The sequence below is a fragment of the Sprattus sprattus genome, assembly GCF_963457725.1.
Source record: "Sprattus sprattus genome assembly, chromosome: 4".
Classification (NCBI taxonomy): Eukaryota; Metazoa; Chordata; class Actinopteri; order Clupeiformes; family Clupeidae; genus Sprattus; species Sprattus sprattus.
Genome location: NC_137923.1, coordinates 12,643,671 through 12,787,849, shown reverse-complemented (window position 1 = coordinate 12,787,849; position 144,179 = coordinate 12,643,671). Strand labels below are relative to the sequence as shown.

Genomic DNA, 144,179 nt, shown 5'->3' with positions numbered 1-144,179 from the left:
ACGGCCTCAAGAATCAACACACAAAGACCAGCAAAGACCAGCCTATAACTAGCCTGGTGACACCAGCCTACGTATTTCCGCCTGAATTGATTTCAAGCTCATACTCAGTCTGGCCCAACCCCATTGACAATCGTCTCCAGAACTCAAAATTTTGCAGGACCAATCAGCGAACAGTTCAGAGCTGTGACGCAAAATTCGCCTTGGAGGAAAAGACACGAAAAGCTATCGGAAAAGTTGTCTCAACTCTCAAGAACATCAGAAAATTAAAAGGAGAACAAGAGTATTTTCTTGTAAGTTTTATGATTGGAAAGGACGTCGTAGCTCTTCTCCCAACTGGCTTTGGTAAGAGTTTAATCTACCGAATGCTTACTAAACGTTGCTGATTGGTTAAGGGAACTCCAATGATTTTAAACCTCAAGATAAGCACCCGCCCATCTCGGAAACCAAAATGCATTGGGTTGGCCCAGACTGAAAGACGGAATGAAATGGAGTCACAGGCTGGTAATGGCCAGGCTAGCCTATAACACCAGCAACACCCAAGTCATCTCTCTGGCCTGAAGTCTGCCGCTCCAACCCCCTACGATGCAGACGCTGGTCTGACCACACACCACGACCAAACCACCATCCCTGCGGTGCGGCTCTCTCAACGCCACACTTCTGGGACGGATAAAGGCGAGTCAGTGCTGTGAGCTATGATGCTGTATGAACTCAAACAAAAGAGAGAGAGAGAAGAGGAGAAACAGAGAGAGAGAGAGAGAAGAGGAGAAACAGAGAGAGAGAGAGAGAAGAGGAGAAACAGAGAGAGAGAGAGAAGAGGAGAGACAGACAGAGAGAGAGAGAGAGAGAGAGAGAGAGAGAAGAGGAGAAACAGAGCGAGAGAGAAGAGGAGAGACAGAGAGAAGAGGAGAGACAGAGAGAAGAGGAGAGACAGAGAGAGAGAGAGAGAGACAGAGAGAGAGAGAGAGAGAGAGAGAGAGCGAGAGAGAGCGAGAGAGAGAAAGGAGCTCCAAGGAGACTTCTACTCTCTGTGCCCTTCCGTACCTCAGACTAGCGTGGTACACCATGAAGGAGACCCTGCTGTCCAATCCCTGAGCCTCTCTAGTCACTCTTTGGCTACGCTATCAGGCCTGTCCCACACCTAAAGCCTATGTGATCCATTCCATCATCACCAGAGATTTTAACCCTGTATTTCAGCTTATGACCTAGTGGCCGAAAGAGACAGATGGGCGTAGGACTACAAGAGACTCTCCTGTTGAATTGTTAACAATGACTGATGATCATTACACGGTTTTAACATCAACTGGAGAAGAGGTGGATGATGAGGAGGAGGAGGAGGAGGCGGAGAGCGAAGAGGCTGTGCCGCACGGCGGAGAGAAGCTGAGAGGAGCGGCGTGTGAGCGAGTGGCGATGGCATTAAGAGGTGTCGAGTCCCCCAGCGCCGGGAGCCAAGCCAAGGCTGCAATCCCACAAAAAGCCCCGGATTAGCCCTCAACCATTCCTGGGATTTGAGGATTAGGGGGTTCTATTCCATTATCTTCCCCGGCACTGGAAAAAGATTCTTTACCGTCTTGGGTCTCCCATACAGACTCTCACACACGTACGCACTCACAGAAACCAACAAATACACAGACACTCACAGAAATGTTTACCAGCACACACGCAGGCACACACATGCAAGTGCACAGGCACGCACGCACGCACGCTTCCTGACACACCACAATGTTAGAGCAGAGACCACCCTGGCCCTGCCCCGCCGCCCCAGCACCCTCTCAGCACTGGCACCTCACGCAGTAGCGGAGGAGTTGGGGGATGGAGGGGGGAAGGACCATCATAAATCATTAGCCCCAAGGACACGCTAGTGGCCGCAAAGTCCTTGCCACGGCAGACACTGAATACTGCAGTTCAAGCATATGAGTCAACACGCCCGTGATTCTCTTCTTTTTTTTACACACACACACACACACACACACACACAGAGAAAGAGAGAGAGAGAGAGAGAGAGAGAGAGAGAGAGAAAGAGAAAGAGAGGGAGCGAGAGAGCTGGCACTTGCTCCTTCCTGTACTCCCGTCTGGGCAGTATAGGAGTTTTTAAAGGCAGGTTAAAAGCTGCATGTTGTAGCTTCCAGACGAGGGCCTTTGATACTTATATTAGCCATCAGACCCATCAGCAGAGAGCACAGAAAGGACCAGCTCACAGCGGAGCTGAAGACACTATGGGACACATCAAACTCTGATTCACAATATTCATTGGGTTTCTTGGGCCATTTGAATAGCCTACAACTGAATTGGTTGTGTTCCTTTCCTTATCAATGAGGCTGGCATTCACAGAACACAGGGCGGAGCTAGGCTGGAGTGCACTGCCCTCCCTGTAACCTTTGCATCACCACATTATAACCAGGGAAACCCAGAACTGCCGGAAGTGGGACAAATTCCAAGCTGCTGGTTTGGTTTGTATGGTATGGTACTGACTAAATAAACCCCAAATTATTTCATTTCATCCCTGTATTGGCTTTGATTGATGCTCAGCCACTATACATATAGCCTACATACATTACAGGCTATTCATGTCATCTTACTGGTTGTCTTTGTGCAGGAAGTGGGTGACTATCTGATAAGCTCATAGCCCTTAATCATTCACTGCACCTTCAGAGCCAAGACAAACACCTGCTCGAGTGAGAAACAGAAGTGATAAGGCATGACCGTATCCATCCCAAATATTCTAGCCCCTATTTCCTGTTTCAGACTGGTATAGATTTAACCATACCATCCGTGCTGATCAACTAGGCCTATGGTCACATAAGGTGCCAAAACCTAGCCAATTCCATGACATACAAGCGAATACGGCCAACCAGGTCTTTAACAGGCACCAGTCTCATGACATACAAACAAATACAGCCAACCAGGTCTTAAACAGGCACCAGTTTCATTACCATCTACAAAACCAGCTGCATTTCACTGCTGTAAATGAACGAGGCTGGTGCATCTTCACAGCCAGAGATGTGAACACATATACACACACAGCTGCAACCGCACAGCCACACTGGAGCAGTAGAGGGAAAGGAGCTCTGTGTGTGTGTGTGTGTGTGTGTGTGTGTGTGTGTGTGTGTGTGTGTGTGTGTTTGTGTGTGTGAGAACAGCACCTGTTAATCTGCTGGTGGGAATTAAAAGCAAGCATCTGATTAGCCGCCCGTCTCTTTGTGTCTGATCTGATGAGCCTTAGACTGAGAGAAGGGGGGGGGGGGGGGGGGAGTTTACGCTGCACACCTCTCCTCTCCTCTCTTCCACTTCACTCTCTCCTGAGCGCCAAACAAACAGATTAGGCCCTAGCCATGGGTCAGTGCCAGGCTAAAGGCTTATTGGCCCATATGTCAGAGCCACACTGTGTCGCCGTCAGAGGTAACTCACAAAAACATGGTTAACATCCCCACTATACAAACACACTTCACAAAATATGGTAGCCACCACACACACAAACAAACCACTCTTTCTAGCTCTCTACACGCTTTAAACAACCGACAGACACACCCAAACCATTCTTTCTACCTATCAAACACAGCGAACACCATCGATCCCGCCACACACACACACACACACCATTCTCTGCACCTTTTAGCACTATAAACCCCATCGACCCAACCACCAACATACCAACACCTCACAAACATATTTCACACCCTCATCCACACCACATACTTACAAACATACAACTCTTTCTAGCTCTCAACACACTGTACAAAACCCACACACACAGACACACTCCCAAACCATTCTCTCTACCCATCAAAACACAGCCACAACCATCAACCCTGCCACACACACACACACACACACACACACACACCATTCTCTGCACCTTGCAAACACTATAAAACTCATCAACCCAAGCACACACCTTACAAACATAGTTAACACCCTCAACCACACCATTCAAACCATGGTGCCGCCGACCCCACAGTTCTGCTTTCGAAGAGGGAAAAGACACAAGCCACCCTACACTATCCCACACTGATCTGCTTCTCTGGCGTCCTGTGGCCATGTCTGTTGGTCCATTACAGTGTCAGCACATCATATTAACACACATCAGCTGGGAGATCACATTTCCCCCTCTCTTCTCTCCCCTCAGGTGACAACAAACAGCAGCTCAGGTTCCAGCCGGACCAGGGGTGAGGTTCGGTCCCCATCTACAGCCCCTACCCTATCTGAAAACACACAAGCAACCCACAGCAGGGAAGGGTGAGGGATGATGAGGATGATGACCTCCACTTTATCAGCTCATAAAAACACATCAGCTGGGACATCACGTCCCCCCTGACCTCTTCTTTGCCCTTAGGTGCCCACAGAGGCTTGGTCCCCCCCACCTGTTCCCCACCACCACCACCAACCAAAAACACCAAAGCACCCCACAGCAGAGAAGGGTGGATAATGATTAGGTGACTCACATAGTCGTGGAAGGCCTTGGCCTCGCTGGAATGCTCACAGGTCTCACGTCTGTCTGGGGCCGCGCAATACAAGTCCCAGAATACACTGCAAAAGGAAGAAGAGAAAGGCCTGTTAGAATGCAGAGCAACACAGTAGCACACAGATTTAAAAAGACAAAGAGTTTCCATTTCAAACCCAAACATGCACACCACACGCACGAACACACACGGCACTCCTTTTCCTGCCACTCCAGCAGATCAAACAAGAGCTGTGAGATTTTTGAAACCCTTCTCACTACTTCCGCCGCCGCCGCCACCACCACTGCCCCTGCCGTAATTCCCATCCCACTTGGCAGAGGGCGGTGGGGGCTGTGGATCAATTAAGCTCAGGATTTCCTCAATTAAGTCCAGTCCTCTGGGCTCCCGGGGCCAAGGGGGCTTCCCTCCAAACGGCCCTTTAATTACTGCGCCCCAAACTAAGCACCTGTTTCACAGGCCCAAATTGGATTGCTCCTGGTCCTTGGCTATCGATTTAATGGATAGCCCATAAAACCTGCTGAAGGAGGGCCCTGGCAGAGCAGAGGCTGAAGAGAGGGATCGGGGGGGGGGGGGGGGGGGGGGTCACTGCTTCATCCCAGGAAGTTGTAATGCAAATAGTGGCTCACTGCCTCTTGTTCCTGGGTGACCCATTATAAAGTGGGGGTTATGAAACCTGCTGTTTCGTAGGCTCAGTTTGAACATGGGCTTCGACAGAGTAAACAAACTTGGTCTGCAGGAGCAATAACAGCGCAGGATATGGAGAAATACCAGTACACTTGTACCAAGAGAAGAGGAGAGGCTCAGGGAAGAATGAGAGCGAGAGAGAGAGAGAGAGAGAGAGAGAGAGAAAGAAAAAAGAAAGAAAGGAGAAAGAGAGAGAGAGAACTCTGGAGGAGCGGATCTGAGAGTCCTGACCCGCACCGGCACCGATCCATTCAGCTGATATCTAAAGAGCGAGGGATAGGGAGAGGAGAGACGGAGGAAAGAGGGGGGGGGGGGGGGCTCAGAAGGAGGGAGGAGAAGAGGAAACGAGGAACAGGCACGACATGGCTAGACAACAAAGACAGAAAGACGAACCGAAGAGGGAAGGAAGAGAGGGCAGGGGGGGGGGGGGGGCTGGACGCAGGAGAGTCTGAGGGTGATGGAAGCCAAGTGGCATGATGGGATACTGGCCTGATCCTTCACCACACCACACACCCACTGACCCTTAGGAAAATGGACACAGAGGGAGGGAATGAAAGAGAGAGATAGAGAGAGAGCGAGAGGAGAGAGGGCAAGTCAGCGAGCAAGCGAGCAGGTGAAGGGGAGTGTTTATCAAGACAACAAAAAGACATCAATCCGCAAATCCCATGCAAGGTCATTTATTGTCCAGTATTTGTCCTAATCTCCTGCCAAGTGTAACAGTAGAAGCCACGAGCAAGGATGGGACGTGGAGGGCTCTGAGCAGACCTTTACTGCTCCACAGATGAGGAGGCCTACATGTGCAGATGGACCCAGAGCAACAGGCTAGAGACAAAACCTTGGAGAACAGGCCCTCCCTCCCAAGAGCATTCTTAACACACCTTAGTGAGAGGACGAACCTGGGCTTCAGCTCAACAATAGCAACTACCATGGGAGTTACATTTTTTTTATATATTTAGCCTCATATTGAAATTTATTCCATCTTGTATTGTAAGTAGTGTTTGAACATGACATCGAACTTATGGCATATTGTTGCATCCAACTGTTAGTCCATCCTTTACTCTTGTAAGGCATTTCAAAATAAAAGCCCGTTTCTAAATTCATGCATAGGCTTCTGAAGGGTGATTTGAGTGAATATAATATCGGCAAAGAAAGACCAGGAATGGTCAACATATTTTTTAATAATCTTGTTTTGTGTTCAGTTTTCTTTAAACACTAGTACAGGATTGCTGTTACAAAATACATTGATAAGCTTGATGACTGGCAGGCCTATATGACAAGTTGTTGGGTTTTCCAATAAACTCTTCTAATTTTCTTAAGGAGCCTATGGCTGACCCGTGTTCTAATCCAAAGAAGGTGTGTGTCTTCCAACGGAGATGATTTTTGAATATTTATTTTAAGCAAAGACAATAACAAACATTAAATGATCCACCTAATCTAATGTAAAACTTGTATTCTTGACTAACTCTCTGTACAAATCTTAACACGTAGACACGTTCACCTTGACAAGTTCACATGACATGGTCAGAAAGCGGTGAGACTCCTTAACTGCTCGTGCCATCCACAGATCATATACTGCCTGGCTCACGGCAGCGCAGTTAACCCGAAACAGTGCCCTTAAAGCTACAGGCACCTATTAGCAATCAATTAAATGTATAATATATCAATGGAGGTATATCATGAAATTAATTATTACTAAATAGTACAATTACTTTACAATAGAGTAAATAACGATTATCAAATCACGAACTAAATACTACTTCCCTTTCACAAACAATCATGTATTGAGGCCTTTGTCACAAAATCATTAAATACACATATGGCACCTACACAAGTGATGTAATTATAAATTAAGTGTAATTAAATCAAAACTGCAACTCAATGGACTTTTCCCAATCAAAAAGCATACAACTTTTTAAGCAATCCCAAAGGCTTGCCTAGCCTGTGGTTACCAGGTTACACAACCAAACACGTATGCTAGACATGATTGCTCATTTATTTTAGCATCGTGCGTCACGGTGCTTTCACTCCCATTAGTAGTTGACGTGTCGAGCCGCTCAGTATTGGCATAAAATTCTTCTTGCCTACTTTCGCCCTGCCTAGTTGGCAATGCACTTGTCTCTTGTCAATGTAAATCACCAACTCGCACTGAAAATGAATGGCAGCTGGTCACTTAGTCTCTCTACTGTGTCCCTGGTGCGACCAAAGGGCAGCCGTATGTCCTGAACCTAAGGAAAGGATGCTTTACTAATTGTTTAACAACAAAGCAAAGAGGAGATAAAAGAGAAGAGGAGAACAAACTGAGAGCCAGGACAGACAGACAGAAAGACAGACAGGTAGAACATGAAAGTTTGGGAAACAAACACATCTCTCCATCAGCTCAGATCATGCATCAGCAACCATCCGTTTCAGGCCTTCTCGTCAATCACACACACAGCAAACACCACAAACAGACACAGCACATGACAGCAACAAGATGGTGAGAGATGGGAGGGAAACAATTCACATTCTGTGGATTTAACGCCCACATCTCCATTCATTCATTGGGCTGCCGGTTTTCTCCAAACCCAAAGTTACAGGTGCACACTGAATCATTATGTGTGTGCTTTGGGCACTGAATCCATCACCCTGACGTTATTAACACCTTGCTGCACCAGCTGATCCACAGGGATAGAAACCTCTGCTTTCGGAGAGCTAGGAAACCATCAGCAGAAGTGGTACAGCCATAACCAGCGCCAGCCTCCACGTCCCCAACCCCTTCACACACACACACACACACACACACACACACACAGCTGCATTTAATGACGTCACAAAAGTATCCTTCTCCATACAAAGCCTGGGGTGTAGCTCAATGTTATGCGACAGCCTGATGCTAATTGTGGGTAACTGCAAGGACTACCTCATTTTAATCTCAAGGGAGTCCTCTATAGGCCCCTACTCTATATGGGGGCAATAAGCTACGACTCAAGAGCGTAAAACCGCAGTGGCATTGTTCCCCCTCCAATCAAACAGCAGGATGCTGTAGTGTGTACTTTACATATCCATGGAAGCACAACAAGCACATTCAAACTGCAGAATTAGCTCAGTGTTAGCAATAACACTCAGTATGACCTAGTGTTGCTTGCATATGAGGAAGACCCTGAATGCAAAAGGTGTCAATTGACAGTGACCAAACTTAGGTCTGCTTTCAAGGCTATGTCCACTGTGATTCACTCACATGAGACAAATAAAACAGAAGGACAGCATGGTGGGTCCAAACCTGCCCGGGCTTCAAAATGAGGACCTTAAGACTGTAATGACAGGGGATCCATTTAGCCAGTTAAAGACACCCTCCCGGCCACCTGCATCTCTTGTAAAGACCACTACTACTCCCTCCTTCTCCACCACCCCCCAGCCCCGAAAAAATGACCCTCTGCAAACCCAGAGGCTGTTGACCCCCAGGCCCCCCGCTGTCCTTATGACCCATCATTCAGGCACCTCATCCAATCAGAGTCAGCCAGGGGGACAGGGGGGAGAGACCTAGAACTGAAGGTGGTGAGAGGTGGGCGGGGACATGGCCATTCACTACAAAGGAGGGAGGATTGGGGATGAGGGGGGGCTGGTATGCGAAGGGTTAATCCGTTTGGGGCTCTTTGGTCTGGAACAAAGCAGTGGGATGGCAAACAAAGGTTGATTTTGGGGGTGTTGGGGACAAGGGGGTTGGGGTGGGCCTTTCCCTTGCCATCTGGGCCTTTTGTTTGTGGCATGGGGGTGGCAGGCAGGGGTGAGAGGCAGGGGTGGGGGGTGGCTTCGTGCCTCAGGCTAGAGAGTCATGCCCTGGGAGAAGGGGAGGTGACCTCATGATTTGGCGAGCGTTGTGGGTCAAGCCGCTACCATCCAGTCTGACTTGTGATGGCCAGCTCAGCACTAAGCGAGCAGCTTGGCGCTAAGCTAACGTCTAAGCACTAACGCTAACAGCTGCTGTCTTTGGGCTCTCTTTTAACACACAGCCCTGGAGAAGTTAACTCCAGGGATATTTAGGTTTAAAAGAAGGGGAACCTACAATTAGCCACGCATATTCAATGTATAAAAAGAAGCTCTCTTCCACACAGAAGAGGCAGGCGAGAGCTCCTTGAGTTTACACCGTTCGCTGATTATCAGCGGGATAAAAATGTCTGATTACGGCAATTATGAGCATTGAAATATTGATTGCCTGGTGTACACACACGAAGGGCTCATTTATCTCATTATTTACACATAAAACAAACATAGGCTATACACACACACACACACACACACACACACACACAACCACAACCTCAGAGAGGTGTGAAGACATAAACATCAGAGACGTAAACATCATGAGAGCAGCAACAAACAAAAAGAAAGACTCACCACCACCACGAGTGCAGGAATCCGGGGGGTTCCCCCAGCGTAATGTTCTTCTCCCATCGGATCTGCAGGGGAACAAGGACCACACGGTCAGATCCCCAAAGACACCTGCCACGAGTACTACGACTACAAAGCAGCACAGGGGCTCACTCTCCCAGCAGGGTCTACCCATCGGTGTTCACCCACTACCACACAGAGGACTGGCTAAACACAGCTGATCAATTCTGATGCCACACAACTGAGGTGGCAGAGGTGTACATTGTAAGTTGTCCGTTTCAGTGGTTTCTAGTAAACTACTGTGGATATAAAATCAGACACTTTCTATGCCATTCTACACCTACTATTAAGGCTGTTAAGCCTGTCTAATATTGTGTTTAAACATCAATCCAAATCAATGCATCCTTGCACCTGTAACTGCAATAAGTCTTTTTTTTAATACTGACATAGGGGTGCTTCTATGTAACTGATAAAGCAACATACATAAAAACTTACAAATAAAAAACCCTGAATCTGTTCTGTCTATATGTTTTGATCTTTTGTTTATGCACGCTGGAGAGCGGCAAAGGAGCACCTTCAGTTCCAGCACTCAGTAGAACAGTAAAGGGAGCGGAGTTAGCTGTGGGCTGAGGGGTTAAGGAACACACGGCCGAGAAATTAACCTATTATAAGAATTATACACGGATGGCTACACCAGAAAATGTACCACTGAACAAATAAAGAGGACGGCTTTGCTTCTTTTTTTTGATACACGGCGATAGAGAGTGGATTATTTAAACAGGTCCGGAGGTTAAGAACACATTATCAGTCAGCTCGATCCGGTCACGTTTCCCACCGCCAAGATGAAAATCGGAGAAGGCCTTGCTTGTATGCTGGTGCTTTTAGAGAGGTATGCATTTGAGACGACTGCTAAGGCAACTGCAGTCCCAATGTTGGGGCTTTTTTTTCTCTCTTTTTCTTTTTATAGGAGAACGAGAGGGAAAGGAGGAGAGAAAAGGAAAAAGGACAGAGCTATGCACAACAATAAGGCCCTTTGGGTTTTTCTCCTACGCAACACTACACAGGTACATAATCTCTGTGTGCTTTCATACGCTGCAACACAATATCGCACCGTCTCTTAAAACCGGTTAGGCTATACAAGGGCCCAATTGTTGCACAGGTCAACTGTTAATAAATTTGTCATGAGTCATCACCCCTTACTTTAGCTTTTTCATTATCGAAAAACAAGTGATCTGTTAAAAACACACATCAGTCTCGTACTATTTACATATGGTGGGGACGGGGGCAGGCAGAGAAGAAACATGGAGTAGAGGGCTGTCTGAATTACATAAGTGTTCTTGACCTCTGGGCTCGATTAGAATGTGAATTCCATGCCAGTCCACACTACTCTGGGGAGGGTAATCCGATTCACCCACTTATCGCTGAGAAGCGCGGGCATATCAGTGGGCTATGTGGGAGGGGGTGGGGGTTCTTACCTCGGATAGGAACGTCTGTGCTGATTTCTGGGCTCCGACATGCAGTAGATACTCGTACACGTATAAAGCTAATCTGTAAAAACAGAGAGAGAGAGAGAGGGAGAAGAGGGAGGGTTAATGCAAAGAGGGTGATGGTATTTTAAATGCAGAACTAATTCTGTGAAATGAACACACGGATGCACAGGTTAGCAGCATCAGCAGTCGTGAATAAAGTGGGATATGGTTGTGAGAGCGATGTTCTGAATTGCACCGTCAGGGTACAGCACTTGAGGAAAGCAGTGAAGGCCTTACAGTCAGTGCAGACAGGCTAATGTACCAGAGCGCGCGCGCGCACACACACACACGTGCACACAGCAAAAACAATAAAGCCCTCATAGTCTATGCAGAGAAGGGTGTTGGAACCACAGCCCCATACACATGTAAAGCAACTAAGACAACTTGGTTAAGCTGCATTAAAGTTGGAGTGGGCCTTTAACACCACCAGGGATACTGTGAAGCCCTCACAGTCAGGGCAGAGAGGGATGTTACCACAGTACCAGACGTGTAGCATCTCAGATAGTGCCTACACACAATCCCATAGCCCAGACAGTAGACACTCTCTCTCCCTACGTGTGAAACAGGGGGTGCAACACAAATAGGCACGCCTCACGTTTGCTTTGTTTACGCCTGGCACCCATACTACTCTGGAGTTTTCAAGCCCCTGAAACTTTTGGAAGCGCTGTTGGCCCTGTTTTAGTTTTAAAACTCCAGGGTTGCAGTTTAGTGTAGACGGGTAGAAGCAATGAAACCCACATTCGCTACCTGACTGGGTCTTATCAGTCACAACCTATCCTTCTCTGATTCGGCACACTTCTATTACGTGACCCTTTTCCAGAAAGGTTCTGTTTTAAGGGGATTCGTTTGCATTTTAAAATGGAAACGATTTAGTGTGGCCTCAGGAATCGATGCAGGCCAGCATGGCTATCGTTGTAACCCCAATCCAACAGCATCATCAGGCTCCTATCTTTTGTGGATCCCTCCCCCCACTATGTCCCAATGTTGCTTGGACTGGTAGCCTGATGACAAAACTCAAAGCACACACACAAAATCACACACACACACATCTGAACCAAGGCTGCTCCATCTCAGCTCCCTGCTCCTATTAGGCGAGAAAATGGCCTCTCTGCCTCTCCTGGCCAAATTACACCCAGAGATGGGGACTATTTCAGAGACACACACTGTGCAGTTTGGTATGGGTGGGTGTGTGTGTGTGTGTGTGTGTGTGTGTGTGTGTGTTTGCATGCATTTGTGTTTCTAGCTTTGAGAAAGTAGTTTGTGTGGGGGGCATGTTAAATGTGTATCTATATCTGTATGCATCTGTGTGTCAGTACATCTGCATGTGTGTGTACAGTGTGTGTGTGTGTGTGTGTGTGTGTGTGTCTGTCTAGGCTTGTGAAAAGCAGAAACCATTTATAATGATCACGTCTGTCTGGGTTATATTGATCATTGTAAGCATATCATTCTTATAACCAATACAACCATTTTTTTTTCCCTCAGGCAGATCTATTCATAACATCTAATTGACATTTTAGTTTTTACATGAATATACAGTAATGAAACAGTGTCTTCATTTACGGAATTGTATTGACAGATTTAAAGATCAGGGTGGCATTCCAAATGTTTTACACGGTGTTTTTCTTGTCTCATCTGTGTATTCTTCTCATCTGTGCGCACCAGTCCAGCAGCTATTCATCGCACAACAGACACCGTATCTGCAGCCTCCAGTGCCATTTTTAAAACACAACATTCTCCTTCTCTTTTTAAATCGCTCACACATTATCAAACCATGCAGCAAGGGTGGCTTCAACCACAGGTTCTTTCCCTGTGCAGATTGGTCTCCATCTCTAGCAGTAATGGCTGGTTCTCACTGTTTGAGTGGCCTACGCAAGCCTGAGGAACACCACGTTCGGCTGCTGCATCTCCTCGGCTCCTTTTTGCCAGTTTGTCATAAGCTTCGAGGAGAAGAGGTTATTCATTCAGAGAAAATTACTCTTCTCCAGTCATGATTTCAACGTGCACGTAGCACTGGCCTGGACTAGCCTGTTGGAAGCAGATGGCTTACCAGGCCAGGCAAAGCATCATGAATGAGGCAAAAAATAAAAAAAATAAAAACGGAAGAATGTCGTCATGTAGAAAAAGACCCAAAATGAACACCGCAAGCGGCCTGCTTGATTGATATAAAAAAAATATATAATTTTACCAGCATCAGTATAGCAATGCCTGTCTCAAGCTCTTTAATACATATAAGTGCCTGTAGCTACAAGTGTGTGTACCTGTATAGATCTGGGCATCTGAATGCGCGCGCACGTGCGTGCGTGCGAGTGAGTGTAAGTCCACTGCACACCACACCATCGTGGGTATCCGTCGTGTAGTGTGGCATTGACACCTCCTCGTCAGTAAGGTGAGGTGACAGTCGGCCAGCGGGAGTAAGCCAGCGCCAGCAGCACAGAGTCAGGAGGAGGGAGTCTGGATGACCATCCCATTCTCCTCCTCTGGGACTCATGCACAGGACATCATGCCGAAACATACTTCTTCGACTCCTTTTCTCTATGGTCACGCAGTTGCCTCGACGGACTTGTTTTCATTTATGGTTCTAGACAGTTGTGGGTGTTGAAAAGCTCATTTCTTTTTAAAGATGGCGGTGGACCAAACTCTGTAGATAGTCGTATTTTTACATAAAATTAGTTTGACTTTTTTTGGCTTAGGGTTTTTGTATTGACGGATAGACGGAAACGGATAGCAACACCATTTGGGTGGTGCACGTCAAAGAGAGGTGCTAGGAGAGGGTTTGCCACGACTGAGAAGGCCCTCTGTGTCTCCGTGTATCAGTAAACAGACGACCAAAAATCTGCCTTTAGAAACCTTAGTAGGACAACTCCTTCCCTTGTATGTGGACAAGGCATAACTGGTTGATGTTTTCCCATGATGGGTAAATACTGCTGAACCCTATTGAAATATCACCTGCTGCTGTCTACAGGGGACTCCTAGGGGCCATCTGGGAGTCTTTTTATTTCTTTGATACCTAGAGCCTGTTAGTTTCTGTTCCACCAAACCAGTGTTGCTTAAAGCATGTTTACCACAAGGCCATGTCTTCAAAAGACTACCAAAAGCATAGACTGCGTTTGAATGGAAATAAACTGCATTTAAATAGCACTTTTCTAATCATTAGAGGACTCAAAGCGCTTGACATGGTAGTGACATCTACACATTCACACACCGGTGCTAGAAGCTACCGTGCAAGGCACAACCCTGCGTATCTGGAGCGGTTAAGGGGTTTGGTGTCGTGCTCAAGGACACTTTGACACATGGTCAAGAGTCGAGATCATACTGGCAACCTTCTGACTGCTAAACGACACGAACTCCTGAACCACCAGGAATGGACGCTGTGACACAAAACACCCAAAATTCTGGGCTTGGCACTGTATGGGCAGCTGAATCCCACTGATGCCCACAAATCTATTCATGGGCTCCCTCTCCCTCACCCCCTCCGTCTCTCCATTCTTAAAACTGTGTGGCCCTGAACAGATTGAGAAGCAGCGTGTGTTAAGTGGGTCTGTGTGTGTGTGGGAAGGCGAGCGTGGGTGAGCAGGCACACTGAGCTAGCGATGAACGGGGCTGCCCAGAGCAGCAAGGAAATAAAACGGGGGAGGAGAGCTTCTCTGTGATCACTTAGTCAATCACCCCCCACACAGGGCACAGAGGCCAGACAAGGAGGAGGGTACAGAGGCTCCGTCACACATACACACACACACACACACACACACACACACACGAGAGTGACCAGAATGACTTCTCACACCACAGAGAGAGGGAAGAGGAACATTCCAACTGAAGAAAAAAAAGTGAGTAAACGTCCATCCATTGTAGCACGACGCCCTTGTCACCCACCCCCCAGTCCTGAGTAAACCACCATATCAGAGGCTCAACCCCTGTAATCACCACAGGCTCCTCAACGACTTAAGATGCAGCCTCTCCCTTGTCCCCACTTTAGCCGGCCAGGGCCAATAGGTCATTTTTGTAGGAGGCCACTTAAGGCTCCCTGCGTTGGGCTGTAGTATGGGATGGCTGTAAGCCGGGAGCGACGCGCAGGACTTTCGTAGCTGTATGGCTCCCGACCTGTGTCGGGAGAAGGAATGTTTGCTCATTGCACGGCCTCAGTGAGAGAAAGACAGAGACACAGATGTATGTAGAAACCTTCCAGTCACTTCTCCATCCAAAGAGCACCCTGATCAAAATTTCATCGGCAGGAATCCATGGGATCCGGGGGGGAGGGGGGAAATATGGGGGAGAGAGACAAAGAAAGTATGAATGAATGAATGAACATACGAATGAATGAATGAATGGGGAGAGAATTTGGAGGAGAGAGAGAGAGAAATGGAGAGGGATAGACAGACAGAGAGAGAAATGGAGAGGGATAGACAGAGAGAGAGAGAGAGAAAGAAACTAAAGTAAGTAGGGGGAGAGAGAGAAAAAAAGGACTAGAATGAGTATGAGGGGGAAGTGGAGAAGTGGAGACGAGGGGGCGGGGGGGTGGTGGCATCGAGCTGTGCACGCTCCAGTGCTGGATAGCGCACCTGGCGCAATGCATTATTTAAAAACATTCATACAATTGCAAGGGCTTCAGGAAGGGAGCCACTGCTCCAGTGACAACACTGCGCAGACCTGAGGGAGACACTGGGCCCCATGCTACAGCCATACAGGAGGGCCAGGCAACACACCAGACTGAAGGAGAGCAGGGCAGATGGCCAGAGAGAGGGAGAGAGAGAGAGAGAGAGAGAGAAAGGGACATGGGTGAAGAAACAAAGAGACACCAATACATAAGAGGTAAACAGTCGACGTCAGAGAGAGTAAAGACAGGGAGAAAGAGAGGGAGAGAAGACGAGAGTGCCCGAGACATAAAAAGATCAGAGAGAGGGGATACAGGTGGCTCATCACGGATATGAAATGGATTAATCAGAGGCGACTGAAGCAGCAAGTTCGAGCGAGCAGTCAGTCAGTCAGTCAGTGAGGAGCAGTCAATCGGTGACCAGAGCCTGGCAGAAAGGCCTAGACAACAGAGCCACTGGGGGAGCCTGTGTGGAGACCCTGGGAGGAAAGCGCAGGGCCACTGGTCTCCGGAAGTGGCCCAAAGAGTGGCCTTAAGAGTAGCGCAGCAGCGTACTGAAAGAGGTACCGTTTTAAAAAGAGGCACACCAGCCGAGGCATTAGTCAGTCTCTGCTCATAGCAAGCGGAGAGGGAGTCAAAGATAAAACAACAGTGCTAAAACACATCAACTAACAAAAGAGGATGGAGCACTGGGGCAATTCAGCTGAAAATACACAAGTGTTACACACACCCAGTGTAAAAAATTGGCTATGTCCGCCTATGCCTCTACCTGCTGCACGTCCCTGCGTTGTAATAAGCAAACATCTTTGAGTTTGAGATGGGGGGGGGGGGGGGGGGGGCAAAGAGTCTCTGAGTCTCTCTCCCCCCCCCCCCCCCCCCCACTACTGATGCTTCTTCTGCTCCTCGTCTTAAAAATCTGAATGGTGGCTAGCTCAGGGGGAAGCCCGAGGGGACAACCCCCCTCCACACACACACACACACACACACAGAAAAGGAGAGTGCAGAGGCCTCCCTCTCAATCCCTGCCTCATCTCTGCCACCTGTACCACATCCTCCACCCTCCTCACCTTCTGTCACTCTAAGCTCGTTGCAGACCACAGAGAAAGAGAGCGTGCGTGTGTGTGTGTCAGAGAGTGTTCAGAGAGAAAGAAACACACACAGAGAGGGAAAGATGCTGTGTGTGTCAGCCTCCTAAACAGAAGGATAGAGTTAGTGTTTTCGGTAGCCCAGCCATGCAGAGGATAGCACACCAAGAGGGGTGCCCACAACCACAGTTCAGCCAAGCCACTGGCTGACACATAACACAGAGGCAGACGGAGGGTGGGGGAGTGGAGGTCCAGTGCCAGCCTGCTCTCATGGGTCTTGTTTGGAGACAAGACCAGATAGTGGGGAACAGGCTGATAGGCTCTGATGCCCTGCTCAGGCAGGTTCTGTTTGATGGCTGAACTTCAGCCATCACACAGAGCCCAGATATCTTCAGGGTCTGGGTTGGTTTTGGACCTGCTGCGAACCATAAGGCGCCAGGACACACTTCAACCTCAACTGTCCGGTCTGGGTGTCTAAGGTGGCAAACAGCAATGGACGCAACTAACCCCTTGATCTTTTCTTCCTTTATATTTACCTCCACAGACTCAAACTCCCCCTCTACATGAATGGCAGAAACAGAACTAGAATTGCAAATGGCATCATCCGAGTTTCTTCCTCAAAGATGGGACTTTGTACTTCTTTGGTCATGTACAGAGTAGGATGGCACACAGAAGAGTAAGAATCTTCCTCAGCCATCCATTCATTTTCTCTGTTCGCCCACTCGCCGTACCTGTATCTCTCCCTCGCTCTGTTTTGCGCTCTCTCTCTCTCTCTCTCTCTCTCTCTCTCTCCGTCGCTCTCTGTTTCTCTCTCCAGGTCCTTGTTTCAAAGGGATCTCCCAGATGTATGCGTGGAGTACACCTGACATCTTGCCTCGGGCTCGCAGACAAAACCCCATCTTTAAACATGAATGAAGCCAGGCCACATATAAGCGCCAATCATGTCCTCACCCCTACTCTCTATTATTCATGCCTGCAGCACAAGCAAGGCCCAATGGGGGACCACACTGCTCACAGGGCTCACATAGTGGGACAGAAAGAGAGAGGGACAGAAAGAGAGCGGGAGGGGGTGGAGGGGCAGAGAGGAGGTGGAGGAGAGACAGAGAGGAAGACAGGGGGAGAGTGTGAATGTTTGGCACACTTGTCATCTACAGGCTACTTTTCTTTCCTTGTATGAAAAACGTTGCTGTCTGAGTGTTTGCAGTGGAATCCCCCCCTTCTGTATGTTTGAACAGTGCTGGTGCCGCGCACTTTGTTGTGGCACATCAGTGTGAAGTTAAACAGAGCCTCTACAAGAGTGCAGAGCAGAGGGTCTGTTCAAACTTCTCAAACTGGGCCAAAACAAAGAGTGCACAAGAGAGAGACAGACGGAGCAGTAAGAACTACTGTCCAGTGCAGATGAGTGACAAGGCACGGGTATTTAAAGCAGAGGGCACTTGCATATGGCATTGATACAGTTGTACCTCCCAGAAGCTTCAGGAACACACTTGATGATCTTTCATCACATCTTAAACGTCACAGTTTGGGTGTCCAAGGCCAAGTAAGACATCCCAACATGCTAAAAAAGTGTGGCTTAGGGTGATGTGTTAGATCTGACCACATTTGATGGATAAAAGCTAGGGATACCTCAAACTGAGTTTGTTAGAGGCCAGGTGGACCTGGGGTAAGATATGAGACGTCTAGTCACACCAACTTTCCGAAAAGCGCTTAGTTGGGACTTAGCTCGTATACATATGGCTACGGCAACACAAACGTTACAAAAAAACACGACTACTAATGTCCATCTCCAAAAGTCTAAATGCAACTTGAGCAATAAACTTGCAAGCATGCGATTGTTGTCGAGTCGGCGAACCGGTTTGAAACAAGAAATCTGCCTGCGGCCAGTGATGCTTTTAAAAACCTTGTAGTTCGGTTTGAATACAGTATTGCTGAGACATTCGACTATCATTTCGGAAAATTAACCTTTGCTCTTAGCAGACCAATAGCGTTGAATACTTCAACTCTTGTGATCAACAAAACAATCCCTTGTAACAGGTCTCAAAGATGAGGTAGTTCGTCACGTTTACAGAAACAAAATAAGTTACTCAATTCTCAGTTTTGATGAGGCCAATTTAGTTTGTTGACGAAACCTCATCCGCTATCTTTCACAAGGTCTTGTGGAGTTATCTGCTAGCTGGCTTGGCAAACAGCGCAGTTTGTAGATGCACCTCGCTGAAGCTAGCCCTTGCTAGTATCACGGCCACCTCATCCGCGACACAAATATTCTTATCAGGAAACAATGTGTTACATTTCTGTAGGAATGCAGCCATTTTTTTCTCAAGCTAACGTCAATGCTAGTGGATGCATGTATAAAGACATTCTAAACTCGAATGGTACTGATCGATCATTTCGTGTTTGAATACAATAGAGAGAGAGAAAAGCAAGCGCCCGTGCACCTTCCTTTCAAATAATCCAGATTCCTGTTCAACCTGACTGCATGAAGCATTGTTTCCTTTCAGCTGGCTCACTAGATAGCTAACGATACAAACTCAAGAGATCTCCCTAAAACATATACGCATCATCACTTTTCACCCGGTGTTCATTGTTACTAAACAGTGTGCTAGACTACAAAACATGCGAACTACCGGCGCCTATGTTCGTAGTGGAAAATTCAACAGAAACAGATGACCAACATTACATATTCCACGTAAAACAATTATTGGCTCATTTAACTCAACGCATCAGAAAGTACATAAAGAGCTGAGTTAGCAAGCCACATATGAACCTAGGTTAGCAAGGACTGGTCACAAAAGTCAGACAATCAGTACACAACACACTGAAAAGAACAAACAAAGCAATAGCAAAACCGCACAAACACAACAGCTTAGGAGCAACAGCCAATGCAATCAATAAGCTACATTATTCAACAATGCAACAAAAAATGTATTGTAAGTAAGGAAGACAAAGTTAGCTAGCAACATGGTTAGCAAGCTAGCTTCACATGTAGCTACTGGAGAAATTGGTGTCAGCCGTGGTCTCCAGGTAATGTTAGCAGGTTAGGTCTCTGTGACAATGCACAAATGTTCTTAACTTACTTCTCTCTCGCTTGGCTATCGGAGGGGACGACTGCTCCTTTACCTTTGGCGTACATGTTGGACACTGTTTTAAGACTTTTACCCACTCAACACATGTCAAAGAAAGCAGCCTGCAAAACGTTCTATCTCCATAGCTACCCGGTTAGTGTTTTTTCCTCCTTTTTTTTACATCTCCAACATTGGCCACAAATCAGGCACAGTTTCTACTGGGGGGACTTGAAACAGGCCACTGGTAGATTTTTTTTTTTCAATCGCTGTTCCAGGATTCTAACCACACTCCCTCTGCTGCGAAGAGAGTGGGGGTTTCTTAAAGGGAACCCGACCTTTTAATGGTAACTTGGGTGGATGTGTGTTGTCAACACGGCACAATTGCAAACATTGACTGTATCTAACTAGAGGATTTTTAGTCTTTTGTAAATGTGAATAAATAAATTAGCATTTATCATTGGTTACCTCCATGGTTCTAATTTGTTATTTAATGTTTTGCATGGACCCCAAACATTTGTATTTGTTCTTCTCCATTCGGCTCCATCTTGCATCTTCACAGAATTTCGACAGATTTACTAACTGCAGGGAAGGGTAGTGTATCAACTCCTCTTTCTACAGTTTTCCTCATTCTAAAGTGAGAATGATCTTCTGGGCACCTCATGATTTGGTAGAGTTGAGACCATACTGCACATAAAACTCCTTAAGAACACGGTGTGTTTCCTGGTTGGGTCTGGTGATAGCATGGTGTACAGACACATTCATTTCACAAGGACTGGAGCTCTGGCAGACAGTCAGTGTACCACGCAAAGTAACATCCTAAAATATAACAAATAAAGGGACCCCCTCTCTTGTGTTTTTGTAAAAATATAGGCCTTTACTTTACAGATATGAAGCCTACCTATATATCTAGGTTCAAGGGTACGGCTCAGACCTCGTTCTGACATCAGTTGCTTTCCAGACTTAACTATCACCAGGGTAGGATAAACAGTTTAATGCAAAGGTAACATTTAATCCATCCAGGCATTGATATTGTTGTATTTCTCAAGCTTCCCTACTGAGCATTTTTTGAGCGTGCTTGCTGCAGGAAAAAAGACTAATCTCCTGCCCTCAGCAGAGAGGCCAGGCTACTGCTCTGTGTGCTTCAAAGCCAGATGCCATTACACTTATGTAAGGCCCTCTCTTTTTTTTATAAATAAAAAACACATGAGCCTGTGTTCTGAGCAGTTTGACAAGGATCACAATAGAGACCTCTACATGCTGGCTGAGTCAAGATAGGCAGTAGACCTTCCAAATGATTTAATTCATCCAAGTGATTGCTTCAACCACACGAGTAATGCACAGCATACTGCTTGAGAAAAAAAAGTCAATTAAAAACAAAAACACACAACCTTCATCCCCAAATGGATTGAGCAAACTAAAGACCCCCAGAGCCTTTAAAGAACCCAGCCACATCACAACAGAGGTGGTTGACCAATTTTAAGCCTGCACTCTTTTTTCGGCCCAACATCAAAACAAGCCACATCCTCTTCGTTGGAGTTTTTCCTCTTCCACACCACACCCCACACTCACACTCACACTCACACACACACGCGCACACACACACGCACACACACACACACACACATCTGCACAGCTGGTGCACGTCCAGGGCTACTGGTCTCCGTGGTGGCCGCGTTGAGGTGCTGATGCGGGTGCCTGGGTGCCACTGTGTATGCCGTGTCCCTTTAAGGGTCCGGGGGGAGGAGGGTGGGGAGTGGGGGGCAGGGGAGCGGAGAGGCAGAGGCAGAGGCTATGTTTTCATGCTGTCTTTCTGTGGGAAGGGCACAGCCACAGCCACAGCTGACGGTGTGTTTGTCAGAAAGAGAGAGAGAGAGAGAGAGAACGAGAAAGAGAGCATGCCTCATCCAGAAAGAGAGCGAGGGAGCGGAGAGAAATGTGTGTTGATGACTCTATTCCACAGGCGCCCATCGATGAGCCAGAGCGAGAGAGAGAGAATAAGAATGAAATTGAGAGAAAAAGAGAGAGAGAATGATCTAGACAGAGAGAGAGATTGACAATGAGAGAGAGAATGAAAAAGAGAGGAGAAAATAAGAGAGAGAGAGAGAGACCTGATGAGACACCCTGAGAATAGCAAATACCTGCTTCTCCAAGCCTCTGCAGCACTGCCGCACAATAAACCCAGCACTGTCCCTCCACTCAGCCTTCACCACACCAACTCCCCCCATAGGCTACATACATCATTAGATTACGGACATTATCAGATTGCAGCGTTATCGGCATGATTTGGTGTTCACATTGCCACATAGCAGCCCGTGATGTGTGCTGAACTATCCTGATCTCCATCGGAGGGAAAACACATCTCAGAGGAAGACAAAGACCAAAAACAGAACTGCAATATTTTGCCATCTCTCTTCACTACAGTCACCTTTTTGGGTTTGGGTTTCGATCCATGGCAGATAAACGTTAGGGCTAGTAAGAACCACTGGAGGGTATGAGGGCAAGCCATGAGCAACTGACTGACACATGAGTGCTTAAGACTTGCTTCACGGTATGGACAGACACTAATATGTAAATTAATATCAACCATTAGTGCGTGTAGACTGAGGGAAATGTTCAGGACACTGTGATGCTGTTACAAACCCCATCTTTTGATAACTAACATATTTCTGTCTTTCTCTTCCTCTGTCTATTGCACACATTACTCTCTGACGATGTGTGTCTGTCTCCCTCCCTCTCTATGTCTCTCTATGTCTTTATACAGTAGCAGTCTCTCAGATTCTGTCTAAAAAGAAGCTTCCAAACAGATGCATCTTCTCTCAGGACACAGCTGTAAATTGGGATTTTGTTGACGCAGCCAACATGTCTCTGATATGCAGTGCAGTGATGGTTACTTTCTGAATAAACGGTGTGGATTGTCATCAAGAGAAATCTCTATTTGTGGTGATGCAGCCACACCGATGAATAAACATGCCTGGGATTTTTCCCCTACGTGCTCCGAACACCCACACAAGGCATACAGTCTCAAACAACAGATGGAAAGGTCAAAGAAAACTTCATAAACCCAGTCAAGCCATCTATCACATCTATCAAAAGTTCATGTCAAAAATGTGTAAATCAATGGAACATATTTTTTTGTTCATCTGATTGTTTGTCTATGGTAGTGCATAATACGCCTGGTCAAACCTCAGAGAACAAAATCTGTTAACTCAAAGGGCACAACCACTCATTCTAGACTACTATAAACCTCCACATCAGTTGAAACACATTTTGATTCCTGTTGTTTCAAAGACATTTTCATACACATTAATTATAGATATCCCAGTGATATAAATGCACGTATGTGATTTCACATTGCGGTGGTTTTGCATCCCTCAGTCGTATGGCCACAGCAGGACTACTGGTAGGTTCTCCCCTAGAAACCTTCTCATTAGGAGGTTCCCTGCATAGAAGAGCTCTGCTCATCACTGCTCAGCTCAAAGACTGTGAGTGGCTGTGGTGGTGGGGTGGGATGAGATGGGGAGGCTTAGTGGTCTGATGCCTCGGTTGGTTGTGCGGCTGAGTGCTTTACCAGTGTGTCATGCAGCCTATTGTGCTTTGTGCATACAGTACATAGGCTGTGTTCAGACAGTGTGGGTGGTGCACTGACAGGTTATGTGTCTGAGAGGAATAAGAAAAAGGTTTAATTTAACTGGAAGGACAGTGTATGTTCAGGGTACGCATGAAAGGTTCATAAATGTCTGTTCTTAAATGAATGTCATTTTGCTCAGGGGAACATTTAATGAATGCATTTCAATTTTGACAGGCTAGGTCTAACAACTGTGTATCCTTGGAATCCTTGGATTATGAACATGAAAGCCATGAAGACGCTTAGAAACATTCTGAATTACAACATTTAAAAAACATTAAAGAATGTATAGAATCATTTCACACGACAATCCCACACCTCATACTTCTTCCATCGATCCTATGAGAAACTGTTAAGTTTGTTATTGACACAGCCCAATGAAAGATGCTAAACATCCTCAGAGTGATGCATTGTGGGATATTTCTCTGGCCAGCCTTGTGGCAGCTCTCTAAGATGCCGAGATTAAAATAAGCACTTGTGCACACTCTCGGCAAATAGAGTAATTTGAAAGTCCTGCAGTCAAGTATCACTGGAAGTCATCTACGGTCACTTCAGTGATGGTCTTTGCATTCGTGGTGTTAAATTCAGGTGGCACTTTGCTACAGACATGACGTGTCTCATAATTTTCTCTTTCATTTAATCTAGGTGTGTCCTGTTTCTCAGTCTGTATGCATGTTTAAAACATGTTACTAAAGAGAGATTACATGTTAGAGTCTAGGAGAGCCCCAGATGATATCACTATACGCATCCTTGAAGATGCTGACATAACCACACACACTTACACGCACCCATGGTTAATAGAAAAAGAGACCTTCTTACATCTTTAAGATGTTTACATTGGTAGATAGTGATGCTATTAGTTGACGATTCTTTTTCTCTCAGGCGCAACAATTTCTCCTGAGCGAGCCCTCAGCTGGATGCTACTGCCACAAAGAGGTTGCATTTAGTGAAAATGTGTTGAGGGCTAATCTATGTCTCTAGTTGCTACAGATTAAAGACGCCTCAAACTATTCCCACTTCTCTCTCTCTCTGTGAATTAGGGTGAAATGGGAGATAATAATACTGTAATAGCAATAATAATCCTTTGAATAGCTTGTTTTTCAAACTCTGCAAATATGAAATTCATAAACATGTCAACAAGCCCTGATAATCCCTGACCATAGTTGTTAGTTCACACACCCTTCAATTTTAGCCTTACCAATAACTAGTGCTTTTCTTGACTTTGGCGTTATACTAATACCAAAGTTCAGCACATAGATTACAGGCCATCAGGGATAAGTGGAACATTTCTCACAATTGTAGCATAAATGTTTCAGAATGTTTATATTTGGTGAATGACTCTTTAGGTGCATTTCACACCATACAGTTTTTGTACAACAGTGTAAGGAGGATGATGGTAATGCAGGCCGAAGATGTTTTGTGTGTGTGTGTGTGTGTGTGTGTGTGTGTGTGTGTGTGTGTGTGTGTGTGTGTGTGTGTGTGTGTGTGTGTGTGTGTGTGTGTGTGTGTGTGTGTGTGTGTGTGTGTTTGTGTGTGTGTGTGTGTTTGTTTTTTATGTTTGTGTGTGTGTGTGTGTGTGTGTGTGTGTGTGTGTGTGTGTGTGTGTGTGTGTGTGTGTGTGTGTGACTGTGTGTGTGTGTGTGTGTGTGTGTGTGTGTGTGTGTGTGTGTGTGTGTGTGTGTGTGTGTGTGTGTGTGTGTGTGTGTGTGTGTGTGTGTTATTGTGCTTCAATGCATATATACATTTTTCTAACACAGCTCAATGTACACTCAATTAAAACCAACCGCAAATTAAGAAAATACACCTCTTTCAACAACAAAAAAGAAATACATAACTGTGACTTTACGCAAAGGCTCTGGCTTAGGAGCCCCCTGAGCTCATGGGCCCCTGGACCTGGGCCCGGTAGGCCTATTCAGTAATCCATCCGTAGGTAGGGGGATGAGGGTGTATATGGGGTGAAGATATAAGGGTGTGTGTGGGGTGCGTGAGGCATTTGGTTAAGGGCGGATATGGGGTGAAGATGTTAGTGTGTGAGGGTGGGGTGTGTGTTGTGGGGGGGGGGGGGGGGGTGGTTGAGAGGGGGTGGAATTTCTTCTTCAGATAATGGGCCAACGTGACCTACATACCCGCCCATCTCCTCATTAGCATACTAGCACAGACCTGTGACAAATACGCCAGCAGTGACTTGAGACTAGGAGGGAGGGGAGAGCGGTGGAGTCGGCCATTTACGTCAGAGCCTTTGTTTTCTTAATCTATCTTCCTCATCCCTCTCCCTCTCAGGCCGAGCTACGGCGGTGCCTCTGTTTCCATTGGTGTATCAGCAGATGCCCTTTGCCTGATTTATTGTGCTTTTGGCACTCACTCGACTACCCTGCCTGCACTCAGACCCGCTCAATCAAACGTGTGTGGGGGGCAGGGGGGATTTCGTCACCAAGAGATATTTGTGGGTGTTGCTCAATAAAATGCAAATTTTAATGGAGAACTAAGCTGTCTAAATACAGTATATATAGGCATAGGGGTTATCCTGTGAAATGTCTTTGAGATGTGAGAAGGTTCTGTCCGTAACTGAGGTCACCATAACACAACCCCCTGCTGTCATTTAGTACAATCAGGAAAGAATGTCAAATATTGTGGTTAAAATTTTTTCTCTCCCACCTCAAGTACATTTTTACACAGTTCTTTATTCTTTTAAATCTCAAAGCAGTGTGAAGTCTGACGTGCCTATAAGTCAGTTACTCAGGGACTGGCTCTGATCACATCTTTTCAGTTTAGGTTAACAGGTAAGATCTCAGGATAAGCAAGACACCATTTCCTTTTTGTCTTAGTCAGTCGCAAAGGCATTTTGGCCATACTTATTGGCTTAAATTCAGTTTTGAATATAACGGAATATGGCAGCCTCCAGTAAATGCTGTCTTAATCAATGCATGCAAATGTAAGGCTGATGAAGCTTTTTGAAATGTTATAGATATTATATTTAGATCCAAATCATAGGGTTACAAAAACACATCGTTGACCTCAAGCACAAGATTAATCTTGATCAAATCATCATGCTAATTACCCTGTATGATAGCATCTAGTTTCTGTGTGCAGTTATATGTCAGGAGAGAGAAGAGGAAGTTGTCTATGTTCTCTATACAGTATCATTTTCTGGTGTTCTGTGGTGTTCTCTCTCGCTCTCTCTATGCTGCTCATTTCCTTCTGAAGATGACGTAAGATGGAGGCCTTAATCATGGTGTTTAAACACACTAAGCACATTAGGAGAGAAAGTTTTTCTTGCTCATTTCCACTGTATGCTCAGGCTGTCAGTGTCATTTGTTGGTGTTGCGGGGCGTGTGTCTCTCTTTCTGCTGCTCATTTCCTCCCTGGTGTGTTCTAGTTAGCGGTAGCCTTGCTCAGGACGGCCATTCATCACCCAGCTAAAATGATAGATGTTTCTCACACAATAAGCAAATGCACCTTGCATACAAAAATAACCTACGGGGGCTGAAGAAGATACTGACTGCCCCCCACCCCCTCCTCCATCTCCTTCTCCTCGAAACTCCACCACCCTCTATAACCCCCCACCCCCATCCCCAGCTCACCCCCACAATCGCTTTCTTGCTCGCTGTCTCTCTCTCATTTTGTGAGGAATGCATTAAGTGTTGAGCTCAAAAATGACTGCTCTTGTATGATTGCACATTGCCAACTCACTGATTAGACTCTGGCAGGCTGCACTCAAGTATTGGGTTGGCAAATTGCCTAACGATAGGGTTCTGGCTGGTTTACACACCTGAGAATTCACACACACACACACACACACACACACACACACACACACACACACACACACACACACACCATACATACATACATGCATACATACACATGCACACACACACGTGTAAGTAGTATGTGTAAGGAGCTCTGGTGATCCTGCTAACAACCATATCTCACATCATTAGTGAGCGGCTTATTAAAGCAGAAAAATATACACCTGCTTAATCCACATTATTTACCAGCTAAGTGGAATCAATAGATTATTGACCCCTGTGAAGATCACCTCATGCCTGGGAGCCACAGCAGTGTAAAGCCTAAAGCCCAACAGGAGCAGTTCTCTCCTTCCTTTGACCTCACACACACACACACACACACACACACACACACACACACACACACACACACACACACACACACACACACACACACACACACACCCCACACACACACACACACACACACACACACACACACGCCACACACACACACACACACACACACACACACACACACACACACACACACACACACAAAACATCTTCGGCCTGCATTACCATCATCCTCCTTACACTGTTGTACAAAAATTGTATGGTGTAAAATGCACCTAAAGAGTCATTCACCAAATATACACACCCACATGCCACACACACACACACATTCATGCATCTCAGACCACCTCAGAAGCCAAGGGCAACAGGTTTATGATGAACACATGGACACAGCCTCAGAGGTAAGTCTGCGGCATGGCAAAGTCTTGTCCCTCTGTCTCTCTTTTTCTCTGTTCCTCTGTCTGTCCATCCCTCTGTCCCTCTGTCTCTCCCCAGCCCTATTGTCCCCTGTGCACTATTCTAAGTACATGTGTTGCCTTCTGTGTTACTCCTATGAGAATAATGGCACCCTTTTCTCCAAGGGCAGCCACTGTTGCATCCAATTACCGATGGAGAGAGGCGAGCTTGGAAAAGAGTGAGGAAATGGGGGAGGGGAAAACCGAGTGTGTGTGTTCGGATGGGCGGGGACTGGGGGAGCTGGGGGGGTGGGTGTGGGTGTCATCGGCATCACCAGGCAAGAGATTATGACCCCTGCGGATCCACGACGCTCGAAACATCTGGGGTGAGAGGTGCCGGCCAGATGATCAGACAAAGAACAGCAGAACGGCAGAAATCTGCCTGTGTGACTTTTCCCCATTGCTAGCTGGCAGCATAAGCAACTGTGTTGGGTCTTAATTCACTGCTATGAGATGACTGAGTATCATTGCAAAATGAATGCACAACGTTCATTCACCCATGGGCAGCACATGTGAAATGGAAATATACTGAATTTAGAGCTTCAGCAAGTACAATCCAGATGCATTGGCAATAACAATGCCATACCTTTTCGTATATATTGATCAATAGGACTGGCTGGTCTAAAGACCACTTCTGGGGATATAGCCATCACACACAAGGTTGGAAGAGATGTTCTTACTGGTATATAGCTGTGAGTGTTGGCTAGATATTTGGCTGGCTGACAGCGAGCAAGGTTTTTGCTTGAAATAAAAAAAGAAGGCAGAGATATTATCCTCTTTGGAGGGGAATGCAGACACACACACACATACACACTCTCTCACACACACACACACATACCTCTCTTCAGTCTGTTCTCGATCAACAAGCTGCGTAAACATCAGCCACATTCTTCACTGGAAATAACTACACACCGTTTCAAGCCATCATGTGATGAGAGAGAATAAGCAGCAAAAGCACAGAAAAGAGGTTAAAATACTATACACTGATATGAGTACAGTTTATTTCAGGATATACTCTATACTCAGGATATGTTGGATAATTGTGCCAATAAGTAAGATGTATTGTAGTTGCATGTGTTATTTCGCAACCAGGATAGCTGGACCTGTGTTAGGGTAACCATACCTACCATTTTTAGTTGTGTTAGAGATTTGCATTTAAACTTGCTCTGCTTTGACTAAATAATATTGCAACTATTGTTCCTTATGACTGTTGTATCTTTCCATACCAGAATATAACTGCGTTTTGGTTGCTAAGCTGCCATTCAGTCAGTCCTGTTTAACTATGCTGTGCAGTCAACAATGCAGCTAAACCTTCAGAAGTACTGGTAAGGCTTCAAACTGGTGCTGGAAAAGCCCATGTTCCATTGCTGTGTTTTAAAGAACAGATCATTTAGTGTTTGTGGGGGGGTCGGAATTTAGTGGGAGGAGCCATTGTAACAGGAGATTAACTGGAGGTTGCTCTGCTGCTATCCACTTGTGAGATGTATTTACATATTAGCAAAGCTTTAATTACTGCGCTTGCAGACAGCACTGGAGAAGAAGAAAGAAAAAAGATGAACCTGGCGCTCCAGAGGAAAAGTCTCTCGCTGCCACCCGAAGCCCTGTGCTGGTCAATTACACAGCCTGCCTCCTCTCCTCTCCTCTCATTTCCTCCTCTCCTCCTCCTCCTCCTCCTCCTTCTCTGCCACCCTTTTCTCTACATCTCTCCCTTTCAAAGTGGTTTATTCAAATTTCATGCTAATTGAATGAACTTGTTTGCATGCCAATTAGGCTTATTTGTGAATTTCTTTCTCTGCGTCAGAGAGGTTCCGACACATCCAATCAGGGGGAAAATACAGGGGTGAGAGGATCGGATTCGACCTTGAAATGGAGCAACTGAAGATAGTGGCAGTCTGGAGCGTGATAGAGAGGGAGAGAGAAAAGGATGCCCTCAATATTACCCAGTCTATTTACAATTACACAGCTATGGATCATGACCTGCTGTGGCCCCTGGATTATGACTAAACGAGACTTTTCTCCATTATCTCTATCATTTTATAGAATCTATTGTTCAAAAACTATATTTTTAAATATAAAGCCGCATGTTATGTTTTTCTTTATAGCACATTCCACATTATTAGCCATATCGATAGGAAATCTTTGGCTTTTTTGGGACAGCCCGTATGTACATGCCCTGTTGTCCTTGCCACCTCAGTCTCCTCTATCCACCCCCCACAAAGTGTCATTCTTACCCCCTCTCTTACAGGGCAACCAACACGAACCCAACCTCGCAGAGAACATGGAACAATGCCTGCAGCCAGGTCTTTGTTGCATAACAAGCACTTATTGCATTAAAGTTCATGGCATGTTATGTTAGACCAGAGGGGCAGTGAGACCTATGGCCTTGACGACTGGATTGGGGCAAGTGGGGAGGTTTCTACCTGGCCTGGAATCACGGTGTACTGTTTCAGAGCACCCAGTTTGTGGGAATGGCTCTGTTTCATGTGGCAGTCTTGCACCCGGGTAAGGGTTAGACTTGTGTGAAAGTAGGGATTTTATCAATCCTTTCATCTTTTTTTTCTACTGCAGCAAACCTGTGCCAGACCAGGGCCAGACCAGGGCCAGACCTGAGCCAAATGTGTTCCAGACTCCAGTGCTATCTGGGGAGTCAGGGCACAGGCTAAGGGGGCATGTTCCCAGGGTGACTCAGGAAACTGATATTATGACCCATAATCAGCTCCATCTGTGGCTGAGCTGAGGTGGACAGGCCAGAGGTTCCAGTCTGGATCCATGGTCCACATTATGCCAATCCTTTTGGTGGAACTAATCTTTTTAAAAGCGCTTATGAAAGGTTAAGTGACTTGGGATGATGAGATGTTGTTTATTAAATGAAGTTTATTCTATGTAACCATTCATTATGTGAATTGCATTATTTTGTACTGAATCTGACGTCTGTGAAGAATGGGTTTCTAAATGCATCTTGGTGAAAAAGAGTAAATGAAAAAATAAAATTTAAAAAAGGGGAGGGAATGACAGACAGAAACAAAGAAACAAAGAAAGGAGTAACATGCTTGAGAGGACAGCGTAAAATGAGAGGGAAAACACTGCCAGTACACAGAGAGATCACAAACCAGAGAGAGGGGGAATGCACTGGAAGAGCAAGAATGAGTGTGTGTGTGTGTGTGAGAGAGAGAGAGAGAGAGAGAATGGGGGTTAGGGATGGAAAGAGAGAGAGAGAGAGTGAGTGAGTGGAGGTGGAGGGAGGAAGCGAGAGAGACAGCGAGAGAGAGAGAAAGAGAGAGAGAGAGAGAGAGAGAGAGAGAGAGAGTCTAAAGAGGTCAACCAGAGATTATAAAACAAAGCCTGACCCAACCTGGCCTATTTCTGACAGCAGTCTTTACACTTTTTTCAGACCAAGAAATGATAGAATGAAGAGAGAGAGGCAGTGTTAGGGAGAAAGATGGAATGAAGGAAAGAATGTATGAAGGAAATAAAGACTAAGACTCTTTATACTCCTCATACCACACTGATGATTTTTGTTCTTTCTTTTGTAAATAAGATAAGAGAGTATGTGTGAAATTAACCAATTCATTAACAATTAAGTGGGTAGTACATACTGGATTCAATTATAAAATATGTCCAAATATTGTGATTAATTGTACAGCTGCTCAACCCGATGACTGTAGCTTTTTATAATGTCATTGCACCTCTAACATGTGTGACACACTTTCATATCTAGTGCTTGTATAATAAGAGTAGGTTGAAAAAACTGTTTTGGTGTATGTGTTTTTGTGTGTTTGTGTGTGTTTGTGAGTGTGTTTGTTTATGAGTGTGTGAGAGGGGCAAAGACACAAAAAAATACTAAAATCGAAAAATACTAAAATCTGTCTTGTTTTCCATTAGCCTAACTGTAGTTACATTTGCTTATCTTTGCCCAAACACCTTTTGCCAAACCCCCCTAATGCTACTCCTTCTTCTATGGCTGGACAGATTCTCCCTAAACAAAGGCGCTCATTTTCAGCTCTGAATGCGCACACATTTGTCACATAAACGTGTATGGCTGCTCAGTGTGTGTGTGCCATTATAATTGCCCTATGTGCCTTCTCTTTGTCTGAGTGGGTGATACATATATTGTTGACAGTCTTGCCCTGGGCCAATGCTAAGGGGCCCCTTTTCCCCCTTCCGGGGCCCCCTGGTCTCCCCGCCCCCTCTCTCGCAGACACAGCGTGTGTACAAACTACAGACACGAAGAGGTACAAAGGGCCCAGGCTGCAGTCTTTAGCCATTACTGCAGGGAGGCTTGCAGCTGCCAATTCCCCCCTTCACAAACCCAGAAAAGGAAGAAAAAAAGGAAGAAAAAATGCCTGGTGTTCCCTTTTTAAAAGACGTGTGTTGGTAGCTCATACACACATTCGGAGATTATTTGTGTTTCATTTTCAGGGAGGAAATCTCCTCAATATGTATTAGTTCCACGCTTTGTGTATATTAACGAGTCTTCCATTTCAGCAGCAGTTGGAAATGTTGAGATATAGGTAGGGTAGGGTGGTCGTGACTGAGTGCCATTCTTTGTGAGTGACATCAGGGCTCTGCAGGGCTAAAGGCACTCCTCTCAGTCAGAGCCCTAAACCCCAGTTACCACAACTATACCCCACTCACCCGTAATGATACTGGCTGTCATTCCCTCTCATTCTCTCTCTCTCTTTCTTTCTCATCCACTTTCTCCCCCCTCCAGTAGCTCTCCTTCGGTTTCCCCTCACTCTTTCTCCTCTTATCGCTCCCTCTTTCTCACTCTCTTTCTCCCTCCCCCCGCCTCTGTCTATCCTTCTCTCCCTGTTTCTTCATCTCTCTTTCTCGCACCCTTTCTCTCACTCTCTCTCTGTCTCTCTCCCTCCCTTTCTCTTGTACTAGTAACTCTGGGAATCTTTTTCCATCTTCCTGCGGGTTTTCTCTCTCTCTCTCTCTCTCTCTCTCTCTCTCTCCCTCTCTCTGTCTGTCTCTCTCTCCGTCTTCGGCAATGTGAAGTGCCAGAGCTCCACATGGAATCATGCAAAATTTAAGCGCACACCAACAGCGCAGCACAAGGAGGTCTCTCCCCAGCTCTCGCAATCAGATTCATTTCTATTCACACTTTCACACAGACGCATCTTCCACGCACAACAGAGGATAGATACGCCTCAAGAATGCCTAAAATATTCACACCAAACACACGCTCGCAACACACAATCACACACATGCAGAGAACACACACACAATTGAATGCAAAAACATTCCCACACGTACACACTCACACACACAGTGAATGAGGAAAAAGAGTAAGGAGAGAAAAGAAACAGAGTGCGTTGTCTTGTCAGTCTTGTCAGAGGAGAGAGTGGGTAACCTATCCCTCTCTGCTTTCAGTGGCTTTCCCTCAGCATTAACCACAGTGGCAGGCCGGCTGATCTGTCTAAAGAGGCACGGCTCTCACGGCCATGTCAGCCCCAAACATCCGGGCATAAATAATGAGATTTGGCTCAATTAGGAGCGTCTGGAGGTGTCAAGCACGGGGAAGGAGGGGACAGTGTAGGCAAATGTAATCCCCACACGCACACACACACACACACACACTAACACACATGCAGAGCACACATATACATGCGCACACACACATATACTGACAACACACACGTGCACACACACAGAGCAAACGCATAATGATCACATATAAACACACTTGCGCATACATACACACATACATTCACATACACATTCCCACAGACACACACACACACACACACACACACGCACGCACACACACACACACACACATGCAGAACACATACACACACACACACATACTCACACACAAACACACACATACAGAACACACACACTTACAGACAGTGGATTACACCCTGGCTTGTACTGTTTATCCCTTACGTAAACTGGCTCCCCTCAGCAGAGATAGCATCTGATTGGGGACGCTTTGACAAAGTACAGGGCACTGAGTCCCACTCCCCCTCCCATCAACCCCTGGATCTCAGCGCCTCAGTTTGGATCCAGTCTAGAACCAGGCCAGACTCCATCCACTCCATGACTGGACTTCTGCTCTGCAACACCACACACATTCACTGCGGTTACATGTATTCGAATTTCTGGCTTTATCCGATTTCATGTAACCACCAATATTCAAATTTTTGAGCTTTGACTAAACTCCGATTTACACCCCAAGATAACTCGATCGGAGTTGGTTGTTAATCGGAGAACGCGCGCATGTAACGGTGAAATCGGAAAATCAACTGGAGTTTACGTCTTTGCGCATGCTTAAGAGCCTGCCCATAGACATACAGTATATACATGCATCATATATGTCTATGATAATCGCTGCTAGACGCTCACTGTTCTTGTGCTCCCACATCTCATTCACTTTGAAATACTGAAACGAAATCTAAATGATCAAGACCATGCACCATTTTCTTTACCCTCATGTGCTGCATATCAGAAATGGCCAACAGAAAAGTGAATTATTCTGACGGCTCCTATTACCATGGAAACAATAAACAAAGCTAACTTTAGTATCTAAATAGCGACTGCGTATCAGAAATGGCTAACAGAAATGTTTTGTCTCAACCAGAGATATGTATATGTCTATGGTCTCAACTGTTCATACTAATGGCACGTTTTTTATGAATATCCTACAGACTGTCTCACAAGCTTATTCTTGTTGATTATGAACAAACATAACACAAGAGGCCTGAGTAGATATGAGCACCTTTACAACCCCTCCTAAAACACGTAAAAGGACGTTCAGATGGTCGCGAATTCATAGAGAGAATACTATCCAATTTTCACAGGAAACTTCACCTGCACACTAGCCTGGATACCAGACTGAATTTAGCCCAGCCCACCCAGTGGTGTAGTCCAGGGTATACGCAGCTATACGGAGTATACCCACTTATTTTTGAGTCAGCATTCCGTATACCCACTTCTCAAAACAGGGCGTTTATCCTGTGCTGTATGGTCTGCTTAAAAAAAATGAGAGTATACCCACTTCTCGAGGAACCACTACACCACTGCGCCCACCACATTTGTGGTCTGGGAAGTTCGGTCTGGCACTGCTCCTTTGGGGAGAAATTATCAGTTTTCAGCAAAATGATCTGACCAATGAAATTGTCAGGGTGGGCTTTATACGATGATGGACAGATGATCAACCAAGGCTTGAGTAGAATTAACTGTAGATTCGAAATCGTACCAAGATGGCGGGGTCTCGGGAGCCTGTAAGTGGGAAATATTTTATGTGAATGAAGCTATCTACACGCCTTTTTTTATGTCTACATTGACTCGGTTAGTTGTGTATGTGCTACACGAATGTTGCATAGTATTGTAGGTCTTAACTGAAGCTCAAGGCCATTATTGTTAGGTTAATGCTAATGCTTAGACCAATATTGACAGATATTGACAGCGCATCAATTTTGAAAGAGGAACAGAGAAACACGATCAAGGCATTTGTCCATCGAAAAGATTTTGCCGTCCTTCCTACGGGATCCGGTAAAAGTTTAATATATCAGATGGTCATACTACGTCGCTCTGATTGGTTCTAGGTATCCAATTGAGCGAAGAGGCATTTTTTCCCCTGGTTCGTTGAAACACGCCCCATAATCACAGCTCAATGGAGCAGTATCAGACTCATATTCTGACTAGGATTATGAGTATGACATCGTCAGGCTACCTGCACACAGCAATCAGGGCATATGTGTCAAACGCGATAAAAGATACTGCTCTGATCTATTCCCATTCCATACTGAATATTCTGTTTAGATCAAAGGTTTGTTTCGACATACCGTGATATTTCAGAAGATAGTTATGTGGTATACCAATGTGTTGACATTAGAAAAACGTTGACTGCGACTGTTTTGGACAGAATGCACTAATTCACCGAAGAAATATTTTCATATTAGTTTTCCACCCCTTGATAGTCATGTCATCCGTTCATATCAATGTGAATCAATCAATACTAATACAACTTTAACTGTGATGTGTTTTTGTTTCATTTCACAACCTATTTACTGTTTAATCAATGGTAGCAGGTGCCCGCTTGTAAACATTCCACATTTGATTTGAACAGACGCAGCCAATGATTCGAATTTTTCACTGCCATGTACTTTGCGATAAAAGCAGTTGCCCCCCATGGATAGCAAACTCCGACTAAAGCCATACTCGGATAAATACCATCATGTAAACGTATTGATTGAGTCTCCCCAGACTGCAGCACTGTGGCTACGGACTTTAAAGCACTATGAGCTACGAAGAGCAGTGCAGGGAATACAATAATATGCGGAGGTCCACCTGTCTAAAATAAATAAGGAAAGCAAATGTAGCAGATTACTGTCGCTCATCCTTTTAAAGAGTTTTTTATTACATTTTATTGTGATACTTATTAGAGCAATTACAGCAATTATATTCTGGAGAATCAAATTGAGTGCTTCCCTGTGTTTACTTCAAGAGGTTTCTACCTTAATATGCTGCAAACTCATCTTCTACGGTGAGTGTTTTAGCCTGATGTATTCTACTCTACATAGCCCCAGAGGCCCCCGGAGCCATGTCTCAGAGACTGACAAGGCTGGTTAGCATTAGAAACCAGCCCCAGCGGCTGTCTTGTGTCGCTGTGGGTGAGGCCGTGAGGAGGGGATGGTTCTGCTGAGGAGGAAGGCGGCATCAATTGGGTCTCTGTGTTTCGCCCCAGTGAGGTCTTCTGACTTAGTGCTGTGTGGACTTCATGTGTCACCTATGTCAGAAGCGTCTCAGCAGATGAAGATGCGGAGGAGGGCAGAGTTCGGAAGCAAGGCGCAATCAGTGCTTAGGACTGTGTCAAAGGAGCGTATCTCCTTCAGCAATGGAGAACAAACACACACATACACAACCCCATGCACACACATCCACACCCATCCACCACAGCTGCAATGAAAACCATCCCAGAAGCAAAGTAGCTACATCACTATGGAGAACGAGCTTCTTTTCATCTGCAGAGAACCCCCAGACACACACAAACACACACAAACACACACAAACACACTGTTGGCAGGGAGCCAAGAGGACATCTGAGCAGGTCAGGTCCAGGTCAGATGCAGATGTCCAGGCAAGATCATGCCCAGGGTCAGCAGCTATCATGGAGGCCACAGTGTGTGTGTTTTTTTTTTGGGGGGGGGGGGGGGGTCTTTGCTGGCCTAGCCATGTGATTGTGCTTGCTGAAGATGCTTACTGAAGAGTGAGCTGTGTGACACTGGGCAGATTCATGTGTGTCCTCAAAACATTTAGCAGTTAGCGTCAGCTACATCTTTCAATTAATGTATCTTCATTGCTTTACTCTAGGCTAATTGTACAGCTTGTATCAGGGGTCAACTTTACAACAACAGATGTCTAAAGTTAGACCAACGTCCTGATCTGTCCTCTGAATATGACCAAACTTGAACCATTCACTTCATGATGATTTCAGTGATGTACACTACAGACCAAAAATAACAACATGACAAAAATAAAAACCTCAGAGATTATCTAGTCTCAGTGTCCCTGTAAACTCCACCAACTGACCAATGTCCTGAAGCCCCTGGGGATTGCATTATAGTTTTAATCCACTTAAACGCACTGAGTCTCTGCAGCTGTTTGCAAGGGACAGGCAGCCAGTCTGAAGAGTCTATTGCATGTTGACAGACACAGGCTATGCCAGAGATGTCCCCCTTAAATTTAGCAGTCTCAAAGAGAGACAGAGACAGACGGACAGACAGAGCCAAAGAGCGGGACAGACTGACAGAAAGAGAGAGAGAGAGAGAGAGAGAGAGAGATATAGACAGACTAAAAGAGAGAGAGAGAGAGAGAGAGAGAGGCCTCGAGATGTGTGTTGGCTGTTGCATTTGAGCATAAACATGAAAAAACACTAGAGACTGAGAAAGCGAGGTAAAAACAAACTTTGTTTGCTATGATGCAAACAAAGATATTGCATTTCTATGAACAAACTAAGATTTCATTCTACACTAATAAATAGCCATAAAAAGAGCTCTTTTCAAACTATTTACATGCGACAGAACAACAGGCCGCTGGCTGTTTTTGCAAACGTCTGGGTACACATCCAGCGCATGCATGTCCCTCAAGAACCCTAAAATTAGAATTGACAATAAAAGTCCCTCCACTTTTATAACAGCATGTGTGAGTGCAAGTCATGGAGGAAGTGCTGACATTCACCTTATTGTAAAGTCATCGCAGTTTGAATAATTGATGGTAATCTGTTACGGAGTAGCATTTGTATGCTATCTTCACGAGTAAGTTGACACTATGAGTGGCTTATCTCCATTGTTAAGTAAGTTGTCTCGCATTTGTTACGTTTCTTCTAGAAGGGATGCTTGTTTTGAGTTGCCACTATATCACCATGCCTTTGCCTACCAAGAGTGACTGACATCCCAAAACAGACATTCATGCAGCCCCCACGCTATTTCAGACAAGTAAAATGAGTTGGTAAGTCACAGCTTGAAGCCATGATTTCATACTATTTATCAGAGAGTAGAGATGAATATGCTGTGGGCTATAGGCCTATCCAGTGTTTAAACATAAAAACTAAAATAAAAATAAAACAAAACACATTACTCAGTCTGTGAAGTTTATATTGAATAAAGTTAAGCACTTTTCTTTGTAGTTGCTCTCAGTAAGCTTACGTTTTAGTTATCTAATTTAAAATGTACTAATTTCTTATTCTCTCGGAGGGAGGGTGAGACGCTGACTTGAACAGCTGCTTCATGACCCAAAAAACTGTCAGTCTTTCCCTGGAATAAATTGTGGAATGTTCCATTATATAATGTAGGGATTTCGAATTATCAAAATTCTCTTAAACTACCAATAACTGTAGAATAATTCCAAAACTAAGACATGTTTGATATTTATAAATTAAATAATTCCATTCTAAAATGTTTAGTTTGAAATAAGCTAAAATAATCAACAACATAGAATAAAAGAACATACAATGTCACCCCTGCAGTACAGAGCCTTGTTTCGAGCAGACCATAGTAGAATCAATTCACAGAGTGGGGAGCTTGAAACCGTCAAGTCATGCTTGTGAGCTGAGTTGGGAGAAATAAGTGTTGAACAGTTTGGACTTCAGTATCCTGCGATGTGGTGTTTGTGTGCGTGTGCGCGCTTGTACTTATATGCGTGTGTCTGTGTGTGTGTGAGAGAGAGCGAGATAGAGAGAGAGAGAGAGCAAAATTGTTGATTAATTTAAGCTGTTTTTAAATTGTACATTTCAATCGAACGAATAGATTTGAACTTCTTCAGAAACCCGTCTCGATTAAAATCAGCGGCTGGGTTTCTAGCCTATGATGTAACGACTCCTCTAATGTAACGAAAGTTTGGCTCGTGGGTGTTGTTACCCACGGGTCTCAAAGAGTCCGTTAGGTGCAGAATTAGTTGCCCACAAAATTAATTTATTTGAGGGATAAGGAGTGTAGAATTTATCTACACAAGATGGCCAGAAAACGTAGACTAATGACGTTACATTATAACCTTTCCCTGTCAGCCTAGTAAGTGGTAGACTGGTACACGTTATAGCGTTTCAGTCAGTGACGGTCTGAACAGACTAGTGGGCTACAACGGTGCGTGGCAGAGTCCAAGAGAACCATGCATATGTAACCTGCATAGACAGCTTATTTCTTTTCATAGTAAAGGTTACTGAGTGACAGTAATGTGACAGTCAATATGGGGTTCAGGTGTTCTATTCTAGATGTGTGATGATTCAAAAATGAATCAAGCATGGTAGCACTGTTTAGTCACAAAGTCACTAAACTAACAATCTGACTTTTATCTCTGGACAATCAAACCTCGTTTATTATAGTTACAAAACAATGTCCAGGGAAGTATGCGATACACTGACGGAGGACAAAATTTTAATTTCCCGACGGAAAAATTTAGATTTTGTTTCCAAATCACAACACAATGTCTTGAGATATTTCATGGTCAAGGCCACTACAACTCTTGCATTGCCCTGGGCATCAAACAATTGCCCAGTGATGGGGGTTCACTTCATATCTAGCAGCACAGTGCCCCCTGTGTGCAGGTTACAGTAATGACACACACCTTTGCACATCTTATCACCTTGTAAACTTAGAGGGGATTCAGATGCCCCCAGACTCTGTAATGTATCCAGTCTTGCTATAGCGATGGTTTTGACCAGATCAGGCTCAGATTTGATGCAGAGTCCATTGCCCTCGGAAGAGCCCCATTCCATTGACTGATGGCTAACAAACTTCCCTGGGGAAATGATAATGTCATCCCTTGAAGGATAGTGAAGTCCAAAGGGTAGTATATCCTCCTTGCTACTAAAAGCCAATAGGGTAGTATACTAATATCTCTATTAGTGCCTTCAGCATTGCTGAGATGAAGGACTCAAAATACTAAAATATCTTTAAAAAGATTGCATGTGTTGCTGTGCTGGCCACAGTGGACTCAAATGTGTCATACAGTATACTGTGGTCATTTGCATTTGTGAGTCAGCACAGTAAATACAAAGTTTCCTAGGGACAGGCAGCCAGTGTGAAGAGTATATTGCATGTTGACAGACACAGGCTAGGCCAGAGATGACACCCTTTAATTTAGCAGTCTTGAAAGAGACACAGGCAGAGAGAGAGAGAGAGAGAGAGAGAGAGAGAGGGGGGGGGGGGGGGGGAACAAAAAATAATCTTTATGTTGCATTTTGTGGATCCTGTGCTTGGGCCCTCCAACCTCTTACCATGCAGCAGGCTTCACTTAAAGCTCACAGAGGCAATAACATTGGAACAGAACAACAGGCCCTACAACAGGCATGTCATACAGTGGCCCCTTGCGCCAACAGCACTGGTATACAGTGTTATCTGTGACAAACTACAGTACCTCTCTCTGTGTCTCATTCTAAGCCTGAATCTCCTTCCCCCTCTCTCCTCTCCTCTTGGCTCGGCGTGAGTCATCAGGAGACAGTGGCATTCAGCGCTCGTCACTCGCCACTGTGGCTGCCGCTCTCCCTCTCACCCCAGCCCCCCCCCCCCCCCCCCCCCCCCCCATCCTTCCACTCCCACCCTTGCCTTCATGCCATTCTCCCAAATCACAGCAGCAGCAGAAGTTCCACAGAACCCTGGTTACTCATCCTACCCCAGATAACATGGTGCTCTATACCAGTTCTATCACACACTAAGCCACCATCTCAACACCTCACATGTACCAAGAACCCAGTCAGCAGGGGACATGCAGCTTCAGGGAGCTCTGGTCACCCAGACAGGTGCAGACGGTGCGGGACATTCTGGAAAGACTAGGGACGACGGCAAATTGTTGCTTTGGTATGTCAGGGGCTTAAGACCAAAAGCCGCTGATTTATAGCAAGGATCCGCCCCTGATCTGGCCCAGGTCTGTTGTACTGTTCTCCACCATCTCCTCGGCACATCATATGTACTGACAGCCAGTCAGCAGTGGAGAAGTAGCTTCAGGGAGCTCTGCTTTAGATTCCGATTCAGACTCAGCCCAGAGTCAGGTCAGCCCCCTTCTTAGGGCTCAACACCTCAGCATCGCAGAGAAAGCGCCTCCCCATTAAGCTCACATATCACAGAAGTGAGACGTTGTCACAACGAGCTTCTCTGGGAGGTGAGATTAATGAACTGATCCCCCTTCCTTGCGTTCCCCCATTGATGAACTGTGCCGTGATGTGATCAGGAGAGACAGAAGAACGCGCGGTGACCTTTGGGGGGAAACGTCAGTGCTGATAATGCACACTCGCTTAAACAATTACCACAAGGGAAACAAACAGTTAGGTCTGCGCTACTGGACTCAGATCTGTGTGATTACACACTCTTATTTTAGGCGGTTTACTGGTCGAAAGAAAAAGAGGCAGAAAGGTGTGCGTGTATTTTCAGTAAGGGAGCGGTGTGCGTTAATATGTGTGCGCGTGTATCTTCAGCAAGAGAGAAGTGTGTGTTGTTGTCATGTGTGTGCATGGCATGCATGTGTGAGTGTGTGTGTGTGTATCTACTGTCTCCTCCTGATGTAAAGACTTCTTTAGCCCTAGGGCTTGTTGCCTTGGCACCACAGATTGGTAATTACAAAAACAAAGGGAATATTCTGTACAAACACAATCACAGAACCTGCTGACGTCCATCGACGACTGACGTCGTGACTAATGTAAGAATGGGCTTTTATAATTACGGGAAAATTATGGCCTGTGTGTCTCCTTGTCTACAGACCTCCATGTGAAAGTTGATGGAAAAAAACGCCAGTCTCAGAGATTCATATGCAGTAGTTAGAGTATGTTGACAGTGTATTGTTCTGGCTTTCTGTCTAGGAAATCACCCAGTTGGACTTGTTCCAAATATGCAAGAGCAAAGAATCAAATATCTGCTCTTTACAAGATATAATGACGGGCTTATTAGTCAGGTGCCACCCCTTCGCAGCTTAGAATAGGTTAACAGTGTATTGTGATACTGTCTAGAAAATTAGGTAAAACCTGAATGACAGGGCCTCTGGGATTCATTCTTTGGTATTTATGAAGAATGTACGTGTTAGCTGTAAAACAAAGGGTGATTGTGATTCACTTTCTTCTGAAACCTCAGCCCCAGTATTCTGCACCAAAGCAGGTGTCCGTGACTCGTGTTCCAAATGCGTTTCTTAAAAAAAAAAAAATAGATGACTTCCTTATTCACCTCCCTTAGTGCCGCAACTGGATTCCATGGCTGTGACCCGCACTTTGGAAAACATAACAGATTCCCCAACACACAAAGTTGAATGTGTGCCCATACTAGGCTTCCAGCTGTGGTTTTATTGAGAAGCAGTCTTTCTCCATCTAGTGGTGACATGCAAGCATGCCTTCTTTATCTCAATAGAACAGTCTCAAGAACAACCAACAGACTAAAAAGAGCACAGTCAAATAGTCTAACAGCACCTGAGAATATCAACATATCCTACAACACAAAACCACAAAACTACTCCATACCAGTGTAATAACCAGTTTTACAGAAAGCCATACTAAGATAATACAATTGAAGTGGGCTGGCCTGGTAATAAAATGAAATTAAGCACATCCTGACGTCAAGCAAACACATACATGCCAACCCCTTTAGATGCGCACCTGTATAACCCTCTGGATTGTACGGATTTTTTAATGGATTTGACAGATTTTTCCAGAAGGTAATATAGGTACTGGTACCATCTGCATTATTTTATCGTTCTAGCATGCAATACATTTTGAACAAAAAAATCTGTATGATTTTCATGTATACTGTAAACCCATTATTAATTTAAATGGTGGGAAATCCATATAATTTACAGAAAATCCCTGAGAGTTATCAAGTGTGCAAAAATGTGAAGTATCATCAGATCGATGATACAGCAAACACTACATCAAGCCGGATAAGGCCGAAATATGTTTCTACGACTCCGTTACTCTAGGGTCACGCAGTTGCCTTGATGGACTTGTTTTCATTTATGGTTCTCCGACGGTGGTGGGTGTTGTAAAGCATTGATACTGATATATTTTAGGATTGACGGAGTCGGATAGTTACAAAATTTGGGAGGTGCACGTCAGGCCACGGAGAGGTGCTCGGAGAGGGTTTGCAACATCGGAGAGAGCTCTCCATGTCTACGTGTGTCCGTAAACGGACAACCATAAATTGTGCTTTGTTCGACATTCCTACCATTAACATTGAAGACAGAGAAAAAAAACATTTTGTCACATGAGAACTTATGCCTGTTTATTTTGGCTGAGGATTCAGCAATGCAAGTTGCATTCACATCTCAGGTAGGTTACAAGGCAAATGGGTAGATTCAGGAGTCAGCTTCTTTTTGAGGTGAATGACTTGGCAAGTCCTCACCTGTAAATCTTTCAGCTTTTAAAAATGTCAAAAACATGTCAAAAACATTCCCATGTGTGCCTGCAAGCCATTTTTCCGATTTATTTGATTAATAGTTTTTTGTGTCCTTCCCAGTGCTGAATCCCATTCCCAATTCTCACCGCAATCCAGTTGGCGAAAATGTTAATACCTGAATCTCCTGTAGCATCATGAAGCTACTTTATGAAGACCTTTTGAGTTTGTGGATCAACAGTCAACAGTCAACTTTGAAAAATATATATATGGTGAACACTGAGGCAATTAGGGCTAACCATCCTTCCAAAAGATGTGCAAATAACAATGAATGTCAAATAATTACAAAACTGTAAAACCAAAATAAAAAAAAAAGTTAAAAAAGGCATAACATTCCAGATGATACAGTAATCTCCAGGAGATGATTTGATGAGTCGGGTCTGTATAAGCACCATAAACCCTGGAGATAAATCAGTAGTAGTAGTTATTTCATTCAACCTCATTCCTCCTCCTCCTGTTCTGGTAGGTTGCCTGGGCAAGGCTCCATGGTAACAGCGACGCCCATTCCACTCCGTCCAATGGGCATGTCTGTTATGTATGTCCATTCGTTGCTCTCTGGAATATAGCACTCCACACTGGACAGGAAGCCGCCCTGGTTAAAGCCACCTGAGGAATATTAAAACAAGCACTGGTCAGTATAGGAGGTCACTGGTCAGTATAGGAGGCTATTCTAAAAATGTAATGCTGTTAAACTGCTGTCTTAACTAAAACATAGCTACATCTGCAACAGAATATATATCAGAACGAGTCCTGATGCCCGCATCTATAACTCATGTCCAAAAATGTACTCTCGTCAAACCGCTTTCCTTTCTGTACTAAAAACACATTTCTGCAACAGAACCCGAAAAAAATCCCACCACCGAGAGCTGTTTTTGTGGTTAAATCTACTATGGTTACCACATTTCAGCCAACTATGAACTGTTAACACATAGCTTCCACACCAGGCAGCCATGATCTGTGCCTACATAGAGTGAGAGTGAATATCCAGCCCTAGTCAACAGTGTCTTGTACTGGAAACAAAACAGAATTGAAAGATGTTTTCGTTGATGTCCACCAAGGTGCCCTTAGCCAAATAGCCTGGTAAACAGTGATTCTCTCTGTTCTGAGCGAGTTCACATGAGGCACCCTTGGGATGGTGTGTGTCCCTGCCTGTGTGCTCCTACCTAGAGCGAATATCCTGCCCTGGTAGACGGTGACGCCGTGGGCGCTGCGGCAGTGTCTCATGGACGCCACGGGTTCCCACGCGTCCCTCACCACGCTGTAGCGCTCCACGCTGCTCAGCTGCGTCCGCCCGTCATAGCCCCCGATCGCATACAGGTAGGTGTCCACACACACCAGGCCTAAAAGAGGGGCATGTTTGAGGTTACTGGGTTTAAGAGTGAAGACTTCACATATACAGAGATACTTTTTGTTTTCACAGATGTCACCGCAGACACTCCGGATTAATCTCTGTTTTGAATTCTTTTTTATTTGTTTAGTTTCTGTCATTTTTTCTGACTGCCCATCAGCCAATCTATTATCCAGCAATAGCCCTGAATGTTAAGGGGCAAAATGTTCCAGCCATTCTTGTCATTAAGATGATTAGTTATGAAGGGACAAGATCTGAGACACAAAAATAGCTTTGAATACTTGGATGTGTAAGTAACCATCCTCATAATCACATGAACTGTTTATACCTGTCAAACCAAATGTAATCTTCTTATTGTAAACAAAACAACCAAAGTCTCTACAAGCTTTTCATAGCTTCAGAAAAAGAAATACAGCTACCCATTCCATAACACAGACTGCAATCAAAAATCATGTGGCACACACGAACACATGAAAGTTTGAAAAGTTTCAACTAGATTCTCTGCAAGCTTTTGAGGGCTTTAAATAAACAAAAAAGAGCACCACAGACTGCAGGCGAATCATCTCAAATACATTAAACTCAGATGCCAGGTCACCTTACAGAGGTTACAGAGGTTTAAGGTAATTAGTCATGCGAGGCCATACTCACCCAAGCCACTCCGCACCGAGTGCATGGGGGACAACTGTTGCCAAGTGTTGGTGTCCGGGTGGTAGCGTTCCACTGTGTTCCAACGGTTCTCTCCGTCAAACCCCCCCACCACATAAAGAGCCCCCCCACACGCGGCCACGCCAGCTCCCAGCCGCGCCACAGACATGGGGGCCACAAAAGTCCAGCGGTTGGTCTCAGGGTCATACCTGTCACAATGAGACAATGCACAGTACTGTCACCATCACCTTTCTCCAGATATATATATATTTAAAATACATTAAACACAATTCCAAAAAGAGCAGAGGAGCAATCAAGAAACTGGCCTCCAAAGCATATATTTCTCATCATCCTCCCGTCGAGCTTAGGGAAAATGAACTTTTTATTGATAACCTTGTTCTAAGGCAACCATCACTAGATTACAATCCCTCCATTCACTTGAATACAGGCCCCTCTGTTCTTGAGAAAAAGCCTCCGTTACACAATCTTATTATGGTGCACCAGGATTTACATGGACTTTGCATTTAATGCTGCCCTGAACACATAACCCCTGAAATCCTGGCAGTTGACCACAACTGAGCAAATTGTGACATTCAGTAAACCTATATCAGAAGTACACAAAAGGGACTTGTTCTCTGAGGAGAAATGGTAGACACAGTAGGCACATCTGCATGGCAAGCCACCAATGGAATGGTAGCCCACTGCTTAGCAAGTTAAATGGTTCTGAGTAGCTTTGTCAGTCACAATCAGGAAAGACAGCTGACTTGTTTCCTCTCTTAAAGCTATGTGGTTTACACTGTGTCAAAGTAGACCTTTGTGTCTTTAGTCACATCCATTACTACACAACCTCTTTCTGTTTTTCCACCACTCCCTGTTTGTTTCAGTCAGTGCTCAACACTGGCATAAGCTTTAGGCGCTTTGTCGGTCACGATCTGAGAAGACAGCTGATATGTTTCCTCTCTGAAAGCCACATATGTGGTTTCCATGATGACACGCAACTGTGTCAAAGTAGCCCTTTGTGTCTTTAGTCACATCCATTACTACACAACCTCTTCCCGTTTTCCCCCCACGCCCTGTTTGTTTCAGTCAGTGTTAAACACAGGCTTTGTCCTGCTGTGTTGGGACACACACAATCCACAGGTGTTTTATAACTTTCATCAACCAGAAGTAGGCTAATGTCTGGCAACACCTTAAGTCAACATGGTGGTGCTGTATGATGTCAGGAGTATCCCATCCTTGAGTGGGGGCTTTTTGCCGGTCATCTGCTGGATCTCAACAGATGCAGATTTAACACTTATTTATCCAAGCATGTACCTACACATGTACTGGGACTGGATTTAGTCAGACTTGTGTAGAATTTTGCCCGCACTGTAGAAACATACCAATATCTGTTGTTTATATGTTGTTTTGGTAATTAGTGTAACACTAAGGTAGTTATAAGTGTTACGCCGGTGTTACTCCAAACTAGTACACAGGTAACATAGACACATCACCTCCCCAAACTAAAGGTAGATAGATCAATGTGGCCTGTTTACTCCTATTACGCAATATGATATGAAACAATACAACGCGATAAATAAAGCTGCTGAGATATTGCACTAACTGGATTAAATATCGGTATTGAATAGCAGTGGCCTTTTGTCTGAGGGGCAGTGTGAATTTAGCAGGACTACATACACAGCCTAAATTTCTATACAGATTAGTGTTTCCCTTTGAACTGTTCACGGAGCAGTTAAAGCATTCCTAACGAGATTGACATTCCTAAGTGGTGTGTTTGGCCTTCCCTGCTTTCAGTTTGACCGGGTTGTTTTTAACACACGCCTCAACTGCTGTAATTCTAAAAGAAGCCCATGTCTTTATGTTGTATCCATTGAGCTTAACGTAACACTATCCAGACAATTTATTGCCGAAAAGGGAAAAGATCTTAAATACTAAATCCACTCCATAAGACAGTGTTGTGAAAGCACTGAGCACTCTGGTGTCTTGGCACCAATGGCAGAGAAGCATGTGGGCATGAGGAAACAATAGCAGCATAATTTACCTCCGATTGCTCTTCCCTGACAGAATTATGAGTGCAACTGAGGGGACAAACAGCCTTCTTTCTTTTTTCTTTTCTCCCAGGAACACCCTGACTCTGACGGTGAGGAACGGTATGTGGGTTGTGAAACTAAGGCACTCTCACTTTAGGCCTATTCTTGAAGTGTGACTGTGAGTGTGCCTGAAACCCATCCTATCTTCACGCTCCACTGTACGGAGGGTGATCTGAGTCAAAACACTCACCAGAAGTGAAGACAGATGTCACGTTCTACGCTGTACTCTTAGGGCCTGATTTACTAATATGCGAGCGCTTCTTAATCTGCGTTCGCAAATTAACGCACGGTGTTTTAGCGCATTTTAGTTGGTATTTATCAAACCAGATCGCGCTGGGCAATCTGTGTTTACTCCGCCCTATATAGCGCCTGATTTACTAACATTGCGACCGCTGCTTAAACTGCGTTCGCACATTAACGCACGGTGTTTTTCCGTATTTTCCGTGGTATTTATTTAGGAAGAGAAAATGAAGCTACAGCAAGTGGAGATTGATATATTGGTTCACGTTCGCTCAATCACTGAACCTGATTCAATGTGTGCGCTGCTATAATGTTGTTCTGCCCGCCATCCCCTACAGCAAGATGTTTAAAAGAACACGATTATAAAGAATATGCTATTGGTGGCATTAATGCATAAACTGTCTATTATAACAATATAGATGTGTACATGGCGAGATTAATAATTTCTACAAGGGACATGGGTTCACTACAATATATATGGACGTGAGTGCAATCAATGGTTCATATTATGTTCGGAAAGTTTGCGATTTCAAAAAAAGTCCTGTTTGATGTCTAAAATTTCGGCTGTGGCAGTGGGGAAATGTATTGACCAGTGCGCCATAGCAATGCTTCGAGTACCTGTGTGAATATTTGTGAAGGCTGAGATACATCAACTGCTGATACTATAACTGTTTGAAATGATCCGGTGCCAATATTTGCAATGTTTACCAACTGATTAAATGGAATGTGATCTCCGGTTGGAGGGTTAGATGTCATCTCTGATCTGGTTCAGTAATTTAAGTATTGCGTGGCTGGTTAACCTGTACCGTCTAATGATTTGTGGTTCATTTAACTGAAAATGTGTTATGCGAGTTGAAAAAATTATTTCTGTGCGCTGTCTCTGTCTTCTTTCTTCGCCTTTCTCTTATCACTGCTGCCATATCAACGTTTTCAGACTCAATGAAATTGCGCTTGGTTAAGACGTGCTTTTATGAGGCGGAGAATTAGCCTGCAAATTGGAGACGTGCGCTCCACAGGCAGTTTAGTAAATACCACGCATGACATCATTAGGCGCACTTACCTTGTCTCCACCCATGTAAATTGCGCCTCACGCCTACGTTACCACCCACCTCCAAGTTACCTCCCCTGTTCACACCCACAGGCGTTAATATGCGCTGCGGCCCATTAGTAAATACCGTTTTATGTTTACGACCGCTATTTTACGCCAGAAATGGGCGCAATCCTGTTAGTAAATCAGGCCCTTAATGCCTTATCACACCACACCACGAGGCCAGCCACAAGAAAGGAGTCATGTTTCGTCACACGCAGAACTAAGTGAGATCTGTGTTACAACGAGGAGTTTGAATAGCAAGAAAAGGTATAAAGTAACACACACATTCCGATGAGGAAGACCTTTGGAGGAGTCACCAGATGATGATAGTTCACTCTGTGTCATGGTGAGGAGTTTAAATAGCACGAACATATAGGCTAATAGTTCACTCTGTGTCATCATGAGAAGTTTAAATAGCACGAACGTATAGGCCATTAGTTCACTCTGTGTTATCATGAGAAGTTTAAATAGCACGAACGTATAGGCTATTAGTTCACTCTGTGTCATCATGAGAAGTTTAAATAGCACGAACGTATAGGCTATTTGTTCAAGCTGTGTCATGGTGAGGAGTTTAAATAGCACGAACGTATAGGCTATTTGTTCAAGCTGTGTCATGGTGAGAAGTTTAAATAACACAAACGTATAGGCTATTAGTTCACTCTGTGTCATGGTGAGAAGTTTAAATAACACAAACGTATAGGCTATTAGTTCACTCTGTGTCATGGTGAGAAGTTTGAATAGCACGAACATATAGCATATTAGTTCACTCTGTGTCATGGTGAGAAGTTTAAATAACACAAACGTATAGGCTATTAGTTCACTCTGTGTCATGTTGAGAAGTTTAAATAGCACAAACGTATAGGCTATTAGTTCACTCTGTGTCATGGTGAGAAGTTTAAATAGCACAAACGTATAGGCTATTATTTAACGCATTTTTTGTTGACGATGCTCTTTGGGAGGCATCAAATTAGCAAAGTAAATTAAATCGACTAAAAGGATTAAGTCTGTAGTCCTAGATTTATTTTGCTTTTAACAGTTGTTTTGGCATAACTGATCTGTATGCATAAAAAAATGATGCTGTTATAAGAGTCTCTTAAGAGCTGGTTCCCATTTGTGTGGATCTCTATTGTGTTTTCTTTGGGATATCAGGGCGAGCAAGTAAAGCATACCAACCGAAGATTTGACTTAATGCTTATAAGTGTATTCTCTCATAATTTTCAACTAACTGATTTATTTAGGCAGTTAAGACATAGCTCCTAACATACAGTGTTGAGATGTCTGGATCCATGGGAACCCCTTTATGTTGGGAATTAAAACATAGCTCCTAACTTTTCTTTCAGATATCAGGGCAGCAACTGAAATGGCTACTCATTGGTCATACACATATTCTGCAACTAACAATCATTTTTAAATTCATTTTAAATTCAAAAGCATAGCTCCTAACCTTTCTACTGTGCTGAGATGCCTGGATCCCTGTGAGCCTCCAACGGCGTACATGTTTCCGTCGATGACCCCGACTCCGACTCGGTTCCGCGGCGTGTTGAGCGAGGCGTGCTGGCTCCACTGGTTGGTCATGGGGTTGTAGCAGCACAACGCGCCTGACTCTGTGTTGTTCTGGAGCGTCAGGTTCCTGCCGCCCACTGTATAGAGGAGCCCGAACAGCACGCAGGCCCCTAGGCCGCTGCAGGGGGACGGCATCTCGGCCAGCCTGAGCCACGCAACTCGCCCAGGGTCGAACGCCTCCATGGAGGCCAGCGATTGCTGCCGGTAGCCTCCGGCCACGTAGATGAACTGCGTGCCCCGCTGCGGTGCCGGGGGCAACGGTTTCCGCAGCGACATCTCCTGAAAGATCTTGGAGAGGAAGTCCTTGCAGGAGTTGGCCTTGCTGAGGATGGGGCAGTGCTGGAGCTGGCGCTTGAGGAACTTTGCCGGCAGCGCGTAGATGTGCACGGCCTTGAGCAGCGCGTGGAAGTACTGGGCCCGGTTCTCCACATCCCAGTGGACCCACTCGATACAGGCCTCGTACACCTCAACCTCGCACAGCACCTTCAGGCTGTCCTGGCTGATCAGCTCCAGCAGCTGGCAGTGGCTCAAGCTGAAGAACTCCTCCGCTTTGGTGACCTGTGGGAGGGAGAGCAGCACACTTCACTGAGAGGAGAGGCTTTCTTCCAATGATTGCTCTAGTTCTCACAAACTTTCAGCACGGTCAGAGAACAGGGCACAATCAAGTCCACTAAAAAGCATGGACATCTTAAACCCATTAAAAAAGTGAACCAGACAGAAAGAACTAAAACATGGAGCATATTATGGAATACAGAACAGTTCTGGGTGGACCTGACCAATATTCTGTTCACGACACATGCAGTTCCAGTGCAGAATCAGGCTCCAATTGGAACCTCCGATTTCAACAACTTATGGTTTCATCTCTATTTAACAGAAGGGCATGATGTCATGCTGTCCAAGCTTTTTACAGTCATTAGGTAGAATGCTCTTGGATCATTCCATGTAGAATCCGCAGAATTCCCAGAATATTTCCTTTTAGAATTAGAAACCTGTAGGTGAACACACCCTATATGACCCTCTGGTCAGTACACTACTTGCTAATGTCTAGTTGCCTCCACATCTACCAGTGCAAAAGATATGCCACGATGTAAATTCAAGGTGTTAACAAATGTATGACACTTAAGACTATGAAATGCTCTTTAGTACTTATCAGAGTCAAGTTATTTGCTTATCCACATCCACAATTGTTTTTATTCAAATGATACAATTGTTTGGTTTGTAGTAATCAAATAGCATATAATGTTCTGAACTACTTCAGTATCTTGAGTTGTTTGCTCACTGATATTTTCATAGTAATGTGTTCCAAAGACTTTTCTTTGATGCAAGATGCAGTCACTCCTCCGCAACTTTTTCTCAAGATAAGACTTGGTCTGTACTCAGTACATGAATGAAAAAAAGAGCTATGATGTCTACGCTCGGACAATTATGTACTTTTGCCAGGGAACGTTCTGTCACAAATGTGTGTCTCACATATGGGTCAATATCATGTATTATTGACTTAACCAGCCTTGGCAGATGAGCACGTTGCTTTGTTGGTGGTTACTGATTAATGATCTATGACCTACTCAGAGCATGAGTACACACACACACACACACATAGATGCCTACCTCGCTGAAGTGTGTGTTGATATACTCGCGGCAGTGCTTGTGCAGGTCCGTGCAGCCGATCTCCTCTGCAAAGCGGGCGATGCCGATGACGTTAGATGACTCGAGGTTCTTGACCAGAAAGTCGCAGCAGGCCTTGGCCACATCCTCCATCTGGTAGCGCATGGCAGCCAGAAGCATGTGCAGCACGCACTTCTCGCCCACGGTGATGCGTGATGTGTAGGCAAAGTCGATCAGCCGGCCCACCACCTGTGGACACACGTCCCTCAGGGTCACCTCCGATGCGTGGCACTCCCTAAAGTTGCTGGTGAACATGGCTTTGAAGTAGGGGCTGCAGGAAGCCAGTACTAGTTTATGCACCTGGAAAAGAGCAATGGCCTCATGAGGATAGACACACAAGAGCACATACTGCATAAGAGCACCTTAAGAGCACATATAAGTCTGGATTCATTTCCACACCTCCACATCCAGAACTGGCAATGAATGAAAATGGTAATGGAAAAGATATTTCTGGCAAAGCTGCATCCATCGGCTTAAGATTTTTCTAGAAAAGTACAGTAGCACGACCATGTTAACATCATCACCCCTACTTTGAGATACACCATCACAATGCATTGGATTAGAAATGCCATATTCTGGTACCAGCAAGTAAGGCATGGGTTGAGAGCGAACAACTTCTGGTCAAATTATACATACGGCAATGCTTTTACAGTTTAGTGGCCTGTAATTAACCTGTTTGTTTATGAGTTTATAGCCTACTTTGTACTTTATGTAATTTTTTCAGGGTTTCGCATTTAGCCTATGTGTCCTAAGGGATAGTAAGCCAAATGATTAATACAACAGACCTGTGCCTAACATGAACTGATCCAAAGAATGGAACAATACAAAGCCAATCAGAAAACTTTGATATAGCCAGATTTGATCCGTTTTAAACAAGAGCTCTGATCAAATAAAAGGTTTGCAACAGCTAATGGGCATCTTTTTTTAAATTTAATTCTAAGAATGCTATTTATTTTTTGCACTGAGGTGTTGAGACGGAGGGTGGCGGGGGCCATTTTTTCTCAATGTTAAAAGGGGGCCTGCAATGAAAAGTTCAGGAATCTAGGCAACAAGTCTGGTCAACAAGTATTAAGTAACAAAAGAAGAGCTGTTAGGTCATAACATTATTCATTTTTTTTATGAACTAAGAAATAATTCTACCGCTTTCTAGTTTGTTCAGATCTTTATTTATTTGCGGTAAATAATTAAGTCATTCCACACTGCATAACTCTACTTAACATTTTTTTTAAAGGGTGAGTTTCATGTATCTATATTTTTGTCTCAGTGTCCCTACCTTGAAATCCACCACTTTATCCTTGTAGGTCACATGAAGAACCAAGTCACACAGCATGTCATGTCTGCGAAACTCATCCATCATCTGCATGGCTCTGGCTGGGTGGCTCTCTATGGTGTAATCCAGATAGCCAAGGCCCTTCATAGAGGGCACAGCGATGGCTGAGAAATCCTCATCTTTCGTGGGCCTCTTCTTCCTTGGGCATATCATTCTCAGTGCATATGTGTGTTCTCAACTTCTTCTTAAATACTTCAGACGGTTTGAGGTAGAGACGGGTTTGTGGTGAACAGCCTCTACCTCCAGCTGAAGGTTAGAGACTTAGGACAATGTGTCGCTAAAACAGAAGCCATGCCTCTCACTGTTGCTCAGAAGTCCAGCATAGCAGGTAAACTTACTGGATCACTGATCCATCAGGAAGACATTCGTAACGAAACCCAACGTTTACGTCACAGATCACTCATCCTCTATCTCGGTGGTGGAAATGAGCGCTGCTCCTCATTTCCTTGTCAATGCAGGTATTGGTGAGAGACTTTGCAAAAAGAAATGTGTAGGTGTGTGTGGGTGTAAAAGAGAGGAAGTCCTTTTCCTGAAAACTTGAAGAGTGAGGGGGGACGTGTCCCGCTGGCACTTACGGGCAGTCTGTCATGTTTTCCATATCCGTCAGAAGGTTATCTACAAAAAAAATGAGAAACGTCAGAGATAATGATAACAGAGAGGCTTATCTCGCCCTCAGACACTGCAAGTTCATATTCTACCTTGTGTCAATCAGTGCAATTGAGTGTTTTATGCCTGCCAGTACATCTGCTTTCCCATCAAGCTGTCCTCGCCCACACCTACCCTGGACTGAGGAGTCAGAAAAGGGCTAAAATAAGAAATGAAATAGCAACAGCACAGATTTCCATGACTAAGGGAGTACAGCTGTACTTAGATGTGAGTGTACAACCAATTAAAGTTGTACTCTTTCCCCTTCTTCACGGTAACTATAGCAGTAACCAGGTGACATTTTACAACACCACACACGGAATGTTCTTTCATTTATGAAATTCATTACACGCCCATAGCTTGTTTGGTCATATGTTGCTTAACTATAACTGACCCGAGAGCCTAGACGTTGCTGTTACATAATGCAAAGTGCAGCACTACAGTAACCCCCCTCCCTCCCCCTCCATATGCCACGATCACAAGACACTGAACTACCACTTCCTCTATCAGAGACCCTTTCAGTAGGGCCCTCGGGCCTTCTCATAATGGTGCATTGTTTTGAGCATCCATCCTTCTTTTAACTTACTCGATAATGTGGGCTTCAATGGTTATACGGACCTTAGCATTAGCCTAACTCTGCACTGGGGGATTCTCACTATGAATATCATGAAATAGAAATGAAACTATGTGTGGCCATAGCTAAGGGGGAAGTGCAAATGCTAAATTAACTTTTAAACTTCACCCCTGCAGCAAATGATAGCGGTAGCAAAGTTCAGGGAAACTGCTGATGACCCCAAATAACTTCACTTGGCTGTTCAGTCGGAAATTTGTCAGGTCGCTTGTGGTGTATGACATCGTTGCACATGACGATCTTTAACAGTAAACAGATTGAATAAGCCATTAAATGTTGACAGTCAAATTTCCCACAGCGATGGCCAGGGTGGGACATTAGTTGGTTGACACACAGTCATGAAAAAAGGGCAGCGAGAGATGGATCACTTTTAGCAGGGCTGTGATACATACCATGCAATTTATCTCACATCAGGGAGTAAGAAAGAACAAGAACGCTTGAGGAAAACGACTGCATGATGAACTGCATAACTGAATGACATAGTGCTATGCAGTGTGCATCAAAATTGGCCTTAATGATTATTTTTGATATATCAGTGCAGTGGATTCAAAAATACTCATCAAATGCCAATTCAGAGCAACACATGTATTAACAAATCCATTTCAGTCCACATCCATTTCTAAACCAGTCCCAAGTCAAAGTCCCAAGTCAAAGCCTATACAAATCTGACAAATTTAACTCCGTATCTCACCTGTAGACGGTGTTCTTTCCAGAACTGTCCGAAATAGTATAGGAAACTTCTCTCCACGGGAATTGCACAGATTATTTTGTCGAAGAAGCCTATAGACTGCTTGCTATACGTCCCCGCAGAAAAACATACGTGACTTCAACAACATCGTCTGTTCTGGGTGTCCGTTGAGCAGAAGGAGAAGTTTAGTTAGGACTCAGCATCAAGACAGAGATTTTGCATGGGCGGTGCCTATCTAAAACGTCTGATCATGTCCCATCGGCCTCCATCTGTCATCTAAATATGAAGTATGCGCGCGCAGAGTTCGTGCGATTTCAACATCAGCATGACTCTGCAAGTTAGCGTATTGCTCCCGCTATGGAGCTATCCGGGCGCCCGAGGCAATAACAAACGAACCGAAAGTAGCGATGAAAGGTGCGGGTTTCAGTGAGTTATTTCAGGTAAATAGGACTGCAGTTCACAGCTCACCCAAACAGACGCCCACGCACAGGAAACGACTAGCAGCTGTAGCTGAAACTTTGAAGACTGTATGACAGCCTAACCGAGTTCAGTGTCTAAAAGTCAGTATCAGTGTCAGTATCAATTAATCACAATTTGGAGAATATGGTTAATACGTGTTTATATTGTAAATACATTATTTTAAAATAAACAATAAAGCAATTGAAAGGGCAATGGCCTTGGGTTGCTTGACATTTTCTGACAAATCTTTCTCACAGTTAAGTTTCACCTTCTGTGAAATGATAAACATTTTTTCTAAATGTGTCAGGCTTACAAGTCAGTGTATTAAAATATATATTTTCTCTCATTATAATAGTTTATAGATAACTGTGTGTGCATGTGACCACCTAGTTCAAGAGGCTTGGTAGGGATAAATTCCCTGAACTTTGACTTTGTCATGTTCTTGAGGAAGTAGTTAAACTACTCCTAGGGACAGCCCAACAGGTTGACTTGTGTTTGCCTTAGTGTCAGGTCTGTCTTCTGCATCAGGAAACAAACATGAATAAGTTCTCATACACAAGGTTTCTTTTTTCTTTTGCATTCATACAAAGAAATGTATTTTCTGACAAGCACAACTGGTTGTTCTGAAAGTTATACAACTAAAATGACCTCCACTAACTGATAGCTGCCAATATTTAACTTGTTTTTGAATAATTTATGAATGTTTGTATTCTCTAACTTTAAACAATAGCCTACCATTACTTACTAAATAGTATATAAACTGTCATGATTGTCTTAAAAACACAAGTTAAATAAAACTATAGATTGCTATTACTTGATTAGTGTAATGGAGCGTGTGTGTGTGTGTGTGTGTGTGTGTGTGTGTGTATTCTGTGCTGTAATCTGAATGTTTTGTACATGATTAATGCATATGCACTTAAATTCCAACCTAGGATAAAGTTCACATTATTTAAGATGTATGCAGAACAATGTCAAACAAGGAATGGCATTAAAAAGCAGTTCATGATTAGCATAACAATTGATTGTCAACACTGGCTATACCTGTGAACCTTATCTTCAGGCAGTGTTACTGGCAGTAGTTTATTTCTGAACAATAATGACAAGGCATCATCATGACACAGCAAAACTGGACAATAGGCCTTCTCACTCCTCATACCGCAGCTGAACCTGGAACAAACCAGGCCATGGTATGGTTCAGATCAATGGTTCTTTGCCGTTTCAATTATGCAATCACAAATGAGGGGGTTAAACTTTTTTTCAGATTGTATATGAAATATAGCGGTACAATGCAGTTGAAAACGTATACACAATATTTAAATGTTTTGACCCTTCCAAAAAGTTACTTGTACCTTCTTTTGGAGAGTCGAGGTCTTGGGGTGTCAAACCACCCTGAAATTTGCACCATGGTTCTGAGACAATGTGTATCTGGGGACATTACAATAGTCTTGGTCAGACGTTCCATTACACTCCCCAGCACCCTGCCAGCTCGTTTCTGCTAGAGAGAAACGCAACATGGAAATACGCCCTAAGATAAAGTCTTTAAATATGGCTCGTTGTCTCTCCTCGTTCGATACAGTGCAAACACATCCTCCGTGTGCCCGGCCCGCTGATTTCAAATAATGTAATGAAAGTCAAACTGTAAGCTAGCGTGCAGCATATTTTATGTTTTATGTGAAGAGGGAATGTTTAAACATTTTGTAACCGTCTTACTCAAAGCATTCAGTATGTATCTTTCAGAGGATTCAGGAAATATACAGTAGTCTTTATTGCAATTTCAAACAAGACTTCTGCTAAAGATACTCCTGATTGAATGAGAATCATTAGCTGCATGAATACATTTCCATCATATGGAGACAGCTTTCATTATCTTTTATATTAAATATTTCTCTTAATAGTCTGTTACTTACTTCAAATCAGCAACATCAGCAATCATTAAGGTAAGGTGGTTTAAACAATATAGTGCACAACGTGCTTTATAGAAAGTAACAACTAACAGTATCAGACACGTTTAAAAAAAATCTGAGTAATAAAGAATTAGAAGTTAAAAAATCTAACAAATAAAAAAAGAAATTAACAAATATCAGCCGTGTTTAAAAAAGCCACTGATGAACATGCAGACATGTTGAGGACACGTGGAAGCACTGCCCTCTACTGGTTTGTGTCGAGAATCAAATTGCCCAATCAACAGGACAGGACAGAGCAGGACTGCAGTAAGCTACTAGCTTGTTTCCTGTGGACATAGGAGGCCGGTGCAAGAGTTGGTTGTCTCAAAAGCCTTGACCATGAATATAAAGCCTAGAATTTATTGTGCATTAACTGGACAAAGGACCGCTTACCCTTTATAAAGAGGGGTTTGTCTTTTGACATGCAAGATGACCAACCACTGACAGCATTTCTTTTACTATTTTATTCCCTAAGGAAATTTCTCAAAAACAGCAATACCAACTTTAAATGTATTGCTGGTGAAGTGTGACTTACTGCATATACAAGATTATAGCCTGCTGAATGAGCACATTATGTAAAACTCCTGAATGCTTTTTAATCCTTTATTACAAAATCCTGTATTAATGAAGAGCTTACCTAATTAAATTACACTGAAAAATCATTATTTATAAAAAGTAATTCTAAAAAGTTACAATTTAAAAATTCTGAAGTGAATATATCAAATGGATAGCTATCTGAAATGTAGATTTTTACCTCAAAATGCATCATACAGTGCCACCAGGATCTTCCGAGAGTTTGTTGTGATTGTTGTTGCCAAAAGCAGACTGGATTTGCTGTGGGAATTCTCAAAAAGTGCATTTGAAGTTACTGTGATTTTGATTTTAGATTTTTTTTTTTATTCCCTGCGAAAAATTCTAAAAATTGTGGTCTCACCAGAATCTTGCGAGGGTTTGTTGTGATTATTGTGTCCAAAAGTGACTGAGTTTGCAGTGGGGATTTTCAAAAAACGGCAGTGATTTTGAATGAAATAAAAACTATTTGATCTCTTTGTTCGCTGTATAACACTAAAAAAAAACGTATGCAGCAACTGGGATGGAGACACTCTCAGACCCATATGCACAGAGTAGCCATTTTGGCCTGTAAGATGAGAGCACCCGCTGCAAGAAAACTCCAACCCCTCCTTTTAGCCATTTCTTGTTTGATTGTTGATGCTCTGCAACAACACATTGAATCCAGATGGAGGGGGAAGAGAGGGTAGTGGTGGTGGTGGGGGTAGTTGGCGGTGGGGGGTGGGTGAAGTTAACTACTGCAGGTCCTACAGGAATATTGGCTACACATTTTAGAAATCCTACCATCACTGCCCACATGGTTGATATACATCTGTCCTGCATTATTGGAAAGAAATGCCAAAGGTGCTTCGCTGACTTTAGAAAGTATGTGAGGGGGGGATCCCTCACAAATTAGAATCTGATTTCTGTTTCATGTACAACTCTCTACATTTTAATGTGCTTCCCCTTTTTTCCTCAGTAGTGCTTTGGTATACACTGAGTTCAACATGCATTAGAAGCCGGAGAACATTCAAACATGTCATGAAAGGCAATGACCTCTCTTCAAACAAACATTTCCCCCCAATCAGGGGAAAGTCTACCACTGGGGTCTGTGGCCTGTCTCTTCACATAACGAGGAAACATCTTGATTTAGGTTGATTTCACTCTTGATTTTCCCAGAACTGATAGTCATTATGAGTCTCCCTTTCTTTTTTTTTCTTTTACCCTTCCTTTCTTTTTTCTTTCCTTCTTTCTTTTTTTTGTTTTTTTGGGAAACACCTCCTGGGTCCTGACTGCTATGTGATGTTAGCATGTATGTGTAGGCGTACCAGGTAATCCAGGGTGATTATCATGACAATACAACGGGACAGATTCAGGGGATTATCAGAGAGACTGCACACGGGGCTAACCCCAGGCCTTTCACACTCTTCTCCAGAGTCGAGAGCAGGCTGTGGCGCAAGGCAGAATTCCCTCCTGAAATCTTTATGGTTGTGTAATTTGTTCCACATGCCAGCCCTCATCTACTAAATCACTAGATCATCAATTCCTTCCCGTGTCGTTATGTCCTGTTTGGCTGTCTTATGGGAAGATGAAGCTCTTTCTGAACATATTCACCCATAGTCAGCTTTAATTCAGACATATGACTTCCCACTACCTTTTTGCCTGTTCTGGCAGGACATATGTTAACTTATCCTGCTTGACCACGTAATCCAGACAGGGTCTTTCATTACTCTTGTCTTGGAAAGCTGTTTTTTCTGACTGATTGCCGTCCTCGGGTTCAGTGAAGGCTGATCTGTGGAGTAGGCCGAAGTGTAACTCGACTGTGATCAGTAGTGCTTTACTCAGTGGCCACAACATTTCAGTGGCACATTCATCTTCATGACCTGCCTTTCTAGCTGTCAAAAGGCTATAGACAATGAATTTTGTCTGTTCATTAAATGTAGAAAGTAGAATTTGCATCGAAAATAGGCCTATAGCAAAAAAAATGGAATGATTGATTCAATCCTGGGCGTGAAAAGGTACATTAAAGTTTTAAATACTGGCTTGACAGGTCAGTGATTGTAAAAAAAAATATGAATGAATGAAGAGAAAAAAGCTCTCTATCTGGTTTTATGAAAGATGCTTTGTGTCTAGATTGCCAAAATTAGTCATGCGAATCTATGGAAACGGAAAGTGACAAGCGTTAGTAAATGAGTCTATAGTCATCCCACTTACGGGACAACCTCGCCACGAGACGGACCGTAATCGCCACCAGAACAAAAGGTTCACTTGAATTGATAAAGAGTAGCATTGTGGCATTGTGAATTTAGACAAACTGGCTGTCATGGTTATTTTATTTACAGTCACTTTCTCGTTAGGCAAATGTGACTCACTAGCTCATTCCGCACCTCAGACATGCCCCGAGTGCTCTTCGTCAAACATTAGTCACGGCAATTACAAAGGCACGAGCAGGAAAGAAGGGATGTTTTGTTATTCTGTCCTGCTCGAAAATTACCAAATATGGTCTCCCGCTATTTCTTGTTCCATTCTACTAGTCAAGGCCCGGTTGGTCAAAATTGCTGTAGCCTAGTCGACCAAACGCTATAACCTTGTGGGTTATCACACCGTTCCACAAACATCGTTGCGCCAAGACGAATATGCCGTAGCCAATTGACTTGCTTCTCTTCATGCTGCCTCTGTGGTCTACATTGAGTAGGCCTATAAAGGCCTTAGTGAGGGGTTAGCCCATAACAGCTAATACAAAAATGGATACGGATTGTCTGTGCAAATCTTTAAAGGTAGACATACTTCAACCACAACGTTGGGAAAAAAAGACAACAGCTGTAGGTCTTTTTTGTGGGTACAGATTTGTTTTACATAGCCTATGCCGTAGAGGGCTTGCTGTACACATACATCGTTTTGTAGGCTGTCAAAGGCTGACGGCACACAGGTGACCTAATCCTCCAGTATTACTATTCATGAGTCAACCAAGAGGAACGCGGGCAAATCTCGGAGTGTGCAGCGTGCGCCGCAAAGGGAGAAAGGAATGAGACAACGAAAAGACGGAAAGGAACGAAAGAGGCAAAAATGACTTAGTGACTGTGTGGGAAGACAGGGGAGGAGCTTACAAAGTATAAACTTGAATGTGTTCTAGCAGTTCACCGTGGTAAACTATGACAAAACTGGACATAAGGACATTACACACCACAAGTTTACCTAGACGTAGAGAAGTAAGTTTTCCAACTCATATGTTTGAAATTGGGACTGCTTGTTAACATCCACAAAGCCGCCTGTTTGGATACGATAGCCAAACCAACTAAGGACAGGCTCCCACATCAAGAGTCCTGGATCTGGTGTCGTCGGACTGCATGCGTGTGTGAAATATTTACGCCAAGAATAAGAAGATATTTCGTTTCGTTGTACGGAGAGAAAACGAACATTCCTTGAAATATGATCACGTTATTGTTTCTCATATTGACTGCCCCTGGTGTGCTGTCTTCCTCGACCCGTAAGTACAGGAGTTGCATGTGATACGCGTAGGTTACAACCAACTAATCACTGCATGGCTGTATATGCCCTAGTTCTTGACGCATCCAGTGATGTTTAACCAATAGGCCTACCGTGACAGAACCAGGTGAGACCAGCCTTCTGTGAAACACATAGCATAACATAAATCGCTGGACGAAAAATTGTCAGTTGACAAATGGTCAGTTTCACATGTGAAATTTTAGCATCAAATGTCATTTGTCTGAAACATTTAACAAGTAAACATTAGTTAATTCCTTGCCTGGAGGTCTTTGTTAGACAATATGAAGTGTGTTTTTTATTTATTTTTACATAAATGTATATTATTATTGAGAAATCTCACAGGGGCTAGAATTTCAGCAGGTCAGGCCATAATTAATTTAACACATGGAGAGTGGTACTTTATGAGCCGCAACAAAACAGTTACTTAATTTCCCCGCGCATTTTAGAGTTTGTGTTTAATGTTTTCCCATTCCTCAGTTTTACCTTTGTCTGACTAATCAGTTAATGTCGACCGCATAGAGGCCTACAAACTGCCTGCACAGTTCAAAGGCTGTTCACTTTAGTCTATTGTCTTTTCTTACCTATGCCTCATCTTGCTTTCACAGCAAGGTTTAGTCATATTAGTGAGTAGCCTGTATTATCAGTACTTTCTGCAAATTTCTGCCAAGCCATGCTGAAAATGTTTCAGTTTGCTTTTGCAGTTGCAAATGTTTTAATTACTCCAATTAAACCCAACAAGCTACAGTATAATAATTTAACAAATTAAGTTAAATAACTTTACCCCCCCTGATACATTCAATTATAAAATTAAATAATTTAGTAGAATTAATTAATTACTTGAAAGACTGTGGATGTAATTGTGTGAATCTGTATACATGAATGTCAATATGTAAAAGCAGTGAATCACAGCACTTTCACCCTTTCCCTCTAAGATCACTGAAGGCAAGCGTATTGAATTTTAAAAGCACACTCACGCAGCTGGATCCGAGCCCTGAGCAGAATATAAACAGAGTTCAGGAGAGTAACACAGAGACATTAGCAGGCTTTCATGTAACCTTGCCGAATGACAACACAGAGAAGACCGTCACAAAACAGCCTCCCATTTTTCATCATCACAGTGGGAGCGGGCTGATCCTTGGGCTTAACGGCGAGGCGCTGTATATTTGCCTTGGTTTAGAGTGTTACCTTCGTGATCACAGGCCTTTGGGCTTACCTCACGAGACTTTCTGAAAACAAATGATATTTCACAGCCCATTTCCTATGCAGACAGTTAAAATAAATAGAGATAATTGCCACTATCATTAAAATGTTTAGAGGAAAAGGCTTGTTTTGTGTCAAGTCCAGATTTTTCCTTCCCCCTATGAGCCTTTGGTGTGACGCTGTCATGCTTAAAGGTGATTTAAATGAAATTCAGTGGCCAAGCATAACCTCCTTGTAATGAAAAGTGTAGCATGTGTATAGGAAACGCTCAGCTTAAGTAACAATCCCATTACACTGGTCTCTGAGGTATATAACTTATTTTCATTTTCTATTCTCGAAGCTAAAGGCCTGAACCTCAGTCGGGTTAGATTTCCGAAATGAATAAATGTCCTCATCATTCTTTGTACGCATGGAATGGTTACTTAATGATTTAAGTTGCAATTTGAATAGTACTTAGAGAGTTTGGCAGTTAGAGTTAAGTCATCTCTTTTTTGTAACCCAGAGCTGGCTGGCATCTACCCCCAAGACCCGGCTGTGCAGATCGGCACCAGCCTGACGGCCACCTGCTCGGTCAGCTCGGAGCTGGGCCTGCACGCCAGCTCGCTCTTCTGGACGCTGAACGGCAAGCGTCTGCCCAGCAGTTCTTACAAAGTCCTCAGTGCCACGGCCCTCCGCGTCACCATCCCCCCACTGCCTGGGTCGCGCCAGCGCTCCGGGGACAACTTGGTGTGCCACAACAGCGGCGGACACGTCCTCGCCGGCACCTGCCTCTACGTCGGCAGTAAGTCCCTGCTGGGGAGACAGAGTGACAGACAAACAGACAGATAAGAGGAAGAGAGAGAGAAACATACAGAAAGAGAGGTAGAGAGAGAGAATTCTTTGAAATGGTCATGCCAGTAAAGGTTATTTGAATTTGAAGTTGAGAGAGAAAGAGAGAGTGAGAGAGAGAGAGATGTAGGAAGAGAGAGAGAGCGACAGAGAGAGAGAGAGAGGGACGGAGAAAACGAGAGGGAGAGAAAGAGACGGAGAGTAAGAGAGGGAGGCAGTGTCTGTTGAGTTGAAAGCAGCAGATGGGACAGGGAGTTCAGAGCTCACAGCATTTAAATTTGACCTCCTGGTTGTTGCAGTTGTTGCAGTATTTAATATTTTTTTTTTTCTGAACAATGAACTCATACTTATATAAGCCCCTTAAGATAGCTGTATGTTCTGGTGGCTTACTTTAAGCCCCTGTGTGGTCCATTATACTCCATCCTCACTCCTTAACTTTTACTCGCCCTTACTTTCTCTCTCTCACACACACACACACACTCCCTGACACACAGACACACACGCATACATACACACTCCCTTGCTGACACACACACTCCCTTGCTGACACACAGATACACACACTCCCTTGCTGACACACACATACTCAACTTTCTCTCACTCCCTTACTTTCTCTGCCTCTCACACACACTCAACTTTCTCTATTATTCACACACTTCACTTTGTCGCTCTTTCACACACACACACACTCACTTTCACAGGAGCACACACACACACATGCAAACACACTCTCAGTCTTTATTTCGCTGCCCCTTTCACAACGCTCCTGCCCTTTCACACCTTATATTGACTGGTGTTTTTTTAACAGAAAAATACATTGCATTTTTGAATAAACACAGTAATGCTTGCATGGAAAATAAACTCACATTTGTGTTTATGGACACACAAAAACACACACACACACTCACACACTCTTTTTTACACAACGTTTATGTCAAGAAGATGAGCCTGTCTGAAACGTTGCGTTCATCCAAGCTAAGCCTCAGCTTCCTCTGAAGTCAGGCCTGCGCGTCACAGTCGGCCATAATCGCACGCCGACACTTACTCTCCCCTCGCCGCCTTTTGTTCGGAGTTGAATGGAATCTTGGCAAGAGTCCTGAAGTTAAACGAGGAGGACAGCTGAAAGCGCTCATCCGTTGTTGAAGACGTGAAAGCCCCGCCGCTGTTTCTCCTGCACAGTGGGACAGCGAAGGGGTTTTGTCGGCACCTTCACGATCATTTTCACATCTGTTGCTTTGACTTTGTTTACGCGCAGGTTTTTTATAATGTGTTTTACTGCCTTTTGCTGACTTTTAACACCAGTCAACTGAATTGTGTTTTTTCGTGTGTGTGTTTCCCTCTGCCTACCCCCTGGTCCCTCTGTCTATGTCCAGTGCCTCCAGTGAAGCCAATCAACCTCACCTGCTGGTCCAGGAACACCAAGGACCTTACGTGCAAGTGGGCTCCGGGGGGACAAGGCGAGACCTTCATCAGAACCAAATACACCCTGAAGTACAAGCTGAGGTGAGCCAGCTGCCCCCTATCCCCTTCCCTTCCTCACAGTGGACATGCTTCAGGATGCAGTCTGAGATTCTGAGGGGAGGTTGTTGATATTTGAGTTCATCAACCGATCAAATTACACCCTCCCTTCCTTGCTCATTTAAAGGTAGAGTCCGAGATGCTAATCCAATACACCTTTTGTGAAATCCAGCGAATTACAATCCTCTATTTGTCCAGTTTTGGGCAGAGCCATGCACTATTCCAGCCAATCAATACGTTGCTTCAGGAGCATGAAAAAAAGGGGGTAAAGTTTGATTGGCTGTCAAGCTTAAATATCAACAACCTTTCGCCAGAATCTCAGATTCTACCCTCTAACAGCTTCACAGCCTATAATCCAGGCTTTGATGAGGCACTCTCTTGATGTGTTGCCAGTTGACCAAGGGTCTGATTTATCCAAGTCATTTAGGCATGTAAAATGTCTAAGCCTGTGTAAAACCTGTAAGTAACCTTAGTATTCACGCTGAGCTTAATCTCTTGGCACCGGGTCAAGGATTTAGACAATCACATTTGTAATTTGAAAACCTTAAGCACATGTTAGGAGTCTTCATGCTCTGTATGAAATTGTATATAAAAACACAACCATTCAATTAAGCTTAATTTTGCTTTATGCCTGAGAAAAAAATCAATTTCCATTTTGCCTGAAAAAGTTGATAGGAAAAGATGCCGCTCAAAGGCTTTCGGTTCCAAGAACACACACTCTCTGCTCCCCCCACCCCCACCCCCCTTTTCTCTCTTTCTCTATCCCCCCTGCTCTCCCTTTCTCCCTCTCTGAATCTCATGTATCTCTTTGTCTACGTCTTTGTCTTTGTGGTCTTTAGGTGGTATGGGCAGGAGAAGGAGTGTGAGGACTATAACACAGGCCAACCGTACACGTGCTACATCCCCCGTGACCTCGCCCTGTTCACACCCTATGAGATATGGGTGGAGGCGTCCAATCAGCTGGGCACGGCCGTCTCCGACATCATCTACCTGGACATCCTAGACGTGGGTGAGTGGTGGACCTTTGACCTCTTGACCTCTTGACCTATCCCAGTAGCCACTGAACTATTGTACGGTGTAGTTGGCCAGATTGGGAGAAAGGAACTCGAGAGCATCCCTGTCTGTCTTTGGCAACGGAGCAGGGTGGAGCTATGACGAATTGCTGTGGACTCGCCTTTCCTTTTGACAAGCTTATACCCCTTTTAAGTTTCATTCATTGCGCCCACACAGACACCTTCACTCACACAAAGACACGCACGTGCATGCACACACACACACACACACACACACACACACACACACACACACACACACATACATACATATACACACACACACAGTCACACACACATATTTTTTTGCCCTCACACACACCCCGCTGGCTTCCGTCTCTCGCCCTCCTATGAGAATGGAATTTTACAGGCTCTTGAGTAATCCACGTAAAACCACAAACCCCCCTCCGGCCGTAATACTTGAGTGGTTTTGACCAGAGATGTAAGAGTCAGCCCTGTAAAGCCCTTTAGATTCCCTTATTATCTCCTAGAGTCCTGCAGGGCTGGCCACAACTCCAACAAGATGCCTTACTCTCATGGGAACCCCACACAGAAAAAAGCTTTGCAGAAACTTTCATAAAAATGGAATTACAGACTTTAACAAGATAACATGGTAAGCAAGAGAGGAAACTCTCAGGCATCTCCTCAGTTGGCCACGTGTTCCACTCCTGTAATTACCCAGCCTTTGTCTCGGGGTCCCACCCCTGTCTGTGATGCTGAAGCAGTGTGAGAGTGCCACTGGAAGCGTGACGCACTGATGTGCACACACACACACCACACCCAAATGCTCTCTGCCTCCATGCACACACACAACAGGGAACATTATTGCTCCCTCAGGCATGCTAAAGGTTATTACAGATTACAGGCATGATTTGCTGAGGTGTCTTGGCCTACAGGTGCATGCTAAAGTGGTGCATTCTTTTACTAAATGTATCCGTGATGAAACGCCTTGTTAACCCTGGTCCTGAACTCCGCCTGGGATCCTTCCAAGGCTTTTTTGGGGGGGGTGGGGGGCTGTGGCCTTCTGTGTTGTCAAGGTCTTTTTTCCCCTGCTTCCTTTCTTTCATTTCCAAATGAGTTGGGCCAGAACAGTTCAGGGTAAACTCATGTTGTACTCTCCAGGCGAAGAGAAGTACAGAATCATGTTGCCAGGGTCAGAATAATTTCGTATGCCAGGGTCAGATGTTAAACTGGTATTATAGGACAAAATGATGAGAGGAATCCTGTTACTTTTTTATTTGTAATGTTTATAAATGTTGTACATTTCTTTAAAGTTCTCTGTCAACGGACTTTATTAAGCTAATTAGTTGATTTATTGAAGTTGATTCTGATAAACGGACGACTACTACATGCACTGTTAAACCTCTGCATAACATTAGAATATTCCCTCAAGTGCTCCAGAATGAAAGCGAGGGGGCAGGCATTGGTCCTGGGTGAATGAAAACAGTTGATTTCTTTCTCTACTGCGGTAGCGCCTGTCTCTGATTGTACCCTCACCTCTGGTTCTAGTGACAACCGACCCCCCCGCTAATGTTCACGTGAGCCGCGTGGGTGACCTGGAGGACCAGCTGAGTGTCCGCTGGGGCACCCCACCCGCCCTCAAGGACTTCCTCTTCCAGGCCAAGTACCAGATCCGCTACCGGCTGGAGGACAGCGTCGACTGGAAGGTATGTGGCTGCAACTAATGTTTATGTTTATGTTTATGTTTATGTGTATGGTAATGTTTATGTGTTTGGTAATGCCTATGTTTATGTGTTTGGTAATGCCTATGTTTATGTGTATGGTTATGTTTGTCCAATTTGCAGATTTTTTTTTAATTTCAACAATAATATATAATACAATGGACAGGATGGGTGTCTGCCAAATGAATGAACATAAATATCAGCACAGATTCAAAGTGACTTTGATAGAATGATAGAATAGAATGTAATGTGAGATCCAAAGTGACTTAAATGATAGTATAGAATTTAATGGCAGAACCAAAGCGACCTAGAATGATTTAATGGTAGATATGGAGCCTGTGTCAATGTCTGTATGACTTAATGCACCACAGAGTATTTGAAAAGTGGGGTTGTGCCACGTCGTTTTAATGGGTTGTAGTTGTCAAGGCATGTTTTTATTGCATGCCTCCCGCCTCTTTCCTCTTTCAAATGCTTTAAACTCCATTTCAGTTCCTAGAGTTATTTACTTATTTATTTTCTCTCACGTTCCCTTTTTCAACGCTTACAAAGTAGATTTTATTTGTAATAGGATGTTGAAATGCAAGCACACGGCATTAGCACATTCAGACCTTAATTCGCCTCTCAAATGAAGGCATCTCACTCCACCATTCCTGAGTTTCTCATATGGACCCAATCATTAGGCAGGTTTCCTCTTGGGCTGGGCAGAGGCTTTGGTTACATAAAGTGGAACGTTTCAAATGGCTCTGCATCACAATGCTGTCAGGGCATGAATTGGAAGAGCTTCGTAAACACAATTTAGTCAATGACATAATGGTGCCTTATAAATATTTGCAATTTCTTAAGCTGTAAACAAAGGAATACTTTTTTGGTTGCTCACATGCTCAACCTAGCATAATGCATGCATGTAAACCAAATTGACTCAAGTCATAATCTTATTATCTCTATATTGGCCTCATAACATTGGCCACAAGATTTCTCTATTAAGATGTAGGGTTAACATCACCAGGTTGTTTTTGCGCATTCATTCAAATTAACTGAAATGTGAGCTCTTAGTGTGTTTATTCCAAGAGGATTGTGCTGTAATGATACTGAACTGAACCTAAATATTGATCAATTAGAAAAGAAACAAAGGTGCACTGTTTGGAAGTGACATTTTTAGAAAGCCATTTAAGAAATCTTCAGAAAGACTTTAGTAGAGAATGGCAAAGGAGTCAAAAACAAGTGGGCTTGTCTTATTTAGACATTTTGTGCCTTGACGAAGGCCACTATGGCTGCAATGCATAAACCCACTTGTTTTTAATGTCTTTGCCATGCATTAGGCTTTCTTAAGAATTCCACCTCAAAACAGTATGCCTTTGTTTCTTCAAATTGACACAAGACGACACAATTTTCTTAAAATGCTTAAAATAATGACTTTGGAGTGTGAGTGGGGAGAGGGAAATCACGCTCTATTTCTCAAAACTTGCAAACACAAATACATAACTGCACACTCATCTTCACAAACTTCAAATTTTCATTATTATGTCCTGCTATGCTGCCTGCTATTCCATTATTCCATTCCATTATTATGTCCTGCATCTCCATCTCAGCTTTACCTCTCTGACAACTGCCCGGGTAGCAGCGAGCTCTAGAAACAGATACGGCCCAGATCTGGCCCACCTTAACGCCCCAGCAGGCTGCTCTCCGGACTCTCTCTGGTATTTAGAGGGGAAATTAGCGGAGGGATAAACAGCCTGGGCCGTGTCTGCGCGTTGTTGGCGCTGTCTTCGCCGGGGCCAATTACTCAATCTGTAATAACTAATAGATAACAGATTTACTCTGGGGGCAGTGTGTGTGTGTGTGTGTGTGTGTGTGTGTGTGTGTGTGTGTGTGTGTGTGTGTGTGTGTGTGTGTGTGTGTGTGTGTGTGTGTGTGTGTGTGTGTGTGTGTGTGTGTGTGTGTGTGTGTGTGTGTGTGGTCTTTGAGAGTGTTGTGTGTGTGTGGGTTTGTGCACGCATGTGTGTTGTTTGTGCGATTCTGTGAACATCTCATAATGGCTTTTTCGACACTGAATGTGGGCTTTGGTGGAAGTGTCATTCATATCCCCTCCCTGAAGCAGTGAGGAGTGTGAAGAGTTTTTTTCAGCTCATTAAAAAAGCCCTCCACCTATAGAGGAGCGTGTGTGAACCCGTTCGTGAATTGCACAGCGATTCCCTCTCTTTGTCCCGAGTGGCTTGAAGTGTTCTGTCGGTGTTAGAACATGAAAGGCATTTGTTTTGAAAGCCGTTGATGTTGATGTGACTTGCTCTTTCTCTCTCTCTCTCTCTCTCCCTCTCTCTTTCTCTCTCTCTTCCTACAGGTGGTAGATGATGTGGGGAACCAGACTTCCTGTAGGCTGGCAGGCTTGAGGCCGGGCACGGTGTACTTTGTCCAGGTGCGTTGTAACCCTGTGGGCATCTTGGGCTCCAGGAAGGCTGGCATCTGGAGCGACTGGAGCCACCCCACAGCAGCTTCCACTCCACTCAGTGGTGAGTACTGAAAGAACACTTGTGTAAAAAGTCAAAAAAGAAACTAAATTGTCTCTTGAAATAAATAACAGCCGTATTTCCATGCCGTATGTGACATAGGTAGTGAACTGACAAAAAATGTCCCCCTTGGTATAAGAAGTTGATTTCTGATTCTAGTGTAGGCTCTTGGCAGGTTAGGGTTCTTTTCTATATTATTTAGTGAGAACAGTGTTGTGCAAAAAAGGCAACCAGCAGTTTCAGCATGGGTGGCATGCACCAGTGCCATTTATTGTGAATAAACTGATTAAATATCTGTAAAACATAAGATATCAGTAAAACTAGCTAGCCTCAGGGAAATTGGTCTTCCCAGTTGAGCTAGGTTCTGGTCAAAAACTATTTATACAAGGGCGAGTTTTACTTTGCCTCGGTCGTCTTTGTGCTTGCTTAGAGGTGTAATACTTCTTTTTGGTTTTCGTAACTTGTTAGTAGACCTACAATGATTACATTATTCCAAAGGTATAGGAAAAAGGCAGCTTTCACACCATTTCAATTCATTCTGATTCATTGTTTAGGGTCATTATATTATGTTCACATTACTGACACCATGAAAATTAAATAAATACACTTCATAGCACCTCAAACCAAGAAACGTGATGCAGAGAATGCAGAGCACACATGTATACTATCGGGTAAATACCATTGTTGTCCAGTCCCCTCAAAATAGCATCTTTATTTGAATACATTTTTTGGCAACAAAAACAGCTAATTTTACCTTTGGTTAGGCCTCTGGTTCTGTAAAGTTCATTGACACAATGCACATTGGTAATGGAGCAATAGGGATAAAGATAATAAAATTTAAGCTGATGAAGTCCTTCCACTCTCAAATTGATGTTTACACTTTTATAACCACAAAGTTGATTGTTTAAAGTCTGTTTCAGCCGTGCACTTAATGAATACAATCTTTATTCAAGTAATTATGAGAACACAAAACAGGTCAAGTTTGTTTCTCCAAAACAACTTTTATTACTTTCAACATGTTTGACAGCACACTGAATAAAACAACAATAGTGCCCTAGAGCTTGGCCTGTGCTGTGCAATGAAAGAGGTTCTCAAATAGAACACACTGTGGATTCTACTGCATCTACGCTAATCTCACTGTGTCGTCCCATAATAAAACACATATTGCCGAGACAATGCAATCAAGTCGCATGTGGAGCACTCACACATGAAACACATTAGCCAAGTCATCCCCATCTCGATTTCGTGGTTCACCAAAAAGCTACAGGGGATCATTAACTTGATATTTTTTCCCCTCAAGCTCCCCACGCACTCTAGATTCACAGATTACGTCTTCTCTGCCTCCGCCTTGCTGCGGTGTTAGCCATCTGGAAGCACGGAGTCAGATATTTATTGAAAGTGGCCAGGATTTATTTTTATCCGGCTTTTTGTTTGGGGTGCAGTGTAAACTGCGGCCACGGATACAAGATAAGCCTAATGTCCAGAGCAGCAATCCCTTGACAGAGTGTTTAAATGTGGTTGTTCTCGCGATTTGTACTCAGAGAGGCTGACGGGTGGCTCGTGCGACTCGAAGTCGGGCCAGCAGAACTCCACGTTAAGGCGGGACCTCAAGCAGTTCTTCGGCTGGGTGCGCAAACACGCCTACGGCTGCAGCAGCATGTCCATCAAACTCTACGACCAGTGGCGGGTCTGGCTGCAGAAATCCCACAAAACGCGCAACCAGGTAGGTAAAGACCCAACAGCCTATTTATTTATTTAACCTTTAAGTCTCTACTTCTTCTGCCCTGTTTATAAATCAGGACTTGGTCTGTTTACCCCTATTGTCTGTGTAGACGACTACATCCTCCTCAGACCAGCTGTCTCCACTGTCGCAGTTTTATTGAGTTTGTTGTTTGTGTATCTTCGAAGCCTCACACAGTTCAGCGAGATGAATTCCCTTGTTAGTGCACAATTTTTTTTACGACAATCACAGGAACTTCCACCAGACACCACAACACAGGCACTCTGACATACACATGTAAATAAAGCCAACCGACCATCTAGCTCTTTTAAGTTCCCCCTGTGTGATGTGGTTCTGTTTGTTCTGTTTAATGACATGCTCCAAATGGTGACCAGAGGGACTAAACCAAGTCCAGTTAGAAGGAGATTTTGGAGTGGGTCCGGGCCAAATGTGGGCCTGACCTGGTCCTGATCAGTGCCATATTAGGGCCAAATGTATTTCTTTGTCTGAGTCAGATGTTATCTGGAAGTGTTTTCCTAGTGCTTGTTTCTACTTCAGGAAGCTGCCATACACTGGCTTGATGCTGCCCTTTGATACATTATTTGAATGCACATTTGAAAGATAACTTAATTTGCTTGAATTAATTTCATTTTAGTATGAATTTTAGTGACTATAAAGACATTTTACCTGTATGTATAATGATTTGCATCTTTATTCCCAGGTTTTTCAAGACGATAAATCCTAGCACCTGAGCTTTCATACAGTGCCAAGAGGGCCATTAATATTTGTATGAGAGACCTAACCTTCTCCAGTCTGGACTGTTGTGTGGCTCTTCCCTACTAAGAAAAAGAGCCTGTTGCAGATGGAATTTAAAAAAGACTTTTCTGACTGCAGAAGCTTGCGGGGTGCAGAGGAACTCTGTTTCAGCACAGAACCTGCTTAATTCCCTCTTTCAGTAACGACAAAGCACAAACTTCAAAAATGGTCTCTCCTATCATGGTGACATTATCTAGACATCATTTTCTAAGGGGGACCAGGTCAGCAACAGAGGAGATTTGCACATTGACGTCTTGGAATGATGTCCAAGCAATTTACACATGTCTGATGACTCACCGTCTATATCTGCTTTAGGGTCATTCTGAAACAACTCCAGCAGCTATGAAAGTGTAACTTTTGAAAGAATGCATGAAAGCCATAACACAACATCAGCAACCATTTAATGTATTTTTTTTCTGTTAAGGGCAACCAGATGATTATGTTCTCTGCTCAGACCAGAAAACAGTTGGGGTATGAATGTGTTGTCAGGGGAAGAGAAAGAGGAGTTTACAGTTATCACAGTAAGGTATACCTCATGTAATACCTCCGTTTTTAAAACACACATTTTATGTTGGTCAGAGTGATCACAGCCCACACCAAGAAGTCAACTGTTAAACTCAGATTTCAATGTACTGGAAATCTGCCACTATTTATGGATGATTTGTGGGTATGAACGCTAGGGCCTTTATGAAATCACTGCTTTGTATCGCTTTTGTCCATGACCACCCAGTCAAACAACGGAATGGGAAGAAAAGAAGAAAACTGTAGTTTTCACGCCGTGACAAATCGGTACTCCCAAAGTAAACACCCTTAAACCATGGATTAAGAGGGAAGAAAAGACGCCAAGGATTCTTTTGATCGGACTCTGGATTTGAGAAGGGGCGCCCTCGTTGCTTCCTTAGACTTAAACACCCGACTTTATTTTGGCATCCTAATTCACAGAAAATGGATTTACTGGTGTTAAGGTGTTTGTAGCAATGAACAGTTTGTGAATAGTTGTGTTTATATTTGAATACATTTCACTGCTTTTATTTTTGTACTGAATTGTATCAGCATATTTAAAATTGTTCAAAGTTATGTTTTTGTTTCCCCTAAATTATGTATAGTTACTTATTATATTGCTGACTGAAATTTTAAAACCATAATATTGTTATACAAAACATTCTTTGAGATCAACCAAACTTGAAAATGAGCGTGCAATCATTTATTCCAGTTGTAACATGCCTGCGCAATTCTGCAAAATGCATATCTCCTCCTTCCAAAACAACAAAAAAGGACCAGCTGCCCCGAGGCAACACGCAGAAAAAGCCGGATTACGATCCTCCACAGGCGAGTGAATTCATGTGTGTGTGAGCGGTCGCTTTGAGAGATTACCTACGTCTCAGGGCCCTCTCCACGGTCAGTAACTCACCCCGCGGCCTGGGTGACACTGGTGGGGAGCTGGAAAGGAAAGCTCCGAGTTTCCAGGGTGGTTCCCACTCACACTGCGCCAGACGAGACATGACAAGAAAGCCCTATGATATGACACGAAAATGTTACATTCCGTATCCAATCTGTATTGGTCATATTAAGCGCTCGTGATTCACTGAAAGAAGTAATGCAGCGGGTTGGGTGTTGTTACATCCGCACTATGCCAAGTCCAGCAGTGTTTTAGGTAATGTCACAGCGACGGTCGGCCACTTGAAAGTAGGGTGACCGGGTGTCCTACTTTGCGCTGTACTGCACAGCATTTTGACCCTTTGCAAACTGATATAATGTCCCGTATTTGTATTGATAATTTTGATTTGTCAGAAATAAACACAGCAGCGCCGCTCATCACTAATGAACAGCACTACAACTCAAAATCACCAACTCGTCTCATACAAATGAAACATAGCTAAGATTTGTAAAGAGTTTTGCTTTCATACAATGACTAAGAAGAGTGCAGTAAAGGCGGTCATCAAGAGCCGTTAATCAAACTGTGGGGCCGATTAACTGTGTTATGTCACAAAAACCAAACGTACACAAACTTTGCAGATAGATAGGTGAAAGGTTAAAGCTACCAGGCGACATCCTGGTCTCAAAGAAAAAACAATAACCTGAATGGGTGAAAAAAGTGTAAAGAGTTATTTTTTTTATTTTGATTTGTTATCCCTTCTAACCATGCTACTCATCCAAAAGATTTGCATTTTTAAATTGTTGTATTTTATGTGATATTTAATTTTGTTCCTTATTTATGTTGCAGTTGGATTTGGTCAGGTCAGGAGTATAACTTGAAAGACCTGAGCTGCATGATGCCTGCTGCTTTGCTTAAGGACAGTTGCCTTTGATGGGCCTGTAATGGCCAATGCATGTTGGATGACTATCAATAAACCCATGTTACGTTGCAAAATTAGAATGCCTTTGGGATGACAAACAGCTCTGTGTTGACAATATCTTTCATATAGCAAAAGCTGTGACTGTATCTTTTATGGCCTAATTGGTGTGCTGTGGAATCGACTAGAAGACAAATGTTTACGAGCTGAAAGGCAGAATACTGTTTCTTATTCAGTTGGACAGCCATTATATCAAAGTTTTAGGTTACCTCTCAGCGTGCGTAATATGTCCCACACAAACATACCACTCCTCCCATATTTGGTCTGTTTGCATCTGGTCACCCGACTAAAAACATAGGCCTACAGGTCAGCCCCCTGCGCTGGCCCCTGTACACAGCTCACAAGGTCCAGAGTTAGAACAGGTTAATATTTAATGTGTGTTTGCTGGTCAGTTTCCATTTACACTTGCCGTCAGGCTCTGTCCTTTCTTTGAGGTTGATGTTCATGCAAAGATATTGTTTAAACGATCTGTCTAGAAAACAATAAAGACCAAATGATATGCTATTCAAGAGGTGCCAACGAGAATAAAAATAATATTTAGATCAATCAGAAAATCACATCACAGCATTTTTTTTTTATTCCATGGTGTTGCATGCCCACAATAGTAACTCAATAGGGGTGAAGTTGATAGGCAGTGTTACTTCAGGACACAGGAGAGGTCACTGGAGTACCAGAGAGATTGAATTTGATAACAGTGATGGACGAGGGAGATTATGCAAGTGGACGGGCGGTGCAGAGTTCTTGAGGATTACTTAACAGATACTGTTACTCGAGACTGTAGCCGTGACTCGAGGTGACACATTTGTCCATCGGATCTGCTGTAGTTGCACTGTAATTTAGCCATGAGAAATGGCGTGCAGTAGTCTACAGGCGGTATCATCATTCCACCATCCTTATTTCAAGACTGAGCACCCCCCCTCCCCCTTCTGGGGTTAGTTTGCTTGGACAGCCAGGTGTTCACGAGTTGGAATAAAACTAAACAGATTCAGCATTGTGGACACCTCCACTGGGCGATTCTACACAGTTTTGTCAATTATGCCTCTTTTCTGTTTTGACAATGGTAAGATTTTCTATGAGTCTAAAGGGAGTTTTTCTAAATGTCAGCATCTTCCTGAAAACTGAGGCGTTGCTCAACATCTGTCTCTTTTTGGATGCTGTACAAGGGTTTGACATGATCTCATTAGTGTTATTGTGTGTCATAATTCATATGAGAATGTGTCTGCCAACAAGTTGAACGTTAAGCTGAAAACGTCCCCCTTCCCTCAAACGAGGATAAGGTTTCTGCATCTCGTAAAAGTCATATATTATTCATTATTCAGACTGGATAGTGGGGTGATCTATGAAAGCCACAGAGGTTTCGAGTCGGAGTGGAGGAGTTGCACAAACGCCTCTCTGTTGATTCCACTGCAAGGGCTAACGCGGTGCGGAAGATTGGTGGTCCATGGGGGAGGTCTTGAAGAGGAGGCCCATGATCGCTGGCAGAGAGCGGGGTAAGTGTGGCAGTTTCCTGGACTGAACTTTGACGTGCGTCAGATTTTGTATTTCCCTGGAATAAATCTACCGCTCCATTGTTTGAGAAAAGAGGGAGACAGCTTGTAGATTTTTAGTATAACAACTCACAAGCTATTAGTTAATTTGGATCACATATTTGACATTTCTGGAGTGACAACCCAGAACATTAAATTAAATACGGCCACGACTATTAGCTGCAAAAGTTGACTCCAAATATTTCTAGATGAATGCAATCAACAGTCCAAGTCAGGCTGTAATTCTTGTTTTGGGAAAAGCACCTTATGCAAGGCCCTTGGGAGGCTTTCTATTTTTACTCGAGGGGTACTTCAACAAACGCTTTCGTGTTGTGAATCTGTCTTTCTTCAGGACCAGGTCCAGGACGCTATGCTCTGCCTCCCACAATTGGTTACATTGGCCATGACTACACCAAGCCCAGCAGCCCGGCCTACTCTTTCCACAGTCGCATGAGCAGCAATAGTGAGAGACCTCACCTCGCCAACGCAACGACTCTTGACTTCAGAGCTATTTATGTATAAGGGCACGTTCCCAGACAAAGATAATGGGACTTGCCTTCAAAAGGGAATTGAGATTTACGTTCTTGTCGGCGTCTCAGTTTTTTGTCATTCTTTCTAATTATAGATATAAATGAGGGGTGGCACCGAGAAACAGCAGCCACTGTATTACACTCGTATCCACTAGAGGTCAGCAGATTGTGACTGAATAAAAAACAAATGCAACTCTGAAGGGTTACATACATAGGGCTGGTATACTAAGTAATGGATTCCGAAAAGCAGCAGGGGCGTAGTTAGGGGAAGAGGGGTGGGGTGTGTGGGTTGTTACCCTTTAAGATTCAGGAGAGCCAGCGCTGGACAAGGGCCCTGGGACATACATAGCAGTATACTGTATAGCAGTTTATGGAGAGTTAGAATATAGAGGATGATATTCATCAGGGGAGACAACATTTCTATCCATGCAATTTAAGTAACGTATAAATACGTATTGCAATTAAATAACAGTGTGATTTGTACTTTGTATCAACTTTGAATGTGTATGTAGTGCTATCTGTTGACTCCAGCCCTGGCCCACAGTATCACATTGATGCGAAGATTACTCGCTTCGGTCGAGATGGCACTCCCTCCTACTCTATGCTGGGCAGGAAGAAGAGATCAGGTTACTTTCACCTAACTATGTTGTCATCATGTTGCTAAATGTTCTGTCAATGATGTGAAAAGTAATCTTGTGACACTAGATGAACTCTAATTGCTTCCTTGATTCTCAATTTATTCAAAACTCGTGTCTGCGTGACTGTCTACTTGTCTGCGTGACTATGTCTGGTTTATTCCTTGCCCTCTGATCTGCATGGGAGCTATAAACATCAATCCTTGCAAGACTATTGTTTTATTACTAACTAATATGTTATTATTGTATGTGTTATTGTATGATAACATAAAATATATTATTATTTGTGGCATTCAGTAATGGCACATGGGGCCAAGCACAGTATATTGTCCCTCCTTACTTCAACCTCTGATAGTCCATCTCCATCTCTGCTATAGCTGAGCTGTTCCAGACTCCAGGCCCAGGGGCTTACAGCCCGGAGAAAGCACCGCCCCTGAACCTCCACTGCAGACCCCCGTCCTACTCCATCGGCTCGCGCACGCGCTACCGTGCCACGGACACCGTGCCTGCGCCCAACTCCTACACTCTTCCCTCCCTCATGGGCGCCCACACGGCCAACAAGCCAGCCAGCCCCTCCTACTCTATGTCGGGCCGCTTGAAAACGGGCGCGCCGTCGGAGGACCTTGCCATGACGCCAGGCCCCGGGAAGTACAACAGCACGGCCCCAAGTGTCTACCTGAACCGCCAGCCATCGTTCTCCATGCAGAGCCGCTCATCCATCCCCAGCGCTGCCACCCACACGCCTGGCCCGGGCACGCACAGCTCGGAAAGGGTGGTGGTGCACCTGCCACGGCCACCCTCCTTCTCTATGGGCATCAGGCACTCTGAATTTGTCACTCCACTGGTGGTTGATGTGTTAGATTGAGATGTGTATGAATACGAAGGTGTCGTTACGTGAGACTGTTCAGAGCTGTCAACGTCAGTTAACTTCACAGTGAGTCAATGTCAGTGTGTTTACAATAACTGTACAACATCTCCCTGAGAACAGTGCCTGTCTGCACAATAAGAGAAGGTAAGGAGGCTCAGTTAAATAATAATTTTACCAAATGGAAAAATCATACGACTTTAACATAGGGCTTCATAATCACAGGTAGGCCACCCGAAATGCCCACAGAACATTGAATAACCTGACTTATAATTAAAGTGACCATCAGGGACATAATGTTTTTTAATTGTCTCATGGTATTGTATAAGTCATTTATTATTCAAACATTCAATAAATTAAAGCTGTCTCAGTCCTCTGCACACAGTTTAATATCCACAGTATTTTATTTATTAGGTTTATTTCGTACAAATACAATAATAGATTATACAGAATATAAGACTTGTGATTTGTGTCTGCTGTACTTTTATTATGACTATATGTAGTAGTAGTAGTAGTAGTAGAAGTACACAATTAGCTGGATTAATTGCAAACAGTTCCCCTCTTTCTGACACATAACACTACATGCAGTGATGTCCTGTGTTAGCGACGTAGCACAGTGGCACTGACAGGCTCACTCCAGGCACTTCCTGTTCCGGAGTCCAGCAGTTCATGTGCAGACACCTGAAAGTGGTAGGTGCGTCCCACCTTAAGGTTGTCCAGAGTGATCATTAACGAGTCATACGATTCCACCTGCAAAGGGACCACTGATTAGTCCCATTCAGAGAACACATACAAGGGGTATTGGAAGACTGAGGAAGAACTGGGGTTTGACGTTCAGGTTTCTTTCATTAACTCTACTTAATATATGAATTAACATGAAGAAGCCACACAAGTACTGATGAACCAAACATGCAAATGCTGATGTTTATGGTTTGTTTTTGATAAGCAATCATACTTTACATAGTTCAATACATTTACATACAAACAACAAACCATAAAGTTCAACATAAACGAGCATCAAGTGACATTCAGTCCCATCGCTACTGCCTTTTTGAATACAGTCAATGTTAGTGAAGGACCGAAAATAATACACATCATTTTGTCAATTGTCAAGTAAGGTCTATCTTTTTTTAGTGGTATGTAATGTTCTGAACTTCCTGTGAATTGTATGAATATTGAATCATACTGTACTCTCAGTCATCCAGCAGACACCTTTACCCAAAAAGACTGTTCAGTCAGATATAAATTGATATCAGAATGTGTCCTCCCTGGGTATCAAGCCCATGATCTTGGTGTAATCAGCACCTTCCTCAGATCAGCGAGTGCACATCTACGGGTAGGGCATGTGGGATACTCACTTCAACAGTGTGTCTTGGTTCTCGAGTGGAGCCCCAGTAGTACCTGACTTTGTACTTCAGGGGGAAGAGCACGGGGTGTGGCCAGGATGGGGGATGACTCCACTTCACCAGAACCCGCCTCCCTTGGCTAGCCACTACTCTCACATTCACCGGAGGATCCGGCCTCACTGCAATAGCAAGAATCAGCAGGGGATAAGCCTGATATTAGACAAATGTTATTACCAAATGGAAAAAATGTAAGACCACCAGATATATTTTACAGTAATGAAAGACCTTTGCTGATCATTCAATCATCCTTAATTTAATATTTAACAAAGCATATCGGTGGCATCAAGTTTGTTTAAATCTGGTGTATGTACAATTATACAATTAGTATAAAATAGTATAAGAACACAGTTTCTACATGTTCTATCTTTCCTATAAACTTTGTCATTGGTAGGCAGACTTCATTGCCGCTGTGGCAATTCCCAATAATAATCTGACTCCTGATTAAAGTGTCTGGCTTCAGCAAACGTAAATAAAAGAAGACTGAAATGTCAATCAATGGGACAAACTATTCCTTCTAATTAGTCTAATAAGTCGGACCTGAAAAATGATTGGTACTGACTGTACTGCTCTAAATACTATATTTTAGTGTTGTAAATTGTTAAAAATAACTTTCACCTCTGTGATTTGTGTGGCCGTTCTGGTGTGAGAGCTTCTCTACATGCTGTTTCACGAGACAGCAAAAGGCTTTATGTTTAATTTAAATATGCCTTGACTGCTGACTTTGAAGAGCACTTCCACATTACCTGACCTAACTGCCTAACTAAGATTGCAGTGGTCACGATAAGCATGGCTGGCAGTAATACAGTATCACAGACCCTCACCATTCTCCTCCAAATCAAATGACATTAATTTTGTGGCACTGCCGAGTGCATTGATGGCCGTGATATTAATGATATAAGGCCTGCTGGCGAGGACCTGAAGGGTCTTCATTTCACATAGAGTGTCAGGAGATGCAGGAACAATGTGGCAAGGGTAGATCGTGCCAGAGACCCCATCTCTAAAAAGACCAAATAAGAGTAAATCACAGACATATAGAATACATCAGCATAGATGTAACATTATGTAACATAATGTAGCATCACATCATGTCAAAACTTGGTGTTTGGTTGTAGAGTGCTTTCCTACCTGTAGGTGATGATGTACTGTGTTGGCAAATAGGTGTTTGTCATCTGTGACGTCTGTGACCATGAGCACAAGGCCTTCAGAGGATAACTAGCAACCCAGCAGCTGATGTTTGGAGGAGATGGGGGATCTGCAAGAGACAATAACTGTGTGTTGATTTTCCCTTAGCTTAGTGTCCACACACTGGAAATGAGACTCTATGTGGATAAGAAATCTTCAATGAGAAGATACAACCAATCAAACCTTAGACCAGAAATGAAAACACACACACACACACACACACACACACACACACACACACACACACACACACACACACACACACACACACACACACACACACACACTCACTCACTCACTCACTCACTCACTCACTCACTCACTCACTCACTCACTCACTCACTCACTCACTCACTCACTCACTCACTCACTCACTCACTCACTCACACACACTCACACACACACACACACACACACACACACACACACACACACACACACACACACACACACACACACACACACACACACACACACACACACACACACACACACACACACAGACATTCACATGACATTTCCAAAACCATTCAAACACCCACAGCCAGGTTTCAGATCCATCTGAAGGATGTGGTCTCGTCCACTGAGGCTGTGGCAGGTGTAGACGCCTCCGTCCTCCAGCCTGGTGCTGTTGAGATGGAGCAGAGAGCCGGACATGACCAGAGACCCAGTCTGTCTCCACTCCACCTGCTCTCCATCTGCAGCACCATCACACAGCACTTTCACTTCTGATCCCACTGCCACATACACATCTGAGACACACAGTCAACCAAATAAAGACGAGTAAAGAAGAGTGAGAGCAGAAAAGCGAATGGATAACTGGATTTCGTTAATTGCACAATCACTGTTCACTTTGTTTGTGTTAATAAAACAATACAGAAATAACTGGATTTTCTTTCTTTTTTTTAAATAAGGAAAGACAATTTAGGAAGTCATGAAAATGTAAGACATTGCACTTCTCTTACCCCTGATGGGTCGGCCTTTCGGTGGTTGAGTTGATGAATCCTGACAGAGCCCTGATCTAAGAATAACGAGAGCAATATAAGCGTATGTGTAGTGCCAACAGCACATACTGTGTCTGAACATGGGCGATGACATCTGCATGTATAAAGAAGGTTAAAAGAGCAGCGGCAACTGACACAAGATAAACCCTTCTCTTGCATCACTTTGTTAATCATCAGAAAGTAAATCAATTCTGAACTCCAGTAAGAGATGTTAAACACGGCCTAGGAGACTGAAAGTTCCTAACATAATCAAATGAATAGATAAATAAACAAAAGATGCATACAGCACAAATAAAATCAAGAAAAAATGTAATTTATAATTCTTTAAAATATCTGAACTTTTCCTCGTTTTCACTCACCAGTGATAATTTTGTCGATAATATCAGTCAGGTTAACTTAAGCCACTGACTGTCATAATATGTGTCATATACGATCCACTCTGGATCATTTCAATGTGTTATCACTCTCCTGCCTCACTGACCGGATGTCTCATCCAAATGTCCACCCCAAATAGACATCCTAAACCTGGAAGCAGTCAAACTGATTTTACAGTATTTCTCTGTTCCTAAAACACATTTTTTCAAAGCATGCCTCGGTTTCTCTTAGCTCTAAACACAAATCCCAAAACCACTCACACAAAATGCAAAACCCTTTATATCTCCTGCAAAAGGCCACTTTGGTTTCAAAACACTATTATGTCACCTCAAAAGCGCATTTTGTTTTCAAACAACAAACACAGACCATTATTTGAGTAGACATTCTAAGCATTGATTGAACACTGATGTGCTCAATGGAAAACACTACTATGAAATGGGAAAACACTAGTATGAAGGCCTTATCAGGAGTATTATGCCTTTTCGTCTCCAGTGTTACTGTACGCTTTCTCCTGTTGTAAAATATTGTAACTGTATAATGTTTTAACTCAAATATGACAGTTACGACTTACAGTAAAGATTTCTTTTTTTTTTTTCAAAAGTGCTGTAGCCTTTACATCAGAGCAAACACAACCAAATGTGTAGATGATTTACACAGAACAAACAATAGGATATTGATACAGTCAACAAAAAAAGAAAGAAAAATGTAAAATAAAAAAGGACAAAAAAACTAGACCGCATCCTGTTCTTGCTCAAGAACAATATCAACAATTGTTGTGTTGTGAAACATCTGAAAATACAGTAACATTTGATTGGATTACAATACAGTACAGTAATGTTTCAGTGCTGATAGGACGTAATCAGTTGTGGAAACGTATATGACTTACTTGCACATAGTCGTATCATACTGTAATTGTTTGACTCTATCAGAGTTTCTGTCAAAAGGCACCCTGTACACCTGCTTCATTCTCGAGGTGTTCTGCCTAAGAACATGGTCCTATGTGGCTAGGCTCACTGTATTGATGTTTAGGAATATGTCTTGGTCATCAATGGTTGCACTTTGTATTTGTTTATAATTTTACAAATACAGTACAATGTAAAATATTCTACTGTAAATACAAGAATACTATGCTCCTGATAAGGCATTCAAACTAGTGTTTTACGTACTGTCATAGTAGTGTTTCTTACCCATTCTCTCTTCTGAAGGAGAAGGAGAATCGGTGCAACTGAGAAGCGGCTTATGTTTGGTTGAACCCTCTGGCCAGCCTTACCAGCCTCCTGCATGGTCAAACCCATGTTGACCACATGTTTGAACGCATTGGCCTGAATCTCATCAGAGATACAGTAATGGCTCTCCGTCTTGCTCTTCCTCTTCATCATTTTCCTCCTCCTCCTCCTCTTACTCTCACTCCTCTGCCTCTCTGATCACCACTCACTTCAATGTTGCCATAAATTGTTCTCCAAACTAGGAGCTACAGTTTTGACTTCAAATTGCACAACAGCCTTGGAAATGGAAGTTTTGCCAATTGATCAGCAGTGTTTTCTGTTTGAACACAAGGAAGTTTTGGCATTGATGAAGTATGCAAAGTAGAGAGGATGGTGTTTAGTGTTTTGAAGAAAATGTGGTTAACAATTGAAAACTGTGTCTAAAGCAGAGAATTGTGTGTTGTGTTTAGAAGAAAGTGCGGTTAACAATTGAAATCTGTGTTTAAAGCAGAGAACTGTGCTTAAAGTTTAGCAGAATTGGTTTAGGGAGTTGGCACTTGGGTTTAGTGTTCAGAGAAACCGAGGCATGCTTTGAAAAAATGTATTTTAGGAACAGAGAAATACTGTAAGACATGTTCATCCTTTTGCCAAGCTAGGTATATATTATATAGGCTATTTGTTTGTATCATTGATTGTAACTGAAACATGCGACGGTATTTTTTTTATTTTCTGGTAAAATAAATAGTTTCTTACAGTATTTCTCATTTCCTAAAACACATTTTTTCAAAGCATGCCTCGGTTTCTCTTAGCTCTAAACACAAATCCCAAAACCACTCACACAAAATGCAAAACCCTTTATATCTCTTGCAAAATGACACTTTGGTTTCAAAACACTATCACCTCAAAAGGGCATTTTGTTTTCAAACAACAAACACAGACCATTATTTGAGTAGACATTCTAAGCATTGATTGAACACTGATGTGCTCAATGGAAAACACTACTATGAAATGGGAAAACACTAGTATGAAGGCCTTATCAGGAGTATTATGCCTTTTCATCTCCAGTGTTACTGTATGCTTTCTTCTGTTGTAAAATATTGTAACTGTATAATGTTTTAACTCAAAAATGAAAGAAAAATGTAAAATAATACAGCAAAAGGACAAAAAAACTAGACTGCATCCTGTTCTTGCTCAAGACAATATCGACAATTGTTGTGTTGTGAAACATCTGAAAATACAGTTTGATTTGAACATTTGATTGGATTACAATACAGTACAGTAATGTTTCTGTGCTGATAGGACGTAATCAGTTGTGGAAACGTCCGAATGTCCGGAGAATCGGTGCAACTGAGAAGCAGCTTATGTTTGGTTGAACCCTCTGGCCAGCCTTGCCAGCCTCCTGCATGGTCAAACCCATGTTGACCACATGGTTGAACACATTGGCCTGAAACTCATCAGAGATACAGTAATGGCTCTCCGTCTTGCTCTTCCTTTTCATCATTTTCCTCCTCCTCCTCCTCTTACTCTCACTCCTCTGCCCCTCTGATCACCACTCACTTCAATGTTGCCATAAATTGTTCTCCAAACTAGGAGCTAAAGTTTTGATTTCAAATTGCACAACAGCTTTGGAAATGGAAGTTTTGTCATTTGATTAGCAGTGTTTTCTGTTTGAACACAATGAGGTTTTGGCATTGATGAAGCATGCAAAGTAGAGAGGATGGTGTTTAGTGTTTTGAAGAAAATGTGGTTAACAATTGAAAACTGTGTCTAAAGCAGAGAATTGTGTGTTGTGTTTTGAAGAAAGTGCGGTTAACAATTGAAATCTGTGTTTAAAGCAGAGAATTGTGCTTAAAGTTTAGCAGAATTGGTTTAGGGAGTTGGCACTTGGGTTTAGTGTTCAGAGAAACCGAGGCATGCTTTGAAAAAATGTGTTTTAGAAACAGAGAAATACTGTAAAGCAGAGAATTGTGCTTAAAGTTTAGCAGAATTGGTTTAGGGAGTTGGCACTTGGGTTTAGTGTTCAGAGAAACCGAGGCATGTTTTGAAAAAATGTGTTTTAGGAACAGAGAAATACTGTAACACTGTCTCAAGGATCATCCTAAACGTCTAGGGAACGTCAGGAGACGTTGCTAAAGAAGGGGAACCTGTCATGATTTGGGACCTTTAGGCCTCTAGAGGTCGCCAAACAAAATACTTTTTGCCTTTTGTATGTACAGGTGCTTTTGTTTACTTCCTGTCCTTGCTTTCCTGCCGTTTTCTGTTTCCACCTGTTCATTTGTGAGTCAGGTGACCAATGAAGTCTAGTATTTATACTGGGCTTTTAGTCTTGTTCTTTGCTGTGTCTTTGGCGTTTCGTTTTTGGGTTGTTCTGATTTCTGGTGTTAATTCTTTATTTTCTTTCTCTGAAACCAATTGAGAGTTTGCTTGGCTGTACATTGTCTTGGTGAAATGTCCACCCTTGTTTCATCTTCATCATCTTGGTAGATGACAGCAGATTTTTATTAAGAATGTCTCGATACATTTTTCCATTCATCCTTACTTCAATTGTGTGACGTTTGCCAGTACCATATGCTGAAAAGCAGTCCCACACCATGATGTTCCCACCTCCAAACTTCACTGTTGGGATTTTTCTTCAGCAATGGAGTCTTATGTGGTGAGTGTGCATACAGGTCATGGTGGTTGAGTGCATTACTTATTGTTTTCTTTTAAACAACTGTACCTGCAAATTCCAGGTCTTACTGAAGCTCTCCACGAGTGGTCCTTGGCTCTTCGAGAACTCTTCTGATAATTCTTTTCACTCCTCTGTCAGAAATCTTGCAAGGAGCACCTGGTTGTGGCTAGTTTATGGTGAAATTATGTTCTTTCCACTTCTGGATTATGGAATATCTGGAATATTCAGAAGTTTAGAAATGCGTCAGTAACCAATGCCATCAGTATGTTTTGCAACAATAAGGTTGCAAAGGTCTTGAGAAAGCTCTTTGCTTTTACCCATCATGAGATGCTTCTTGTGTGACACCTTGGTAATGAGACACCTTTTTATAGGCCATCGGTTGGGATGTTAATTTGCACTGACTAGGGGCCGGATTGCTTTCTAATTACTGAAAGATTCAAGCTGTTTTATTGGCTTTCCATGCCTTTTTGCACCTCCCTTTCTTCATGTGTTCAATACTTTTTTCCTGTGTTATTTCACATTAATACACATTACTTAATTTCTGAATGTATTTTTTTTTCTTTGTATGTATGGATTACTTGGGTTGTTACCAACATGTGGTGAAAGTCTCATGTCAATAGCACCTTTGGAAATATATTTACTGAGAAAAATGGCGATGTGTTCAATTAAATATTCTGTTATACTGTGTACTGTTGTTATATATTGTATATAATATATAAATATATTACACGGCACTTTGTTGTACTCTTAATATTTATATATATTTTTATGCTATTCCTACTGTTTTTAGATAGTTGTAATATTGTTGTGTTATATGTTGTCCCTCGTCGCACCAACAGGAGAAGCAATCCAAATTTTGTTGTATGCAAATACAATGACAATAAAGGCTTTTCTATTTATATTGTCTCCATCGAGTCAAGTAGGAATGGATTTACAGCTGCTGATTGTGTCTCTTGTTGTTTATTGTAGACACATATTTAAATTGATTTTACAAAATGAATATGACTGTCTAAGGTTGATTATATGCCTTCCAAAACAGTTAATTGTGATAACAAAAAGAATGCTATCAAATTATGACATCATCCCTGATTAATTATGTCAGACTTGATCTGACATTGAGTCCCTGAAGAGAGTGAGACCTCCTTGCCATACCACAAGGTGCACCAGAGGTGAAAAATACTGTAGCAAAATGCTACAGGTATCCATCACTACTCTAAAAAGCCTCTCAGCAAAATACCAGTGAGTACCTTTCCATCTTCGCCTATTTAATATGAGAAGGGCTTTGAGAGACACACCAACGTGCACCTTACTTTGGAAAGGGAGGTGGTAGTGTCCCTTGACCAACCTCATGAGTGCATTTATCAGGTGTATGGGATTTCTCTCCCTTCTCCTGCTTTACTCAATGAGCCAATATAACCTGTTCACTTGGGTGAACCCAACAAATGTGCACAAGAAAAATGTGCACAATAACAGCAAGACTTCCTCACCAGCCTCTGGAGGTGAAGGTGCCAGGATCTGGGCCATATGGGTGCCCTCTCCATCCCTACAGGAACCAGGGGAGCTGACGGAGCGTGACTGGTGGGGGTCCATCCTAGAAGTCCTGAGAATCCACAATATTAAAAACTGGACAATTGCAGAAGAAGGGCTGCTCGACCATGTCTGGGAGAAGTTCAAGATCCTGTTCAGACACACATACCCTGCAAAGGATATAAAGGCGGTTGCTAATAATAAGGGACGGACTAAAATCACACCATCCTCAAAGATATCCTCAGGATGCAGTTGGCCTTGGTTTATTGGGTTTGTAATCGCCTGCATCTGGAAGGTGAGACAATTTAAGGTAAAATAAAAGTATCTGATTATAATTAGTTAATTAATGATTAGGCTACTGATATCACATATCAATGTTACACTGATTACTATGTTTTATCTGCTGTTATTATTGTGTGTCATGCTGGTGTAGTAAAAAAAATTTTATGTTTACATCAGTGGAGAAGAACAAGCCCCACTGAAATAACAACGATGGAGACTCTCTCTGAGCAACTCAATGCACAGTCTGATGACTTGGAGAGGATGCTGGAGCTGCTACAACAGATTCAAGAGCATCTCGACCACCTGGAGAAACGTTGTAACACAGTTGGCCCATCCAGAAGGAGGAGGGCAAAGAAAGTTACGTGGATAGAATTTTCTTCCGACTCTTCAACACCCTCAAGATGAGACTGACATGTCCCCACTGAGTAATGCTTCTCAGTTCTAAGAAACAGAGGCATGCATTTGAGTGGAAGTCATTTCCTTCTGTCATTATCAGAGGAATACATTAATTAAACTTTCAGTAACCGAGAGATACCACTCAATTATTACCAGGACTGCCCAGTTATTTATCGTGGGAGTTTTCATGTTGTTTGAGTTTAAGTCCCTCAGTCTGAAGTATGACGTTCACTTTCTGAGTGCAGTGGGCTGACAAAGCTCTGAAAGGCAATATGCTACTTCTGTTACACAAATTAATTGACTTCGAGGTTGATTGCTTAAGACTTTACAACGCAGGCTTGATTTGTAAAGATGTAACTAAATTAATTGAATTGAGGCAATTGTGTGCATTCGCAATTTGACTAAATGTTTTATGACTTATAATAAGTGTTGCAAAAAATTATGGCATAAAACCCCCACTGTAAACATTAATCTAACGCGTACTCTATTTTTAATCGAAATTCGAAATCAAAAGTTTCAAACAATAAGTAGGTCTAGGCCTAGCGCATGATAGGCTTCAGGGAAGTGCAGTCAGTTGTGTTGCACCTGACCTTAATGTTTAATTTAGAGTTGTCCAACCTACAATGTTCTCGTCGTTGGTACCGCGAAGAAGTATGGATATTCGGTCAGTATCAAACTTATCTCAAACTAAATATTATAGTAATACAAACATTGACGCAATCGAAGCACTGAAAGCACGCAAGACAGTTACATTAAGTTGACTTTGTAGTAGCTTAGCCCTAGTCATCCACTAGCCATATATTAGCGGACCATACTGTTAGCTATGGAGCTATCTAACTTAACTACCCAATCTACATTCTTGTCTCAAAAACACCCACTCGTAACCCATACAACATATATACTTCACATAATTGAACGCACAACCCACCGAAGATGTTTTTTTCTTTTGGTTTTTTTTTTTTTACCAGATGTGTTTTCAATTATCCATTTTGCTTCATACTTGTAATTATGAACATGATAAATTGCCTAATGTGACAAGTGATGACCTGCTTTCTTGCCATCAGCAACTACATGATTGGACCCTGTAACTGGCGTGATTGCCAGTTAGCTAAAGATTACGACTCCATCAACAATCAACTATTGAAGGATCTTTGCAGCATCCCTCCTCCTACGCCGCGAGTCTCAGGGCTGAACTTCCTCCCTGATGCAGGGAACCAAACGTTCATGTACTTAGTTGGTCTAGAGGAGATTGTGCAGGAGCGCTTGAAAGAGACACAGTGTCCCTATCCTAAGCAAAGAAATCATACAATTAAAGGTATGCACTATAAGCACTGGCATAGAAATAAGTCTGAGGCAAATAAGAAACTAAAAAGATGAAAAGCATAGTGGTGATTGTTGTTTTGTTGTTGTTGTAGTTTGTGTCTCATATCATCTTTTTGCTCTGCAATGTTAAAAATGGACAGGTGCTTTGAGGAAAGAGACAGGTCCCCCTTACAAGTACCCAAATACTTGTAATCAGTGCTCAACTGATTTCACCGGTTGTTGGTGGTGTGTGATGAGCACAGACTCGGCTAAAGACCTGGTGTGTGACCAGTGCAAGACCTCCAATGACAAGAAGGCCATAACGCAGGCCCACACGGCTAAGATGGAAGAGGCCTTTCGTTCATGCCAAGCAGATGAAGCTGGAGGCCAAGCAGCGGGCCCTGCAGGGTCAGTCACTGGCGTCTCAGCCAAGCCAACCCTAGCGCATCACAGTCAGAGGATATAGATCAGTGTGGCCAAGCACAGTAAAATGAATACTCTGAACATGTATATAGTTTGTTACAGTTAAGCCACCTTCACTTTGCAAAAAAAGGTATAGAAAGAATGTATAACTTGCTGTAGTTGAGATATTTTTTCATGATGTTCTACTGTTAAGATGTCTGTGGAAGTGAAGCCACTTTGTTATTATATGTTGCATTCCGGTAGAAAGATGAAGCTATTAGATTATCTTGTAAGATAATTATCAATTTGATTAATATGTAAAATGATTAATTCCTGTCTGAGTTTAGGCATGACAGACAGGGAATTACAACTGTAATCCTGACTCTTTTGGCGTATTGCATATTACTATCTGTATTATGAAGACTATAGAAACAACACTTAGAAAACCACTTAGTAATTGAAGACAGAGGATACAACAATTTTCTAAAAATGTAGGCCTATATGCTGAGTTTTGATGATGTTCTTGAGCTATACAAATGTTTTATTAAATATTTTTGCTTTCAGAACTGGCTATGTTATTTGTGATGATATCTCTGATGACAATATCAGGTAGCTTGGCTCTATCATTACATGAATCTGATTGCGTTTACTGTGATATGAAAACTCTTGATTGTTTTTTTGATGGAAAGCATGTCCAATAAGTGTTAACAGTTTTTTCCAACCATTGTCACTCTTGTCTCAATACCATGCCTTCTTTCTCAAAACTCTTCACACAGTGTGTTTTACAGACACACCTCAGCAAATCAGTTAACCTTAGGTGCAAAATGCACTACAACCATGAAAACACTTTATTCTTTACCCCAAAAAACTAGCATAATGCTCTCTTCCATTTAACTACTTTATCACTCAATGTACAATTAACTACAAAACAAAGACAACTTGAAGCATTGCAAAATGCGTGTATCATGTGATGCTGTATCCTCTATTTTTGAACAGATTAGTGATGTATTGCAAAAGAAAAGAAACATGTATTACACCTCATATAAAATAAAATAAATATGTAATATAAAATGAAATACAGTAAATATGAAATTCAGCTCTATGCCTCAAGACAGCTCCATTCAAAATGTTCCGTGGTATACTAGTGTACACATGTTGCTACAAGTGTCCTGCAGCCCTATAGCTGATCTCTGGTGATTTTTTTTGATAAACTTCACATTTACAGCACAACAGCATACTCCCTTGCCTTGAATCATCTTATCCACCCCTAAAATCCCCTATATTCCACAAATATTTCAAGGCAAGCTGTTGTCATGACACAATTTTCTGCTGGTTTGCTACAATACTGTATATTTTAGTTTTGTGAAGCAAAATAGCCAGGTATGATCAGTGGTTAGTGTTGATGTATAACAAGTGGCTGATTTCAATTCCGGTTTAATTCCTGGGCAATGCAAGATGCCTTTGAAAATCACTCTGGAAAGACATTTTTGTTGTAGGTGCCTTTTTGGGTCACTTTGTCTCATTGATAGCCTGTGGCTTTCATATGCAGCAGTAAAATGGGAAAATATCTTCAGCGACACCTACATCTATATTTTTCCTTCATTTATTCACATTTCAATGGAAATGCTAAACTGCACTGTTATAGTTGTATAGTATAGGAGGTAACACGGCTGCAAACAAATAAAACAAAGCAGAAAACTGAATACATTTTAAGCAAAAATAGAATAGAATGATCTGAATAATTTCAAGTGTATAATTTCATTTGTCTGTGAAAATACAGCATCTTTCAATCTACAGTGATGTACATTTTTTCTGGTTTTAAACTGCAGGTTAACTGTTTTTGAACAGAGTATTTATAGTTTTCCCCGGTAATTTTCACACTTGTCTCAATACCATGTACACTTTTTACATTCATTTATGTGACTTTTAAGGAATGATGCAAAAATGATTTGGATGCATTCCCACAGTGGGTTTTGCACACTGATCAGTGGTTTTGCATAAATAAACTCACTTTCCCAAAAACCATTTCGACTGTTTCCAGAAGTGGTGCTGTTTCAACCAGGATATGACGTTTCACTTCACTGTCAACATGCAAGATGGCGACCCATCACAGGCAAAACGCAGCTGGACGGAGGAAAGTTCAGGTAAAATTGGATGGCTGTTAATAACAAATGCGTTCACTGAAGTACACAGGTACAGAAGTTGCGTTACTTCGCTTTTTCTCTACTCGACTATAGTGGTATAATGAATCCGTAGATCGTATAATTGTGTATATGCATGGCTAAGGGAAGAGACAAGTTCCTCACGTTAATCTGTGCTGCTTCGTGCGCAAGGTGCTTATCCATGCTAACAGGCTAGCTAATGATCTAACGGACAACAATCTTACAGAAAGTTATCCTTCTGTCAAATTTGTTTACCGGTCAGTACTGTCACCATTCGCACAAAGACCTTGCCAGCACTTAGCTAGCTAACTAGGTGCCGTTGAAGGTGCAAAAGCAATGGTATACCTTGCCCTACCAACAACAACAAAAAACAACTGCCTGTTTGAGCTATTTAATCAGAATTTTTCATTCTGGTAAAGCAATTATTGCGACATGCGAGTAAGAGACCTTTTGCTGTGGCCAAATTCTCAGACAAAGCAGCTGACGATAAATTGTCAAGGGACGACATCTTTGATCCCACTGATTGTTAATGCTTGTTGAGTGGACCTGAAAGTTAATGCACTAACTTACGCATTTCCTGTATTATTTGGCCTCCTAGGTGTCGTATGTCATTCGAGATGAGGTCGAGAAATACAATCGCAATGGGGTAAATGCGCTGCAGCTCGACCCCACCCTGAATCGACTTTTCACGGCAGGAAGGGACTCTATTATAAGGATATGGAGTGTCAATCAGCACAAGGTAAACTTTTCAGACATTTTGTACAATATCATTACTCTAGTTTACCACCTTGTGACGGTGCCAGTATTGTGGAAGGTCTTGCTCAAAATCAGTTTGTCTCACTTCAGCAGGACCCTTATATAGCTTCAATGGAGCACCACACGGATTGGGTCAACGATATTGTCCTCTGCTGTAATGGGAAGACATGTGAGTGAAAGCATAATCGTTATCTGCCCTCTGATTTTAGACAGCATGACTAGCACAGGTGTTAGTGACGGATATGAGTATAGCTGAGATAAAGTTATACATATGTTATGTCCTGTCCTGCTCTCATATCTATCAATGCTGTTTTCATTCAGTGATATCAGCCTCCTCAGACACCACAGTGAAAGTGTGGAACGCACACAAAGGCTTCTGCATGTCAACGTTACGGACCCACAAGGTTGTACTTAAATGAAGTCACTGCATACATCATATTATATAGGACATTTAACTTATTTCACAAAGTTGGCTTACCTCTCAATGCAAGTCTTATTTATGGATATTATTGATATACATTATGTATGTATCTCTTCATGAAATAATTGAAAGACAAACGAAAACAATTAACAGAAACATAGCTCTACCGTAGTAATTAGCGAATGTCTAAGAACAGTAATAACACCTCCTGTGTAATGCGATACATTTGAGATATGGATGTATGTGTATGTATATGAGTCTGACCAATGGAGGTTAATCCCACAGGACTATGTCAAAGCCTTAGCGTATGCCAAGGATAGGGAGCTGGTGGCCTCAGCTGGTCTGGACCGACAGATCTTTCTTTGGGACGTCAACACCCTCACTGCCCTCACTGCTTCCAACAACACAGTCACGAGTGAGTAGCTGTTTGTCCTTAACCCTATTCTCATCCTGTTATTTGTTACATTGATGCTATGACCTGGATTGGGAGTGAGGTTTAGGGGGGTGAATGTAACAGTAGTATTCAATTCAGCTTACCGTATTTTCCGCACTATAGGGCGCACTGGATTATAAGGCGCACTGTCAATGAATGGTCTATTTTCGATCTTTTTTCATATATAAAGCGCAAAAATGTTGCAGAGCATTGTATGTCTTAACTGAAGCTGCTAACGCTTAGACCAAAAATCCATTGAAACACATAGTAGCTAGCTAGCCTCGCTGCTTATAAGTATAACGTTAGCATGCTAATATGCGCTCACATGCCCCCCTCATTGAGGCAGAAGTACTGTTTGCCTCCAGCAACAGTGGTCGGAAGCAATGTACTGTTCGAGGGTTTATAAAAATACAGTAGCCGTAATGATGCAAGCGGTGCGGCTTTGTAGTTTACCAAAGTCGTACTAAAACATTTTTACAGAGCGCCCTGTACCACACAAAATCGCCTCGAGGTCAGTAAGCACAACCAGAATGAATTAATATAAGCTTATAAGATTATAAGCCGCACTGTCGTTTTTGGAAAAAGTTAAAGGCTTTTAAGTGCGCCTTATAGTGCGGAAAATCCGGTATCTTCTTTCAACCCTAGTCCTGATCCTTTGCATACTTTGTTCTGACTGGTTTTCAAAATGCAAAGGGTCTTTGTGGCAATGTTCATGTCTCCTGACCTTTCTCTTGCTTCAGCCTCCTCACTAAGTGGAAACAAAGACTCCATCTACAGTCTTGCCATGAACCAGATGGGAACAGTCATTGTGTCTGGCTCTACAGAAAAGGTTTGATTGCTGATTTGATTTCATAATTACTCACTCTGAGGTAATTACATGGATACATAAATCTCTGTACAACTATAATATTTAATATTATCACATGAAATGTTATCTACAGGATCTACATAATCTAATTTAATGTAATAACTGAATAACTTTCATTAAATTTGATTTGTTCAGGTGTTAAGGGTGTGGGATCCACGCACCTGTGCAAAACTCATGAAGCTGAAAGGCCACACAGACAACGTAAAGACATTACTGTTGAACAGAGATGGCACTCAGGCAAGTACCTCATCAGCACGTCAGTAGAGCTCATCGATTGGATAGCCTCCCCTGCTTCTTTGGTGTTAGTGGTTTCATTTGAAGGGTTTTATTATCTTATCTCTATTTATCATTATACCCCCTAAACCCACCCTGTCTTGTTTACACCTGTGCGCAGTGTCTGTCTGGCAGTTCAGACGGCACCATCCGACTGTGGTCTCTAGGCCAGCAGAGGTGCATTGCCACGTACAGGGTTCACGACGAGGGCGTGTGGGCCCTACAGGCCAACGAGGCCTTCACACATGTCTACTCTGGGGGCCGCGACCGCAAGATCTATTGCACAGACCTGCGCAACCCCGACATCAGGGTGCTCATCTGTGAGGAGAAGGCTTCTGTGCTAAAGGTAAAAAGTTGAAAGAAGGTAGAACTGGTTTGTTATCTCAGCTCCTTAATTGTAATTGAGTAGTCGTTAGAATAGACACACACAATCTGTTATGATCAAAATATCGTGTGTATCAATTTTTAACTACTTAATTGTCGTTTAACATTCATTGAAAAAGAGCAAAACTAAAAGTAATGTCCATTACTGTCCTTTAATCAACTTCTATCAGAATTAGAGTTAGGATCAGAATCGGCATACTAGGAGGTCATTTGTGGCTCTCAGGGGAAGGATGATATCGATTAAAGGAAAGTGACTATGAACCCTTCATCTCTCCTTTGCTTGCCGTCCTTTTTTAGATGGAGCTGGACAGGTCAGCTGACCCTCCTCCTGCCCTATGGGTCTGCACTACCAAGTCAACAGTGAACAAATGGGTAGGCATTCTAGAATTATCTTAACTGTGTGCAGAATGTAAGAAAGTTTTGAAGTCCTTTTTTATTTTCAAGGATTCAGGGTTTCAATGATGAGAGAAAGAACAATTGCACTATCATTTTGAAATGTTCTTAAAGTCCTTAACCCTGTATTTGGCTCTAATTATGTGTAAGGCTCCTATCTATATTTATAATATGTAATTAATATATTCACAATCGAGCTGGCTGTTGTTATCATTGCAAGTAAAGTTAAGTACTGTTAGGCCATGTATCTTTGAAGTTATTTGAACACTGCCAACCTTTCCTTCCCCTCTGTCAGTCGCTAAAGGGAATGCAAAACTTCCGAGTATCTGGTGACTATGACAACGACTGCAGTGCCCCCCTGACCCCACTGTGTACGCAGTCTGAGCAGGTCATCAAAGGTGAGCCAGCTCAGAATGGAAGGGCCTGCAAACAATAGCCATGGACACCAGAGGATGGACTAGTTACTATTCACTATTTAGAATAGGAAACTGCATGCAAAATACCATGGTGTACAGACGGAAAAAGCCTCCTACATTATGAGTCAGAGAGATATTTGTCCTCAGAGGAATGGTTTAATCAGAATGTGATTTATTTGTGTCTGTCAGGTGGTGCCAGCATTGTTCAGTGTCACATACTGAACGACAAGAGACACATCCTCACCAAAGACACCAATAACAACGTGGCATACTGGGATGTCCTCAAGGTATGTGCTCCAGGAACCAATCAGGTTGATATGCATGATATCAAACCAAATAGCATTGAGGCAGCTGGTCGGTTCTGACTCTTATCGTGTTTATGTTGGCCAGGCTTGTAAATTTGAAGACCTGGGCAAATTAGAATTTGATGAAGAGGTTAAAAAACGGTTCAAGATGGTTTATGTTCCAAACTGGTTCTCAGTGGATCTCAAAACTGGGGTAAGAATATTTTTGTTGTTTTGTTATTTGGTCTGAATTATTGCTTTTCTGTTGTCATTGCACTACTGTTAATGGGACCACATTCCAGTCATCATGAAGTGTACTTGTCAATTAATTATTTGTATACTTGTGCTTCAATTGTGTGTTATTACATAATGTTAATTTGAGATGATGCGCAGATTAGAAATATTGATAACTCATGGTAGATAGCACTGTATTAGACATAAAGAGTGTATTTTTTCATGTTGTGATAGATGCTGACCATAACACTGGATGAAAGTGACTGCTTTGCTGCCTGGGTCTCTGCCAAGGATGCAGGTTTCTCGAGTCCCGATGGTTCTGACCCAAAGTGTAGGTCTATCTGGCTGTCTCTTTGCTGGTTCTGCTGTCACTTGTTGCTAAAATTAGCTAAATTGGAACTAAACTGGCTTATCCTTTCTAGTGAACCTGGGCGGGCTGCTGCTGCAGGCCCTGCTGGAGTTCTGGCCCAGGACCCACATCAGCTCAATGGACGAGGAGGAGAACGACGTGCAACACGGTAAAGTCCTGCACACCGCACACACTCTGCACATATTGTCTTCTTCAGGTATTTTTTAGGAGTTTAAATTATGAAGCCCATGTTATGAAGATGCCACCGCAAATGCCATAGTGGCAGCTTTGAACTGAATTTAGTTTTATCTGAAACAAACTGAAACCATTTATTATACTTGCATTGCTAGTTGCTGTCTTTTTCCATGCTAGTTGCTGTCTTAATGAAGATGACATCTTAAAATTGAATCATTCATCAGTGGTGGTAGTGTCCATCTGATTATACCCTGGCTGTCCCTCTCTCTTAAACTGAATTGACTGCCTCTCTAACTCTCCAGTGAATGGGGAACCAGAGACACGGATACAGAAGGGCAATGGCTACTTCCAGGTTCCTCCGCACACTCCGGTCATCTTTGGGGAGGCGGGGGGTAGGACTCTCTTCAGGTGTGTTACTCTTCCATATCCGTAGTCCTTGTCTCAGCCTCAGTCATTACTGATGGTGACTCCAGTCATTACTGATGGTGTCTCCAGTCATTACTGATGGTGTCTCAGCCTCAGTCATTACTGATGGTGTCTCCAGTCATTACTGATGGTGTCTCAGCCTCAGTCATTACTGATGGTGTCTCAGCCTCAGTCATTACTGATGGTGTCTCCAGTCATTGCTGATGGTGTCTCAGCCTCAGTCATTACTGATGGTGTCTCCAGTCATTACTGATGGTGTCTCCAGTCATTACTGATGGTGTCTCCAGTCATTACTGATGGTGTTTCCAGTCATTACTGATGGTGCCTCCAGTCATTACTGATGGTGTCTATAGTCATTAATGATGGTGTCTCCAGTCATTACTGATGGTGTTTCCAGTCATTACTGATGGTGTTTCCAGTCATTACTGATGGTGTCTATAGTCATTAATGATGGTGTCTCCAGTCATTACTGATGGTGTTTCCAGTCATTACTGATGGTGTTTCCAGTCATTACTGATGGTGTCTCCAGTCATTACTGATGGTGCCTCCAGTCATTACTGATGGTGTCTATAGTCATTAATGATGGTGTCTCCAGTCATTACTGATGGTGTCTCCAGTCATTACTGATGGTGCCTCCAGTCATTACTGATGGTGTCTATAGTCATTAATGATGGTGTTTCCAGTCATTACTGATGGTGTCTCCAGTCATTACTGATGGTGTCTCCAGTCATTACTGATGGTGTTTCCAGTCATTACTGATGGTGTCTATAGTCATTAATGATGGTGTCTCCAGTCATTACTGATGGTGTCTCCAGTCATTACTGATGGTGCCTCCAGTCATTACTGATGGTGTCTATAGTCATTAATGATGGTGTTTCCAGTCATTACTGATGGTGTCTCCAGTCATTACTGATGGTGTCTCCAGTCATTACTGATGGTGTTTCCAGTCATTACTGATGGTGTCTATAGTCATTAATGATGGTGTCTCCAGTCATTACTGATGGTGTCTCCAGTCATTACTGATGGTGCCTCCAGTCATTACTGATGGTGTCTATAGTCATTAATGATGGTGTTTCCAGTCATTACTGATGGTGTCTCCAGTCATTACTGATGGTGTCTCCAGTCATTACTGATGGTGTTTTCAGTCATTACTGATGGTGTCTCCAGTCATTACTGATGGTGCCTCCAGTCTGCAGTAGTCATAAATAACGGGTTTGCTAGTTTTCCGATCGATTCTCACTCCAAGTCATTCTTGAAAGTTAGCAACTGCTATAATTGTATGTAACACTTGTGTTATTTTCAATGGCAATGCCAAACAAGTCTAATTTGTTCACAAGCCGTCTTGCCACTCTTCTTCCTGCAGGTTGTTGTGTCGAGACTCAGGGGGAGAGACTGAGTCTATGCTGCTGAATGAGACCGTTCCTCAGTGGGTGATCGACATCACTGTCGATGTAGGTCTCCTTTCACTGCCTGATTTAAAATGTTTACAATACAAACATTTTAGTGCTTGTGTATGACTCCACTAGGGAAATGTTTGTTAATTGCGTAATTTTACTGAACTCATCCTACGATAATAACACTAACAGCAATCTCTTACACTGTCTTTCTCCCTCCCTTCTCAGAAAAACATGCCGAAATTCAACAAAATCCCTTTCTACCTCCAGCCACACTTGTCCTCAGGTGCAAAAACATTGAAGAAGTGGGTAGAATTTGCATTACTAGCAAGACCTCTGCTAACATTGCAACCACTATAAGCTATAGAATGTTGAAATGCTAATATTCATGCCATTAACATTGTTATTGACATTAATACGGTCTCGAAGAAGCAACAACCAAACAAACCTTACATATATCTATATATATTTCTCCTTTTAAAACAATGAACACAGAGTGCTTGAAACACTAGATGCCAGTGTAGCGAGGACAATGCCTCATTGGTGTTATTACCTGTGTTTATAGGGACCGTCTGTCGGCCAGTGACATGCTGCAGGTGAGGAAGGTTACGGAACATGTCTACGAGAAGATCATCAACCTGGACACAGAGTCCCAGACCACCAGCTCCTCAGCCAATGATAAGCCGGGAGAACAGGAGAAGGAGGAGGATGTAGCCATGTTGGCGGAGGAGAAGATCGAGCTCATGTGCCAGGACCAGGTCTGTTCACTCCACTGCTTCTCAGTCTTACACAGATGAAGGCTATTTAGGCCTAGGGCTGAATCACAGCCGGGAGGATAGCCTTTACCAACCCCACTCTTGCTTGTGTCATTGACAATCTAGTTTGCTTTGCTCACACTCACTAAACATGAGAAGGTGTGAAAGATTATTAAGTGATGTTATTTGATTCTTGTTTGGTGACTGGATCTTTTAGTGGCAGCTATTTGTCAGAGTTCTCCAAAGGTCAATGGTCAATAGGCAATGGTCAATCTGTAATCTGTTCTCCCCACACTCTCTTTCACTGACAGGTGTTGGATCCAAACATGGACCTGCGGACAGTGAAGCATTTTATCTGGAAGAGTGGTGGAGACCTGACACTCCACTACAGGCAAAAGTCCACGTGAGGGGCCTAGGGCCGCAAGGCCTCAAGAGAGACAGAAGGAATATGCACCGCCCTCACCCCTGATACACACACACACACACACACACACACACACACACACACACACACACACACACACACACACACAAACACACAATAGCCTCCTGCTGTTCACAACAGTACTCCCTGTCTCCAGCCTCACACTGATTAGGCCAACATGGACACTTCCAAGATAACATCCCAGTGTGGGATAAACTCCGGGAAGTGCAGACATTCACTGTGGGAGAACTGAGTCATTGCCATGTACAGCAGAGAGAATTCTCAGACTGAAAAGTATCTTTTGACGATTCTCCATTTTTAATTTAATTTTCCCTTTTTAACCTGCTTTTTTTGCCCTGTATGTTATTATTTTCTGTTTGGGTGCCAGTGTTGGTTTGTGCAGGATCTTCTCTCACTCTGTGATGTGGATGGCTGTGTGCACACAGGTGTCAATGTTTCAACCACATTCCAGGTACCCACTGTTTTCTGACATCATCAGGCCCCTAAACCACGTTCTTGCATTTGAGACCACTGTGTGTTTTGGCTGTCATTCTTATGCGTGGCAAACGTTCAGCATTTTTGTCCGTTAACAATGGGCATAGAAGTAATTTAAACTTAAGTTTATTATCTTTCTGATATTATGTTTTCTTTTCTTTTCTTTGTATATGATTGTGTACAGTAGACTTTTGCTTTTTTTCTGCCCCCATGAACATGTTTTAAGTTATTCTTTTGTTTTATGGACTTTGTTACTTTTGTACAAACCTATTCCTCTCCTGGAACATTTTAAAGACTGGTATAAATAATGAAGACGAAACCTACAAAATACTTGTGGTGGTTGCTGGCAGAATTGCTCTCAGACAAGTGCAGCGTCAGTGACCATGCACGCACATTAAGTACTAAGCATTAGCAAGCTCAAACACTCCAGAAAGATGACTGAAATGTTCTGGAGCTGTTAATCACTAATCTAACTAACTGATTGATTGATGCACTCAGAATGACAATATTCAATTAAATTCAGTTTAATTTTATTTATATAGCGCCAAAACAATAAAATTGTCTCAAGGCGCTTTATAGAGCCCAGGACCTGACCCCTATTGTTGTATATTTGTATATTAAAGTCAGTGTAAGTCAAAGATAAGGTCTTAAAGGACAAAGTTGAGCCAGCTCCTGGGAAAGAAGTGTGTTACAAAAGAATTACATTTGTAATTAATAAAGGAGTCTTTTAAATGAAGCACTTTGTTTTACATTCACTTTCATTTTTAAGTTATAAGCTTATAGGTTTGTGCGGTACTTATGCTTCATTTTTTTCTCTTTCGGGTACATATGGTTTTATAAAACGGGTCTTTGGAACTGTTATGGGATCCAAAAGCAGAGTAAAAAAGGCGTGATCTAATTGTTAATTTAGCCAGTTTTAAAATGTATGGCTATATATCAAGATGCAAAAATTCTGATTGATCTTGACCATCTAGGTGAAGTGTTCCTTACTGGTCAGCTACAGAGAGATGTGAGGAGGCTATGGCTTTAGCGAAAGCCCATAAAGTGTGTCTGTGTGTGATCTCTTCAGTGGGAAAATACTTTTCGTAAAACACATCTGAGACTTTCTTGACAGTAAGATGGTGCAAAACCAAATACCAAGAAACTGAAGTACAGTACGGCAGGCACTATTTATTATTTGCATGAACACAAAATGAACATCTATCTTCACATGGTACACAAAAAAGACAAGTATGTCTGGACTGAGGTCATATCCTTGGTAAACAATTCAAAACATCTCCCTTTCATAGTTTTGTTGTGCAATATTTAAGGGAAAAATTGTGAAACAAATCTGCGGTATTTTCTCTCATCCACGTGCCCCCTATTTGATTGAGCTGCGGAGTGTTATATGGACAGTGCAGGATGCACGGAATGGGCTTTTTGACCCATTTGACCCTCTGTTGTGCCCCAGAACAGAGGCTTGGACCTACGTATATTGACCACTTCCTGAAGTACACAGTGGAAATTCACACATGTTAATAGTGAGGAAACAAAAATTCAGTTTGGGTGAGTTGAAATAGCCTTGCGGCTGTTGACTATGTGCCAGGCTTGTAGCCTTTCTTGCCATGAAGGCTTTCTGATAAGGCACAGATTATTTAAGTTTATCAATCTATTAAGATCCTGACAGAGAAGCTATGATTAATAAACTTTTAAAACAAGAAAACAAGCCAGATCTATGATTTACAAAAGGGTTATCTAAGTTATAACTAAAACGACACACAGCTTTCAGACAGTGTGGTCTACGTCCTTTGTTGGTGGCATCTTCAAACAAAAAAGTATTGCTGACTTCCTGACTTCCTGACAAAGCTGTAGACATATTTCTGGGCTAGATATTAAACCGCCCCTCTCCCGAGAAAATAATTTCAATATTAAATATTAAAAGCATGACATTCTAAAGAAATGTGTCTGTTAGTATAATGGTAGCATTTCCAATTCTGTCATCAAAGTCTGTATGTTACCATTCCGTTTAATAAACATGCCAGTCTTGTATATTTTCCCTCTTCCGCCCCACATACACCTTTATGGCTGGGGAGGATGATTAAATTCAATTACATTATTTATATAGCACCAGTAACACTTTCTCTAGGCGTTTTTACAGCACCTGAACCCCGTAGAGTAAGCACTAAGGCAACTGGGATAAGGCTAACTCCCTTCTAACAAGAAGAAACCTTGATCAGAACCTCAGCTCAATAAATATGATAAACAGGATAAACATGATAAAGATGATAAAACAGACGATGTGAACAACTAATCGAAAAAACAACCGCTCCCTCACACTCCTCCGCATTGGAGACAGAGAGATGATGTGTTTGAGCGTTTATTTAGCCAACATGTAAGTGAGTTTATTTGGTTCTCCCAAGCTCCGTGTGGTCTTGCCCTACACCTGTGGGGGTGTATCCCTCAGGCAGTGGTCTCGCTGAGCTGCTGGATGCGTTCTGCCAGCTGCAGGCAGTGGAGGACCCGCTTCTGCTCTGCCTGGAGCTGGGCAGGGGGCAGCTGGCCCAAAAGCTTCTGTCCGAACAGCACCAGGTCCTGCATGAAGAGCCCGACTGGCTCCCTGGGGGCATTCGGGAGCTCTGTCATTGAGCATGAGTCGAAGCGAAAGTTGATGTTCTTCACCCTCGGGAGGTTTGGACCACGCTCCTCGACCCAGATGATGGACCTGTGCCAGAAAGAACCATTACACAACGTAAAAAAGAATGAATGAATGAATAATTTATTTACGTTATTTACCAGACTATTAGCCGCAGTAGTTGCACTCGTCTATTTTTTTAAAACATTTTTTTAATATTGATTTCAGAAGAATCCATGAAAAAGTATTATTAATTAGCTGGAAACAACCCTAACCCTAACCCAGTTATAGATTAAATTAGCCACATTCAAATAAAAATTCCCAATTTATTTTGCATGACTGAATATATCAAATTCTTCATCCCCTGTGTTGTATTTAAACAATTCAGCCAACTGGATGTGTAATTAAGAGGAAATATACACATAAGGCGCTTCAGAATGTAAGTCGCTGGACCACCCAGACAACTACAAAAAGCATGATTTATAGTCTGGAAAATAAAGGATTTAAATCATTCAACAATTTATGAATGATTGATAAAGATGACCATGATTTCAGTAATCAACTGATTTATCCATTAGGTTAATTGATCAGTCTCATCACAATCAATCTATTTCATATCCACAAAGTCCTTCTTCATTCAATACATGAAACTGTTATTTTATAACCATGCCATTTAAATGATGATGTACAATGTACAGTACAGTTCTGTCACCACATGCACTATCCCTGGGAAGCCCACATACTAATCTCTGCACTATACTGAATACATTTAAATGTACTCTAACACAGACAATCACCGATGCTGCAACCGTTAAACTTCAACTTCTGGCGGTATGAGGTTCTAAGTTCTACGCTCCCTCGTTCTCTGTCTAGTCAACCTACTTCTGCTTCTCGGTCTGCAGCTGCACAGTCATCTTCGTGTAGTTCTTCTCCTTGTCCTCCACCATGGCGGCGCCACTGACACTCAGCTCACCGAACAGGTCCACCAGCCAGGTGAGGCGGGCGATGCCACTGAAGGCCAGGAAGCCAAAGCCAGTCTTCAGAGGACCCCCTGCAGGAGCCAACAGACCACAGAGGAGCACAACAGATCAGAGAGCTAAAGATGTTTAGCTTATGTTTATCCATTATTAAAAATGACATTGATTAGGTGTTTTGATGCTGCTGGGTTATCCAGATGTTTTCTAGTGAGGGTCTCCTGAAGCTTCCTAAATCTGAGTGGAGCAAGGCACCTCCTGTTGGCGTACCTGTGAAGTGTAGGGAGCCATCCTCCAGTGTCTTCCCAGCCACGTCCTTCTTCAGCTGCTTAAAGTCAGGAGTGAACAGCTCAATATGCTCCTCATGCAGGATCAAACCTAAGAGGTTATGTGAACAACACACACACACACACACACACACACACACACACACACACACACACACACACACACACACACACACACACACACACACACACACACACACACACACACACACACACACACACACACACACACACACACACACACACACACACACACACACACACACAGAGATATTTAAGCTCTAGCCAGTTTAACAGGTAACAACCACACAGCTAAATCCCAGAAATACTGGTCATCTTTATCCTAACCTAAGCATAAAGAAAGCAGTAACAACGTAAAACATTAACACTGGGAGTGTGTCTCATCAGTTTGTACAGAGATTAATGTTGTCAATAATATCATGGAGTCAATTTAAAATAATAGACACTATTACGGCATACTTATGTATTTCATCTATGCATGAATCTTTCTATCTCTAACACACACACACACACACACACACACACACAGTAAGCCATGTAGTGACCCCTGATTGACTGACCTTTCTGCTGGGCGAGGTCGTGGAGTTCAGCTGCGGCCTTATAGTTCAGGGTCATGGGGTACTCGACACACACGTGCTTCCCTGCCTCCAGAAACCTCCTGCATTCCAACACAGCACAGCACAACACAACAAAAACACATACCATCACAAACCAGACAGGGAGGGAGTCAGCAAACACTTTTTTATGAATTACCCCATCTTACACCTACATATGATTTAACTATTTAACTTAAAAGGCACCCAGTGCAACTTTATATAAACATTCAATGAAAAATAAACATTCAATTTCTAGTCTTTTTTACACATAGTAAGTTTCAATAACTCCATACCATTACATATCGACATTCAAGCAGCAAAGATGAGATGTCGTTGTGTGGTGAGAACTGATAGAAAATCGTAAACAACAACAATCGCCGGTGGGGAGAGGCCATTTTTCCATTGACTGGAATCCTGCTTTATTTATTGTAGGTTACAAAAAATAAAGAAAATGGCAGCGACTGTTGTTGTTATCGATTTTCTATCAGTTCTCACCACACACTGACATCTCATCTTTGCTCCTTGAATGTCGATATGTAATGGTATGGAGTTATTGAAACTTACTACATGTAAAAAAGACTAGAAATTGAATGCTTATTTTTAAGCCTCGAAAGTTGCACTGGGTGCCTTTAAACGTAGTGCTAACATAGAGACTTTAAGTTAAACTTAACATAACCAGTAGACTGGAATTCCTAACATACTAACAGACGCATTTGTGTGTCACACAGACAAGTTGTATTTTAACTATATAATATACTGAGTCCACACTAATAATCTGTTTAAAAACATTTTGATATTCTACTTACATATCCCCTACCATAAGCCACATAAGATTACCTCTAGGCTTAGTTTTATTCAACTGCAATGCAATGTAGGTTGTAATTGTAGTATAGTTGGAACTGTTACCCAACCTATTACATGGTCTTTAAAAACATACCAGCAGTTACACTGTAAAATGCAAGAGTAAGAGTGACTAAAATGATTGATTGCACCATTACAGAACGTGTTTTTTGTTTGACACAAACATTCATGATTGAATTACAAGAGACTTTACAGTTGCAACACTACCACTGGCAACCTATCTCCCCGGGAAAAAACTGTTCACTGTCATCACCCATCCCTAAAATCATGGCCTCTCCCATTAACTCTATCATCAGGTTATCTCTGATTCAGAGTCTTCTGGTTTTTCTTTAAGTGACCAAGTCTAACTGGAACATGAGGAAAGCCCCCTGCAGCTGAGCCCTTGAACACAGGGCCTTTTGTCTGAATCTCTCTACTCCATCAGCTCTATATCAGGGTGTTAAAATAGAAGCCTGTGTGTAAGGGCTGGGTGGTATGTTAAATAAATATTACAGTCATTATATCACAATAATTCCACAGATTTACCTCCAGATCCATGATAATTTATCGTAATGGCAAGTTTTAGGACAGTTTCAGATCAGTAAGAGGCTAATTAGACATGACTGTACCAGCCCTGCTATACTGTGTGTAAGAGACAGGGAGAGAGAAAGGGAGTGTGAGTGGAGAGAGAGAGGGAGAGAGAGAGAGAGAGATGGAAGGGAGATGGAGAGAGACAGAGAGAGATAGAGAGAGATAGAGGGCTCATGCCTTATGTGCTCTTCGTGGAATGTGTTCTCTGTGCACACCATGGCAACCTGGATGTCCTCTCTCTCCACCGCCTCCTCCATTGAGATCTGTTTAACACCCTGCTCGTCCCCCAGGGTCCTCCTACACAGGAGCACAGGGGACAATGTCAGCACTGCTTATACAGACAGAATGTAACACTAAACATGGCGTCAGGCAGGCACGTGCACAGATAGACCCCAACTGGTGCTCAAGCACCAGCCCTTGTGCCCTGGTTGAGAAAAAGTGCCCTTTTTTTCTGGAGACCAATTTTTTTTTCAATCATCAATATTTCTAGAATACAAATTAGTCTCTCGTCATCAATTTCCCCAAATGTGTTTTGATATCTGAGGGGGCATTTATTTGGATTTCTTGTGAGAATTTCGCCCCGACATGCTCCGCGGCATAGACATAGAATAAGTATTCTTTGCCTATGATCTGCGGTGCTCACAAGCCCCCTCCGCGCCCCTCCCTCCTCATCCCCCACATCAGTGTTGAGTGGCAGGCCAACAGGTGCAGCCTACTTCTTCACTGACCTGCATCAGACAAACAGGTAATGACGGTGTTTGTGCAATCCCCCGACGTTGTATAAATTAACAACATTAGTGCCGCTGAAAACAATACGTCTGAAAACCGGACTGGTCCGACGTTTCCTAAAAAAAAAAAAAACAGACAACTAACTTGATTTCAAAGCATTGTCCAGCTGTTTACTGACGTTTGTCAGGTTTAATGACATTATTTGTCTGAAAGTGCATATTTTGTGTTGTATAAATGCCGTTTAAACAATTTCGAAAGTATGTTGAATGTTTGTTTATAAATGTCACGAGAATTCACAGCTAGAAAATAGCAGGTAAACTATGCTAGCTCTCGGGGTCATGCTATTCTTGTCCCACATTGTTTAACGTGATATTTATGTATCTCTTCGTTTTGCCTGTTTTACAACGACAACCAGAATTTTTCCTCCAAAAAAATTATGAAGGGCGGTCATTCCAAAAGCATTGGTTTTCTAAAAATGGGTGGCTGGAGTATTCCCCAAGTTCAGATTTGATGCACAAGCATGGTGAGGTGGACCAATTACAGAAAAAAGGGACCGCAGACATCATTTGATGTATCAGACGTTAAGGGAGTGGAAGCCAGAGAGCGAGAGAGATTTAATTTCAATAATCATTTTGGTGATGGGCACCCTTTTTTTTTTTTAGCACCTGCCCCCCAAAATGTCTGTGCACGTGCCTGGCGTCAGGTGCTGGGTTGGTTCATCTTTTCACGTCTTTTGAGACCTAAACAGCTGATGGAGTTAACAGTGGAGTTAATTAGTGAACAACATCAGCAGTTACACACAGACACTGTCTGGCCCAGAGTCAGGGCCTTAGTTTTTTTTTTTTCTAGACTGAACATCAAGTGGCGAACAGCAATAGCAATATTTACAACAAACAGACAGTATTAGACACTAAACATAGATTCAGACCCAGTCATACAGCATGTCATGCATTTCCTGGAATGCATGTCATACATTTTTCGGGAATGAAAACGTGCAACAGCTCATATGGAATTGGGCTACATTTTACGACAAGTGAGTTTAAGGACACTGTGTGGGACCATGTTTAAGTTCAGAGTATAGACCAAAGAGCCTCAGGACACTGTGAGTGCAGGAGTTACCTCGAGATGAATCCCTTCACACTCATCTTCTCTGGAGCACTGGAGGGCAGGGGGGCAAGCAGGTCCCGGATTCTCACCCGCCCAGCTATCCCAATGCCCACTACTACCACGCCAAACATGTCACCTACAGGACATAATCACAGGTTAAAGGAGAACTCAGCCAAACATGTCACCTAGAGGACACAACCTCAATCACAGGTTAAAGGAGAACTTGGTTAAACATGTCACCTACAGGACACAACTACAATCACAGATAGAGAGGTTAAAGGGGACCTGACATTTATATAGGGCTACTTATTAACCTGTTTCTAATTGATTCATTTAGCAGACGCCTTTATCCAATCTACTTACAAATGAGCTTTAACAATGAAGACACTGAAAGATCGGTGTAAGTTAGTAACTAAGACATTACACAAACGTTGGAAAGTATAAAGGGGAACTGAAAGTTGAAGGTTCTTCTTTAACTTCCTGTCTGACAATTAGTTCTTCATACTGTCACATTCTAGTCTCTTATGGTAAAATTTTGAAGCAAAAATTGAGCCAACTGTTACAGTACGTGTGAGTTACTGATAGGAGCATATTTCCCTTATCAGTCATGACAGAACAAGCAAAGAAACTAACGGGCGGACTGTTACATTGACCTAACAGGCAGTGATGGGAAAATAAGTCCTATTTCAAGGCCACAAACCATCTAACATAAAGTAATACATCAAATGTGGACTGATTATTTAACACAAAGTCTACTAATTAATTTTGTGGGCGGAGTTCAGGCTGGTATCCAGGCTACTAATTGATTGCAATCAATGACGAATGATGAATGTTAAAAACAGGACTTTCAGATCTACACATCTGAAACGTATATGTGACCTTGAACAGACATGATCTATTGCGTTTTTAGCAAAAGACAACCAAATTGTACCGATGGATCCTATTATAGGGTAGTATAAGAGGGCTGTTTGAGAAGAGACAGTACCAGTGAGATAACCTTTTTTTCTGCTTGCAGGCTATTGACGCTGCAACCTAACACCTTCATTCAGGTCTCCTTCTGTCGGATTTACATTGACATCGGGCATGCTTTATTATATAGCGTTAGTAAATAACGACACCGAATATCTAGTGTTACGATTTTTATGTATCCTTGAAGTAGCCTTGGTTCATGGAAATCGTTTGTTACTTAAAGACTACTGCAAGAAGGGTCGAACCTTGTGTAACTGACACCACAACAAATTACCACTGGAGAGCTAAATTAACTAGGCTAGCCTTGTAAATGATCTCACAGATTAAATGGCCAAATGCACCGATACATTCATTTGTACTTTGCAAAAGCATAACTTTCATCACCTTACATACCTTTTTTGATGTGCAAATGAGACCTCCGTTCGTATAAACCACTGTCGCTGAGGTAGGCTCGTTCTGTGTTATAACTCCCCAGTTGAATAATCTGGTCGGAACTTTCATAACTCTCACATGGCTCCACGCGTAGTGAAATCTAATGGCAATGACGTAACGTTGTTGTCCCGGTCACGTGCCCATTTGTTACTGCAGGTCATGGTGCGTCGTGTGGCCGCACAAAACTTGAACAAGTATGTTATATTCATAATGTAGCCGTGATATTGACATAGACTATACCTCGGTTAATGAAATGTTTACTCCTATGCAATTATTCTCCAAATATACAATAAAGTTGGTTTTATTCATTTCAAAGAACCAAGATGGCCGCGCACATGAATTGAAACCTGACTAAAACATCGACTGTGTATGTAATCGTGACACAGTAGGTCAGTAGGTTTCCATGTCTCCCCTGTTCGCATGCGAATAACGATGTTAAGTGGTGGTCCGCTGTATAGTCAACGTTGATTTGATGTAAACATTTGACACGAACGATAGAATTTCTAGCTAGCTCGCTTACAAGTTAAGTCTGCTACTTGGAAGTCGGGCGTGTTAACAGACTGCTCATTCTGCTTCTATTATTATTATTATTCTGTTTTTCTTCAATTTACGTCCGTATGGTACAGTAAAGGGCGTATTCGTCTAGATTGTATAATCTTAATAGCTATTTAAATCTAACGTACTTTGCAGGGCTTTCGATCAAATGTCCTTGGTGGACACAGTCATTCAGTCGAAGCAGCGGTGAACGTTCCTTGGATTTCTCAGGATGCGGAGATCAGCGAATGCCCTCCACCAGATGGCCATATTCATGACCATGCTGACAGGAGGAGGTTGTGGGATGATGTACTATTTAATGCAAAGTAAGTGATGACAATGAACGAAAACCGAATAGAAAAACAAAAGAAATGCAAATAATAAATATTCTCAAAAGTAAACATCTGAATTCACTTGTGCCAGATCCCTTATCTAGACTTATTTTTTGTAAATATTTAGATGATAGGGAAAAAATGTAATTAAAATAAGTGTAAAGTGCAGTGCAACCATGGCTACTATGGAGGTATCATTGGCAGATTAATGTATTGTCACGTAAGGTTTGTTTTGACCAAATGTTTAAAGGGCGCCACATCAATGGGGGTACATTTCTGTGATGTCTCTGAAAGAATACTAATACATATTAACGTTGCTGATATCTATACGCATGTAGAGAATTTTGCCAAGGCTGAGTACTATCGATTGGCCCTGGAGCACCTGAATGGTCATTCAACAGCCATGTCTTGTTTGGGAGCTCCTCCACTGAAGGTCCACAACCTGCACCTGTCTGATCGATATAACCGCATGGACCACACCAGGGCACAGGTCAGAGAAGGGGCGCCTGACTGAACTGGGGTGCGTTTCCCAAAGGCGTTGTTAAGCAACCACAATGATACGAACATAGTTCGTGTTATTTGTGTTTAAACAAAACTTTGCTTTTATGAATCTAGTTCAATGCGGACACATCATGCGTGGAGAGAATATAATAATTTCCTTAACAGCCAATGAACCATATTTATGGAAAAATCAAGGCTTTCAATGCATGCAGAATTAAGTGTAAGAGCTGGTAACTAAGGAGGGAGTTTTCAAAATGATAGTCTTTGTCATTTAACAAAATAGTTGGTCTGCCACGTTTTGGGGAAACGCACCCTGAAGAGTGGTTGGTGGGTGGGCTGGGCTTTCTGGTTAAAAGATGAATGTGGAGAAAGAACCCTCTGAACTTTACCTATGATGTCACACATTAGAATATAAATTTTGACCTCACTCCCATGCAGTTAATCCTCAATTGACTGTACAGTGTTCTTCTCATGGTAGTACATGTCATTGCATCATATGCTGAGGGTTATAGGTATCATTGATCTTATTTTTATCATCTCTGTTGTAATGATATGTATGCTGTCTGCTGTTTCAGATTAAAATTCCTGTAACTGGATCCAAAACTGGTGGCTATCTCTTTGCCACCTCTGTCAGAGACCCTTTCATGAACAGGTTAGTGTCTCCTCTCCTGCTCCTCTGTCCCTCTCATGTGCTCCATGATTTGATCTGTGTGCTTTTTCTATGGCCCCTTTAATTTGTCCTAGTGTGTGGAGTAGAAGTAGCAGCACCTCCAATGTTTATTCCATTACATTACAGTTAACAAACTATCAGTATCTATGTAGTGCCTGTTAACTAACATAACAACCTAACTTGACATACTGTTCAAGGTAGCTCTCAATTGCTTGTCAGTGGTACAGCTAATCCTGACCCTAACACTAATCACGACCCCACATCTTTGCCTGTATATATTTCTCGCTTTTGGCACAGGACTAGTTGGCCTTCTAGTTGTTAATGTTAAAGACAATTCTCCTAAACCAATGGCGGAAAAGGTGTCCGAAGGTTTGTCTCTCTGTGCTTTGCTGAAATATGATATTAATTAAGGCACTCTTCTTGGTACAACCATAATGAATCTGGCTCCATTCAATAAGGAACTCAGCCTTAGCTTCTGGCTTTTGTTTCTATATTGCTACCCGTTAGGTAGGCTAGGCTCAGTGACGGCAGGCTGCTGTACAATCTTCGTATAACCATTCGATCCAGTGCAGCGGCTGGTCGGCAATCCACCGCTGTATAATACAATTAACAGTTCTGATGTGGCATGTCTATCCCAGTTAATTAGCCAGGTACTGAAGACTTACATATTGCTATTCGGTTTGAAACTAATCCAAGCCAGCCATTGCGGAAACACCTTTGAAAACTTCTTTGGTTAAGAATTTCTGGAGAGGCCACAGTGGGTCGAAGTTTCACAATTTATTTAGTACAATTGGTACAATGCAGTTCTGGAATGTTTGTTAGAGGCACAATAAAACAACACCTAACCCACATCTAATGAGCAATTACAAGAAGAAGACGGCCATCTGTGTTTTTCCAACCCAAAGATTCCCATCCTGCCTTACATTTATAAAGTTAGACCTACAGTATTTTCCCTGTCTGCATTTCTCTTGTCTGTTCCCCATCAGATGGCATATTCAGGAGGTGGTTCTTCAGCTCAGGGAGGGTGAGCGCATTCAGGTTTTCACACCGGAGCCACAGAAAAGTGAATAGAACCGGCAGCAACCATGGCAGAACCAGCTCTCAACAAATACACACGTCTTCTCTGTCAGTGTGTGGCTATGCTGTGTATTCTACTTGAGCTGTGTACAGTTCAAGATCAGAATCCTCAAATGGCCCTTTTATGATACTGGGTTCAAAGCTTCAGGTGGGAGGAACGGGTGATGGAGTGTCAGTTAATGAAAAGGCACTTTATAATTACAGGAATCTAAGGACTTGACTAATAATGAAATTGTGTGGTTTTAAAAAGACAGCTGACGGTTAAGATGTGAAAGGATGATGCAGGCATGCGTCATCTGAGACAATGTTCTTCATTAAAACCTTCTTCGTTGGAGATACAGCTTTTTGTTTCTTATTTTTGTCTTAACTAAGAAAGACGTGGCTAAGAATGTCAGAGTTTAGTCAGAGAATACTTTACTACGTTAACTAACCATCATGACAAGCCAAAAGGATATTCGCATTGTAATATAACTGACAAATAGACACAAGTACAATAGTTAAACTGTTACTGATGGACAGAAAAAAACTAAGGGATTTCAATGTATCCTCTCCATATGATTTGACGTAATTGTATTAATTTCAGTGACACAAATACAATAGCTATGAAATATCATTAAATAGGAATTTTATGGTTTAAGTGACTTTAAAAACTAACATGAGGTACAAATAGCACATGGGAAATTAATGACTTGGTCTTAACAACATTAAAAACCTAAACTTTTTCCCTCAGTAAATAACTTTTTGCATGTTGTGAAATGGCTCCGAACCTAAAGCAGGTAGCTGTTGGGTTCTGCTCTTGGCTAAAGGCCTCTGAGTCCAAATGTCTGCACTGTCCCAATGTGTATGCTGTCATCACTATCAGCTCCTCCACCCCTGGATCTTTGTCAGGGGTGTGCAGTGGGTCCTCTTCTCCGATGCAGGCTTCTTTTCTGGTCTGCGGCTGCCACTCAGGCCCCCTGAGCCACTCATGTCTCAGACACTCCTCAGCAGAGAGACGAGCCCTAAATACACACACATGTGCGCACACCACACGCACACATACACTATGTTAGCATATGATAAAAAACACATACTTAATTTTCAAAAAACACAAATCTCCCTAGATGCACAGCACTATGGTCCGGAAGCAGTGATTGAATGTACTAAATCATAGCTAAATCACTTCATCACATAATATTGAAAATGTGAGTCATGATGTCTTGATAGTCCACAGTCTTCTCTAAGTAATCAAGCTAAACCACTACAGGGACTACTGTTGCCCACTTAGTATGTGTGAACAGCCTATGCTGAACTGCAACCTTGTGATGCCATTGAACAGCATCAGGGAATGCTAGAGTTTTCTCACCGTGGGTCTTTGAGCAAGAGAGCCTGAATGAAGCGGATGGCAGAGGGGTCCAGAGCCTCCAGCTCTTCCTCATTGTAGGAGACGTTGACCTGGGAGATGTTCAGGAACGTCTCCTGCTTGTCCTCGCCCAGGAAGGGAGAGATACCAGTCAACATAACGTACGTCAGCACGCCAATACTCCTATTCGGAAAACACACATGCACACACACACATGCAGGCACAAGGTTTGCTGAGAAGGCAACAGAACTCTTTGTGTGTGTCCATTTTGTGTCTATTTTACAGCTACTGAAACTTCTTGATAGGGCCAGTGTCTTTTTACCAGCTGATATAAAGCTTATTTATTTATGTATATAATGATACAGTTTGACATACAGCACTGTGGAATGGCAGTAGTCCAGTAAAAGAAGACACACTGTCTTACCACATGTCAGTGGCAGTGGTTATGGGCTCATAATCCAGAGTTTCAGGAGCTAAAATGAAAGCAGGAATTTAAGGAGAATTACAACGGTTGCTTAGAAATAAAAAGAAGAAGTGGCACTGGTTTCATATACAACGGGAGGAAGTTCAGTTGCACACAGACAAAACACAAGTAACCCTGGTCTTCCTTGTAAAAAAACAGGCACAGACATTGGTTTGAGATGGACCACGTCAGCATAATGGAGCTCACCTCAGACAACGCTATGGCTTTGCACTTTGAGCCAGTTTCCACTGAATGAAGCTGACCACAGTAACAGTGCCTAGCACTCACCCACATACTCCGGGGTGCCCATGATCTCTCTGAGCTCCTGGTTCTCCCTCACCACCCGTGACAGCCCAAAGTCCACGATCTTAATGTCACCCAGAGGGTTGGTGCTGGTTAGCAAGAGGTTCTGAGGCTGGAGATGGAGACAGACAAGGTAGAACAGGCAGAGCGACACAATGGAGCACATAGAACAGGCAGACACAGAAACAATAGAACACATACAGTACAGCAGGAAGACAGACACAGAAACAATAGAACACATACAGTACAGCAGGAAGACAGACACAGAAACAATAGAACACATACAGTACAGCAGGAAGACAGACACAGAAACAATAGAACACATACAGTACAGCAGGAAGACAGACACAGAAACAATAGAACACATACAGTACAGCAGGAAGACAGACACAGAAACAATAGAACACATACAGTACAGCAGGAAGACAGACACAGAAACAATAGAACACATACAGTACAGCAGGAAGACAGACACAGAACTTTGGGCAGAGTGACACAATCCTGACCTTCCAGAACTAGCAGACTTCAGTACATTTCTTGAATGCAGACAAGTAAAAACAGTCTTTCTTATTCAATAATGTATCACAGCCCTTGCACCCACAATGTGGTCTGGTCCAACAAAACACCACCATCACACCACAGCTGAATGAGAGGCTATTACAGAAGAAATTGGTTTAAAAACATTTCTCACAGCCTCATAGTAAGGGGGACTGTTTTGGCTTTGATTGATTGATCGGTTCCATGATATTTTACATCTCTCTACCACAGGATTTCATTTTTCTGGTGAAATGGGTCCTCACCTTTACATTGTGTCACAAAAGGTTTAATCGATAGGAAAAATAGGAGATTTGTGAAGTCATACTCATTCATTAGAGCAGATAGTCTGTGGCCTGTACCTTGAGGTCAAGGTGGACGATATTGTTGCTGTGGAGGAACCCCACACCCTCCAGGATCTGCCTCATCAGCACCTTCACCTCCTCCTGAGAGAAGGCCCCGCTGTGCTCCGCCACACACTGCTGAAAGAGCTCCCCTCCCGATGCACTGGGAACACACACAGAGGGTCACACATGAGTCATACACACACACACACACCAGCTCAGATGGTGTGTCACATGCACACTGTATACAAACCTATACACAGAGTGCCAGTGTGGATTCTTTTTTTTGTTTTAGCTGAGATAAGGTTTCTTCTTACTATGTGAAAGTTTGAAAGATGGGCTCTTCCTTTCTGTCACTGAGATCTTGTGACTGCAATATGCATTTTGGTGCATACACAAATACAAAATATTAAGATATTATCAGGACTATGGGGACTTTCCTTATGCAGACATGAGCCACAATGTCACACACATGGCCTTAACAGTAGCTGGTCATACAGGTCATATGCCTGTATCCACGTGTCTTTCACTGCAATAATGGAACTGTATGTGTGACATCAGTTGAGTTTGTAAAAAGAAGGTGCATCGCCCCACAGAGCTTTGGATCTGTTGCTTGACCCATGCAGTGCTTGTAACTTTACTCGGTGCTGTGAATAAAGCTGCAGTCTCACAGCTGTGTTGCCAGACACATACATACAGACACAGACACAGACACAAACACACACACACACACACACACACACACACACACACACACACACATGCACAGACACACATTCAGACATAGAGCGAGAGAGAGAGAGAGGGAGAGAAAGAGAAAGAGAAAGAGAGTGAAAGATAGAGATCCTTTAATGAACATATTCAGTATTTTCCCTCTATTTTCCTGAACTGTTTGAATTTTCACAGACCACCAGTAGATGTCGCTAAACGGACGCATTTTGTAATGTAGTGTTATGAGTGTAGTGAACTTCCACAAAGATGTTTAGAGGGCTTACTGGAAATTATTCTTTAAAATCCATATGCTTTTTAACATTCCCTTTATATCAATGAGATGGTGAAATAGCCGTAGTGCTGATGGTGTCTGTTTGGAAAAGTACAGTGTCTGATTAGTCATCAACCTGAAGTGTCCCTGCTTGATATTTTCTTAGAGGTTTCTTAGAATATCATCCAGAACACTATACAGTTTGCTTCTCAGCTATGGGGACTCTCATTATGATCGACAAACTTAATGCCCTCTTCTGGGCGAACATAACATGTCCCGCTGGATGGACACCAATACATTCCTGAAAAATTGTGAAACAAAATTGTCCAAGCACTTGTCCAATGACCTTGTTCTATTTGTAGTGTCTGTGTTGTTTGCGGGTCTAATTTGTTAATTTTCTGGTAGAAAGGGAGACAGACACAGATGGATCACAAAAGCCAGAGTAATTGACGATGAAAGGCGTGTATGTGGACAGCGTTTGGGTAAAGTAACGCGGCAATCTGTGCAGACACACAGCAAGGGTCAGAGCCATCAAACAGTCTGGCTGGCATTCTCCTGGTCCTCTCCCTGTCTTACCTCAGATGGCACTGCCAACTCCCATGCCAGAGGGCATATGGCAGCATTGAATCTGTTTGTGTTCCTATTTATGCTTGAATATTTATGCTGTGAACAACAGAACAACAGTTTTGACTTTTTTGTAGAGGGTGCCTTTCCTTCTGTATGGTTTGCTCTATACTAGTCGGTTCTTGGTCAGCCTACGTACCAAGCGGGTAGAGGGTTAGGTAACAGGTTTTTGCTGAAGTCCCTACCACCCCCTCTGTGATTTTTAACCGGACACAACAAGACTGGACCTGGACAGCGAGACTGGACTACCAATAGTAATGTCAGTGTAATACAGTCAAAGACATCAACATATCCATCTATACAGATACCATTCCACCAATGCACTGTAAATCTACCGACATACAACATATGAGGTCTGAAGAGATAAGCCATGGTGTTAACCCACTACTCCAGCAGTAGCACCATCTCGCTGGGCGTCTCGTAAACCTCGTGCAGGTTAATGACCCTGGAGCAGGAGCTGGTCAGCTCGAGCACGCTGACCTCGTGGATCACCTCCCTGCGACAGTCTTGGCCCTTTCTCCTCTTCCTCACGAACTTGGCGGCGAATTCCGTCCCAGTATGCTTCTCCACACACCTTCGCACAACGCCAAACTTCCCTCTAGAGATGGCAAACACACAGGACAAAACAGGGCCATCAGGAATAACACAGTAGGCGCAGCTGTGCTCCCAAAAGTGTCCATTCAGCCAGACAGGACACGCTACTTTCATGGAGCCTGCAACAAACTTTTTCAGAACACGATGAGGAAAAAAATGCAGTGCATCAATAGTAGATATAATTAGGGGAACAATTCCTTAGTGTCTTCAGTGTAAAAAACACCAGTATGAGTTTACCATATCTGTTACCAAAGTATTTGTTTACCAATCCCTAAATGCATCTGACAGATGCAGACCATGATCCCCACCAGTGTACCAGTACCAGGTCTATCTCTTATTGCTGGTGGAGTATGAGGTGTGTTTCAACTTACTATTTTAGTCCTGATAAATGTACGTGGTGTGGCTATTAAATAACTAGACTGTTATAATGAGTATGAGTTGCTTGAGTATAAAAAGCTTTCTTCAGCACAATCAACTTACAGCATTACAGCATTTTTGATGACGACCCTTCTTCTGTTATTCTGTTTGTAACACTCAGATAGTCTTTTCTCCTGTTATGTCAAATAGTGCAGTGTTTTCCAATAGGCTACAAACAGCGTTCACTGGTGAACCATTATATACAGTAGTTTATGGTTAACAAGATGATGTTTCTAAAGACCTGGATAGCCTTTCCATTCAGTAATCTATCCCACCAACCAACCTGATTAAGTGAAGCAGGACACATAAATGATAACACGCCAGCAAGCCTTTACAGGTGTTCTCACTCAGTTTCTAAGGGCTTGCCATGTATATTCAATTCAGTATCATTGCAATGTGCACCAAACGCAACAACAAAAGCAATAGCCTACTAATAATTATTGCTCATCCAAATTATAAAGGTCTTCGGAACTTTACCGTGTTATTTTAACAATGTTATGTGAAACTGAAATACATTGTATTATTTTAATGTACAGTACTGTGCAAAAGTTTTAGGCAGGTGGGAAAAAATGCTGTAAACTAAGAATGCTTTAAAAAATGGAAGTGTTAACAGTTTATTTTCATCAATTCTTCATAAATTAACAAAATGCAGTGAAGGAACAGAAGAAAATTCTAAATTAAATCAATATTTGGTGTGACCACCCTTTGCCTTCAAAATAGCATCAATTCTTCCAGATACACTTGCGCACAGTTTTTGAAGGAACTAGGCTGGTAAATTGTTCCAAACATCTTGGAGAACTAACCACAGATCTTTTGTGGATGTAGGCTTCCTAAAATTCTTCTGTCTCTTCATGTAAACCCAGACAGACTCGATGATGTAGAGATCAGGGCTCTGTGGGGGTCATACCATCACTTGCAGGACTTTCTGTTCTTCTTTAAGCTGAAGATAGTTGTTAATGACATTGGCTGTATGTTTGGGGTTATGGTCCTGCTGCAGAATACATTTGGTGCCAATCATACGCCTCCCTGATGGTATTGCATGATGGATTAGTATCTGCCTGTATTTCTCAGCATTGAAGACACCATTCATCCTGACCAAATCTCCAACTCCACTTGCAGAAATGCAGCCCCAAACTGGAAAGGAACCTCTACCATGCTTCACTGTTGCCTGCAGACTCTCATTATTGTACCTCTCTCCAGCCCTTCGGCGAACAAACTGCCTTCTTCTACAGCCAAATATTTCTAATTTTGACTCATCAGTCCAGAGCACCTTCTGCCATGTTTCTGCACCCCAGTTTCTATGTTTTCGTGCTTAGTTCAGTCACTTGGCCTTGTTTCCTTGTCGGGGTAGAGCTTTTTGGCTGCAACTCTTCCATGAAGACCACTTCTGGCCAGAATTCCCCGGACAGTAAATGTCTGTACCTGGGTGCCACTGGTTTCTGCCAGTTCTGAGCTGATGCCACTGCTTGAAATCTTCCGATTTCGAAGGTAAATAAGCTTGATGTGTTTTTCATCAGCTGCATTAAGTTTCCTTGGCTGACCACTGCGTCTACGATCCTCTACGTCTTCTTCAAAAGAGCTTGAACTGCACATTTTGAAACCCCTGTCTGCTTTGAAATCTTTGTCTGGGAGAGACCCTGCTGATGCAGTATAACTACGTTGTGTCTTGTTGCTGTGCTCAGTCTTACCATTTAAATGGATACAAAATAAACATTTATTGTTTACATTTTTCAAAGCATTCTTAGTTCATAGCATTTTTTCACACCTGCCTAAAACTTTTGCACAGTACTGTATATCAGTTAAATTATGAATCATCCTACATGAGAGAAATTGTCAGGTATACCAGAAGAAATTGCTACAATGCAATTAACTCATACCTACTATATTTTGGCATGACATTAACACTAACTGGGGGAGGGTAATTTATTTATATTCTACATTTAAATAGGTACCACTTACCTGCCCAACTCCTTGCCTGGTGTGAGACTGTATCGCTCGGTCAAGGGCTCAGTTCTGATGTCGACTTTGATATCAGTCTTCAGCGCCGGCCGTTTTTGATTACCGTGGCGATAGCGTTGCGTCTCAGTTACCTGAGTATCCCGCAACATGACGTCCATACCTCAAAACAGTTTCCAGATGCAATATGCACTTGAAGTTAAGTTACAGCCTGGTCGATTTGTCTGAGCAAAAAAAAATAGCTTAGCCTACAACTGACTCATGCAGTCACCACAACATGCTGCACACAGCACCTTGAGTTAATACAGCAGCCTTATCTACTTTGACAGACGTACATCACTTGCACGTTAGAGGTAGCCTGACGATGTCATACTCATGATTCTAGTCAGAATATGTCAGAATCTCCCTGACCAAACATTTTGTCGGCGGGGTTTGGGCTGGTGTCCAGGCTACGTTAGAGGCGGAGCCCAGTCTAAACAAACGTGGAAACTGCCCGATGATATTGTGAACGATATTTATTTATCATCAACTGATTATGGTGTTATGTTATGCATATAGCCTTTACGACAAATCTCCACTTCAAAAATAATGTATTTATCTAACTACATTTGTCAAAACGTTTAAAAGAAGACTGGAATGCCTTGAACGTTTATACCACTGCTGTGTATTTTTGTGGACAATTTAAAAAAATGAAAATACAATGCATTACAAAGTGATTGTTTATTGACATTCGTAACAGTACTAGGCTTGAAGTGCAGAGCAGAGCCTGAGAGAGAGTAAATATGAGTGAACCCATCTTGATAAAAAAATCAGCATAATATTTCCAGGGATAAAAGAGGGCCAATCTGGGTGAAGCAATGAAACAGCAATGGTGTGCGTGCATGTGTGTGCATGTGTGTGTGTGTGTGTGAGAGAGAGAGAGAGAGAGAGAGAGAGAGAGAGAGAGAGAGAGAGGGGGGGGGGGGGGGGGGGGGGGGGGGGGTATGGAGAAGAGTGGTTTCTTATTCCAGGTGAACATGACATAAAAATTGAACTGTGAGGCAGATTTAGAACTTTCACTTAGTGACATTCCATACAGAAAATCATTATTAAAAACATTTCAGAAAGGAGAAAGGAAAAGGCCTCAATAACTGATACTATAACAAATTGCATTGCTCATTAATATGGCAAAATATGCATAGCATGTTACACTTTATACAATTATATTTACACTGGAAACCACTGAAAGTCCATTAAATTACGTGATCATACATCATTTACTACATTTCCCCCAGTTCTATTACTTTGTAGCCTAATTACACACATTACAAATATTAATATATACTCAGGTATGCCTGAAATTGGTCCAATTTGTACATCTTTAACTTTGTGATACCAGATATAAACAGTTTATATTACATTCTTACAGTGTTCAGGTCAACTGTAACTATGTTCATAAACTTTAATTGTTCAAACCCAAAGTAAAAGGCCATGTCCAGGTCTCGTCAGCAAATTGAAAAATGCTTCAGGTGTCGGTTATATGACCTGTGACAGACCACCAGATGGTGTTAGCCAAACTAGAGGGAGTGATTCCCCTATCAAAGCAATGCGTGTGCTCAGTGCTTGTGGTCAACTGCTGCATTTAAAATCCAGTCACCAATTTATTTTCTTACGTAACGTTTAATTTTGTTTCTGTTCGTCATTCATCCCACAGAGTGGGCGCTAAAACTGCCTGATCTCATGGCCTCTGTATGGCTTTTCACTCCACTTGGAATCTGTGTGAAAACGGGACTCTAATAAATATTTTCATGCAGGTCTACATGCCGGTTCACAGACTAGTCAACAATGTCTGTCTGTCTTGTCTGATGTCTTGATGTATATGATGATCTTTGGTGATTTGTCTGTGACACTCTTGTAGGTCCTGTCTCTCTGTCACTCAAACTGTCCTTCACTTTAACCTCAACAATGAAAAAATAAAGAAATGTCAATACTGTAAATAAACACAACACATGGTTATGAGCGATTTCCTGTTGCCTGAGTGAATGTAAAATAGGCTGTAACTGTATCATCAACTGAGAATTAACAAGGTCATTTGAAATGTCTATAAATGCATGTTAATAATATTATTTGGTTAATCAATATATTTATATAATAATATGAATTTCATGGGAATTTCATAATGGTGGTTATTTGATCTCGTCTTTCCCAAAAGTGCACTTGGACCTTGTTAATTCTCAGTATTACATAGAATGGCTCCACCATCCAGGGGTCTTAAGTAAAATAAAACGGCACACATTTTATCTTTTACACCTAGAGCTCCTGAATTCAAGAAGCCTTCCATCTCCATCTGCGCTTCAACAAAGGTCAGAAGGTCACGTTTGATCTGCATTGCACAAAATCCATTGTCCTGTATTTATGCACAATCATTTAAAAACAGTTCAACAATCAACAAAGTTCAACAATCTTCACACAACCGTACTGTACATTCATATCATCCTTACAAACATGACTATGTAACAAAATTTGATAAAAGATTTGTCTTACATTAAAACAGTGATACAATACAAGACAGAAAAAATTGTAGTGTATGCCCTTATGAATATGTTTCAATATTTTGACTCAGCAATGCCTTCAGATTTTGTGTGTAAGCATATTATTTCACTGAGCCACAAAGATGAAATCCCACATTACTACTTCACTACTACTATTTTCTGGAAAAAAACAACAAATGAGGTCTTGAAAAGATGAGTGACTTAAGACAGGACTACTGCATAAAACCTTCATATTTAATGTAAAAACAGCATATTAGAAGGATGCTGGCGACCCAGAGATAACATAATGCTCTTTCAGTGATTGTGGCCCTTTCATTGTGACTGCAGTGGGCTCCTCCTCACCTAAGTGAAAATGTTTTAATGTTTTAAAGGGCAGCATAAAAGTACAAGTGCGATGTCATGGTAACATAATTTTCATGTGTATAATGTTTTTATATTTGAAACAGACTTTGCATATCATTTTTTTTTTATTATTATATATGTATACATCTGCACGGACTAAAGGGTCTTCAGTCTCTCCACCCTCTAACTGATGTATGTGAAAATCATCCCTCTGTAACTACACGGTGATAACTTAACTGACTGATCATGTATTTTGGTTTGAGGGTGCCCATTTTGAACTGAGGCAATGCTGAACTGATATGGTGCGGTGGCCATTTAAAAGTGAGGCGATGCTGTTTGGCCTGAGCAACAGGCCCTAGTGATGTCACAGGTTCACACTGCACGAGATGCCACGCCCCCTGGTTTGGCGTGATGGTGACACGGTGGCAGTACATCCACTGATGATAACTCCCATTGAGGCACACTTCCTGTCCTGTACATCTGTACTTCTTGTGTCAACATTGACAGCAATGCGTCTCTCGTGAGAAGGTAAAACTGCAGCAAAGGTCCTGTGATGGTGAGGGGAAAACAACGACTGGCTCCGGCTCCGGCTCTGGCTCTGGCTCTGGCTCTGGCTCTGGCTCTGGCTCTGGCTCTGGCTCTGGCTCTGGCTCTGGCTCTGGCTCTGGCTCTGGTTGTGATTGTGGTTGTGGTTGTTTTGGAAGGGGTGCTGCCAGTTGCAGTAAAGGATTTAGGCCCTGAGAGTAGTAGGAGGCTGAACCCAGATGTTTACTATTGCATACCAGCTGGGATTGTGCAAACCCAATAAAGACTGTAAATACAGTATCAACAGGTGAGTTACACATGCATGCCTTTTTTGTGGTATGGTTTTGTTTTTGTTCTATTTCTTGCTCACAAAAAGAGGCAATAGTCCACAGAGAAAAAAATGACACGTTTGTGAAAAAAACATCAACAGTTTTTGGAGTTTGCCAACTCCAGAGTCCCTCAGCTGGATAGGCCTAGAGGTAAGGAGTCATTACTCCAGGCCGAACGTGCTGGATAGGCCTACAGGTGAGGAGTCATTACTCCAGGCCAAACGTGCTGGATAGGCCTACAGGTGAGGAGTCATTACTCCAGGCCAAACGTGCTGGATAGGCCTACAGGTGAGGAGTCATTACTCCAGGCCAAACGTGCTGGATAGGCCTACAGGTGAGGAGTCATTATTCCAGGCCAAACGTGCTGGTCTCCTCCACAGCGATGAGCAGTTTCTCATAGAGCATCGTATAGGAGGGGTAGGGGGGTAGATCCAGACGGTTAAAGCATGTGTGAGCCCTGAAAGACAAGATTGCAAAACAGCAACTGTTATTCTCTTTAAAGAGACCTGTCTAATCAGCTCAGTGAGGACATCTGATGAAGTGAAGCCCAGTTGATCAGTTGATTATACTTTAGAACAATGACTTCCAATTGTAGACACACAAATCAATAAATGCATAAAACAGCTTATATAGATGCTGAGACATTAAACAATTACAGTTCTTAAAACATTCACATGTACAGGTGAACATGTAGACACTGAGTCAATAAGAAGTTATTATAGATCATTTTTATAAATCATAAAATGTAAGTAGATCCTGCATAGGCATAAGCATAGGCATAAGCATCCCCAACCCTCTCACATGATTTTAACATTAACTTGAAAAAAAAAAAAATCACCAGTAGACCACCGGCTCACACATGGACCATGAATCCAAAGAAGCACTGAACTGTAAAGCTCAGAACCCCCATTAAAAATGAATGTTATGGGGAGCAGAGGGAATATGAACACTGGACTACAGCTGAAACCGCAAATAGGGCATGACAATCTCCCGTGCTTAAAACAATACCGTAAAACCAACCTCCTCTGTCTGCTTTAGGGGTGGGGTGGGGGTGGTACATTGGTGGCATTTAAAATAGCATGCATGTAGGTCAGACTGCTTCCCCAGACTTCCTCAGGCATGACAGACCCAGACATGTTAGCATACTCTCAGTGTATGTGGGGGGTGGGCTATATGTGTGTGTGTGTGTGTGTGTGTGTGTGTGTGTGTGTGTGTGTGTGTGTGTGTGTGTGTGTGTGTGTGTGTGTGTGTGTGTGTGTGTGTGTGTGTGTGTGTGTGTGTGTGTGTGTGTGTGTGTGTGTGTGTGTGTGTGTGTGTGTGTGTGTGCGTGCGTGCGCGTGTTATGTGTGTGTGTGCGCGTATGTGTGCGTGTGTGTGTGCGAGTAAGTGGGAGTTTGAAAAGAGTGGGAGTTTGTGTATGAGAGAGAGAGAGAGAGAGAGAGAGATAGAGATAGAGAGAGATAGAGAGATATGGTAAGTTGGAAGTCGGAGTGCATGAGTGAGGTTGTGTGTGTGTGAGTGTGTGTGTAAACTTGGGTAACGCGGAGGAAGCGTCTTCTTTGTTAGAGAACTGTAACTCATCAATGCTGGGGCTCCAGTGTCACTTGTGAGTGTCCAAACATACAGCTGTGTGTGGACAATGTTTCACTGGGCGCGGTCACAGCATGCTTAGAGCACAAAGAGCCGATTAAGGCTAAAATCACTGGACCAGCACTGGACAGTTAGGACCAGATCTCCTTCAACAGTAACATATGCAAATGAATTCTTTTTTTTTTAACCAGCAAATAGTCGGAATATGCTAATGTGTTTAATTATGATGTATTTTTCATTTTACAGAATGTCTGTGGGGAAAGGGAGAGCAGTCACCCCACTTGCCTTGAGGCCTGGGGTATCTGGGGCAATAACCCTGTCTCCTGAACACAACACCACAGAATGTCAGTAGGTCACAGTAGCGAGAGATAATCAGAGGGGCAGGGAATCTACGGCGTACCTGGGCAGTGAGGTAATCTTGCCCCACTTCTCGATGCAGAAGCGGCGGAGGCCATTGCTGCCGCGCAGTGCAGTAAAGCCCTCGTAGGGCACGCTGGAGGTGCCCGTCACAAACTGAAGCAGACGCAGGCGCTGCTCGTTATTAAAACGCTCCACGGCTCCCCAGAACCACCGGATCACTATGTGCCCATCATGGTAGCCTGGAGCAGGGGAAGATGGCATATATCAGCATGACTTATTATACTATGTTGTGTCATCTCATACCATCTAACAGATCATGTCACACCATATATCGCACACTACCTTGCTTTACAATATCTGACATATCTAAGCATGTCCTATTATATTATGTTATTTCATCTCATACCATCACACTATATCACACTAAACTCTACCATACCTTACCATGTAAACCATCGTAACATGAAAAATTGCAGGATTTAAGTGTAACATCAATACATGAAAGTTAATGGAATTAGGTGTCATATGTAATAAGGGTATTCATAGTAATATATGTATTATTAATGTGCTGCACAATGTTACAGTAAAACATTGGCTGCCTGATTCTGACCTCCTCTGTACTCTGTGTTGTTCCTCCAGTCATTCAGGTCGATCTCTGCTGTTCCTGCGATGACCAGCTCCAGCTCTCTGGCATCAAACACAGACACCAGCCGAGAGTCCACCACCTGCACAGAGACAGAGACAGAGACAGACACAGAGCTCAGGACTCAGCCCCCTGGCAGCTCACAGCCCAACAGCTACTGCACTGACCTCCGGCCTGCACACAGGAGAGGAGAATGGACTGCCTAGAATGGGTAGAATACGCCATGTGTGTGGTGGCAGTGGCACGGCTGTCATTTGTGTGGCGTCAGTGGGTAGAATATGCCGTGTGTGTGTGGCTTCAGTGGGTAGAATATGCTGTGTATGGTGTCAGTGGCACTGCTGCAGTGTGTGGGTGTCAGTGGCACTGCTGCAGTGTGTGGTGGCAGTGGGAAGAATATGCCATGTGTGTGGTGTCCGTGGGTAGAATATGCCATGTGTGTGGTGCCATGTTTGTGGTGCCTTGTGTGTGGTGCCATGGGTATGGTGCCAGTGGCAATGCTGCTATTTGCTGACATTCGCTGTCTCTCTTGAACACTAGTAACTATGGTGTATTAGCTACATTCACAGAGCCATCAGCACACCACACTACGGGATTCAGAGAACTGCAGTCAGATAATGACAGATGTAGGTCACAGACTTAATTCAAATCTCAGTTAGGGGGAAATCGATAAATGTGATCAGTTATGGAACTCTTTATAACAACAAAACCTAAAGAGTTTCAGTGATCCCTTGGCCCATCCTGACGTACCTCGTAAAAGCCTCTGACCAGCGCTTGCGTCTGCTGCACCACCCCTCGCTCAACCCTCCACTTCACCATTCGATCAATGTACTCCTTCTTGTTCTTCTCCGTCACCTGGATGTTTGCTCCGCCCGATTTCAGCTCCCTCTCCGTAACCTGTTACCACAGGAAGAGAAAGAGAAATTCATGTTCACATTTATTAATTTAGTAGAGCTATTCATACGAAGCAATTAGAGTGCAGGACCGCATGCTGTACATCACATCAGCATGTAACCAGGTGATCAAACCCATGGCAATAAAGAGCACACCACTTTAAGAGCAGAATGACCATTTTAGTTTTGGGCACTGTGTGTACAGTTACAATGTCACACTGGCTATAGGCAAATTAAGTGTAAGATTATACTATTATTGAATAACCTTTCCTCCTCATACAGTGCCAAGGACGACCTCTCACCTGACCGAAGACCTCCTCGTTGACAGTGAACGTGAGGTCCAGGACATCGGTGATGTCGTTGTCTTTCATCCACTGTAAACTCTGGTGGAACTCCTCATCCAGGTACTCCAGGTCACTGAGGTCAGTTGCTCTAATGATGATGAAAAGCCCTCATGAAAGGTGTTGTGCTAATAGGCTATATGTTGTGCTAATAGGCTATACGTTGTCCTCAAAGGCTATATGTTGTGCTTAACGGCTATACTATGTTGTGCTTATAGGCTATATGTTGTGCCTATAGGCTATATGATGTGCTAATAGGCTATAGGTTGTGCTAATACGCTATATGTTGTGCTACTGCGTAGTTCGATTCACAGATTGCATGATTTCAAGACAGCTCTTCAAATATAGATACAGTGTTTTCACATTTGATTGTACTGCATGTTTAAGAACAAGTGTTTACACAAGTTGTCTCATTTAATAATTGCATTGACCTTATTCACATAAAATAAAGTTTAAAGGACTAAGTGAATTTAACGATGAACTCACAGTCTGAGCAGGGCTTTGTAAAATGGTCGCGTGAAGAAGGCATCGAGCAGGTACTGGTGGATTAGGGCTAGACCAAGGATACGGCCACTGAAACGGAACCTGGATACACACACACACACACACACACACACACACACACACACACACACACACACACACACACACACACACACACACACACACACACACAAAGCACAAAGCACAAAGCACAACACAAACAGAGATATGACACACACAATGATCTATATTTCCAGTTTGAACTTTCTCAAGCTACATCATCTATTTATGGAGAGTCTGAGAGTCACTTTGGACTCTTACGTCCAGAATAGGAACACATCCAATGAAAATAGCATGCCTCTCTAAAATACACAGACACACACAGGACACTCTGAACACTCTCTAACAGCATTCGGAAACCCTTTTGTTTGCTTTTCTTTTCAACCCGTGCACTAGCTCATAGGACGCTGTGGGAAAACTCTCTCTCATCGTCTGCCTCTTCCAAACAGGAAGCTTTTGTGTTTATGGGAAGGATGAGTGAGGGCCTCACCATTCCAGATGGTTCTCCACAAAGGCGGACATGGGGCTGATCTGGACGGTGTAAGTATCATTGGCGGAGTACTCAAACAGGCCGTAGTATGGGTTGAAGAGCTCCTGGGAGAGCAGGAAGAAGAACTCGCGTGACGGCCCGCTGTAGTCCAAACTGAGGGAAAGAAAAACAGCAGCAACCAGGATGTCACACGACAGAGACAAAGAGACTCTTGAGATGAGATTTCACACATCAATTGCCAACATATTCATAAATGACATGCAGTATACACAGCCACTATCGAGGAATATTAGGTAAAAATGGTGAATTCTGAAAGATGAAATCAAAACCAGCAAACAAGCAGTAAAACAGAGAGGTTGTTTTTATTGAGGCCAGGCAGACTCTTACCCTTCCTCTCCGACAAACGTGATGTAAAGTTTGTTCCTCTGCAGTTCCTTTCGTGAGTAGGCCATCACCTGGTTAAAGGTGCCCTCCAGCAGGTGATCTCGCCTGACTATCAGCCTGAAACACAACATATGCCCACATGTACATGTACAGCACATATACATATACATAATATGTATAAAAGTGTATGTGTACAATAATAATTATTATCATACAAATACTCATACATCTACCTACACATATATACACATATATCTACACATATTATACACACAAATAGACAAATACAACTTACATAACTAATTTTACCATTGTTCATTCATAAATAACTTAACCGAGTGACCTGTATGGTATAAGGACCATGAGCTTTTTCAGTGTCTCTGATATTCTTTCTGTGTTAGATGGGGGTGTCTTGGCACGGGTTTCTTACTTGATCTTTCCAGGGCCCTGGCCATATCCTTTAGCTTCCAGCTTCCTGTAGAAGTTACGGAGTTTGGCCTCAAAGTCTCTCCGATAGGGGGCTGGCGCTCGCGCCCTTTGTGTACCTGACAAAAAGACACAAAACACTACAGATCAGAGATGGTTTCTCCTGCTTCAAGACACTGTCCTCTGCATTTATAACAAGAGGCTCAAGCTGACCACACAACTACGAAATAACAGTTTATAACAAGGGTCAAGAGGGGGATTAGCACTCTGAAAACACAACAGCATTTCAGTTGAGGAAAATGAGCTTTGAAAAAGATTGCCGGATGAAAAATTATGGGGAAAATGAACACCGGGAGAGATATTAAACACCATGTTGAAGACTCCAGGAGAAATCAACAGCATGTTGGCTCTGGTCACAGGGACGTAAGAAGAAAAGGGAATCTTGACATCCAAGACGCGGGAAAGGGAACACGAGACTCCACACGATGAAGTCTGAGGAGCAGATTCATGAGGGACAGGTGGAAGGTTGGGGACATTCCACAAAGGTGGAGGACGGATCAGGTCAGTTAATCAGACGGGTAGGCAGGGTAGATTAAAGAGGACCCTGACCTGGTGAGCTATCGATAGGCAGACAGCAGGCAGGGAGCAGGGGCAGCCGCTCCTGAATGCCTTGCGTGCCCCAGGCAATAGCATGGATTCAGCAAAGTGAGTTACACAACACCTCCACTCCCAGTTTACACTCTGATGTTAATATAGAGCTACTGTACTCTACTGTATTATGCAATTCATACATAATAGAATAATGCATTGAACCTTGACATTAGTTTATGGAAAGTTAAATCATTAATATTGAGAGTGAAACAAATCTCTTATATTTTGAATAGACCAAAACAAATTCTAGGAACACTTCTTATAAGTACTTCATTATTCTCAAAGCTTGTGAAGTAAGACAGCAGTCACGCTCCACTAACCTGGTGAGTTCTGGGGTGAGGATCCTGGGGAACATCTGGGGGAGAAGCTGAAACTCGGGTGAAACGTGGTCAAGGGGACGTAGGACATGATCTCCTCCTCAAACAGACTGTGGGTGCAAAAACACACATCAGAGAAACACGGGCAAGGCACGGGTGCAATACCATTGGGGATGCTGTGGAAAACACCTCAAACTAAATCCCCCAAATGACATTAATCTTCGTCTCCCCTGAAACGATCTAACGCCTCTTCTTGTAGAGGGGCTACTGAAGTGACCTCCTTAATCAGTTGATACGTGGTGAGCAACCCTTTAATTATTCACAAATCTATTTAATATTCCTTCAAAACTGCCCCAACAGTAATCTGTTTAATCGTTTCTGTTTAATAGTGCTATGTTGAGGTGAGATCGGCCATCTCTACTTTATGTGACTCTACCTCAGCAGCATGACCAGGTCAGCATCACAGGAGAGCTTTTCCAGTCTCTGAGTCCCCTCTGTGCGGATGTGGTGAACCTTCTCTCTACAAAAAACATTGTATAAACACAAACACACACACATGCGTGCCCACACACACACGCACAGACAGAACCATAACAGAAGTAGATCACAATTAGAGCTGCACTTTATATTTAGCAAGCTTGTTCTCTTTTTTAATCAATAGTTATCTAGAGGCTCTGTGATACACAAATCAAATTGCTTTTAAGCAATGAAAAAGGAAACAACAAAACTGCTCCATAAAATTGCGACAATGTAAGGAGTGACATATTTATTAAAACAAGCAACAAACAAGCAAGTGCTTACTTCAACGAGTGATTCCGGGCAAAGCTGGGCTGCCGCTCCTGTAGCACCTCAAAGATGTTGGGTTGCCGTAGAAACACCACAATCTTATCATTGTAGGCTGAAGAGAAAAAGCAAGACAAACACACAGTCAGGTGTGGGTGAGTGTTGTAGAGAAAAAGGCTGTAACCTGTTTAAATAGTGACTACGGAGTCAACAAATAGCCTGGAAACACAGGTAGCTCACACACACACACATTCTCTGCTGTTAGGGATTAAGTATTCCAAATTTTCAATTCTGTATCTGTATGCATCTTGTGAAAATTTGGTTATGTAAGGAATAATGTATAGGCCGCCGGTCCATATCAGACAACCAAACTCAGATAGGACAAACTAGACCCTGATGCGCAGCAGAAAAACAGGAAAAAATGTAACATCTAACATTTAACATTTAAAGATTCAACATCGAAGAAAAATAAAATGCCACTGCACATTTGCCAGTTGTAGAGTGTGTGCACATGCATGCAGCCTGCAGGACTCTACACAAATACATCAGAACCAGAGCTAAGTCTTGATCTGGATTAAACGTAAATGCACATCAGCTCTATACCTCATGCACTGATTATATAGAGGTCAAAGGGTCCAATTCCTTGCACTAGTGTTTAGAGGTCCTCACACAATGGCTCGATCTCTGTCCTTCATGAGCTCGCCCTTACACTGAAATGCACCAGCTGCTCTCTGCTATAATCTAAGATCACACCTCGCTATGGCATGCCACTGGCTATGCTAATTACTGCACCCTGTTTGGCATGCCTCAGACATGCATGACATGGGGTGACGTGACGTACCTAATGGCACTGGCTCCTGCTGGCTTTGGCTGCGTATGGCGGCCACGAGGCTGTTCCCTGGCCGCGTGAGCAGAGACACCCCACGACTGCGGGACACTTCAGATGCCTGAGGAGAAAAGGAAGTGAATGCATGAATGAATTGATGAATGAATAAATGACTGCCGGGAGCTGACTAGGTCAAGTGGAGCTGGGCCAGGGTCGGTTATTCACACAGTATATCACAGTATACACACACACACACACACACACAGACACACAGACACACACACACACACACACAGTCACACACACACACACACACACACACACACACACACACACACACGCAAACACACACACGGATTAAATTATACTGTTGTTTCGCTGTTGATGTTTGTCAACATTTCATAGTGATAGCAAATACCAAATCATATGGATCATATGCAAGCTCTATGAGACAAAATAAAATAATGATTTACAAAAATGCTCAAATACCCACAAGCTTACAAACAAAACCAACTTATGTTTTGGAACATATAATATTGTTTGAAACATTTTTATAAAATAATTCAAATGAAATGGGCACATTACAAGCCTGCAGTGGTTTTACATTATTTCTCCTCTGGACATCTCACTATATATAAATGGCCTGGAATTCTGTCAGTGGTAGTGGTCATGCAGACAAAATGTATATCTCCAGGGGGATTCCTCAACCGTGCTGTGCATGCACATTCCTACATGCAGCGTTGCAGTTTTATTTCCTTGAGCTTTCTTCTGGGTGAAAGGGCATAGACACACACACACACACACACACACACACACACACACACACACGCACACACACACACACACCTCTCCTGCGCTGTAGCTGCGTAGTCTCTGCAGATGCTGGCGATGAGTGAGATGGTTGGGCAGCCTGCCGTTCTGCAGAGGGATACGGGGGTCTATAAAGGTGGTGGCACGGCTGTTATGGTCCACAAAGAACGACTACAAGCACAGGAAGAACAGATCATAACACAGTAAACATCACATCGCCATCATGTCACTCTGGAAAATAACAACATTTGGCAGATATGTAACCTTTTTCGCCTTTTACGCTTCTATTTTGGCATGACATTTAGCCATCTGGCACATACTTTATATCCAATGCAACTTACACGTGACACATCAACCTAGCTGCAAATAAAAAAGACTAAAGCCTGGGAAAGCTATTAAGAATTATAACAAAATGGCCTTGCACTATGTTCAAATATACATTTCTCTGTGGGTACGTTGTGCCTAAATGAACAACAGACTGGAGACTAAACGCTTGTTGTTACAACCTTTCACTCTGGGTGCCCTGCTGTGTGTGAGACTGAAAGGGCATAGTCATGGATGATATCGAGTAGGCAACAAGTGTCTCAATGAACTCAGATAGTGAGTCGTCAAGGCTTTTGGGGAGTGGCGGTTTTCCCTGTGGGGCCATTGCAACCCCAGGGGTCGACCTAAACAAGAGTAACATACTGAGGATCTGGCTGAGTATCTGTCCCTTGGAAAACACTGTAGCAACAAAAGGTGAACTCAGACAGAGAATTAGTAAAGTAAGTGACGTTTTTTTGCCGTGAAAATATTGCAGGATTCACAGGTGAGCAGACTGAAATGGGATCACTGTGAGCCTCTTGTATCTAGTAAATGACCTCCGACAGGGAATAACTGGGCATTCGAAGTTCAGCAAGAAGTATCTGTTCTTTTGGGAGCACCTGTCTGTCCCTGTGGAAACACTGTGCCATCGAGAGGTGAACTCATATTGAGTTTTTTGAGATTCTGAGATCAAGTAGTACCTTGCCCTGCGGGTCTGTCTTGATCTCCCATCCCCGTGGAAGCTCCAGTTGGGCGTCAGCAAACCTGTTGAGGAAGGTGACCAGATCGCGGTTGTGCTGGTAGCGCTCGAAGTTACGCGCGTCTCGCCGGATCTTCAGGATCATGTGTTTGAGGCAGGAGCTGTTGGTGAACATCCGGTAAGCACCCTGTTTCAAAGATTCACAACAGAGAGACACAGACACACACGGAGAGAGAGAGAGAGAGATGGAGAGGGAGAGGGAGAAAGAGAAATCAAACATGAGTTTGTTGCTCAAGTACAGTAAAGTACAGTTTCATAGCCGAAATATTGACATGCGCAGAGAAAGTCAAGGTAAAATAATCAATTCACAACAGTCCCATCAATCATACATTACAGTGCATTACATATACTGTCAAACACACAGACGTGAGCATCGTGTACACAGTGCAGAGGCCACACACACATAGACGTGAGCATCGTGTGCACAGTGCAGAGGCCACACACACATAGACGTGAGTATCGTGTGCACAGTGCAGAGGCCACACACACATAGACGTGAGCATCGTGTGCACAGTGCAGAGGCCACACACACATAGACGTGAGTATCGTGTGCACAGTGCAGAGGCCACACACACATAGACGTGAGCATCGTGTGCACAGTGCAGAGGCCACACACACATAGACGTGAGCATCGTGTGCACAGTGCAGAGGCACTCACATAGTTGGCATGGAGAACAGTGAAGAACTCGGGGTGGGTGATGAATTTGACCGCCGGACTCTGGAGCAGCTGGGTGATCTTCTGACAGTGGCCTGGAGAGCAGGGTGTATCCCTTCTCGACTCTGCAGCACACACATCACATAAACACATATGTGCCTCTTAGCATGTTGTGTGCAAAAACACACACACACACACACACACGTCACATAAATGCATGTGTCTCTTTGAATGTTGTGTGCAAGCACAGACACACACACACACACACACACACACACACACACACACACACACACACACAGTACATTCACAGGAGGACGGAGATGGAGAGCAAAGTGTTTACCACGGGCAAGTGGTGGTGAGTCAGTCTCACTGTTGCCCGCTGTCTCGCCTGTGGAGCTGTTTCCTTCTTCGTCTCTCCTCTCTGTTGCCATGGTTCTCTGAATTGTTTGATACCTGGCAAAAGCAGATTGAAAAACATAAATAAACCTCTGCGAGAGAAGATGCATCCTACTATGACTATCACCTATCTATCACACTGTTTCAGCCAAGTGCAATGAGAGCTTAAGAGACAATGCATTCATTACTCATACACACCCATATACACACACGCGCGTGCGCACACACACACTTATGCATATTCTCTAACCCACTTGCTCTTTCTCTCTCTATCCTTCTCTCTCTCTCTCTCTCTGAGACACCCTAGCCACAGAGCATCCTCCCATTACGTTCCTGTCTAATGGGGAAATGATGCTCTTGTAGATGCTCTGTAGCCCACTTCCCCAGCTTAACATCGACCAGAGGCCCACATGAACCACTTCTATCGCAAAACAGGGCCGTAACCAGGATTTGAAACTCAGTGAGGTTTGGGTGGGTGGGAAAGCAGTTAAGAATGTTCTACTGCATATATAGACTATTTTACCTCTGACTTAGATCCTGTATGTGTGTGTTATGTAACCTATACGTCATGCAGTTTCCTCAGTTCTTGGCTAGCAGAAGAAACTTATAATACTGATTGTACCATAGTACTTTTAACTGGTGTCTTCATCCGTTCTATTTGTTTTTGTGGGATTGGACATTGTTAAATTAGACCATATTATCAATGTATCAATAATTTACTGTAGCTGAGAAGGATGAATGTGTTCATTATTATTATGCAACAATACTTAGGCCTAACAGTTTTGCTGGTTGAATAGGCCTAGGCTACTTGTATTTGCAAATTTGCTTTGAAATGTTTCATATTGTATACTTGTTCTTGATACTGTGCAGGTTATTTTTCTTACCAATGACGTTGTGTAACCTACCCTTCATCATGACCAGTGTTCACATAATTCATACCGTAGCTTGTACTCCATACCCCAGATGTGGTACCAGGCCACTATTTTTTAACGTTTCTTACAGATAATGCCATGTCAACCACTGCTTTTGTCTTCCTGAATGCGGTATGCTGCCCGTTTACGAGTAATCCACCTCCGTGCCTCCAAAATGTGAACTACTGTCAGTTTAAGTTCCAACAACACAAAGTATTTGGAGGGAGGGGCTGCGCACCTGTGCCATCTCTCAACTCCCACGTGCAACATGCACTAAATAACACGTTCTACGTGCAGACAGAAATTAGAAATTCTCTATTGCTGCAATTTTCATTCAGTTGTATTAAGCTTCCAAGTGTATTTTTGAATCTGAAACAATGTGACCTGGTGATAGCTGGTTATGGACATGAACCAGAATCCTGAGAGAAAATATTGAGCAACAGGAACCAATGGTCTGCCAGTCTTGTGCTACCTGGTGCTGGGCCCAGTCCTGATTCCCCACTTTGTAAAAGTATTCAGCTCTCATTTGCCCATTTAGGACTACTATTTGATAATTACAATAACAGAACATATACATTCCTATACATTCACATTTGTAGTAAATATTAATTTACATATAGTAATGTACGTTTATGTTATGTTTTATAAATTTGCCATTTTCCTTAACTTTGTCTTAGTTGTTTACTCGATTATAACTGACACCTGTATTTCTCTGTTATCTGACTTTGTAAAATCTAGTACATTTTGACCCAAATACCAGTTATGTCATTTGAACGTTTTATTTTTAATTTTTAATTGTCTTTTGTCTCCTCTCCAGCAGGGGGCATGAGCATGTCTATGTGCTGAGTGGGCCCAGCCTGAGGCATGGGGAAGTCACACTCTCAGTCCGGAAACGAGAGGGCTCTGAGTCAAAGGCATATGACACTTCATCATAAATGGAGCAGAAACCGCCCAGTATGTCTGGTTAGACAGCCTCTATTGACCTCAGGACCTGCCACTGTAAAATGGCTCCTCTGTGGCTTTAATTAATGATTATAGAGTTACGGACTTTTATGTATGTAGACGTTGCGTATGAAATCCTCATGCACATAAACATGCCTCATAAACAAATAATACACTGCTTACTGGCACTTCATCACTAAATTGAGCAGAAAACTTCCAGAGCTCATCTAACTACATGGCTTCTCTCAACCCCAGAACCTGCCACTGTAGCATGAATTCTCTGCTGCTTTTATGGATGTTCATGGAGTGCAGCTTGAGCTTATCTTCGCACATAAACTTGCATCTAGTCTAAACACAGCTTACTGACAGTTCATTAGTACACTGAGCAAAAAACATACCTTACTGAAACAATTAATGCACAACTTCATCAGCTAGTCTCTCACTCTTCACACTGTACCTAGCAGTTTTCCAACTGATAATGCACATAGTTTAGTTCCAAAACAATAAGGCACATAATTCACAGGTAGCTTTTTGAAGTACTGTACCATCCTCTCTTCTGGAGTCTACACACAACCCTAGTAGGCTGACCTTAGTGTAATACAGAGTGTCTTTTTGTGTTTATGGCACAGAAAATGACACTCTCTTTTCAGTGGTTTATCTTGCTATCCTCACAGGGTTGTGATGAGGGGAAACACTATTTCCGAATGGCACCTTCCTGGAGGATGGATGGATAGATGGGTGGATAGATAGATAGATAGATAGATAGATAGACAGATCGATAGCCATACGTGTGTATAGACACATACATGTGTTTTGTTCTGATAAACCTTGTCACCGTGTCTCAATCTTTCCACTCATCTCTAGATGTGGCAGCGCCTCCACCTGCCCATCCCACATCAAGCCGCTTCCGCTGAAGATGGTTATCTAATTCAGTAAAAGCAACCCACATGAGCAGTTTAGGCTGTGCAACTGAGACAGAGACAAATAGAGGGAGAGGTAGATAGATAGATAAAGAGATAGAAGCAGCAAAGAGGTGAGAAAGAGAGAGAAGGCGCATAGGTAGAGAGGACGCGATGGAAAGATAGATAGAGAGTGGGAGAGAAAAGTACAGAACTAGAGAAAGCGAGAGATGTCACCCCCACGTTTTTTCACACCTCCCACGCTCCCCACCCCCAGCCCCCCACCTCCTGTTGAGCTGCTCCATCTGCTGGACGGAGCCGGAGCGGCGTAGGCCGTCTGGAGTGGCAGCGGTCGTGGGCCTCTGCCAGGTGGTGTTGCGGTTGATGTGGTCCACGTAGAAAACCCGGCCATGGCTGTCGATACGTGCCTCCCAGTCTAAACACACACACACACAGGGATGAATTTACGAATGGGCCAACCGGGCACAGGCCCAGGGGTCAATGAGCTCAGGGGGCCCCTAAGTCAGAGCCTCTGCGTGAAGTCACTGTTATGTATCGCTTATCGGTGGTTTAAAAAGGTGTATTTTGTTAATTTGCTATAATTGAGTATACCTATGCTGTGTTAGAAAATGTACACGTGCCCCAGGGGCGTAACTATAGACAATGCAGCCAGCGCGGAAGGTTCTTAGGCAAAGCAGACCCTGCTTTCTAAAGTTTTCGAACAAATGGATGTCAAATGGAAGTGTCGCTAGTTTAATGCGACAGTGATCAAGAATGATTTTTCTTTTGGAGTATCTAAGATACCTTATGCTGTATATTCCCTCAAATGGCAAACCTGTCTGTGTCATGGTTTTCATAGTTTTTTAGGGGGAAATCATCAGTAGCAATCTATAACACAATTATATGCTTATCTTACATACACTATAGAAACTATAAAAAAGCAGAATCAATTTAATTAATAATTTCGTATTTAATTTTTATTTTTGTCATATACAGATATGCAATGATGATTGCTGGGTAATATGTATCTTGTTAGCCAATGTCAAGTCTCTATTTGATCACGTGACGAGACCATACGGGGGAAGGGACAACCAGATCAGCTACATGCTGGACAACAACACTAAGCACTGTAACATTTGTCACATGTGGTAAATTTAACTTGTTGTGACAGACCTATGTCATGACAAATGCTTAACTGATGTACTGTGGTGTGTGTCTATAAAGCCGACTGTGTGAACAGTTTTCTTTAAAAAGTGGACATGCACTGTGGTAGCCCAACCTGCTCCCACTTAGGTTAACATGGGTGACCATTCAGCAAAAGCAACCTACATGAGCAGCTCATGTTGTGCAACTGAGACAGAGACAGATAGAGGGAGAGGTAGATATATAGATAGATAAAGAGATAGAAGCAGCAGTGAGAACTAGAGGAAGAGAGATAATCAGAGATAGAGAGAGATAGAAAAGGCAAGAAAGAGTGAGAAGGCGCATAGGTAGAGAGGAAGCGATAGTCAGTGAGAAGCAGTGCTGGAGAGAGAGAGAGGGTAAGGTGCCGGTTGCAAGACGGAGGGTTTACCCCCATTTTCTGTTTGTTTCAATACCTTTGTTTGTAATTTAAACAGTTAATAAAAAACGTGCTTTGAAATTCCCTTGTTGCATCCTGCTGAGTGCTGGGCTGCCACAGCACATAAACATGCCTCATAAACAAATAATACACTGCTTACTGGCTCTTCATCGCTAAATTGAGCAGAAAACTCCCACAGCACATCTAACTAGACGCCGGGTGTCAACCCCAGACAGACCTAAGTCATGACAAATGCTTAACCGATGTGCTGTGGTGTGTGTCTGTAAAGCTAACTGTGTGAACAGTTTTTGAAAAGGTGGACATGCACAACATTGTGGTATGGAAATGGTTGATAAAACTGTTACTGAGTCATGAATTGTAATATTCATAACATGTAGAACATACAACAAACATATTTAAAAAATCTGACAACACTCAGAGAGACTGCCTGACCAATGAAAAACATGTCATCCTAGAGTGGGTAAGCTATGGAGTGTGTGTGAGAGGGAGAGAGAGAGAGAGAGGACTGAGTCTTACTGGGTGGGAGAGGCTCGTCGATGGTTGGGTAATGGTGGGGATCAGGCCGTAGAGCCGGGAGCTGACTGACTGTTGGGTGACTACAAGGCAAAGGACAATCACCTGAGAGAGAGAGAGAGAGAGAGAGAGAGAGAATAGAGAAAAAGAGTGTGAGAGAGAACAGAGAAAGACAGAGAGGAACAGAGAGAGAAAGAGAGGGGGAGACAGAAATTGTGTTTAACACTTGTTTATTGACACAGTATTCTGAATGTGAAATAGATGTGGATCTATATTAGATGTTCTCATGTATTGAGAGGTAATTGAGGTAATGAGAGAAAGGGCAGAGAGTGAGAAAGACAGAGTGACAAAAGAGTGTCAGGTAACACGCAGTGACTCAAGTCAAGTCAAGTCAATTTAATTTAATTTAATTCATACAGCTCTACACGAGTAACATATAAATTAAAGTTTATACAAATAAAAGTTATAAATGAAAGTTAAAGAGTGTGCTATCAGACTCATCATGGTGCTACTCACGACCAGTCCTGTTGCTGGGCCCCGCCACAGGTGACACCCCATTACCCACACTGCTCTGGGGGCTCTGGACCTGGGTGGAGGGGGCCTCCTCCCACTGCGGCCGCCCGTCCCCTGGCTCCCTGCACTGGGCCCCCAGCTCATGGTCCGAGTCGGAGCCCAGGACACCGTTGACAAGATGGGCCCCGTCTTCATCATAGTCCTCCTCCTCCTCCTCCTCCTGAGAGGAGAAGACGGTGCTGTTGGAGCAGCGTGCGCTGTCGAGTGACATGGCTCTCCCATGGGCACCGCCCAGTGCGCCTTGAGCCGCGTGACTGCAGCAGGGCACGGGACTCAGCTCTTCCTCACTCTCCCCTCCTCCTCCTCCTGAGGCCCCAGAGGTGCCAGCAGTGCCCTGTGTGTCCAGTGGCCGGCCATCTCTGTCCAGCTGGTGGATGAGGTCGGAGAGACGCTCCACTGAGCGGCTGCGGGGCAGCGTCCTGCGGGGGCACGGCGTGCCGTTGGGCGAGTGTGGGGCGTGGGGCTCCAGCACCACATCGTCATCATCATCCTCTTCGTCATCATCTTCCTCCTCTTCCTCCTGGCTGCCCGCTGGTTTCTGCCGGTTGTGGTTGTGGTTGGTGTTGGTGTCGTCGTGGGTCTCGGCTAGGTCCTGTTCGTGGGCGGAGGGCAGGCTGTGGAGCAGCCGGTGGATGCGGATGTAGTGTGAGCGTGGCGTCTCGGGCTCACCGCACGCCGAGGCGATCACCGTCTCCAGCTCGGACACGGGCAGCGAGCAGGGCCGCGGCTTCCTCCGGGGCGTGGTGCGCACACGCAGCGAGCAGACCTCCCCCAGCTCCACCTCCCCTCCGTCCAGCTCCTCCACCTCCTGATGGGGCTGCTGCTGCTGCTCTGGCGCTGGCTCCAGCGAGGCCTCAGCTCCGCTACTTGTACCCGCTTCTGCCTGCTCCTCTGATGCTGGTGCCAGTGCTGTCAGTGGCATTGTTCCATTGCTACCCTCCTGAGCAGCTCCAGCAACAGCAGCAGCCTTAGGCTCCTCTCCTCCCACTTCCATTGCCTCAGCAGGTGCTGCCTCACTTCCACACTCCTGCTCCCACGAGGGGGTTGCCGCAGCCTCGCTCCCCAGGCATCTCTCTCCTATCTGGGGCTTTGTTTCATCCGGTCTCCTGGGGCTTCTCCTCTCCTCCTCCACCTCCCCCACTCCTCCCTGATCCTCCCCCTCCTGCTGTTGCTGGCTCTGTTGCTTCTCCTGGGCCTCTGCAGGGCCAGATGCCCCCCCTGGTGCAGATGCGGACACAGACACCTGTTCTGTGTCCATGGGGATATCGTGCCCGCCCTCAGGCTCCCCGTCCAGAGGTATCTCTGGAGCTGCCTGGTCCAGGCTGATGGCATCCTCAGTCTGGGGGGAGCGCCGTGGAGCTCCTGTCTCCTCCTCCTCCTGTCCGTCTTCCTCCCTCTCGCTCACCTCTAATACGGTTGCACACTCAAGCTCCATGCTCAGGGACATGTCCTCATCATCTGTGGACGCACACACACACACACACACACACACACAGACACACACACACACACACACACACAGAGACACACACACACACAAACACACACACACACAGAAAGAGAGTATGATGAAGGCCTGTGCATTGAGAATAGGACATTATACACAAGTATACTTAAGTACCAATTATGTTGTTATTCATATAAAATACATATATTTCTTACTTTCAGAGCATGTTCACAGTCCATAAAAATGTGTCACAGCCACACAGGGAGACAATATTTATACATGGATAGGTGGAACAGACAAAATATAACAGTGGACACCTGAACTGCTATTCATACTATTTAAGATTTGACCATTGGAACATAGCCAGCTAAGTAATTAGCCAATTTTATCTCTTTCTTTTTGTGAGAGGAATAGAGACAGGCATACATAGAGAAAGAAAGGTTGAAAAAAGCTTGAACCTGGGTGATTTGAGGAGTTGATCTCAAATCTGAACTGTAGTTGACCGCTGACATGCTCCGTGGGTAACCTACGGCCCAGCGAGTAACTGACAACCCGATCCCTTCAGGGGGCACATAGGGATGAAGAACGGGAGGAAGGACGAGAAGTGCAAGAGAGAAGAGAAGAAAAGAGGAGGGGAAGGAAAGAGACAAGAAGAAAGGAGGTAGCAGGGTGAACAAAAAGCAGATTGAGCCTGACATTAGCCATGGTGAAATCATTTAAGCAGCAAAGCC

General features: G+C 43.2%; 9 protein-coding genes and 1 pseudogene across 33 annotated transcripts in view; 4 read left to right on the top strand and 6 right to left on the bottom strand.

The window, feature by feature from the left end:
* The window catches only part of LOC308363897 (single-stranded DNA-binding protein 2), a 52,728-nt gene extending 32,820 nt beyond the window's left edge, over positions 1–19,908 (bottom strand). For all 18 annotated transcript variants that reach the window (XM_080836788.1, XM_080836798.1, XM_080836791.1 and 15 more), the window contains exons 1-4: positions 19,789–19,908; positions 10,985–11,057; positions 9,516–9,577; positions 4,440–4,524 (exon numbers count right to left, since the gene is read on the bottom strand). In XM_080836788.1, coding sequence (XP_080692914.1) covers positions 4,440–4,524; positions 9,516–9,577; positions 10,985–11,057; positions 19,789–19,844 — 276 coding nt within the window. In that variant the 5' untranslated portion in view covers positions 19,845–19,908. The remainder of the gene's footprint in view (positions 1–4,439; positions 4,525–9,515; positions 9,578–10,984; positions 11,058–19,788) is intronic.
* A 24,347-nt stretch (positions 19,909–44,255) lies between these two features.
* keap1a (kelch-like ECH-associated protein 1a) lies at positions 44,256–53,940 on the bottom strand (the record flags this gene model as incomplete). The annotated part of the gene is made up of 6 exons (XM_080836624.1): positions 44,256–44,422; positions 44,980–45,156; positions 45,813–46,018; positions 50,674–51,350; positions 52,401–52,757; positions 53,731–53,940. 6 exons carry the CDS (start codon positions 53,938–53,940, stop codon positions 44,256–44,258), a joined length of 1,794 nt encoding a protein of 597 aa, XP_080692750.1.
* Positions 53,941–62,085: 8,145 nt separating this feature from the next.
* Positions 62,086–73,495, top strand: crlf1a (cytokine receptor-like factor 1a). Its single transcript, XM_080836846.1, has 8 exons — positions 62,086–62,189; positions 63,912–64,190; positions 65,611–65,740; positions 66,595–66,764; positions 68,317–68,474; positions 70,828–70,996; positions 72,535–72,716; positions 73,435–73,495. Exons 1-8 carry the CDS (start codon positions 62,132–62,134, stop codon positions 73,456–73,458), a joined length of 1,170 nt encoding a protein of 389 aa, XP_080692972.1. The 5' UTR covers positions 62,086–62,131; the 3' UTR covers positions 73,459–73,495.
* Positions 73,496–77,324: 3,829 nt separating this feature from the next.
* Positions 77,325–79,439, top strand: odf3l2a (outer dense fiber of sperm tails 3-like 2a; the record flags this gene model as incomplete). Its single annotated transcript, XM_080836941.1, has 4 exons — positions 77,325–77,373; positions 77,762–77,872; positions 78,452–78,565; positions 78,952–79,439. 4 exons carry the CDS (start codon positions 77,325–77,327, stop codon positions 79,437–79,439), a joined length of 762 nt encoding a protein of 253 aa, XP_080693067.1.
* Positions 79,440–80,039: 600 nt separating this feature from the next.
* Positions 80,040–83,131, bottom strand: ebi3 (Epstein-Barr virus induced 3; the record flags this gene model as incomplete). Its single annotated transcript, XM_080836451.1, has 6 exons — positions 80,040–80,189; positions 80,798–80,964; positions 81,667–81,842; positions 81,971–82,097; positions 82,570–82,779; positions 82,993–83,131. 6 exons carry the CDS (start codon positions 83,129–83,131, stop codon positions 80,040–80,042), a joined length of 969 nt encoding a protein of 322 aa, XP_080692577.1.
* Positions 83,132–93,278: 10,147 nt separating this feature from the next.
* wdr48b (WD repeat domain 48b) lies at positions 93,279–102,541 on the top strand. Of its 3 annotated transcripts, none has more exons than XM_080836712.1 (19): positions 93,279–93,335; positions 93,952–94,092; positions 94,200–94,278; positions 94,431–94,513; positions 94,816–94,945; positions 95,704–95,792; positions 95,967–96,068; positions 96,226–96,450; positions 96,786–96,860; positions 97,177–97,279; positions 97,487–97,584; positions 97,688–97,795; positions 98,050–98,146; positions 98,238–98,333; positions 98,662–98,767; positions 100,149–100,236; positions 100,408–100,484; positions 100,745–100,937; positions 101,246–102,541. In XM_080836712.1, exons 1-19 carry the CDS (start codon positions 93,288–93,290, stop codon positions 101,339–101,341), a joined length of 2,034 nt encoding a protein of 677 aa, XP_080692838.1. In that variant the 5' UTR covers positions 93,279–93,287; the 3' UTR covers positions 101,342–102,541. The 3 variants fall into 3 exon arrangements, with proteins under 3 accessions (XP_080692838.1, XP_080692836.1, XP_080692837.1); XM_080836710.1 differs by having other exon boundaries at positions 93,283–93,335; positions 94,203–94,278; XM_080836711.1 differs by lacking the exon at positions 101,246–102,541 and having other exon boundaries at positions 93,283–93,335; positions 100,408–100,465; positions 100,745–100,882.
* A 462-nt stretch (positions 102,542–103,003) lies between these two features.
* blvra (biliverdin reductase A) lies at positions 103,004–111,057 on the bottom strand. Its single transcript, XM_080836408.1, has 7 exons — positions 110,972–111,057; positions 109,622–109,745; positions 107,951–108,070; positions 106,307–106,404; positions 105,709–105,816; positions 105,347–105,515; positions 103,004–104,554 (listed from the first exon to the last, which is right to left on the bottom strand). Exons 2-7 carry the CDS (start codon positions 109,738–109,740, stop codon positions 104,293–104,295), a joined length of 876 nt encoding a protein of 291 aa, XP_080692534.1. The 5' UTR covers positions 109,741–109,745; positions 110,972–111,057; the 3' UTR covers positions 103,004–104,292.
* Positions 111,058–111,139: 82 nt separating this feature from the next.
* coa1 (cytochrome C oxidase assembly factor 1) lies at positions 111,140–114,458 on the top strand. 5 transcript variants are annotated; one of them, XM_080836950.1, is made up of 6 exons: positions 111,149–111,204; positions 111,327–111,399; positions 111,701–111,870; positions 112,215–112,366; positions 112,953–113,029; positions 114,034–114,458. In XM_080836950.1, exons 3-6 carry the CDS (start codon positions 111,777–111,779, stop codon positions 114,116–114,118), a joined length of 408 nt encoding a protein of 135 aa, XP_080693076.1. In that variant the 5' UTR covers positions 111,149–111,204; positions 111,327–111,399; positions 111,701–111,776; the 3' UTR covers positions 114,119–114,458. The 5 variants fall into 5 exon arrangements, with proteins under 5 accessions (XP_080693077.1, XP_080693076.1, XP_080693078.1 ...); XM_080836951.1 differs by lacking the exon at positions 111,327–111,399 and having other exon boundaries at positions 111,140–111,204; XM_080836952.1 differs by lacking the exon at positions 111,149–111,204 and having other exon boundaries at positions 111,331–111,395.
* A 392-nt stretch (positions 114,459–114,850) lies between these two features.
* On the bottom strand, positions 114,851–121,844 carry LOC308364884 (serine/threonine-protein kinase 17A-like; annotated as a pseudogene). The gene is made up of 7 exons: positions 121,687–121,844; positions 119,102–119,314; positions 117,129–117,273; positions 116,218–116,344; positions 115,891–115,939; positions 115,470–115,649; positions 114,851–115,125 (listed from the first exon to the last, which is right to left on the bottom strand). The product of its transcript is annotated as a serine/threonine-protein kinase 17A-like (transcript).
* Positions 121,845–125,755: 3,911 nt separating this feature from the next.
* The window catches only part of hecw1b (HECT, C2 and WW domain containing E3 ubiquitin protein ligase 1b), a gene marked incomplete at both ends in the record, with an annotated part of 37,185 nt that continues 18,761 nt past the window's right edge, over positions 125,756–144,179 (bottom strand). Inside the window, 22 exons of the mRNA XM_080836089.1 lie at positions 125,756–125,867; positions 127,401–127,599; positions 127,971–128,085; positions 128,751–128,897; positions 129,196–129,325; positions 129,721–129,819; positions 130,268–130,420; positions 130,655–130,768; positions 131,082–131,196; positions 131,687–131,746; positions 132,049–132,155; positions 132,482–132,565; positions 132,847–132,943; positions 133,670–133,775; positions 134,501–134,635; positions 135,469–135,654; positions 136,186–136,307; positions 136,526–136,638; positions 139,619–139,769; positions 141,432–141,533; positions 141,945–143,459; positions 143,907–144,007. Of these exons, the coding sequence (XP_080692215.1) occupies positions 125,756–125,867; positions 127,401–127,599; positions 127,971–128,085; positions 128,751–128,897; positions 129,196–129,325; positions 129,721–129,819; positions 130,268–130,420; positions 130,655–130,768; positions 131,082–131,196; positions 131,687–131,746; positions 132,049–132,155; positions 132,482–132,565; positions 132,847–132,943; positions 133,670–133,775; positions 134,501–134,635; positions 135,469–135,654; positions 136,186–136,307; positions 136,526–136,638; positions 139,619–139,769; positions 141,432–141,533; positions 141,945–143,459; positions 143,907–144,007 (4,063 nt within the window). The remainder of the gene's footprint in view (positions 125,868–127,400; positions 127,600–127,970; positions 128,086–128,750; positions 128,898–129,195; positions 129,326–129,720; positions 129,820–130,267; positions 130,421–130,654; positions 130,769–131,081; positions 131,197–131,686; positions 131,747–132,048; positions 132,156–132,481; positions 132,566–132,846; positions 132,944–133,669; positions 133,776–134,500; positions 134,636–135,468; positions 135,655–136,185; positions 136,308–136,525; positions 136,639–139,618; positions 139,770–141,431; positions 141,534–141,944; positions 143,460–143,906; positions 144,008–144,179) is intronic.

Bases quoted from the DNA above. Each gene is read 5' to 3' on its own strand.
- crlf1a (XM_080836846.1), top strand. From the start codon at position 62,132: ATGATCACGTTATTGTTTCTCATATTGACTGCCCCTGGTGTGCTGTCT. The intron at 66,765-68,316 runs GTGAGTGGTGGA...CTCTGGTTCTAG, and splicing joins CCTGGACATCCTAGACGTGG to TGACAACCGACCCCCCCGCT. The intron at 68,475-70,827 runs GTATGTGGCTGC...CTCTTCCTACAG, and splicing joins AGGACAGCGTCGACTGGAAG to GTGGTAGATGATGTGGGGAA.
- wdr48b (XM_080836712.1), top strand. From the start codon at position 93,288: ATGGCGACCCATCACAGGCAAAACGCAGCTGGACGGAGGAAAGTTCAG. The intron at 94,514-94,815 runs GTTGTACTTAAA...TTAATCCCACAG, and splicing joins CAACGTTACGGACCCACAAG to GACTATGTCAAAGCCTTAGC. The intron at 95,793-95,966 runs GTTTGATTGCTG...TGATTTGTTCAG, and splicing joins TGTCTGGCTCTACAGAAAAG to GTGTTAAGGGTGTGGGATCC.
- blvra (XM_080836408.1), bottom strand. From the start codon at position 109,740: ATGTTTGGCGTGGTAGTAGTGGGCATTGGGATAGCTGGGCGGGTGAGA. The intron at 105,817-106,306 runs GTCAGTCAATCA...ATAACCTCTTAG, and splicing joins CGACCTCGCCCAGCAGAAAG to GTTTGATCCTGCATGAGGAG. The intron at 105,516-105,708 runs GTACGCCAACAG...TGGCTCCTGCAG, and splicing joins TGGCTCCCTACACTTCACAG to GGGGTCCTCTGAAGACTGGC.
- coa1 (XM_080836951.1), top strand. From the start codon at position 111,777: ATGCGGAGATCAGCGAATGCCCTCCACCAGATGGCCATATTCATGACC. The intron at 111,871-112,214 runs GTAAGTGATGAC...ATACGCATGTAG, and splicing joins GATGTACTATTTAATGCAAA to AGAATTTTGCCAAGGCTGAG. The intron at 112,367-112,952 runs GTCAGAGAAGGG...CTGCTGTTTCAG, and splicing joins TGGACCACACCAGGGCACAG to ATTAAAATTCCTGTAACTGG.